At 35.3% G+C, this 121,896-nt stretch overlaps 16 protein-coding genes across 29 annotated transcripts; 7 read left to right on the plus strand and 9 right to left on the minus strand.

Annotated features, from left to right (window-relative positions):
* The first annotated feature begins 3,725 nt into the window (after positions 1 to 3,725).
* LOC110822898 (Sulfite exporter TauE/SafE family protein) lies at positions 3,726 to 7,547 on the plus strand. Its single transcript, XM_022053133.2, has 12 exons — positions 3,726 to 4,152; positions 4,279 to 4,438; positions 4,836 to 5,036; positions 5,191 to 5,252; positions 5,355 to 5,403; positions 5,515 to 5,570; positions 5,664 to 5,750; positions 5,829 to 5,879; positions 6,117 to 6,356; positions 6,581 to 6,674; positions 6,806 to 6,946; positions 7,065 to 7,547. Exons 1-12 carry the CDS (start codon positions 3,970 to 3,972, stop codon positions 7,145 to 7,147), a joined length of 1,407 nt encoding a protein of 468 aa, XP_021908825.1. The 5' UTR covers positions 3,726 to 3,969; the 3' UTR covers positions 7,148 to 7,547.
* A 1,233-nt stretch (positions 7,548 to 8,780) lies between these two features.
* Positions 8,781 to 15,141, minus strand: SRPK4 (ser/arg-rich protein kinase 4). Its single transcript, XM_022052767.2, has 4 exons — positions 14,657 to 15,141; positions 12,823 to 13,785; positions 9,767 to 9,814; positions 8,781 to 9,683 (listed from the first exon to the last, which is right to left on the minus strand). The coding sequence occupies exons 1-4, from the start codon at positions 14,861 to 14,863 to the stop codon at positions 9,234 to 9,236; spliced, it is 1,668 nt and encodes a 555-aa protein (XP_021908459.1). The 5' UTR covers positions 14,864 to 15,141; the 3' UTR covers positions 8,781 to 9,233.
* A 190-nt stretch (positions 15,142 to 15,331) lies between these two features.
* Positions 15,332 to 18,748, plus strand: LOC110822896 (large ribosomal subunit protein eL24). The gene is made up of 6 exons (XM_022053131.2): positions 15,332 to 15,490; positions 16,606 to 16,660; positions 17,519 to 17,594; positions 17,769 to 17,870; positions 18,190 to 18,338; positions 18,458 to 18,748. The coding sequence occupies exons 2-6, from the start codon at positions 16,650 to 16,652 to the stop codon at positions 18,612 to 18,614; spliced, it is 495 nt and encodes a 164-aa protein (XP_021908823.1). The 5' UTR covers positions 15,332 to 15,490; positions 16,606 to 16,649; the 3' UTR covers positions 18,615 to 18,748.
* A 765-nt stretch (positions 18,749 to 19,513) lies between these two features.
* LOC110822676 (homeobox-leucine zipper protein ATHB-22-like) lies at positions 19,514 to 22,070 on the minus strand. Its single transcript, XM_022052849.2, has 3 exons — positions 20,689 to 22,070; positions 20,110 to 20,456; positions 19,514 to 19,994 (listed from the first exon to the last, which is right to left on the minus strand). Exons 1-3 carry the CDS (start codon positions 20,780 to 20,782, stop codon positions 19,719 to 19,721), a joined length of 717 nt encoding a protein of 238 aa, XP_021908541.1. The 5' UTR covers positions 20,783 to 22,070; the 3' UTR covers positions 19,514 to 19,718.
* A 3,472-nt stretch (positions 22,071 to 25,542) lies between these two features.
* Positions 25,543 to 30,917, minus strand: PP2-A15 (phloem protein 2-A15). Its single transcript, XM_088209080.1, has 3 exons — positions 30,227 to 30,917; positions 29,928 to 30,046; positions 25,543 to 26,312 (listed from the first exon to the last, which is right to left on the minus strand). Exons 1-3 carry the CDS (start codon positions 30,536 to 30,538, stop codon positions 25,853 to 25,855), a joined length of 891 nt encoding a protein of 296 aa, XP_088065206.1. The 5' UTR covers positions 30,539 to 30,917; the 3' UTR covers positions 25,543 to 25,852.
* A 19,827-nt stretch (positions 30,918 to 50,744) lies between these two features.
* LOC110822878 (sequence-specific DNA binding transcription factor) lies at positions 50,745 to 52,826 on the plus strand. 2 transcript variants are annotated; one of them, XM_022053112.2, is made up of 2 exons: positions 50,745 to 51,057; positions 51,262 to 52,826. In XM_022053112.2, exon 2 carries the CDS (start codon positions 51,274 to 51,276, stop codon positions 52,702 to 52,704), a length of 1,431 nt encoding a protein of 476 aa, XP_021908804.1. In that variant the 5' UTR covers positions 50,745 to 51,057; positions 51,262 to 51,273; the 3' UTR covers positions 52,705 to 52,826. The 2 variants fall into 2 exon arrangements, with proteins under 2 accessions (XP_021908804.1, XP_088065907.1); XM_088209781.1 differs by having other exon boundaries at positions 50,747 to 51,057; positions 51,323 to 52,826.
* Positions 52,827 to 53,855: 1,029 nt separating this feature from the next.
* LOC110822754 (pyruvate kinase 1, cytosolic) lies at positions 53,856 to 61,203 on the minus strand. 2 transcript variants are annotated; one of them, XR_015813936.1, is made up of 17 exons: positions 60,905 to 61,203; positions 60,653 to 60,749; positions 60,423 to 60,520; positions 59,910 to 60,065; positions 58,790 to 58,867; positions 58,146 to 58,277; positions 57,934 to 58,014; positions 57,745 to 57,816; positions 57,570 to 57,659; positions 57,032 to 57,176; positions 56,749 to 56,837; positions 56,156 to 56,251; positions 55,962 to 56,029; positions 55,725 to 55,824; positions 55,061 to 55,120; positions 54,271 to 54,503; positions 53,856 to 54,043 (listed from the first exon to the last, which is right to left on the minus strand). XR_015813936.1 is itself a non-coding variant. In XM_088209369.1 (16 exons), the coding sequence occupies exons 1-16, from the start codon at positions 60,971 to 60,973 to the stop codon at positions 54,351 to 54,353; spliced, it is 1,584 nt and encodes a 527-aa protein (XP_088065495.1). In that variant the 5' UTR covers positions 60,974 to 61,203; the 3' UTR covers positions 53,856 to 54,350. The 2 variants fall into 2 exon arrangements, 1 of the variants encoding a protein (XP_088065495.1); XM_088209369.1 differs by having other exon boundaries at positions 53,856 to 54,503.
* Positions 61,204 to 66,053: 4,850 nt separating this feature from the next.
* LOC110822630 (aspartate/glutamate/uridylate kinase family protein) lies at positions 66,054 to 71,220 on the plus strand. The gene is made up of 7 exons (XM_022052780.2): positions 66,054 to 67,182; positions 68,369 to 68,513; positions 68,628 to 68,681; positions 68,764 to 68,855; positions 69,574 to 69,809; positions 69,996 to 70,166; positions 70,621 to 71,220. Exons 1-7 carry the CDS (start codon positions 66,371 to 66,373, stop codon positions 70,716 to 70,718), a joined length of 1,608 nt encoding a protein of 535 aa, XP_021908472.2. The 5' UTR covers positions 66,054 to 66,370; the 3' UTR covers positions 70,719 to 71,220.
* Positions 71,221 to 71,643: 423 nt separating this feature from the next.
* LOC110822629 (Leucine-rich repeat protein kinase family protein) lies at positions 71,644 to 74,417 on the minus strand. The gene is made up of 2 exons (XM_022052779.2): positions 72,639 to 74,417; positions 71,644 to 72,550 (listed from the first exon to the last, which is right to left on the minus strand). The coding sequence occupies exons 1-2, from the start codon at positions 73,963 to 73,965 to the stop codon at positions 71,877 to 71,879; spliced, it is 2,001 nt and encodes a 666-aa protein (XP_021908471.1). The 5' UTR covers positions 73,966 to 74,417; the 3' UTR covers positions 71,644 to 71,876.
* Positions 74,418 to 77,522: 3,105 nt separating this feature from the next.
* Positions 77,523 to 86,734, minus strand: KDTA (KDO transferase A). Of its 8 annotated transcripts, XR_015813824.1 has the most exons (15): positions 86,444 to 86,734; positions 86,240 to 86,333; positions 85,939 to 85,981; positions 84,969 to 85,091; positions 84,459 to 84,578; positions 84,262 to 84,340; positions 83,893 to 84,009; positions 83,258 to 83,355; positions 82,336 to 82,426; positions 80,972 to 81,091; positions 80,820 to 80,890; positions 79,420 to 79,633; positions 79,017 to 79,321; positions 78,768 to 78,893; positions 77,523 to 77,702 (listed from the first exon to the last, which is right to left on the minus strand). XR_015813824.1 is itself a non-coding variant. In XM_022052734.2 (13 exons), the coding sequence occupies exons 1-12, from the start codon at positions 86,667 to 86,669 to the stop codon at positions 79,451 to 79,453; spliced, it is 1,338 nt and encodes a 445-aa protein (XP_021908426.2). In that variant the 5' UTR covers positions 86,670 to 86,734; the 3' UTR covers positions 78,427 to 79,321; positions 79,420 to 79,450. The 8 variants fall into 8 exon arrangements, 4 of the variants coding, with proteins under 4 accessions (XP_021908426.2, XP_021908425.2, XP_021908424.2 ...); XR_015813823.1 differs by having other exon boundaries at positions 78,768 to 79,321; XR_002541272.2 differs by lacking the exon at positions 77,523 to 77,702 and having other exon boundaries at positions 78,427 to 78,893.
* Positions 86,735 to 91,807: 5,073 nt separating this feature from the next.
* Positions 91,808 to 93,794, plus strand: LOC110822674 (iridoid oxidase). The gene is made up of 2 exons (XM_022052847.2): positions 91,808 to 92,874; positions 92,990 to 93,794. Exons 1-2 carry the CDS (start codon positions 91,942 to 91,944, stop codon positions 93,605 to 93,607), a joined length of 1,551 nt encoding a protein of 516 aa, XP_021908539.2. The 5' UTR covers positions 91,808 to 91,941; the 3' UTR covers positions 93,608 to 93,794.
* A 234-nt stretch (positions 93,795 to 94,028) lies between these two features.
* LOC110822619 (eukaryotic translation initiation factor 3 subunit C) lies at positions 94,029 to 100,089 on the minus strand. Of its 2 annotated transcripts, none has more exons than XM_022052765.2 (4): positions 99,884 to 100,089; positions 98,577 to 98,646; positions 96,642 to 98,435; positions 94,029 to 95,209 (listed from the first exon to the last, which is right to left on the minus strand). In XM_022052765.2, exons 2-4 carry the CDS (start codon positions 98,598 to 98,600, stop codon positions 94,262 to 94,264), a joined length of 2,766 nt encoding a protein of 921 aa, XP_021908457.1. In that variant the 5' UTR covers positions 98,601 to 98,646; positions 99,884 to 100,089; the 3' UTR covers positions 94,029 to 94,261. The 2 variants fall into 2 exon arrangements, with proteins under 2 accessions (XP_021908457.1, XP_088065429.1); XM_088209303.1 differs by having other exon boundaries at positions 99,840 to 100,089.
* A 1,739-nt stretch (positions 100,090 to 101,828) lies between these two features.
* On the plus strand, positions 101,829 to 103,592 carry LOC110822672 (cytochrome P450 76A1-like). Its single transcript, XM_022052843.2, has 2 exons — positions 101,829 to 102,819; positions 102,895 to 103,592. Exons 1-2 carry the CDS (start codon positions 101,932 to 101,934, stop codon positions 103,504 to 103,506), a joined length of 1,500 nt encoding a protein of 499 aa, XP_021908535.2. The 5' UTR covers positions 101,829 to 101,931; the 3' UTR covers positions 103,507 to 103,592.
* A 603-nt stretch (positions 103,593 to 104,195) lies between these two features.
* Positions 104,196 to 107,696, minus strand: LOC110822867 (protein PSK SIMULATOR 1-like). Of its 2 annotated transcripts, XR_002541308.2 has the most exons (3): positions 107,272 to 107,696; positions 104,902 to 106,680; positions 104,196 to 104,423 (listed from the first exon to the last, which is right to left on the minus strand). XR_002541308.2 is itself a non-coding variant. In XM_022053096.2 (2 exons), exon 2 carries the CDS (start codon positions 106,612 to 106,614, stop codon positions 104,965 to 104,967), a length of 1,650 nt encoding a protein of 549 aa, XP_021908788.1. In that variant the 5' UTR covers positions 106,615 to 106,680; positions 107,272 to 107,696; the 3' UTR covers positions 104,580 to 104,964. The 2 variants fall into 2 exon arrangements, 1 of the variants encoding a protein (XP_021908788.1); XM_022053096.2 differs by lacking the exon at positions 104,196 to 104,423 and having other exon boundaries at positions 104,580 to 106,680.
* An 8,696-nt stretch (positions 107,697 to 116,392) lies between these two features.
* LOC110822857 (AT-hook motif nuclear-localized protein 1-like) lies at positions 116,393 to 118,984 on the plus strand. 2 transcript variants are annotated; one of them, XM_088209617.1, is made up of 6 exons: positions 116,393 to 116,516; positions 116,723 to 117,245; positions 117,720 to 117,787; positions 117,875 to 118,006; positions 118,112 to 118,273; positions 118,354 to 118,984. In XM_088209617.1, the coding sequence occupies exons 2-6, from the start codon at positions 116,789 to 116,791 to the stop codon at positions 118,672 to 118,674; spliced, it is 1,140 nt and encodes a 379-aa protein (XP_088065743.1). In that variant the 5' UTR covers positions 116,393 to 116,516; positions 116,723 to 116,788; the 3' UTR covers positions 118,675 to 118,984. The 2 variants fall into 2 exon arrangements, with proteins under 2 accessions (XP_088065743.1, XP_021908777.2); XM_022053085.2 differs by lacking the exon at positions 116,393 to 116,516 and having other exon boundaries at positions 116,523 to 117,245.
* Positions 118,985 to 119,070: 86 nt separating this feature from the next.
* On the minus strand, positions 119,071 to 120,752 carry LOC110822858 (uncharacterized). 2 transcript variants are annotated; one of them, XM_022053086.2, is made up of 6 exons: positions 120,318 to 120,747; positions 120,156 to 120,237; positions 119,969 to 120,035; positions 119,633 to 119,818; positions 119,465 to 119,525; positions 119,071 to 119,354 (listed from the first exon to the last, which is right to left on the minus strand). In XM_022053086.2, the coding sequence occupies exons 1-6, from the start codon at positions 120,580 to 120,582 to the stop codon at positions 119,176 to 119,178; spliced, it is 840 nt and encodes a 279-aa protein (XP_021908778.1). In that variant the 5' UTR covers positions 120,583 to 120,747; the 3' UTR covers positions 119,071 to 119,175. The 2 variants fall into 2 exon arrangements, with proteins under 2 accessions (XP_021908778.1, XP_088065744.1); XM_088209618.1 differs by lacking the exon at positions 119,633 to 119,818 and having other exon boundaries at positions 120,318 to 120,752.
* Positions 120,753 to 121,896: the final 1,144 nt, after the last annotated feature.

Consider the following 121,896-nt stretch of genomic DNA (forward strand, 5'->3'; position numbering starts at 1 on the left):
ACGTGTGAACCATTTCCTTTAATATTTTCAATTAACGGGCTGTTCTCATACCCCATCCGGTATGAGCGTCAAACTACTAAACCTCAATACTCTATCTGCTATGAATGTGAAATGGGTCGTCCCCATACCCCGTCCGGTATGAGCGCCAAATTACCCAATCTCGATACCCCATCCGGTATGAGACAACGTTCACGGTAAGGTTCTTTATGTACCCAGTTCGTCCACCATCTCCCAGGATATCCAATAAGGCTGTCGTTTCATCCATTCACTTAATCACGCAATTTTCTGTTTTCTTTTAATATTCATTTTTTTCCAATTCAACCGTAAACATGTAAAATAAACAATACATATATTCAAAGTTATAAACTCGACCAATAAGATACTATCATGCATTCAAACTGTAAAAACAATCAACAGAAACAACAGTAGATAATTTTCGGTTCTGATTCCATTAGTACACGTAATTAATTATAGATATTTTTTAAATTGTATAAAATACCGTATTATTGCTAATTTGACTTCAATTCCATAATAGAGAATAGGGTAAGAGATTCTTACTCAATTCAATGCCTGAAAAGCTAAACTTGTTAACTGCGCCTACTAGCAGTCCCCGGGTTCCCTGAGTTTTTTTTTTCAGGGATTAAAATGCACTACAAGTACCTACAAATATCCCAAAAAACTCAAAAACGATGTCAGGACCTCTTTTAGCGAATTTTAAAATTTTGAGACAGCGGCTCCGCCGTGCTTCGGTGATAGTGCTGCCGCCTATGGTGGCGGTCCTCCTCGCGTTGGCTATTTTCAGCCGGTTTTGCATCAACCCTTGCGAGAAAACACGTTAAAATCAAAACTCACTGGCGGCGAGGCTCTTCGTGCGGCGGCTCCACCGGCTCACTTTTGCGGTTGGGTGTTTTGCGACGGTCAACCTGTAGAGAAGGAAACAGTGATTCCAATTGTGAAAAAATTACGCATAATGAGAATCAGGAAGGGCCTCATCGGAGGCAGTTTTTGTAATTTTTTGCGACAGCGCCGTCGAGATTTGCCTGCAGTTTTCAGCCAATCCGCTGGTTCTTTTGCTCCGATTTGGCCATGAGGGTATTTAAATTTGAATTTCGAGTAAAAAGAAATTTTTTTACCTTTTTTGGCGGTCGAAAGTGGTTCCGACGCATGGCGGGTGGCGACAGCTTCCTTCCCGGAGGTTGGGTCTTCTTCTCCCCGGGAGGGGGTGAGGGGTCTGGCAGTTAGAGTTAGAGTTTGGTGTGAATATGGTTATTTATATCCGTTCCTATTCAATTTCGGCCGTCCATCCCGTTTGATCTGAACCGTCTGATCGCGATTAAATAGGGAGTGAATCTGAACTGTTCATCGCGATCTAATTTGGACTATTTGATCGCATTTAAATAAAAAATGAATATGGACCGTTGATCGCGTTTAAATTTGTCCGTCCAATCGTGTTTGAGGAGGGAACGCATCCCGGCTGTCTGTACGCGCGGGAGCGAATCTGGACTGTTCAATCGCAGGCAGGTGGATCGCCCGTGTGGCCTCTTGCGTGGCACCACATTAGCATCCGTTGCCACGCGACGCGTTCCAGTTCGTCGGGATTGCTTACTGGGCATCCTACATGACACAACTTTTTTAAATTATATTTTGACCCATAATTTTTGATTTTTTTTTTCAAAAATACATTCAGACCCAATTTTTCACATCTTTTTTCCAAAATTATTTTCAATTTCATCATTTATTAAATTTTTTTCATTTTTATACTAAATTAAAATTAAAAAAATTATATTTACAAATTAATTTAAATTACATAAAAATTTTAATTTGGGTATTACATATATATACTATTTTCTAATGTCATATAATAACTTCATAACAAATGTTTAGGATAAAATGGAAAATTGCTAGGAACACAAGTATCATTACTTTGTCCATACTCATAAATTCATCCTAGATATATAATTTATTTTTCATATCGGTGACCAAAACTTAGATCTATAAATGATTTATTAGTAAATATTTTTATATTTTATTTGAAAATTACAATTTTAAACTTTATTTAATATAAAATTCATTACTTTATAAATATATTATGGATTAATAATAATAAATTTATAACGCTTAAACAGTATAATCAAAATATTAGTTCAATAGTATGTTACTGAAAATATTGATTGGATTAGGTAATAAAATTGAGTGAGTTTATTATATTTTTTATAATGATTAAATTTAAATAATTACGACGAAAGAAAAATTTAATTTAATCATTAATTTATTAATAAAAAAATTGCTTGCAAAATGCATATTAAATAACAAACAAGAAAAAAAAATTTAAATAAAGATATAACAGTAAACTTGAATTCACAATAACACACGTGAATTTAAATTTCTTTATATTTATAATTGATATTGTAATTTTGACATTGCAATACTTTGATTTATTTGTTGAGATATATTTTTTTTTCTAAATTATAATTTTGTTGAGGTTATGCCGGGTACGTGCATGTCACAAAAAAAAAAAAAAAATATATATATATATATATATATACACACGTAGATAAACATAACATTGCTTATACAATATAAATACATATATATATATATATATATCATCGTGTACAGCAAGCGATTATAAAACTTGTACACAAGTGAGTTGAAGAAGCATTAAAATAACAAATGACAGTGAAATGCTATTTAATTTCCAAATAAAATCATTAGTTTATTTATAATTGAAATAAGTGACCAACTCTTTTTAAAAATATCTATAAACTTTAATAATTATTATACATTTGTGATTGGTTTAATCTCATTTAATTTTTATTCACTCTGTAAACTTTAATTATTTAATGCGTTTAAATTCTTAAATTTGTATCATCACATTTTAAATATCGAACCACCAAAATAAAATTAAAAATATTTAGCATTCCCGTTCAAACTTGTATAAAAAGTCGTATACATAATTCATCCTACAAAATGTGGAAAATATTATAAGTAATTTATTAGTGTCCAGAGGAAAAAATTAAATTGAATTTTGCTTTTATATGACAGAGTTTGGCGCGTTCAATTTTATTTTAACCAGGAGAAAATTAAATTGAATTCGTTTTTTGGTTTGATCACGCAAGATCATGAAGAATCACAATCGGACACAAACGTGTGGACCTGATTAACCCAATCCCCAATCTCCCCGTCTTAATCTTTTCATATGATTTCTTCTTCGCTGGACCCCACCTAACGTCCGTACTGAGAAGTTAAACAAAAAGTGTTATGAGAAATTATCACGTACATGCAAGACATTCCAAATTCATGAATTATTGCATTTTGAAAAAATTAAAAATTATTTTCTCTTTTGATTTTCTTTTTCTTTAATAAAATGTAATAAATTATGATTTGGATGGCAAGTACCAACCCATCAACAGACAATGAATCCCCCCATTAATGGTAAAATAAATTAATTGCATTTATTTTGCTACGCCCATTTTTTTTTTTTTGTTCCCTTTAATTTCTCAAAAAATCATTATCTTTATTTATTTTTTTCCTTGAGAAAATGTAATTAGGAGGCCTAAATTTTATGGTATTAAAATTATTTTGCATTTTGTTAGGCGGACAATATAAAATATAGTGATTGTTGATTTGAAAAAACAGTTTAACCTATCCGATTTTGCCACGTGCACATGAGTCTGATTTTATTGACGACACAGGGTGGCAGTACATGCATGTGAGCCAGCCAGCCAGCCAGCCACCCACCCTCTCCTTCAAAAACGGCCAACACCCATTCTAGGCTCTCGCCGTCCCCCCTCTCATTCTCTGCAAAAACTGTTTATTTCACAAGGCGGTTCTTTTGAGTTCTTCGTTTTCTTGTTGATTAGAAGCAGAACTCGGAATATTTTCGTATCTGGATTTTCTCCATTGAAGAAAACGAGATCTTGGCGCTGTAATCGTTTTCGGTTTAACGAAAAAAAGATAAAAACATCCATGGCGACGAGAGGATTCGTGCTTTATCTTCTTTCAGGATTTTCTCTTGCGATTCTTTCTGTTTTCTTCCTCAATAACTCTACTGAGAGAAGCCCATATCAGCCTCTTGCTTTTTCTGCGAACTCAACTCTATTGCTTGCGTCTTATGGATCATCAAATCCCGGCAAAGAAAAAGTTTGGCCTGTATGTCTGTTTCTGTTTTTTTGTTCCCCGAGATTATTATTATTTTCCTTTTCTTTGCATGTTTATGGGAAAGTTAAGAACAGGGTATGCAGTTTTTTTTATTGAGATGTTTGGTTTCCGGTGCAGAATTTGGAGTTCAGTTGGAGAATTGTGTTGGCGACGATGATTGGATTTCTGGGATCTGCATTTGGAACTGTGGGTGGGGTTGGTGGCGGAGGCATTTTCGTACCAATGCTTACTTTGATTGTCGGATTCGATACAAAGTCTGCTGCTGCTCTTTCCAAATGTAAAAATCTTAGCTTTATACATCATGGGTTTTGTTTGACTAGTTTTCTTTACTTCCATTTTCTTTTTGTCTGCTATGCTTTCATCCAGAAATGATGTGATTTGGTTCAAAGAATATTGAATAGTACCATAGGAAACAAAGTCCATTATTGGGGAATACAAAAAAAAAAAAAAAATCTTTTCTTTCTGTTTGTGGCGACAAAAAGTTGGTTTTTTTTATTGATGATGCAAGAAGAGAGACTCTAGGAGAGGATCAGATTTTTAATTTTCTTCTCTTTTTGGGTTTTTTTCCCTTTTGCTTGGAGGTTTTAAATCTCGACCGTGCTCTTGTTTCTTAAACGGAAAAGAAGAGTTAACTAAAGAAACTAGTTTTTGCTTGTTTTTTTGTTAATTTGCAGGTATGATAATGGGGGCATCAGCATCATCAGTTTGGTATAATCTAAGAGTGCCGCATCCAACAAAGGAAGTACCCATCATAGATTATGACTTGGCACTTCTATTTCAGCCTATGCTCATGCTTGGCATCACTATTGGTGTTGCCTTGAGTGTTGTCTTTCCTTATTGGCTTATCACTGTGCTGATCATTATACTCTTCATAGGTATGTATTTGGAAGATGGTTACCTTCCCTTCAATTTTTTTCCCCTAAACAGCTACATATTTGATTATAACCCCATTTTTGTCCGTAGCTTCTCAAAAATGGGTTAAATTTCTTTTCAAGAAAATTTTTTTATTATTGTTTTTCTGATGAACAGGGACCTCTTCAAGGTCTTTCTTTAAAGGGATTGAAATGTGGAAAGAAGAGACAATTTTGAAGGTAAGTTGAGATAAATTAGAGACAAAGTGAAGTTCTTTTTACTTCAAAGTCAAACTCACTCAATTTTTTAAAAATTTGCATTCTAATATCCGGAAATGCCAGAAAGAGATGGCCAAGCGACAAGAAGCTATAGTAAATTCCCGCGGTGAACGTAAGTCACGTGGTTGCACATATTCTCTTTATTCTTTGTTCTTGGTTGCATCAACTTTTGAAGCCTTGAATTGTAACCAATGTTAATCTCTTGCATTTTGTGTTTCTGCAGTCTTAATTGACGCAGAGTATGAACCTTTGGTACCTAAAGAAGAAAAATCAGAACTAGTAAGCAAATACTGGTGTAAATTTTCTAATGTTATGTGATTTTCATCCTCCTAAATTTCGTGAAAACTGAACACAACTTTCTTTATCTTCCAGCAAATTGTGTGTTTCAACCTTAGGTGGAAAAGGCTGCTAGTGTTGGTGGGTGTGTGGTTCTGTTACTTACTAATTCAAATTGTCAAGGCAAGTAAATCTCATCTCATTTTCTCTTTAATATCTCATACTTTATATCGTAATGCTAATATAGTGTTGTTTATGCAGAATAATACACCTGAGTGCAGTACATGGTACTGGGTCCTGTTCTCTTTGCAGGTACATTAACTGATAAAAGCTCAAAACTTTATGTTTGCATTTAGTTAAATTCCTAGAAATTCTAAATTTTTATTCTCATATTAGCTTTGATATGCATATTCAGAATATAATTTATAGTATTTGAGAAGATGAGAGTTGAATTCCCTCCATCAAAAAATTTATTAAGACTTGAACCCTATGCAGCTTATTGGTTTTTTAGGGACTTATGTTTGGGAATTCTTTTGTGCTGTGTTTCAGCTTCCTGCAGCAATTGGAGTATTTGCATTTGAAGCAGTAAAACTGAACAAAGAACACAAGAAGAGAATCAGCACAGGAAACACCGAATCAATTTGTGAGGCTTCGATTGAGTGGACTCCGATGCACCTTGCATTTTGTGCACTTTGTGGTATCATAGGAGGAACAGTTGGGGGTCTCCTGGGCTCAGGAGGAGGTTTCGTTCTGGGGCCATTATTGCTTGAGATTGGTGTTATCCCTCAGGTATGATCACCTGTTTCAACTCCAATTTCTAAGGTTTGAACTTCTGTTTACTGGGAAAAGAAATATAACATTAGATAGATGTTATTTGTGAATACGAATACACCCTTCAAGTGCATTTTTTTTTTTTTATGTCAGTTCTTTAACATCTACTTTTTGATTCTTTGAAAGAATTTTTTATTCTTGAACATCGAAAGAAATATAACATACTTTGTGGTTTTCCACAGGTTGCTAGTGCCACAGCAACATTTGTGATGATGTTCTCTTCATCTTTATCTGTTGTCGAGTTCTACCTTCTCAAGAGGTTCCCTATTCCCTACGGTATATTTCCTTCCTGTTTCCACTTAGCTTTTGCCTTTATATAAACCCAGATGCATCTGTATTATAAATATCAAAGACACTGATGCTAATGATGTGTTCTTATTTGTTTATTTCCTCGTTTTCTTTTTCAGCTTTATACCTAACGACAGTGTCTATCTTAGCTGGTTTTTGGGGACAATACTTTGTAAGAAAGTTAATTACAATTCTTAAGAGGGCTTCCCTGATTGTATTCATCCTCTCCGCTGTCATCTTTGCCAGTGCTCTCACAATGGGTACGATGAAAAGTTCAAGAATTAAAGTTTATAATTTAGATAGTTCCTGGTCAGAATTTTCTTACCTGCTTAAAACAACAACAGTTGATTCTCTTGGTTCTTTTTCATGATCCAACAGGAGTCATTGGTATCGAAACAAGCATCAAAATGATTCGTAATCATGAGTTCATGGGATTCTTAGGATTCTGCAGCAGTCAATGATCATTGACAATGAATGCAAGAAGAAAACGCGACGGGGATGTTGGCCAATTCCTAGTTGACCAGCACAATAAAAAAAAAAAAAAAAAACAATGGTATCAATATTAGATTCTGGACTCTTGAAATGAAGAGAAGAAAATGCAGAAGGGTAATTCTGGGAAGTGAGAGTTTTTCTGTGGCCAATTCATAGTTGACCAACATTGAAAAGCAGAGTCTGGTCTTAATAATCTGTATGCAGGACTAGCTAGTTGCAGACTAGTGTTAGCCTCTCGCTGACACCATTAGCTATATATATATATATATATATATTCATTGTTGTGCTGCAATTTCAGCATTAGATTGGAGATGAATTGGGTGGAATATTTCATTGAAGTTCCTCAATAAATCCAAAAGTTACTCTCTATATTTGGTGTTCAATTATTTTTCATGGTGAATGAGATGGTAGGCAGAGAGTTGGTGAGAAATGACAGGCCTTTTTAACTGGTTAGAACTGAGATAAGACGGTAGTCCAAAATGGCATGCGCTTCATTAGTGAGTCTGTCTATTCTTTTAATTAAGATTTTTATAACGAAGAGAGTTGAAAATTTAATTGGGAAATTTTGTTTTTTTTTTTAAATTCTCTTTTCTTTTGAGTAATCTTGTGTTTTATCATTTACTAATTGTGTTCTACAGTACTTTTATATGTATTTTTCAAATTATTTTTTAAAATATTTAAAAATAGTTTAAATATTTTAATTCCTTTTTTTTTTCGAAGAATAAAAAGAAAGTTGACTGAGGTCAAATTATAAAAAATATAAAAAGCAAAATTTTGGAGAAAAACGTGCTACATTTCAACGAGTAAAAAAAAAAAAAAAAAGGACAATTGTTCTCGTAATAATGTGTGGGACCATCTTATCCCCTACGGCCCACCCAGTCCTGTTTGTTACATACCACGTGGTCGATCCAATTAAATTTCTTTTTGACCAAATTCAACGAAAATAGTTATTAATTTATGCAACACAAATTTTGAATTTCTAATTGAATCCATGTTGGTGTTTTCTTAGAAGCATATGATTAATGAACGGACCAACCTGTTTGGTTCAAAATTAATTATTTGGGCACGAGGATTGACAGGCAGCTATTTAATTATGAAACACCCGTCCGATTGATGACTACAAATTAATTTATTTTATTTTTTTTTAAAGAAACCGAGTTTTATAATTTCAATTAGTGAATTGAAACCAATTGCCGCAAGCAACAATAATAGTTTTCTGAAATTTATTTATATAATCCAGCAGCAATAAACAAAAAAGAAATTATAATATTAAGGAATAGTCCATTTAATAAATAATTATTAACTTACTAATCAAAAATTATTGTTAGATGGTATTTGGACCATACATAAAAATTTGTTTTATTACTTAATAATTTAACAATAATCTGACTTTCACCGTGACTATAAAATACCATTGCCATATATCATGATAAAACCATCTCTTCCTTCAGCCTTCGAGATATTGCCTATGGATAGGCAAGTTAACCAGATATGAGAGCAAATAATTAAGCAACTAAATGACTTGCTGCTTGCAAGTTACTTCGTCGATGAGTAAAGGTACTAGACTAGTTTCGGATTTAATCCTCAGTTTACGAAACTGGCTTGGCCGGCAAGGAAGAAAAGATGCATTAGCAACATGATTCACAAAGACATGCATTAGTATCAATAGTTTCGGTATCACGAATGGCAGGCAGTACAGTGAATCTCATTAAACAATAACAATGTCCACAAACAAGAGAGATTTTTTTTTTTTTTTTTTGTGAAAAAGGCCGGTTTGGTTTGGCCAGTTTGGTACATTAGAAAGTTGTACACTTCAATGTACCTCTGGTTTAAAGTTGGATTCTCCCTTTCGCCTCACCATCTATCCTGTTGGGCCCATCTCTGTTCCAATCAAGTTGGTTTGTGGCTTAGAAAACAAATGCTATTCCTCCTATCTTCCATCCGAAATAGAGATTCCAAAGTTGAAACATTGGCAGGAATGTTCATGTTTATGTCCCACGAGAACACCAAAATCCACTGGAGAACTTCACTGCCAAAGTGAAGCAGCAGAGAATCCTACCTAGAAGAACTCCCAGTGGCTGCACCTGCAATGAATGATTTAGAATCTGGTTTAGAGCCAGAGTTTGAATCTTTGACTGGTTTAGAATCTGTATTGATAGCGATATTCCCCATTCCAACTTCCATTGCCTCCCTCTCATCCTTCTCCCTCTTCTTTTTCTCAGAACTGGTACTAGCTTGGTCTTGAGAAGACAAAGATGGCCCCAAAAGGCAGGGACCAGCATTTAGCCATGGATGAGCAAGACACTGAGCAGCAGTAGGCCGTTTCTCAGGGACAAAATCAAGTATAGGGACAAGGAAGTCAGTCATGTCATTTGCATCTTGCTCGCTGAACTCATACTTCTCAATGAGAACCTTGTTCAGGGGCCAGAAACGCAATCGTCGAATGTGCCTGAGATCACCATATCGATTAAAAAAATCTCGGGAGTATCGGCCACCTAAAGCAATCTGAGAAATGTTGCACAGATGTTTTGAGTCAGACACAAATGTCTTGCAAATCTAAAGAACGGTGGTGTTTATAATTTTCTCACCTTTCGAGGCATCATCCCAAGAAGCTCCATCATTAAAGCCAAGTGGTCCTGAATATAGTGCAAAACACATTATGATGGTATGCTTAGGCCTTAAAAGACAATGCTTTCCAGCTGATTCGGTTAAATCTAAAACCAGAGTGTCCACAAAAGAACCACATAAATAATGCATGAGGAATGCAGGACATCCATTCAAGACTTCCCCAATGTTTCTCATCTATATATTTAGTTCAAAAATAAAACCCGAGGAGCAATGATATCAATGCAATATGGCATTTATAGTGAAAGCAGATAAGTAATTTCAATGCTCGAAATTCAAAAGCTCCATAAAAGAGGAAAAGAAGGAAATGAAATGACAATTTCGAAAGAATAGTTCCTTAAAAGAGTGAAAGCATGTACATAATTTCTATGCTCGAAATTCAAAAGCTCCATAAAAGAGGAAAAAGAAGAAATGGAATGATGCTTTCTAAGAATAGTTCCTTAAGATGAGCGAGAATGAAATAAATGTGTGAAGAGTGTGTAATTAGGCTAAAGGACATTAGGGTATGATAATACTCTATGTAATTAATGTAATCAATGATTTATTTCCTTTTCTATTCTAAGAAAAATTACATATATAAAGTTGTAATATTTAATAAAATACACATTAGTCATTCTTCACATTGTATTATAACCAAGTTAAGAAATCCTAAACTTTTTTACAAACCCTATTCGACATTCATTGTCGAAATAAAAGAACCATAAAAAGGGTCAGCCTTCATTACTAGCCACCACAACTCTAGCCGCCGCCTTCATAGGAGACCTTAGTCTATTTGGGTTCATATGCCATACTTAGGGTTTGTGGTTTGAAAAACTTCATCATGAGTCTTAACTCTTCATTTAGGCCACTAATGAAGAAAGATATGAAGTAAGATTCACAAAAGGGTTTGTTTTCACGTTACTGACCTTAGCTCTTCAAACATCTCTTGAAAGAACTTTCTTGCTTCAATTTTTGAACTCTTCTACAACATCTGCTACCGAGCGGTCTCCGAATCTCATCCAAAGTTTTCTTCAAATACCTCCCAATTCATGCCTCCATGGTGCTTGTCACCGCTGAAACCAAATATCTTTTTCTCTCCAAAAGACAGGGTGACCACCTCCATTTTTTTATCGTCATCCACTCCATAGACAACTTCCAAATATTTCTTGCATCTTCTCACCAAGACCTGGGGCTAACTCCTTTAAAGATAGGAATGTCAATCCTTGGTGTGTTTACCCCTAAGGCATTAGACAAGTAAGTTAGGAAATGACTACTCCCTCCTTTTTTCTTTTACTCCTGGAGTGGGTAAGAGGCCTTGGGACACCTGGGAGTAGGAAAAGGTTTAAGCTTGAGATGGATGTTGGTTTGGATGAGGGGCTGGCGTGGATTCTGGCAAGTAGAGTGGGGGTTGCCACGACGGACCAAACTGTGTCAGCTATAAATAGCTGTAGCCGGGCATTATTTTCAGCCAACTTGGCGTCGAGCTTGACCTCAAGCTTGGCATCCATGGACTTATAGATTCCAGTCATGAAGTCCTAGATTCTCCTCTCCATGCCACGCAGTGAGTCTTCCATCTGAGCCATCCTGTGGGCATTAGTCATGGTGGATTTTCCCTTGTTTTTGGCCAATCCACTAGTGTATAAGTTATAGACCGTGGTGCATTGGTTTATTGGGAATCAATTGGGTAATGGAGGGTAATGTAAGGGACAACATTTGGGCTTGGAAGGGTATTAGCAATGGGAAGAAAAAAGTGGGTCTCATTCCCCTTGCTAATTTTCGGGTTGTATGGAAAGAAAAAAACATGAGAGCTTTCAAGGGAGTGGAAGCCAACTTCGATCGAGTTAGAGATAGATAGTTTCAGACCTTGGGTTCATTGATAATGGTTCATTCTTTACAATCTATAGAGGCTTTTGGGAATTTTCTTGATATCTTGCTTGAATTGTAAATTATTTTGTACATGAGTTGACATTCCTTTGGTGCTTGTAAACAATGATACACATCGTATATTTTATTTTAAAAAATGTATTCCTCCATGCCAATGATTAGTAGTCAACTCTTTGATAACTATTCCAAGAGAACTAATAGTTATTTAATTTTTTCACCGAACCAATCTCGTTCGATTTATTTTTCTACATATTTCTTCATATTGATCTCTAATTTCTCCTATCATATCTTTATTCTTCCGTTTCTCAATTAACTTTTTCTATTTCTAAACCATTTACATGATTAGTTCACCCACTAGTCATCATGGATCATTGTTATTTGGTGTGCTATTTTTTTCCATAATGCAACTGTATGGAGAGAAAGGGAGTTTTCATAAAATTCTTAGGATTCTCATACAGATCTATTTGAACTAAAACAAGTACTTCTAATATTCGGGAACCCTTATCCTGAAACCTAAACGAGTCTCTTTTCAAATTTCAACTACTTGGAATCTCTTAGCCAAGAAAAACATGTCTGGGTAAAAGATGCCAGAGAGACATCTTCAACTCCATGAAGGAAATCATTTCTAAATGCTAATGAAGTAACACGTTTTTCGAATGAGAGAAACTCCTATTCTCCCAGAAAGTTTTGATTATTGCACAGAACCCATGCCCCAAAGGGATTCACTGACTACGTACCTACTTATATTGATGAGTTTATATTAGTACCTACAATGATATTTCCTGCATTTTGTTTCACTCCTAATTAAATAGAAAACAAAATAAACTAGATTAAACTTTTTCTTTGAGAAGAAAAGGGATAAAAAAATATTGAAGTTTGTCGACATTGTCATCAGAAATTCCTCGAGAGGAATATCATAGCTGAAGGCACATACAAAGGAGAGTATGCACACGCAAAAACCCCTTCCCATTGCTAAGCTAGATTAAAATGTTAAGCAGAAAGGCTGAGTGATATTAATATATAAAATTCAGAGGTCAGAAACGATGAATTCCATGATCTTCCATCAACATGAAGAAAAGGATAAAAGAGAATGCTAAGAAGAATATTCATTACAAGCTTAAAACACTGGTAATAGAAGGTTAAGAAAAATCCATACCTCATCCCTATCAAAGTTGTCGCCACTGTGGGGATCAAAGAGTACATCCCCCGTAGCAAGCTCAAAACATATGCAAGCAAATGACCATAGATCAGCTGATGTAGAATATTTAGATCCAAGAATCACCTCTGGACACCTGTACTGTCTTGTCTGAATATCATTTGTAAATTGTTTGTATGTCCAACATGCATTACCAAAGTCAACCAATTTGCACTTGAGATCAACAGAACCCAACAGCTTCTTCCTATTGGACCGGCTCCCCCTCTTTGTATTTTGATTTTCTTGCCCCACACCCTTTGCTCCATCAGTATCTGATGATCTATTTGCAGTGACAGAAGTAGAAGGATGGGTTTCAACTGATCCTTCATTAGCTTTCTCGTTAGTTGATGATCCTACTGCATTAGATGTTTCATGGCCTGCACCATCTTCAGCAGAAGCTTCCTTCTCCACACACCCTTGAGCTGCTAGTTTAGCCTTTCTTCGGATCTTTTTCTTCTGATTCCTAGTTAAATCCCCATTTGAAACCTTAATGTCTACGGTCTTATCCTTGCTATTTGGAAGAATTAGAGGGGCACCTGACTTTCTAGGGTCCTTAGATGGATCTATCATCGACAATAGCAAAATGTTTTCTGGCTTTAAATCAGTGTGTATGATAGAAAGTTGTCTATGCAAGTAGTCTAGACCCACCAAAACATGGAAGCATATCTCCTTAACCATATGAATGGGGATGCCGCAGTAATCACTGTACTTGATGAGTGTCAAAAGATTATCGCCCAAGTATTCAAAAACCATACAAACGTGCTGCCCATTTGGACCAGAATGTTTAAAATGATCCAAAAGCTTCACAACACATTTCTTATCATCTGGGTCACCCTCTGCAATTTGTTGTAGGATGGTTATCTCATCCATTGCAGCCTCAGTGTAGTGCTGAGCACTCTTTTGTACTTTCAGAGCAACATACCTCTGTATTTTTCAATTGCTCAAAATCAGAAGCAAAAATGAGAAACTTCTCATTCAAATGTCATATGATTGCTATTGAACGATGTAAGAGAAAAGAAATAAAGATGAATGCTTGTAGCAGAACATTCAGCTGTTTTTGTTGCAACAGTAATAAATAATCAAAATGCACAAATACAATTAAATGAAGACTCAAATGCACAAGAGCTTCGATCAATTAATTTTCAATGAAAAATACGAAGAACAAACACTTCAATTAATTGCCCTACATTGTGTGGGAAACCAATTGATGAACCTCCAATAATCATACAGAAGAGATTTCTAAAAGTTGATGGCCTTTATAGACAATCCTATCAACATTCAAATGATCAAATTGGAAAACCGCAGTAAGATACAGTGAAAAACAACACAAGTATGACAGACAAATGAAGCAAATGGACAGAAATGTGATTATGCAACTTAACAAAATGGCATGCAAAAGCAACTTCTCTGGCTTATCAAAACCTAGGTTTTCTAGACATCTAAATCTGACATAAAGCACAAAGGGCATACCTTCATTATTGTTCATCTCTTTGCTAAGTATTTGAAACAAGAAGGCATACATTGCAGCTTAAAATTCAACAAAGCGGGCGGTTGTCCTAATTCTAGATAAACCCAATGAATATATTTACACTAAAATGAAGCACAAACAAGAGTTCAGTCACATCCATGAATCACCAACCTAAAACGCAACGATCATGGTAAAGTCAAAACAAATTCCCCAACTCAGCTGCAAGATCAACGGAAACCCTCCCACACAAATCCAGAGACATAACATAACACAAGTCAATATGATAAATACATATTTATATGGACATTGAGAGAGAAAGAGAAGTACAGAGGATTGTGTATCCCAAGCAAGCCAGACGGTGGAGAAATGTCCCCACCCTAGCTTGGTCTGGACAACATAACGGCCGTTTCTGAAGGTGTCTCCGATGCGGACAGCGTGATATCCGCCGCGCCGGTAATCTTCGATTCCTTCATCCTCCGATGTGAAGTCTCCGCTCTCACTGCTCCACTCCTCCTCCTCCTTCCTATCCTCCATCTCCTCCTCCCGCTACAAATCGCCCAAAAGTTGATTGATCGACAAGGTGTGGTAGTACAGTGGACTGGATGATACTTTCCTTGTCTTGCGGGTTTGTTTCAGTAGGGGAGATGGCAGATGTGGGCAGGAAACTTCTCTTGAGTTGGATTTAAGCAGGTGATTTTGTCCTGAAGTAGAGGATTAGACTCTGGATTAGCCTTCTTCTACAACGCGTGCGAAAGGAGGAGCGTTGATCGAGTTACCAGTTAGAAATGGTTTAGTGTGGTGTCATCATCACTATCATCAAAATAATGAGTTTTTTTTTTTTTTTGAACTTGTAAAAAATAACAGAGAAAAAAGAAAAAGGTGGGTAAGAATCTACTAAACGACAATTCATAGCGATCTTAAACGACGTCCATTCGACTAGTACAAAACGACGCGGTTTCGGTTAATTATAAAACGGCGCCGTATGCTCGGGCTAGAAAAACTCCTTTAGGGTTTTGTTCCAGCAGATAAAGTCGCCGTTCCTCTTCTTCTTTATTTCAGAAGCTGTCGCGCGTGAAGAGGAAGAATCCTTTGGGTCCTCTTTCGTTTCTTAAGGAATTGGCGGCGTAAGGGAACGTTAGCATTCAAGTTAAACATTAGTAGGTAGGTTTTTATCTTACTATGTCGTCTAATTTCGTGAGATTACAGTATGCATGTTTTGTTGAGAGGAATGACGATGTTGAATGGAATAAATTGATGTATGTGGTGGCAGGTAGCTAAATGTGTCTGGATTTGATGATTACGTGTGTTATAAATTGTGAAATTTTTCTGTGTTTTGCGTTGATGGAAACTCCTTAAATTGGGACTGAGTACTTAGCATGAATGGTTATTGATTCCCATTCTTGAGTATGTTGAACTTATAGTTTAGATTCAGACTTTAGGAATCAATTAGCCCAACATTGGTGTTCTGCTTCAAGTGTGATTGTTTTGTGGTGCTTCCGTCATGATAATTTCTGCTTTTTTTAGTGCTTATGTCATATCCTTGTTGATCCATCCTCGAGCATAAGAGGTTAATTTTCTGTTTCTTTTAGTGCTTCTAGATTTTGTTTGTTATCTATCCTCGGGCATAATAATCTTAGCTTCTGTTCCTATAGTTTTTCCAGATTTACTTGTTATTTGTTTTCGGGCATTATTATCTTTATCTCTGTTTTTATTTCTTCTGGTTTTTCCTTGTTTATGGGACAATAGTTCTGCTTGCTAATGTATATGCATGACTTGGGAGTTTGAAATGACCATGGAAGAAGACGGATGACATGGGCCTAGTCATTTCAGTCATTACGCTGAGTACCAGATATAAAAAGGGATTAGAAAAATATAAACAAAATAAGATTAAATTTACCCATGTTATTATTATTATTATTATTATTATTAACTTGATCACCTTTTACTTTTTTGCTATTATTTTATTCTTAACATAAGATATTAGGATTACAGCCATTATTATTTTACAAAGGTATCTTTAAGTAGTTTTCTATGACAAGAAAGGGGAGTTATTTTTTTTTTTACCAATTTTCAATGAGCATAATTATTTTATCAATTAAAATAGTGAGAAAAATTATTAATTATTAATTATTAATTTATGAAGATAATATTCAACAAGGCCTGGCAACCTATAAGGCTATTGGGCCATCGTGGGTTTTTAGGATGAGTCAGACTAGGACTCGATCCGGCCACATGTGAATCTTTATATATAATGTGTCTTCACTTTTGTGTTCTAGGGTTTCCGCAGAAAAGGAGGTACAGCAGCAGCAGAGTAGCAGCCATGGTTCTTAAGTAAGTTTCTCCTCTATTTTCTCTCGATATGCCTCTTTGAGTAGCTATATGCATCAATGTATATAGTTTTAGCTTCAGTTAAGAGGCAGAAATTAATAGATTATTAATTGATCTTCTGTGGTTTTTCGAGGGGACACTGTTTTTTCCATAAGTGATCTCCATGATCCCCTGGACATTAATGTTCTTTAAGTTTACCTTGACTTAGTGTAGTAGATTCCTTCAGAATGGAGACTTGAATCCTTTGGATTCAGGAAACAGACAAATAAAAGTATTGTTGGATTCTAGAAAAAGAGAGATAGCAGGTCAGTCTGCTTGGATTTGCCATCCATAATTCATTAGGTTCAGAATTTCGTTCATGATATGAATGACCTTTAATGATTGAAATTAAATTAAATTATTTTAAGGCAATATTTTGTTGAAAAATTCCTTTTGATTAGTTTTGATGAAAATGCACATGTCATTAGAATGGTTTCCTTGTGGCCCACATCCTTTTCTATTCTACATCATTTGTATGTCTAATGTGTCATTTATTGTTTGCAATTGAAATATAGGTGCTTCACAATTAAGGTTGTGAATAGCAAAACATTGAGATATTTTGTCGTCTTGGCATGTCTGGCAAGGCTTAGATTTATGATCTCAGGTTTGTGCTCCTTGCATCAGCATAGGTGAAAGGCTGAAATTGCATATAAAAGAGTAAAAAAATATGAAATTAGTTTGGGTTGATTATCATCACGGAGAAAAGCAATTGGTTTCCTGCGTAGAATGCTTGTTCTGCTATGATGAATATTCTAAACTTAAATATTGGATAATCATGTTGAGATTCTGAATCTAAAACTTAAAAAATTATTGGTATGATAGGACGGAACTCTGTCGCTTCAGTGGGGCCAAAATTTACCCTGGGAAAGGCATCAGATTTATTCGTTCTGATTCTCAGGTAAATTTGAGCCACTTTTTATTTGTATTTATGAGCTTTACCTGGTTGACACTTCTTCTAAGCGGCAAAAACTTTCTTCTTTTCATTATGGTTATCCTGTCTCTATTGACAAAATAGGTAGGTTTTATGCAGTCATGTTTAATGATAATGACTGATGCACACTTCATTCTTCAGGTTTTCCTGTTTGCCAACTCAAAATGCAAGAGATACTTCCATAACAGGTTGAAGCCATCGAAGCTTACCTGGACTGCTATGTACAGGAAGCAACACAAGAAGGTAAAAAATTACCGGTTATTGGTTTTGATTTTGAATGGTGCAGTCAGTGGGTCATAGGATCTGTCTTTTATCTTGTTTATTTGAGTGGATAATTTGATAAGATGGTATATGATAACCTGCTCCTCAACTTTTCAAAGGGTGCAGGTTATCCACATTTAAACTCGATTAGTCGAATTTGTTTGATGAGTTACTTGAATATGTTTGGGGACTCATTTTCGGCATTTTAAAGATTTTTCCTGCACAATGCTTCTCTGTTAATTAAGTAAAAAATCTGTCCATAATCAGCCAACTCATAGTTATGTCTCCTTACTATGTTAAGGACATTGCCCAAGAGGCTGTGAAGAAGAGGAGACGCACCACCAAAAAACCATACTCCAGGTCTATTGTGGGTGCCACCTTGGAAGTTATCCAGAAGAGAAGAACTGAAAAGCCAGAAGTTCGTGATGCTGCCAGGGAAGCTGCTCTTCGGTGTGTATTGTTTTTTTAGCAGTTTTCCTGTTTGCTCTTCCAGAACATTTTGTTTAAACTATTGCTGGTATATATATATATTTGGTCTTGTTCTCAGTCGATCTATGATCGTATTGCAGCGAGATTAAGGAAAGGATCAAGAAGACGAAGGATGAAAAGAAGGCAAAAAAGGCAGAAGTGATGGCAAAGCAACAGAAGACAGGAGGGAAGGGGAATGCTCCTAAGGGCGCCGGACCAAAAGGTCCAAAGATTGGTGGTGGTGGAGGGAAACGATGAGCTTTGGGAAGGATTTGTTGTGTAGACTTGTTGCGATCTCCAATTTGAATTTTGTACTTGAATGGATTTCTGGTTAATATTATTGAATGCACTTAAGCCTATGTTTAAAATAAATTTAAATTTTTTTTATAGAATTTATTTACAAATATATATATATGTGTGTGTATTAGAAAATATGATATATTTGTAAAAGAATAAAAAGGCTCCCAAAATTTATATAGAATTAAGTGATGTCATCAAAGTATTGATGAAGTTGAAATAAAACAGTTTGCCTGCCGTGCCACTCGCCCGCCACCGCCCCCGCCCGCGGCCCGTCACTATCTTCTTGGACAACTCCAACTTTAATGTTTCTTTTACTCTCTTTTTGCCTGTCAGCTCTCATGTTCAAATTGTTCTGTCCTTTATGCCTCTCTCTCCTTCCGCACATGAAATTTTTGGGATCATCAACTGATAATTAATTTATGATAGATATTACGTAAAATCAGTTACATACAAATTTCAGATCTGTTTCTAGGTAGCTCTAGTTTTCCATAATAAAACTCTAGTATAAGAAAGAGCTTAAAAGCTTAACGAGCTTATGCAAAATAGCAAAAAAGAAAAATTACGTTGACAATTAAATTAAAATTTTAAATAAATTATACCTCTAAAAAGTATAATTTTAGAAAAATTAATCACGTTGGTAAAAATTTAAAAATTCTAACATTAAACTGAATTCAATCTTATAGCTATACGTTGATATCAGTATTTAAAGAGCTGGATCATCACAGTCGGCAATACCATCCAACTCAAATGACATAATAATAAGTTAATGCAACTGATATATTTTAAATTTTAATTTTTTTAACCAAGATTTCTGAATTCTATCAACTTATTGTCCTCTTCAAACATTTTGTAATTAATTCAATACCAAACACAAAACACGTGCTTATAATTTAATATAATATTATAGTTCATGGCAGTTCTTAGACTCAAAAGGGTCAAGTACTCAAGCTAGTACTACTCGGAAACTCACTGGTCTAAAATCTGGCTCAATGTTAAGCACGTGAAGCTAATTCAAGAATACACTGAAAAAACCTAAGTTGATGGGTAAGATAAGTAATGATTCTAAGGGTAAGAAGGTAGAGGAGGAGGAGGCCAGTTATTATTATTATAAGATGAAGATACAGGAAGAGGGTTATATTCATCGATATTGAAAAGGCTATAATTGCAGTGATGATCATCACCCATCTGTATCTGTTGCTTGATTCTTCTTGCCTTCTTCCCTGATCCTGACCCAACTGACGCACTTTCTACCGTCTCCTCCCCCGATGTCTCCGTGTAACCTGCTGATACTTGTTTCTTCCTCGCTTCCTCTCTTAGAATCCCTCTCAGTTTCATCACCTGCATGTATACATATGTATGTATATGAAGTGTGCATGTATTGCATGGAGAGAGAGAGAAGAGAGAGAAGAGAGAGAGAGGGGTGAAGAGGGTTTTGAGGGTTTATGGCAATTACCTCTTCTTGAAGCTTCATTTTTTCTCTACAGATAACATCGAACTCCTGTTTAAGAGAATCGTATAAGCGCTCAAGCTGCTTAGCTTTCCATCTAGCTCGTCTGTTCTGAAACCAAACTGCGATTTGTCTCGGCTGCAACCCAAGCTCCCGCGACAGCTTCATTTTCCTATCTGGGTCAAGCTTGATCTCCTCCTGGAAACTCCTCTCCAGGGACAACAACTGCTCGTTCGTCAGTCTCTTCTTCTTCTCCTGGTTCATCCCGTATCTATTCTTCTCCGTGCCTGCCGGAACCACTCCATGCGCCGTCTCTCCCCCTATTGCCCCACCTGGATGCTTGATCTCCGTACCTGAAAGCACTTCAACTTCATATCATCTGAATATATATTTATATAGATATATATATATATATTTGTAACTGCCTTTTGCATGACTTGCAATATAGAGTATTCTTTTCACCGCGGAGTCATGCATTGCTTGAACATTAAGTAATCACTATTTGGAAGCTAAATTCTTTCTTGAAAGAAATGGAAGCTCTTGAGTAAATACAGACAAGAATGGATAGGGTGTGTGTGTGTATACCTGGATACTGGTCATAATTATAGCTGTAGAGGAAGTTAAAAGAAGGTTCTGGTCGAGAAAGAAAGGATCTCAAGTTTCCATTCCAGTGATCCATTTTGGTCTTCTGGGTAGAACTTCAAGTCTCCACTAAAAATTAAATGAAAAAACAAGAACTGGGTATTAATCTTATACCAGTGTCGGGCTTGTTTTGGGGGGGAAGGGTAAGAAAATGGACCACAGAGGAAGAAGAAGCGTGGTAGGCAAAGCGTTTTCTGCAAGGCTTGTTTGGATGGAATTAATTTATCTTTTGGGGTGCATACGTGAAAGAAGAAACTGTTTGGTTTCTCTCTTTTCAGTTTCTCAGCTTTTAGGGAGCAAAAAAGAACAGAGTTTCCATGGCGATATTTAAAGATCTGAGAGAGAGGTTTGAGTCGTGTCGGCTATGGAGATGGAAGTACTGAACTTGAAAATGAATGTGAGAGAGAGAGAGAAAGAAAGAGAAAATGAGACTGAAATCAAAAGTCTCCATCTCTTCTGGTCCCATAAAACTTGCCCTCCTTTATTTCTCTCTCTCTCTGTCTCTGTGTATATACAACTGACATTATGCCTTCCTTTCTCACGCCTCCTCCAGACGCTTCTCTCTCTGTTTTTGTATCTATGTATGAACGTATAGGTGTAAGTATATGTGGGTGCATGGAGAAGGCGACGTGGAGTTGTAGTAGTACGTAAAATCAGTACTACTAATACTGCTACTTGCACAGCACCACCATCAAAGCCATCTCTAGTACCGAACGGATCAATAAAGACAAAAGAGTTAAAATAAAAGAGGAGGAGAAGAAGATGGGGCTCATCCTATTTTTTCTCCCTCTCCCCCTTTCCCCCCTACCCTTGGATCAACTTTCAGTCTTTGTTGGAGATACATTAGAAATTCAGAAAAAGGAAAAAGAAACTCCATGGATTAGTATTCAAACCTTAATTACTTCATTTGCAAAATTTAGTTAGCATTTATACATTTGGTGTATAATTGACTCCATTTGTTGATTTGTTGACTCGCATTCTCTTAATATGTGGTAGCTTCACTCATTCTTAGCATTAGCTTTGTACTTTTTATGCACAACTTGGGTGGAAGGTGAAAAAGACATTTCCTTTCGAAGATGGTTCGAATGATCAGTGAAATACCATTTTGAAAGAACTAAAAAGTTTAACATTGTGTACGAGTAGCACGTAAGTCTAGGTCAAGTGGGTTTGCTTGCTTTGAATGAAAGGCAGCTGAGGATTGGTTACATATCCCAAACTCCTAAGGGACACTTGTTACTCTTTGTCATTCAATCAGAAATATGAAATTTATGAAAAGAAATCGAATTAGGGTTATTAAATGTGGGAATAAAAAGGATTGGTATCCATACATTACCTTGGTTAATAATATATATATATATATATATATAATGGCTTATATTTTGGAGGGGACATGTCATAGAAATTTTTGGGTTGATTTAAATGTTGCATAGAAGCATAGTGGGCACATTAATTAATTAGAGGATAGGGCTTGGTTTACAACAGTGGGAATTAATTTTAGTTGCAGGGGAACAAGAAACTTTGCTGGAAGCAGTGCGAGCAGTCGGGGGTATAGGGAGACAGATGTTGTTCAGATCAACAATCAACATTGACCATAAAAATTTACCCACAACTATATTTTAACCCACTGTCAAAATCAGATCTTTACCCACCATAGTATATATGTATATATACGTACATCCATTTCAAAAATTAGACCTATTAAAATTATGGTACCCATTGTAAAACTGTGAAGCGCAGACCAACTCATGATTTCTGTCTGCTAAGCTTCAAAAGTCCACAATTCAGATTTACCCATAGCCAAAAAAATCATAATAAGCTGCAAATTTAATAAGTTACCTAAAAGGTGAAAGAATTTAGAATTATCCAAACAAAACAACAAAAGAATTATAAGAAATCTTAGTATTTCATACCCAAAAAAAAAAAAAAATGATAGTTGTAGTAAAAAAATGTTGGAAGTAAAACCCTAATTTCTTCAGTTTTTCCTTTTAAGAAAAGCTTGGCATCTGGGTTTTGCTGGAGAGTACTGGGCCACCTAGTGTACAGCAGTGGGGGAGCAGAATTTGGATTGCAATAGATTAGGACCATCTATTCTCCTCTTCCCACCCTTCAAGCTTTACTAACGTCATCAACACTGCATAATTCAGATACATACTACAAAAACAAACTATACATATATATATATATATATATGTATGTATATATTTTGTACTCAAAGAAATATCAAATAAAAAAAATTCACCCTCATAAATTAGTTTGTCTCCAAGATCACTCCACTGATTTATGCAACAAGTGAATCATTAGGAATTCATCCCTTTAAAACCATCAAAATTAAGTTTGAATTAATCCACTTACAAATGTTTAATTGTTCAAAACTTATGAAATAAATCAATCATTTTGGCTCATTTGATCTTACTACATAAATCAATTGAAGTTCAAATTAGTTTAACTCATTTGATTTAAGCATAACTAACATATTTAAACAGATTGAACCCTTTATAACTGTACTCCTACATCTATCTAAAGGTAAAATAACCTTTTTCACTAAACGAAACATTTAAGAATAAGGGGTTATAGATGTTTATGTTATATATTTACACCACCCCACATTTGGTTACACTTACCCTCTCAACTGGTTCGTTCAGAACATACTTTTAATTACCACAGTCAGAAGCAAGACCTTATGAAAATAGGTCCACTGATAGATGATATGTCCTAATCTTGGACAAATATTAACTGTAGAACAAGCAATGGGTTCAACATGAAATCCACCTTCATTGCCACTGAAGCAATCCGGTGAATGTAACTAAGAACTTCGAACTAATTCTTGAGTGTGTGTGGTTAGAGATGAACTAGAATACCAAACTGATATATCTCCCACTGACAGACACACGAAGATTCTTCGTAGACTTAAATTATGATTAACTACTAAATTTCAAACAGTTTAAAGGAACCAAACAGGGAAGGCACATGAAAGTGGCTATTTTGCAAGATTGAGCTTCAAGGGTTTACAGCAAGATTGTACTGAAAGCAGAGTGATATAACTCTTTAAGTGACAAAAACTTTAAAGCATGGACAGCTAAGTTAGACACATTTCCAGGTTTGAATAAATGAGCTACCAGATGGTACTTCACCTTTTCATGAGGCCTGCACAAGGAGCTGATAATACACAGGCGGCGCCGGCCGGCTTGTGGACCATGAAGAAAGCATAGCATCAAATGCGAAAGACAGGAAATCTGCTATCTACCAGAGGCTGCCTTGCTATAAGATAATATGCACTGTATGATATTACAGCAGAGCTGTAAAATAATGTTGCATAACACTACTGCTACTATCAATATCAAAGGTGCTGAAGGAGACAACAATTCAACCACAGAAAACAGACACAGGTGAGTCAAGCTTGCATGATGTGCTGAAGGACAGGAGAAAGTGCAGACAGGGTTAATTTCACATTGTTTTCATGATCGAACTCAAACAACAGAATAAAGGAGATTAAATGGATCCCCAAAAAGCATGCTTGTTTAACCCATTCTTCACCTGTGTTCACAGAAATCCAAACTGCCATTCTGAAATGATGGGGATACTGAAATATCAATTGGTATTCCAACTATATTCATGAATTATTCCCTCCTTGGTAATTTGGATGAAAAAACTAAGTAAACATAACATGCAGGATAGTCTCTGATAAAATTGTAAAATAACTTGCGCACGAAAATAGTTGTAACTAGCAATCGATCAAGATATGAATATGAGCTTGATGAATCGACGTCAGCTAAAGAGAAAAATACCATTCGTACTGCTCAACATGTGAAGTTTCCTTTTTTACAGAAAACCCAAATCAAATGCGCTGTTCAGTTGATAATTCTCTTCCCAAGCAAAAAAGGTACATCTATTACTAGTAGACACAATTAACAAAACTCCTCAGACCCGGTTTCTTACTTACTTCCACTCGGAAGAGAGTTTACAGTAAAAGGAATGCAGGATACAATCTGAACTAACAAATTAAAAAGTACTGTAACTAGAGATATAAACTTGTCCAGACAAGATAAAATTTCGAAGTAAACCAATCAATAGTAGTTATGAGTTAGTTCAGAACACAATGAATCAAGCCTTTGATGAAGATTCTCAAGTTCTAAGAGTAAATATTACCAGAGGCCCAAGGAGGGGCAGGAAACAAGGGACGCAAATTGGCAATGATTGCAACAAAGAAGCTGAATTCTTAGGAGAGATCTCCAATCAATCTAATGAACCAAGGTTAAAATCTCAATACCATTCCATTTATTTTTACGGGCACAAGTAGCTGAGTAAACTGATTATTACCCCCGTAGAAGATAACTATTGAATGCAATGTAGAGGAAATCTCGAGTCAAGCAGGCCAACCTTGTCAATCAACCCAAAATCAAGTGCACCTTGTGGTTGCTCAAGTATTACTGAGCATAGTCCGGTGCTCAATAGAAGCAAACAAACCACATAGTACGTAGACTAGGAAAGGCCTAAAAATTCAAAATCTTGAATTTTATTTTAATTGAATGACTAAGTAATGAGAAAAGAGCCCATTGAGGGGATTATCTAATCTATTTTGCCCACAATAAGTTCATGAACAAATAAACAAAAACTTCTGCAGCCAAATCCACAAAACCAAATCTTTAGGTTATAATGATTATTTTGGTTCGTTCAGTAAGCAGACATCCAAAGCTTATAGATATAAAGAGTGAGGAAGAGAACGACCAAAATGCTACTCCCACCACCAATCAAGATTTCCAAAACCATAGTACAGTAAACAAATGGCTCCCAGAAGAGTTGAGAAAGAATTTTACTTCATTGCCATCCAACTAAGATAAAATGCTTAACAGCACCTGGAAAAAACAAGTTGATAAACCAAAGCACATTCTCTAACACTTATCTGCAAGGTATTAAGAAGAGACAAAACTGGATCGAATACATAGCAGTAAAAATTACATAACCACAGAGGATACAAACCTACTCCAAAAACTAGATAAGATGGCATCCTCTAAAGGATGAAATACCTTCAAAAGTATAAGCTGTATGATAAATTCCATATGGATTCTTTGTGGATCACTGAAGTAAACAACATCCTTTTGGGTTTCCACTACTTTAAAACTCCTCTTTTGCGATCTTTCAACTCACTTGGGATAATAAATACAGAATCTACACAGAGCCCACCTTTTGAATGTGTGCAATCAATCTGTTTCATTGACCACCTGACTTCGGTCACTGGCTCTTCATCACATACAATAAATTCGCCTACCTTATATTCTATCCAGCAGCCCCGCTTATGATTACCGTTCACATCATCTTGCTCTGAATCATCTAAGCAGCACTCAGTTGATGCTTGCTGACCATCTGAAGTAGACAACTCAAATCGAACTGGCTTTATGTCCCAACCATGGGTATGCTCAAAATTGCATACACGTCGTCCCAACCTTTTAGAAAACTTCCCAAGATGAAGCCTGAATGATAGAGTATATATATCGGGAGGAAAAGGAAACCTCACTACCCCATCTACCTCAAACCACCATATTTGCTGCAAATAGGCCACAACATGGAATCTGAAAACAGGAAAAAAAAAACATAATCTAATTAAAATGTGTTCCGCAATTTACATATAAAAAACAGGATGTTTTTTAAATATGGAAAGAGAAGAAAAAATAAATTGAATATTCGTCACTGTTGTTTCCAAGTTTAACAAGAGTAAAGGATCAGTGTCCGTAACATCTTTTTATCATTAAAAGTAAAAAGATTCTGAATGAAAGGCCAAACTTTTGTATCTTTCACATGGCCAACTTATGTGGCAATCTTAATTAAGTCACTACATGAAATCTCATCATCATAACTTAGTTTCTTAAGGCAAGAATCTAAAATCTAGCCAAAAAGAATTTGCTGATGCAAAGAAAATCATGTAGATGTGGCCTTTTCTACAGCATCTCTCCTATACAAAACTCAACAAACACGTCATTCTGTCCAATACCAAGCAGTGACAAGACACCATTGGGCTTGAAGACCATAACGCTATTGCATCTTACTGGTGTCTACGTAGTGCTTAATATCCTAAATTAAAAAATATGTACAAATCAGGACACGCTAAGACAAGAGTCACTATGACAAAAATCAGCTGTATCTCAAAGATTAAAAGGGAAAAACAATACATTTGTAACAGTGAAGAGCAAAAGTAAATCCAACATACAGAAGTCGGTCTATGAGGGACTATTCAATTAATAAGGGCCCAAATCCACACATGACGAGGAAGAAAAAGAAAGAGGTGAGACCATAAATGAGAATGTGGTTTTACAAGAAAAAGAAAGCATCAAAATGTGAAACGATACAAGGATTTGCAACAATAACAATCTTAAACAATCAAACACATTGCTCCATCTAAAGGACGAAATGTAAAGCATAGAAAAAAGAAAAAACATTTGTTGGGACATTTTCCCTCGAAAAGTAGAAAATAAGCATTCAAATCAAGGGTAATACCACCAAGATTGAAGTCCTGAAGACAGTGGAATGAACAGCTATTCAAGAAATAGATAAAATGAAACAAGGAGTTAATGGGGTTGAGATTTGTTGGTACTACAGAGTGATAAAGGACAAAGAGAACTTGAAAACAGAATTTAGAGAAATCTTATTAAGAATAAGACTTGGAGATGTCAGATCTCAATAATCCAAGCAATATCTCAATATTTAATTAATAATCATAAACAGTTTACTTAGTAACTAAGCCAGGGTACCTTATAGACACCAAAATATATCAAAAATATATGAAATCTAAAAAACCTAGGAAACAGGAAAATAAATTAAATAGGAAAAATTAGGAAATAGGAACTCCAACCAATACAAAAATAAATCTTCCTAATTCCTTTCAGGATAAAACTTTCCAAATTTAGAAAAGGAAATTAAATCCTTCATATTTCTTTTAGTTAACTTCTCAAAACATTTATGTTCCTTTATTAATTCTGAATCCTATTTCCCATCATTCAAATATGTCCATTTTAGGAGCTTCTTATTCTGCACCGCAAAGACTGGAAAACTTTTTCCAGATATCTCAAAAAAAAGGAACTTTTCCAAATATGAACCAGAATTCAGCTAAATATGGGCTATGGCATAGAAGATGGATGGGATAACTTTCACCAAAAGGATCTCAATTGAACAGCTCTTTTATGAAACAATAGAATAGCAAAATATTGCCAAAGGAAAAGGCATCAAAAAAGAGGACATCCTTCCAAGAAAGTCTAATTGCAGCAGTACTAATTGATCTGTTAATTAATTAATTTATTTATTGGTTTGCTTACCCTAAAGGTTCATAAAGGGTAGCAATCAAGATCACATACTTGACAGAGGAGATGTATGGCCACTAAGCCATAATGGCTAAGGCTTGTTCCCTTTAATTTTCAATTGAAAGACTTAGACATTACAAATTTACACATTAATACACATAATGTCCATCATAGAATCAAGTGTACAAAAATTACTACACTGTGAAACTAGGAACAGAAATTTCCTCACCAGGCTCCCCAATAAGATCTCAATAAATTAACGGAGATTAGTTGCAACAATTCTAATACTTGCATATGAGTTGTCATAAACTTCCTATCATTTTTATGGTCTCTTCTTTCTTCTCATTTTAATTAATCTTCAAATTTTTCTTGAAGCCATCTGATTTTGTTAGTCATTTGAATAAAAAAGGAATAAATTGGGCGTATAAGGAGCAAAAAGTCCAAATCGGGATTAAAGATAGATTGATACACACTTTGAAATTTCATTATAAATGGGAATCCTCTGTACATGTGGGAGAGGTCACCAAATTTTTGGAGCTTTATCTTGTTATTTATCGGTTACTCTTTCTTTTGCATACAGGTGGTCCTACATGAAAAACCTACTCTCCGAACTAAGTTGTTGAACACCAGAATTTACTAACATCACTCTCTAAATCAAAAGTAAATACAATATCAAAGTTGAAAACACACAATGATAGCCCCTCAGCCAACTTAAAACATTTAAATAAAGGCATTCAGTTAAGTGGTTTTTTCAGATTCGATGCTTAGGGCCTATGATAAGAACTTAGGACGCGTGGAAATATGATCAAGCTTGCTACAAGGGACCATGCTTGATACAAGTGTGTAGTCTGAAGTTGATACCCACAGAGGGGTAATAAGGAGTTGAACAAAATAATTACTTAATCGAAACACCAAACAACCTTGTATAAGAATTTGGTACTGTTGGTAAGCACTTCGATGAGAACAAAGGACAGGATCAAGAAAAATAGCAATTTTTCGTTTAAGTAATAAAGGCATTTGTCCTCATAAAATAAGTAATAAAGGTTCTCAACTTGCAATTTTTCAAGGTTTCTCCAGATGCCTAGAGAGTTTCCCTTTTCAATAAAAGGTCCACAGAATATTAGCCTGCAATTGCAGCACCACTTCTACCAGCCATAAATCAGAACCTCTATATTCTCATAATTAAGGTTCTCAACTTGCAATTTTTCAAGATTTCCCCAGATGTCTAGAGAGCTTCCCCTGTCAATAAAAGGTCCACAGAATATTAGCCTGCAATTGCAACACCAATTTTACCAGCCATAAAGCAGAACCTCTATATTCTCATCATGCCAAATCTCAGTTAACATTTCTATTGAACATCTTCATTATCAGCCATCATGTTGCTGATATTCACCCAGGTATAAATAGCCATTATTTGGGACTCCTTCTCACCAATCTTTAAAACACAGATTCCATTAAAGGATCTAGAACTGCCTTGACCATAAACCCGAAATAAAAGAATGCATTGAAAAATAACCTCAATTGCCACAAAAATTTATAAAACATAGTGCGTTTTTTCTTTTTCTCCATTTAATACTTGTAACAACTGGCATTGACAATCAAAATAAACTTCTCAAGGTGCGGATGCAAAAATACAGACAGAATATGATGGACGTAACATGCAGTGGAATTTCAGTTTAACCCATAGAGTTGCATCTGTCCAGATCAATGCCAGGATTTGCTTATTTTGAGCCTCAGAACTAAATTCATATTTAGAAAATTGAAGAAATCTTTATGATAGTCCCCGAGAGGAAAGGAAAATAGCAAAAATTCATAATACCATGTTAGTCCATATTAAACCCATATCCCATTCAAATTAACTAAAGCTCGTTTACTTCAAATTAGAGGAGTTACCTAGATTCTTCAGTAGGGACCCAATTCCAATATCTCCTATCTTCGATTCCGGTTATTGCCATCCCCTTCGCCGAAATAGACATACAAACTCTTCCTGTCACCCTATCAAGCCATACTTCCTGGAAATCCATGAATGAAGAACATGAAAAAACCATGCAATTCATAAATTAATATCATAAAAAATTGGCCATAAGCCAACTGAAGGCTCAAAAACCCTAATACCCAAATAGACCAAAATCACACCACAATATAGAATCCTCAACAATGAATAAACTAATAAAACATGCAAAGCCACCAACCTTATTTCCATCGTCGAACGGAACCGGGCGAGATAGAAGAGCAAAAATATCCTTCTTGGAAAGATTCTTGTACCTATCGGGCGGCAAAAAATCGAGCAGATCTTGATAATTGAGTGGTAACTTTTTCTCCCAAACAGAATCCGAAGATGCTGCTCCACGAAAAGCACGGTTAAGCCTGGCTAGATTACAAATCTCCGGCGGAGTCAGATACAGAAACACGCAAGCCACACAGCTCTCGGGTATGTCACCCAAGCCCGGACCCATTGCTGAGCCGTTACTCCCCTCGGTTAGGTTCGACAGTGACGCACCCATATCCCCTTCTTCTCCTACCTTCCTCCTCAAATCACTGAACACTGCGCCGGGTGTGATTATATATCTCTATATATGGCGCATGCATGTAGGCGTGAAGAACTTCAAGTCATAGTGCTGCTGCGACTACTGATGGTGGAGATTGTGAATAAAATGGAGAGAGCGATTGATGAATAGAAAAGTAGTTGAGGGAGGAAGCAGCACTATCATCGTGTTCAGTTCCGTTTCATCATTTTCCGGGAAAACATTCTTTCGGTGGTTGGGTGGGAAGAAAATGTGAAGGGGAATTGCAGAGGAGGAAGCGTGTTGTTTGAGGAGTTAAGAAAGCGGAAAGGCGAAGGGGAAGGCAGGAAGAAGGTGGGGTCAAAGTAAACAAATGGTGTCGCCTCCTATTGGATCACAAGGCATAAACAGTCTGGTCATGGAATTTTCTGTTTTTTATTTTACAGTTAATTAATTAATTATTTATTTTATTTGGTTATTTATTTATTTTCTGTCGTATGCAGACAAATATCAATAAGGAATCTAGAATCGTGCAACACGTATTACACAAGAACCATAAAAAACTAAGTATAATTTATTTAATATAAAAAATAAATATATACTTTTGCATCAAAATAAATAAATAAATATATATATATATTTCTGATAATATCGATTTAAGGTTCATTATACTTTTTACCCTACCCAAATAAATAAATATAAGATAATAAAAATTATTTAAGTCTAATTGGGTAATTATCTTTTTAATCATTTTTTAAAAAAATAATATGATTTGGAACTCTACCCTAATAAATAAATTATGATAAAATTAAAAAAAAAAATATATATATATATATATATATAAGATAATAAAATGGATAGGTATTGGGATACTTGGACACATCCTATCCCATATGTTTATTTGGTTTTACATATATTTAATATTATATATCCAATAATTTCACAGCTGATTTCTATCTTGGATGTATTTATATATTATTTTTTATATTAAAATGATCTAAACTATTTATATATTATTTTTTATATTAAAATGATCTAAACTGTTTCGTACCATAATACAAAATTTTCAACATCTACAATCTTCATTGGACCACCATTTTATATATATATATATATATGACTTTCGTGTCATATCATATATCGGTTTTGAATTTACAACATCAATTGTATATTAAAAAAATTAAATGGTAGAAATTTATAATATTTGAAAATTATTATTTTAATGTTTAAGAGTTTACAATATTAAGTTGATAAAATTAGTATTAAATTATTCTTTAATTTATAATATTTAATTTAATAAAATTAAAAAATTAAATTATTAATGTATTTAGTGATTAAATTAAATTAAATATCGATAAATTTATTATAATTTTTAAATAAAATAAAAATTATTTGATAATTAAATTTTTTTAATTGAAGTAATTGTAAGTGATTAAAAATATGATCCAACTTTTTTTTAACAATAAAAAAATTCATGTCAATTTAGTGATTGTTACACACTTTTTTATTTTATTTTTTTGACAATAAATAAAATTTTATTAATATATTCAAACTAAATATTTTACTTTCTATTTATTTATTGTATGTATATAATTAAAATATGTAATATTAAATGTATTTAAATATATATTCGCACAATTATTAATGTAACCCCTATTTTTTTTTTCTTAATAGCGTAGTCTAAAATAATTTCATGACCAAATACAAAAGTTTCATTCAAAATCAATCACACACATAGAAATTTTACCGCAATCTATTATTCAAAGTCAAGATAAACCTGCAACCCTACATGTAATATCACAGTAAAATACAATCTCATATACTTCCAACAGACACACTATCTACACAAATACTATTCTTTTCCGTCACCAATATCGACGACTCAACCCCTTCCCCGTCAGAGCCTCCCGACCATCACCACTATCGGCGATCAACTTACTCCTTCTAGGTAACGACAACCAACATCGGCGTCCCCTCAATGCTACCAACTCAAAAACAATATCATCACGTTCTCACTCCACCACCTTATCTTGAAGCTCTCCTATACCTTTAACCTGTATATTGAAACTACACGCGTCTCCCCATAAGATACATACTAACATTTAACACACACACACACCAGCAATGTTCCTTTACCAACTACAAAATTTACAGTAGCTATACCAATCTATATACAACTCCCACCCTCACACCACACAGCTACACCAACACACCTCGATCCCGATACCTCACACCCAAGCTCTACATGCCTCCCTTTCCTCCTCCCTAATTTCCAACATACACACACTCCCCCTTCCCTGCCTACTTCTACTCACAACCACACAACACTTCCTCTCTTACACGAATCCCTCTCACTCACCGAACTCCTTATTCTCTCTCCTTCCGCGGCCTACTCTAAGTACCCCACTCACAATCACGAAATCACCTCTCTCTCACATACCTCACTCACACACCACATTGTTTATCCTCTCTCCTCCCGCGGCCCCCTCCCTATACCTCCACTCATGCTCACACAAAATCCTCTCTCTCTCACGGACCTCACCACACACCGCGTTCCTTCATCTCTCTCCTCCCGCTGCCTCCTTGTAATACCCCGTTTTTTTTTCCTTAACGGCATAAGATAAAGCACTCCTACGACTCGACACGCAAATCTCATATCATTCCAATTATGCATAAGAGAAACTTGTCCACAACTCATTATTCCAAACCAAATGTACATACAATTCTACCTCTACATCACATGGCAACACAATATCATACACTTCCAGAAATCAATATCCATACTAAGACAACTTTTACAAACTACTTTACGCCACAAATAAAACTTGTGTCCTATGGCACTACAGACTGGGCTCCGTTACCAGCAGCTCGGATCCTGGCTCCGTTCCTACTCCATTTGTAAATGATGAGAGTGAGTTCACATAACTCAATACGATAAAAATCAAGTTGCAGGTGTAGTATGTAGTGACAAGAAATTCAGAAATATCTATATGCAATTATCCTACCCAACCCAAAACAAATTATAGAAATCCCCTACAACTAGCCATCAAGATCCTAGCCCAAAGGAACAGTTCGGGCAATCAATAGCACACACACAACAACAATCCAACACCTCACATCATCAACATCGGCTACCCACACTCACCACGCTACTTCACAACCTTACTAGGCCACCCACACACACAAGTACCATTAGCTCACGTCACCAACATCGGCACTCATACTCTCTCCTCCAACGCTCAACCTCATGAGGCCACGCACACACACAAGTACCTTCATTTCACGTCACCAACATCGGTGACCCATATTCTCTCCTCCACCTCTCGACCTAAGTAGGCCACGCACACACACAAGTACCATCATCTCACGTCACCAACATCGGCGACTCATACTCATTCCTCCACCTCTCGACCTCATTAGGCCACGCACACACATAAATATCATCATCTCACGTCACCAACATCGGCAACTCATACTCTCTCCTCCACCTCTCGACCTCATTAGGCCACGCACACACACAAGTACCATCATCTCACGTCACCAACATCGGCGACTCATATTCTCTCCTCTACCTCTCGACCTCATTAGGCCACGTACACACACAAGTACCATCATCTTACGTCACCAACATCGGCGACTCATACTCTCTCCTCCATCTCTCGATCTCATTAGGCCACACACTCACACAAGTACCACCATCTCACGTCACCAACATCGGCGACTCACACTACACCTCACCGACACGCTCCTATTCTCCCATCCTAAACCACACGCTACCATCTACTCTTGCGCCATTCTAATCCCAAGCAACTACACTCTCCGCCCCCTCAAACTTACCTCCCCCTACTGTTATGTTACACCTCCTCCCTCATCCGAACCTCATCACTCCCTGATTCCTATATCCTAGTCCCCTCCACCGTACAATCCAGTACTCTTCTCTCACCCGCCGCCCTCACGCCCCACTTCCCCTATCCTTTTGCCTCCTCCCGCTTCCTTTATACTTTTGTCTCCCTAGGGAGGTTAGAAACCTCTCGACTCACTCTGTCTCAATCCTTACACTCACCCCTTCCACTGTATGCTCACTGAATATGTCACCTTCTGCTCGCGACTCCCTCCGCGCCTCCACCCACGCACATAACTCTTCCTATCATCTCAGATCCCCCCCCCCCCGCACTCACTAGATTTTTCACTCACTCTTCCTCCTTCTCCCTCTGTGCTACTCACACAACCTCTATTTTCCCCCATGGTTCCCCGTACGCCCCAAACATCGCCATCCTCCCGCTTCCCACGACCTCCTCTGCGAACGTGCAGAATAATCCCACACTCTACCGCCTACCTCCACCTCTCAGCTCCGTCACACCACCTACGGACTCCGCAATCTGCAAATAGTTCACAACTCACACCACACCAAAGCAACTGAAATTTTCACCGTATCTCCCGTTTCCATCTTCCTTCCTTCTACCGGTATCGTCGTCCGTCCACGGCCTTCTTCCCTCTCCCTTCTCGCTCCCCTCCGCTCCGACTCTCTTCTCTCTCTTTCTGGAACCTTCCTTCCATTCTTCTTTTCCTCCTTCCTGCTCTCTTCCTTCTCTCCTTTTCTCTTTTTTTTCTTTCCTATTCTCCCTTTTCCGATCTCTCTTCATACCCTACCAGCTTACTCAAAACGATGTCGTTTTCCTCCATCCCAAAATGAAGTCGTTTTTTTTCTCATTAAAACGGCGTCGTTTCCTACCTATATTTTTATTTTTATTTTTATTTTTATTTTTATTTTTATTTTTTTTTTTATTTTTTTTTTTGTTTCTAGTCACTACACTCCTCCATATATCTCCATTCATACTCACACAAAATCTCCTCCCTCTCACGAACCTCACTCACACACCGCACTCCTTCTTCTCTCTCCTCCCGCGACCTCTTCCTTATACCTCCACTCATACTTACACAAAATCTCCTCTCTCTCACAAACCTCGCTCACACACCGCATTCCTTCTTCTCTCTCCTCCCGCAGCCTCCTCCATATACCACCACTCATACTCACACAAAATCTCCTCTCCCTCACGGACCTCACTCACACACCGCATTCCTTCTCCTCTCTCCTCCTGCGGCCTTCTCCATACACCTCCACTCATACTCACACAAAATCCTCCACCTACGGTCAAACTTTCAAATCTACATCAACCTACGCATGTAACTTAAAGTTTACCGTACCTCTCATCTCCATCTTCTTTCCTCCCGTGGCTCGCTCCACCACCGTCCTCTTTCTCATTCTCTCTCTCTTCTCGTTCTTCCTCGCTCCGACTCATCTCCCTCTCTCTCTCGAACCTTTTCTTCCCCCCGATCTCTCTTCTCTGTTTTCTTTCTTTCCTTTCCTCTTGTTTTTTCTTTTTTTTTTTCTTTTTTTTCTTTCTTTTTTTTCCTTCCCTTCTCCTATTTATACCCCACCTGCTTCTCATCATGCTCGTCCATCTCACCTCATCCCAACCGTCCACTCCCTTTCTCCAGACGACGTCATTTCCTCCTCATCTTCTCCAAACGATGTCGTTTCCTCCAAACGACGTCGTTTCCTCCTCATCTTCTCCAAACGGCACAGTTTCGCTCTATAACTATCATTATACACACATATATACATACATGCAAAAAAAAATTCTTTTTTTTTCTTTACATCCAGTTACTACATACTCCCCCCCCCCAAAAAAAAAATTTGGTCTCTCAAATTTTATTACCTTACCTCCAAAAAGTTTCGAATAATTTTATCTCATCTCGTCCTCCCGTTCTCACGTTACTTCCTCATTCACGTGATGTCTCCATTGTATCTTCACCATAGGTATCACCCTACTTCTCAACTTCATTTCTTGTCGCTCGAGAACCCGGATCGATTCCTCTTCACAAGACAAGTCCTTCTCCAATGGTAACGATTCATACCTTATAATATAATTCGGATCCAAGTGATATTTTCGTAGTAGGGATACATGGAATACATTGTGAACTCCACTATACCAAGGAGGAAGCGCTACCCTATATACAACCACCCCCACCTTCTCCAAAATTTCAAACGGCCCTATGAAACGGGGACTTAACTTCCTTTTCTTCCCAAACCTCAATAAACCCTTCATGGGAGACACTTTGAGAAACACATGATCCCGTACTACAAAGCTCAAATCTCTCCTACAATTGTCTGCGTATCCCTTTTGCCTACTTTAGGCAGCTTGTAAATTCTGCCGTATCACCAACACTTTAGCCGTAGTTTCCTCCACTATTTTCGGTCCCAACAACTGTCTCTCTCCCACTTCACCCCAACACACCAGCTGTAACACCTAAAATTTTTATCTTATTTTATTTTATTTTTATTTTTATTTCATAAGGTTTTAATTTAATTTAATTTAATTTAAAAGAAATAAAATTAATAATAATAATAAAATGGGGTAAAATTATTTTTGGGATTTAATTAAAATTGATTTTGGGAAAAAGGGGTGAAAATTTGGATTCTGGGGGTGTTTTTGAAAGAAAAATTGAAAATCGAGAGGTCAAAGCGCAATTTAAAAAAATAGCGCTATGTCAGCAGCCGCGTCAGCAACCTGGTCAGCAGCCCCGGCCAATAAGGACATGCCGCGTGGCAGCGACGTTGACGCAGGAAGCCACGCTGGACGAAGACATGTGGGCGATCCGCGTGCGCGCGATCAGACGACCCAGATCCATTCTCGCGCGCACGGACGGCACAAATCAAAAGCGCGCATGGACGGCCCAAATCTCACGCGTGCGGACGGCTAAAACTTGAACACGCACGGACGGCCCAGATCGCATCGCGATGGACGGTTTAGATTTATTTATAATTTAATCGCGATCGGATGACCCATATTAAATCATGATGGACGCCTCAGATTAAAAGGGGAATGTTATAAATAATCGCATCTACACCCAACCCCAAACCCTAGCCGCCAAAACCCTCGTCGGAGAAGACGACCCAGCCACCGAAGGAACCAGCCGCCGCCACCCATCGCCGCACCGGAGGATTTTTCAGCCGCCGAACGAGGTAAAATTTCTCCCCTTGGCTCGTTTTTCAATGATGACCTCCCTACAGCCAAATCGAAGCCAAACCACCAGCCGATTGGTCGGAAAATGCCACCGCTGGTTTCTTTAATTTTTGCCTCCGATGAGGCCCTTCCAGGTTCCCATTTGATGTAATTTTTATACCATTGTGATCACCGTCCTTTTCTCTACAGGTTGACCAGAGCAAAACACGAAATCACAACTCGCACCGGAGGGGCCGCCGTGCCCGAGAGCTTCGCCGCTGGTAAGTTTCAGTTTTTTGGAATTTTTTGGCCGACTGAGGACCCTATGGGTATTTTATCACATGAACCAATGCAAGTTTGGCCGAATACAGCCGGAAACGGCCAACCCGAGGTAGATCGTCGCTGTGGGCGGCTGTGCCGTCGCCGGAGCATGGCGAAGCCGCTGTGGCAGAATTTTGAAATTGGTCGAAAGGGCCCTAGGTCTGATTTAGGGTTTTTATGGGGACATGTGCAGGTACCGGAAGTGTATTTCAGTTTCCAGAGAAAAATTCAGGGAATCTAGGGACTGCCCGTAGGCGCAGTGAGAACCCGATTTCAGACTCCGAAACAAGTAAGGATCCCTCACCCTATTTCCTATCACGGCATTAAAGGTTAATAAATGATAAAACAGTATTTTATGAATTAATAGATATGTATAATTAATTAAGATTACTAATGGGGCCCGAACCTGATTTATTTGTCGGTCTGTTTCTGTTTGATGTATTTTACAGTCTAATTGCAGTATAATATCTGATTGTTTATTCTGTGGTTCCGTATGCATGAATAACTGTTTAATCTATTATAGTTTGAATTATTGTGAACCCGATGTTGTGTTGCCTTGTTTGGTGTGCGTTGCTGATTTACGTATTTATGTTGATTGGGTAATTGAGACTAAGAAAAATAAGGATAGTATGTGAATTTATAAGTGGATAAGTCGACAGCCTCACTAGATATCTTGGGAGATGATTGACGGACCGGGTCCATAGAGAACCCTACCTAGAATGTGGTCTCTCATATCGAACGGGGTATGGAGATTTTATGTGTTTTGGCGCCCATACTGGACGGGGTATGGGGACGACCCGTTTCACCCTCATATCGGACGGGGTATTGAGGTTTATGATTTTGGCGCCCATACCGGACAGGGTATGGGGACAGCCCTGGAATTAAGTTATTAATGTGAATGATTCACGTGTAGCGGGAACCCCCTATGGATCCCCATGGATACTAGTAAGCTGATAAAAGAGGAAAATTGTTGCCTAATGATTGAAATACAAAAGCATGATATGTGTTATGTTACAGAGTGTGCGTGATCTTATGATATTTATGGTGTAATTGTTTTCATAAATTATTTTCATAAATCTCACCGAGGTAGGTGGACAGTGAAGGGTTTTATTATTGATAAATGTGTTTGTTATAAATTATGCTTCATTAGTCGTTTTTATTTTCTACCAACCTTTACTTTTGTGACAATGAGATAGTGTGATGTCTTTACTGGGCTAGTGTAGCTCATTCTTTACTTAACTATTTCAGATCAGGAGGACTTGATTCTCGAGCCCATTATGCAGGAAGACGACGAGTAGAAGCCAAAGAATTTATTAGTTTTCCTTATAGCATTCATTCATAATATTTCCTATAAGATAGTTTATTTTTTCATACGTTTAATTCGTTTTGGTTATTGTGTAAGGGATTTTAATCATAATCTATTTTATTTCGCTTCCGCACTTAGAATAAATATATATATTTCCTTTTAATTTCTGGGACCGTTACAGTTGGTATCAGAGCCGCGTTCCTCGGACCCGTCCCTTACACAATAATACTTAGAGGAATACCAAACTGAGAATTATTACTTAACCCTTCCTTGTGAAATGCAGGTGCAGAGAGATGAGGAGAGGGAGACCCCCACTACACCGAGCAGCCCGGGATGATTCGTTTCGGAAAGATGTTAACAGAATATTTGAGATGTTCGAAAGGATCACTGCTGCTCAACAAGGTCGGATGAGAGAAGGGAATTACCCGACCCTCCTCCACTACCGCAGTTTGAGCCACTATTGCAGCGAGCGGATCCCGAGCCACCCTGGCAAGAGCCTGCACCTCCACAGTACCACCCGGCACCACTACTGCAGTATAATCCGGTGCCTCAGCCCCAGTATTGCCCGGCACCGCCACAGTATAATCCAGTGCCCCCAGTCTATCCTCAGCCCAGCCCAGTCCCTCTTCCATGGGACCCAGCTCCTTCCCTGATTGACCCGGGCTACGTAGAGAGGTACAGGAGACTAAACCCTTCCACTTTTGCAGGCAAGTCCTCTTTCGAAGATGCCCAGTACTGGTTGGCAGAGACAGAGAAGGCTTTCAAGACCTTAGGAGTGGTTCCTAAGCAGAGGGTTACTCTTGCTTCCTACATACTGGTGGAGGAAGCAGATCGTTGGTGGGAGCTCAAGCAGACCACCCTGCCTACGCCTGCCACTTGGGAGTAGTTCCTAGCAGCCTTTCATGCTGAGTACCTCCCCGAGCGCATTCGACATTTAAAGGAGACGGAGTTTGTTCAGCTGGTCCAGGAAAACATGACGGTGTCGGAATATGCTCGTAAGTTCCTAGAGCTGGGCCGATACTCCCCTGAGACATTGATGAATGAGGGCAGAAAGGCCAGGAGGTTTCAGTGGGGCCTCCACCCAGAGATCAAACGGCACTTGTTGGTACTAGAGCTCAAGACATATTCAGCTATTCTGGCAAAGGCGCAGATCGTGGAAAGGAGTTTCAACACCCTTTCCCAGTCATCAGGGAGTCACAGACCCTCAGCTCCACCCCACAGACCAGCACCTACTGCGCCTGTCCAACAAAATAAGAGGCCCAGACCGGCGATCCAGGCTCCCGCTCAGGCTCCAGGGGCAGCACGTGGCAAGATCTGTCAGCACTGTGGCAGGGATCATGGGAACCGAGCATGCTATCGCCTCAACAACACCTGTCACATATATGGTAGTGTCCAGCACTATGCGAGAGAGTGCCTAAGGAACCAGAATCAAGGAATACCTCATTTTCAGGGCAGGATTTACAACCTCACACAGCAGGATGCCAACGCCGACCCAGACATGGTACAGGGCAAGCCCAAAGAGGAAATTTGTATCTAAGAGATTCCAGTAGTTCGAGACTTTTCAGATGTGTTTACGGACGAACTGCCCGGACTACTAGTGGACAGGGAAGTTGAGTTTACTATAGACCTAGAACCAAGCACCCAGCACATTTCGGTTGCTTCTTACCGCATGAGCCGCGTTGAGATGGAAGAACTGAGAAAACAGATCACTGAATTGCAAGACAGTGGTTTTATTAGACACAGTGTGTCTCCTTGGGGTACCGGAGTCACGTTTGCCAGAAAGGGAGATAGAACGTTGAGACTGTATATTGATTACAGAGGATTAAAAAAGGTTACAATCAAGAACAAATATCCCTTTCCTAGAATTGACGACCTCTTCGATCAGCTGCAGGGTGCGCAAGTCTTCTCCAAAATAGACCTGCGATCAGGTTACCATCAGGTGAAAATAAGAACAGAAGACATCCCCAAAACGGCCTTTCGAACCAGGTACGAACACTATGAGTTCCTGGTCATGCCACTTGGGCTAACCAACGCCCCAACCATCTTTATGGATCTGATGAACAGGGACTTCAGAGAATTCTTGGATCAATTTGTTATTGTGTTCATCGATGACATCTTGATATACTCAAAAAGTAGAGAAGAGCGTGTTCATCATCTAGCCCAAGTTTTGCAGGTCATCAGAAAAAAGAAGCTATATGCAAAGTTGAGTAAGTGTGGATTATGGCTTGAGCAGACTGCCTTCCTAGGACACATCATATTGAAGGAAGGAGTATCAGTGAATCCCGAAAAAGTTGAAGCAGTACTTGGCTGGAAAAAGTTAACATCAGTTAAGAAGATCCGTAGCTTCCTGGGAATGGCAGGTTATTACCGTAGGTTCGTCAAATGATTCTCTAGTCTAGCGGCTCCCCTGACCCGACTCATAAAGAAGAATGCCAAGTTTGAGTGGAATGAAGACTCTGAGAGAAGTTTTTCAGAATTAAAGGAGCGGCTGACCACTGCACCCATACTGGCTTTACCAAGTGGATCAGAGAGATATACAGTTTATAGCGATGCCTCCTATCTAGGTCTGGATTGTATCCTGATGCAGGATGGGAAGGTCATAGCTTATGAGTCTAGACAGTTAAAGAATCATGAGAAGAATTACCCTATCCATGACTTGGAACTTACCGCAATCATACACACCTTGAAAATCTGGCACCATTATTTATACAAAGAGACCTTCTAGATCTATACCGATCATAAGAGTCTGAAGCACATATTTACTCAAAAGGATCTCAACATGCGTCAGAGAAGGTGGATGAAACTCCTTAAAGACTATGATTGTGATATCTTGTATCATCCGGATAAGGACAACATGGTGGCAGATGCCCTCAGCAGGAAAAGTGCAGGTATCTTAGCCCATTTAATGGTTTCAGAATGCAGGCAAATTGGGGCTACACAATAGGTTCAACTTCAGGACCTGAAGAGAGTCGCATGTTTGGGTCATCCGACCGTCCAGTCCTAGTTAATACAGAGAATAAGGGAAGCCCAGTCAGTCGACCCCGCCCTAGTAGCCCGCAAGAATGATGCAGAACAGGGAGTGAGCTCAGAATTTCGAATCTCTGCCGATGGGTTACTCCATTTTCAGGATAGGGTATGTGTCCCAGATGACAGTGAGTTAAAGAGAGACATCATGACAGAGTCCCATAGCTCCAAGTTTGTCATGCATCCCGGAAGCACCAAAATGTACCAAAGCATGCGACCCCGGTTTTGGTGGAATGGGATGAAGAGGGACATAGTTGACTTTGTATCTAAATGCTTGGTATGTCAACAGGTCAAGGCAGAACATCAACGTCCAGGCGGGTTACTTCAGCCCTTACCGATCCCGGAGCCATCCTCAGACTGGTGGACAATCAGAAAAGACAATCTGTACACTTGAGGATATGCTCTGAGCTTGTGTTCTTGACTCTGGGGGCCATTGGGACCACCATCTACCCCTAATAGAATTTGCCTACAACAATAGCTACCAAACGAGCATTGGCATGGCTCCGTACGAGGCGTTTTATGGGCGCCCATGCAGATCACCGATTTGTTGGGAAGAAGTGAGCGACAGAAAATTGTTCGGCCCGGAGTTGGTGGAGGAGACCACGTCTAAAATAGTTAAAATCATAAAGAACATTCAGACGGCTCAGAGCAGGTAGAAGAGTTATGCGGACACCCGGAGAAGAGATTTAACGTTTGAAAAAGGCGACCGAGTGTTCCTTAAGGTCACTCTTTTCAAAGAAATTAGTAGGTTCGGCAGGAGAAAAAAACTGAACTCCCGATTTATTGGACCATATGAAGTCTTAGACATGAATGGTACTGCCGCCTACAGACTAGCACTGCCTCCAGAGCTCTCCAAGATCCACAATGTGTTCCATGTATCCATGCTACGTAAGTACAATCCGGACCCCTCTCATGTCTTGGCTCATGAACCACTTCCACTCCAAGAGGACTTATCTTATGAGGAAGTATCAGTCAGTATCACGGACCGAAAGAGCAAGATACTCCGCAACTTGGAAATATCATTTGTAAAGGTAGTGTGGTAGAACCACTCGCCAAGGGAGGCTACCTGGGAGCTAGAATCAGACTTTAGAGCCCAGTATCCCCATTTGTTCAACCGAGAGTAAGAAGAAAATTTAGGGGACCAAATTTTTTTAAGGGGAAGAGAGTTGTAACACCCAAATTTTTTGTCTATTTTTATTTTTATTTTTATTTCATAAGGTTTTAATTTAATTTAATTTAATAGAAATAAAATTAATAATAATAATAAAATTGGATAAAATTATTTTTGGGATTTAATTGAAATTGATTTTGAGAAAAATGGGTGAAAATTTAGATTCTGTGGGTGTTTTTGAAAGAAAAATCGAAAATCAGAGGTCAAAGCACAATTTAAAAAAATAGTGCCACATCAGCAGCCGCGTCAGCAACCCGGTCAGCAGCCCCGGCCAACCAAGACACGCCGCGTGGCAGGGACGCTGATGCGGGAAGCCACGCAGGACGGAGACACGTGGGCGATCCGCGTGCACGTGATCGAATGGCCCAGATCCGTTCCCGCGCGCATAGACGGCCCAAATCAAAAGCGCACATGGACGGCCCAGATCTCACGCGTGCGGATGACCCAGATTTGATCACGCACGAACGGCCCAGATCGCATTGCGATAGACGACGCATATTTATTTCTAATTTAATCACAATCTGACGGTCCATATTAAATCATGATGGACGGCTCAGATTAAAAGGGAAAGGTTATAAATAATCGCATCCACACCCAACCTCAAACCCTAGCCGTGAGAACCCTCGCCGGAGAAGACGACCCAGCCACCGGAGGAACCCACCGCCGCCACTCGCCGCCGCACCGAAGGATTTTTCGGCCGCCAAACGAGGTAAAATTTCTCCACTTGGCTCGTTTTTCGATCCTGAACCTCTCTGTAGCCAAACCACCGGCTGATTGGCCGAAAAACACCGCCGAAGTTCAGCGCGGCTGCTGTAGATTTTCTCAATTTTTGCCTCCGATGAGGCCCTTTCCGGTTCCCGTTCGATGTAATTTTTATACCACTGTGATCACTGTCCTTTTCTCTACAGGTTGACCGGAGCAAAACACGAAATCGCAACTCGCGCCGGAAAGGCCGCTGTACCCGAGTGCTTGGCCACCGGTAAGTCTCGATTTTTTGTAATTTTTTGGCCCACCGAGAGACCTAGGGGTGTTTTATCACAGGAACTAATGCAAGTTTGACCGAATTCGAACAAAAACGGCCAACCCAAGGTGGATCGCCTCTGTGGGCGGCGGTGCCGTCGCCAGAGCATGGCGGAGCCACCGTGCCAGAATTTCAAAATTGGCCGAAAGGGCCCTGAGTCTAATTTGGGATTTTTATGGGGACATGTGCAGGTACCAAAAGTGTGTTTCAATTTCTAGATAAAAATTCAGAGAATCTAGGGACTGCCCGTAGGTGCAGAACCCGATTTCAGACTCCGAAACAAGTAAGGATCCCTCACCCTATTTTTTATCACAGCATTAAAGTTTAATAAATGATAAAACAGTATTTTATGAATTAATAGATATGTACAATTAATTAAGATTGCTAATGGGGCCCGAACCTGATGTATTTGTCGGTCTGTTTCTGTTTGATGTATTTTACAGTCTAAATGCAATATAGTATCTGATTGTTTATTCTGTGGTTCCGTATGCATGAATAACTGTTTAATCTATTATAGTTTGAATTATTGTGAAGCCGATGTTGTGTTACCTTGTTTGGTGTGCGTTGCTGATTTACGTATTTATGTTGATTGGGTAATTGAGACTAAGAAAAATAAGGATGGTATGTGAATTTATAAGTGGATAAGTCGACAGCCTCACTAGATATCCTGGGAGATGGTGGACGAACCAGGTCCATAGGGAACCCTACCGGGAACATGGTCTCTCATATCGGACGGGGTATGGAGATTTTATGTATTTTGGCGCCCATACCGTATGGGGACGGTCTGTTTCACCCTCATACTGGACGGGGTATTGAGGTTTATGGTTTTGGCACCCATGCCTGATGGGGTATGGAGACGGCCCTTGAATTAAGTTATTAATGTGAATGGTTCACGTGTAGTGGGGACCCTATGGATCCCATGGATACTAGTAGGCTGATAAAAGAGGAAAATTGTTGCCTGATGATTGAAATACAAAAGCATGATATGTGTTATGTTACAGAGTGTGCGTGATCTTATGATATTTATGGTGTAATTATTTTCATAAATTGTTTTCATGAATCTCACCGAGATAGGTGGACAGTAAAGGATTTCATTATTGATAAATGATTTTGTTATAAATTATGTTTAATTGGTCGTTTTTGTTTTCTATCAACCTTTACTTTTATGACAGTGAGATAGTGTGATGTCTTTATTGAGTTAGTGTAGCTCATTCCTTACTTAACTATTTCAGATCATGATGACTTGGTTCCCGAGCCCATTCTGCAGGAAAACAGCGAGTAGAAGCCAAAGAATTTATTAGTTTTCCTTATAGCATTCATTCATAGTATTTCTTTTAAGTTAGTTTATTCTTTCATACGTTTAATTCGTTTTGGTTATTGTGTAAGGGATGTTAATCATAATATATTTTATTTCGTTTCTGCACTTATAATAAATATATACATTTCTTTTTAATTTTCGGGGCCGTTACACCAGCGACCTACAGAACCTACCATATAGAGCTTCACAAGGAGCCATCCCGATGCTAATATGATAACTATTATTGTATATAAACTCTAGTAAGGGCAATATATCCTCCCAATCTCCCCCCATGTCGATGACACATGCTTGTAACATATCCTCTAATACATATATCGTCTTCTCCGTCTGTCCATCCGTTTGCAGGTGAAAAGTTGTGCTGAAATTCAATTAAGCACCTAAAGCCTGTTGTAAACTTCTCCAAAACCTAGAGGTGAATCGGGAATCCCGATCAGAAACAATCGATACGGGAATGTCGTGTAACTTTACTACTTCTTTGACATACAGTTTGACCAACTGCTCTACTGAATCAGTCACCTTCATTGCTAAGAAATGGGAAGATTTAGTTAGACCATTAACTACCACCCAAATACTATCATGCTTCTTGTGGTTCCTTGGCAACCTGGTCACAAAATTCATGGAGACATATTCCCACTTCCACTAGGGTATGGGTAAAGGCTGAAACAAACCCTCATCCTGCCCATCCATCTCATCTCATCTCATCCCGGCCGTCCACTCCCTCTTCTCCAAACGACGACGTTTCCTCCTCCTCTTCTCCAAACAACACTGTTTCCTCCTCCTCTCTTCAACCATATAATTATGTTTATATCTTATTATTATTATTACCATATACATATATCTATAAATACAATAAATTTTTTTTTAATCCAATATTCAATTACTACATACTTTTAGTTAATTAACATGTATAAAAATTTGATTTTACTCCCAACATACATGTAAATTGTTATAACACATTTCTTATGATTAATTAATTTCATCATTTCAAAAAAAAAAAATCAAAATATAGGTGAAAATTGTATCAAGAAATTCAATTTCAATCTCGCAATTAAACAGTGCTATAATTTTATACTTCATATTAAAAATTCGTGCAAATAAAATAAATATTCAATCAAAATTGAAGAAGCACATCCTTAATATTTAATATATATATATATATATCTAACAATTAATTCATATGCATTAATTTAGGCTAACCATACATCACCCAATTATTAATTATGGTTATAGACGTTGACGTGACAATTTTTTTCTAACAAATCTTTATGCGAATCTCAAGTAAATTATATGATTTTGGTCATGATTTAGTGCAACAAACTATGTTTCTATCAATTATTTATATAAAGTACCCTATTATAAAATATTTCAATACATCATATTCATGAAACGGATTTAAAATATAAATTGTTAAAATCAAATCAAATCAGATTTAAGTAAATTAGTATTTAATTAAAGATAATAAACACAAAAAGATACCTAAATTCATAAAAAAAATATATATTATTTTTACATCCTACAATAAATTTTTTAAATCTGTACAGTTGTAAAAACTGATTTTTGTTATTAACGGAATAACAAGAAATAAACTAAAATCACTTAAAGATTATATTCGTTTTTTATATTACCAATTTTTATTATTTTTTATTTTATTCATTATAAAATAAAAAATTATAAATATAGTATATATACATATTATAAATCTATACTACATCAAGATTCATAATTATTTAATCGTAATTAATTATTTTAAATAAAATTAATAAACTGATAATATGTTACACACATTAATATTCACGTTAAATTTATTTTAATAAAAAAATCTAACATAAATATTATACTATTAAATAATTTAATTTCAAAATTTTAAAAATTTCTTTGCAAGTGTATGTCAAATCAGCCAAATGAAAAGTAATGACTAAATTAATTCAAACTATTTTAAATTATAATTAATAATTTTGACCTTGACCTTTTTTTTTTTAAATATATATATATTTGAAGGAGTCAATTATATTGAAAATTGAATGCACAAGTAAGAGAAAGAATCCAATGAAAATTGAAATAAATGAAATTAAACTGAATAAAAATAATTCACACTAATCAACTTTTCTATTATTATTATTATTATTATTATTAAACCCAAATAAAATAATTTAAAAAAAAATTTATAATTTGTTTATTTTTATTAACTAATTTATCCAAAAAAAAACTAATTGTTATTATTAATTATAAAATATAATTATAATGGTAATAATTTTTAAAAAATTCCCTTTAAAAATAAAAAGAAATTCCAAAATTTTGCAATTCACATCAATTTTTTTCTCTCACGATTATTACCTTTGACAAATCAGTCAATCAATAATTAAATTAAAAATAGGGAAAATGTTATATAAAACATCTCCATCAATATTCATACACTGACACATACACACACTTCTTCTTGTTTTTATTTTATGAAATTAAATAATTATGTAAATAATGCCAAATTATTCATGTTTGTTTCGTATGATAAAGGTATTTGGAAGTATATATTTTCCCATCTAGCTATATACCCCCTAGGTCGGTCCAATTGTGGCATTTATTGATGATGGCCAACTATATATTAGTTTCCATTATTCGGAAATAAGACAGAGGTTGATTTCTTATCAATAGACCCTTTTAAGGTTTTTTCTTTTTCTTTCTTTCTCACATGAAATTATGGGTCTCAAAAATTTATATGGACTTTGTGCTTACGTGAATAGAAGTATAGCGGTGTGTGTATATATATATGTATGTATGTATGTATGTTTGTAAATCAGACAACGGCTGTTATTGTGTGATTGACCACAGAAGAGATATAAGTTAAGTTACGAGGCTAAGATATGTCAAATTCAAAAGGGTCCATGCATGACTAATGATGAAACCGTGCTAATTATGTTTAATGCCATGACGATTGGCAACACGTATGCCACAAATTTTTTGACCGTTGATATTTTTTTTTAAAATTTTATAAATTATTAAATTCTTTTTAGTGCTTACAAAATTAAATGATACTCTACAAATATCTATTAAATACAAATTTAATCTTTACAACTAGTAAGATGATTTAGTGATAAAAAATATACATTTTATTTATATTTAATATGTAGAGTTTGTTATTTTATAAATATATTATAAATTGACATTAATAAATTTATAACATTTGATAAAATGAAATTTAGTGTTTGATTAATTAATTCATTTTATAAGAAGACCGTAATAAAAAAATAAACTTATTTATAAAACCGTGATATATTAAAATAAATAATGGGTTGAATAAAATCCAACATAGTATTATTCTAACTAAATATTTTAAAAGAATAGATTTATATATAATTATTTTAAAATTTAAATCCAAGTATTGTTGATTATTTTTTTTTAATTTATATTTTTTTCTATAATTTATTTGTGACTCGTCAAACGTCGGACTTCAATTATAATTAAGAAAAAAAAATATGAATTACTAGTTTCGTAGTTGTTGGTAATTACTTAATTTAATTAGGTTTAATTTTGAGAGAGATGAAATAAAATAAAAAAGAAATCACGAAGAGCCGAGCGGTTTTGGTCAAATACCTCGAGCTGGTGGGCTTAAACGTCGACGTTTAGGCCCAACACTGAAATTTTTTATTTCTGACCCAAAGGGCCTCGTGATGTTAACGATGAGCCATATAGCGGAGAATCAAAATGCTCCACTGGACCCTGCACGTACGCACACGGCTATATTTCAAATATTGTATAATTAATATTAGAATAAATTATTTAGTTTATTTTTTAAAATTTAATGGGACAAGAATTTCTATCCTTTTATTGATTTTTTTTTTTACTTTAAAAAATACAGAGAAAATATAAAATTACAAATATATCTCATTAAAAAATTTAGAATCTCGTTAAATTAGAGCTTACCATATCTTCGAAAAATGTGAATTAAAAAATATATTTGGAAATAAAAATATGTAATTACAAAATTTTGTTCACATTTTAAACGCAATAATTTAAATTAAAAATAATTCGTATATTTTTTTAAAAAAGAAAAATATATTTATTGCACCTTCAAACTTCGAAACGTGAGCTAAACCATGTGTGGGGGACTTTTTTATTAGGCCTCGAAGCAGATAAGTCATACATATAAATATATATATATATTTATAAATACGCACGTGCATACACACACACACACACACACATATATATATATATATAGGTTATGGCATTATGGTGTCGATAAAATGTTAGAACGCACTGAGTCAACTTTGTTTCCGACATGAATTTGTATCTACCTTCTATATTTGTCATCTGTAATTGGTTGCTAATCACCCAACATGGTTAATAATTAATAATTAATAATTAATATATGCTTAGATTGTTGACAATGCATTATTATGGATAATAATTAAATTACTTTAAGATTATTCATTTAATGGTAAAATTAGTTTAAACGTTAATAATTTATTATCAATTAATATCATTTACTATTTTCAAATTAATTTAAATTTTCTCCATGGATAAAGTTGGAAAAACCAGATATCTATATATATATATATATATATATTATATTATATATAGGTCATGACAAGCACACCGAAATGAAGCAACAAGCACCCTGGTTTTCATTGTGATTTGGATAAACCCTAGGAAATACCTAACAACAATAATTAGAGATATTGTTAATTAATTAAAATATTTTATCTTTTTGACTGGTTAGCATTTGTTAATGTTTGTATTTACTATTTGATCATTAACAAATTAATTTAATCAGGAGGTAATAATCAAGCTTTTATGTTAAATAAATTAGTTTACCCTTTTAATCATAATTTTTTTATAAAAAAAAAATCGTAGTTGTTAAGGTAATAAAAATCTTAAAATATAGAATTTAATTTGTCAAAGATTTAGTCTTATGCAAATCAACAAATTAAGTCTGTTAATCAGTGTTTAAGCAAAGCTTTAAACAGTAACAATGTTAAAAAGGTATTCCGCTGTTTTTCAGGAAAAACTGTGGGTTTTTATACTTCCATCCAAAGCCGGTTGCAGCAAAACCATGGGCAGTTTTCTTTTTTTCTTTTCTGTCAGCAAGAAATTAAATCTGCTAAACTCAAAACCGGCTGCTACGCTCTCTGTATAATACTCTGCCTCCCTGTCTATTTCCCCTCCTCAATATCCAAAACCTAGAAATTAGAAAACTTTCTTCTATTTTCTATCTCTAATTGTTTCGGCGTATAAATCTTTGAGTACCCCTGTCATTTTTTTTTTCTCTGGATGTTAGGTTTTTTTGAAGAAGGAGATAAAATAAAGCTGTGCAGGGACCCTGTTGATTGTTACAGCACGATTTCAATTTTCGAGTATGTTTATTTTCTCTATCGCCTTTTCAGTTCGTAGTTAGAAGCTTTTCTTTGGGTAGTGGGGTAAGGGAGTTGTCTTCTCAAATGGGTTTTCCTCTGTTTTAATGTCGAAGCAGAAATTAGAGAGTAATAGCCAATGACATTGTTAGTAACTGGGAGTTTGTGTTTAGAATATCTGGTAAATTTTTTTCTGTGTGGAGTCAGATTTTCAGGTTAATGGAACCCAATGGTTTGCCCGGTGGGATTTTTTCTGGAATTGGTGCAGGAATGTTAGGTCTTGAAATGCCACTTCATCCTCAACAAAACCCTCAAAACCCTCATCACTTACAGCAGCATCAACAAATGGTTTCCTACGCCCCCCATGATGCTGATCATCCTCAACAGACCCAGCAATCGATTAAACAAGGATACCCATATGGCCAAAAGCCCAAACAAGCATCGTTATTAAGCGATGAAGATGACCACGGGTTCAATCCCGACGATAGTACAGGTGATGGGAAGAGGAAAATCTCGCCATGGCAGAGAATGAAATGGACTGACAGTATGGTCAGGCTTCTGATAATGGCGGTTTACTATATCGGAGACGAAGCTGGATCTGAAGCAAATGATAAGAAAAAAGATGGTGCGTTGTTGCAGAAGAAAGGGAAATGGAAATCTGTGTCGAGAGCTATGATGGAGAAAGGGTTTTATGTCTCGCCACAACAGTGCGAGGATAAATTTAATGATTTAAACAAGAGGTATAAGAGGGTTAATGACATTCTTGGAAAGGGAACAGCTTGCCGTGTTGTGGAGAATCAAAGCCTGTTAGAAACAATGGATTTGTCGCCGAAAATGAAGGAGGAAGTCCGTAAATTGCTTAATTCTAAGCATTTGTTCTTCAGGGAGATGTGTGCTTATCACAACAGTTGCGGCCATGGCGCTGCAACCACCGTCGTCGGCGGGCCTAGCGGCGCCAATGGCTCATCGTCGGTTCAGAATGACGCATCTCAGGTTCAGCACCAGCAATCCCAACAACAACGACAGCGGTGTTTGCACTCGTCGGAGAACGCTCATTCGAGCAGAAGCGAAGCAGATGGGTCGAAAATGGGAAGAACCGGGAGCGAGGAAGACGACGATGAGGAAGATGACACCGAGGATGACGATGACGAGGAAGACGACGAAGAAGAAGGAAACTCCAGGGGTCAAAACGGGCATCGACACGAAGATCACGACAACGAGGATAACAAGTTTTCGTCTAAAAGGCAACGAATAATAGGACCCTTGTCCTCCCCTCAATCGCCATTGATGCAGCAATTGAGCTCCGAGGTGACGAGTGTGATCCAAGACGGAACGAGAAACGGGTGGGAGAAGAAGCAATGGTTGAAGATGAGGTTGCTGCAGCTCGAGGAACAGCAAGTGAGCTACCAGTGCCAGGCGTTCGAGCTAGAGAAGCAGAGGCTCAAGTGGGTGAAGTTCAGCAGCAAGAAGGAGAGAGAAATGGAGAGAGCGAAACTGGAGAATGAGAGAAGAAGACTCGAGAGTGACAGAATGGTTTTGCTGGTTCGACAGAAGGAACTGGAATTGCTTCATGTTCAACATCATCATCATCATCATCAACAGCAGAATTCTTCAAACAAGAGAAGCGATCCATCGTCAGTCACTGGTTGATTTACGTAAATTAATTGTGTTAATATACCAAGAGAGATGATGTAAGGATCAACATAAGTTTCTTTATTGATAGAGTAGTTACGTCTTTCTCTCTTGGTTAATAATAAATTTATTTTTGCTCACCGAGACCAAGGTTATGATTGGAGTAAAGTTATTTTTTAATATAAATTTATACATTAATTAATTGATTAAGTGATAGTTGATTGGCCGTGACAAATTTATTTTTAAGCTAAAAATATATACAAATTTTACTACAATGACAAAAAAAAAAAAAACCTTAATAAAAAATTCTATAAAATTTTGCCCATGAAGTTAGAGTTTAGGAGTTTTTATGTACGATTCATCAGTGGATTTTGCCCATTAAAATTTTCCGAATGCATATAACTTGACAGATTGGTTGGTACATATTAATTCATTTCAATTTTTTGTTAAGATGAGAGTAAAATTTTAAATCTACCAACCATATTTATGGAATTTACCTCTTCATATGCATTAACCTTAAAAAGTGAGTTAAATATGAAAATATATAATATTATTAAAATTTATAATGTTAGAATATAGAAATGTCCCACTCACTATTGTCATTTTAAGATAAATGAGAAATTATTTATAGGACCCATGATTTCACGTACTGATTTTTACTATTTCATTCAACAGTTAAGAATTAATGGAAATGGACTAAAAACATAAAAAATAAACTAATTGACAATCAATTATATTGTCAAGGGTAGAATACTTTAAATTATTATCACTGAAAATATTTGGTAGAAATGGATAAAATAAACGTTATACGTGTTTATAATAACAAATGTATAAATTATAACCATGGAAGTATTCTTTCATTATCATCTTTGTTCGTATCTGCACAGATCCCTCAAGCTATGACTTAAACACTTTACACAATTCCATCTATTTCCATCGGGCTAAAACCATAAAATCCCGATTGAAAATGAGCTTATCAATTCCAATTTTGCATTGTCCTATGTTTATATCTTTGACCCTTCTCTTTTGTCACGGCGGTGTTAAGAATAAACAAGGGAATTCTGGGTCAAGTTGGGCATGCTCTATAGGCATAAAACTTAAGAAATGGGGCAAGGCCCTTAGCCCTACAAGTCCTGGGCACACCTTTAGTATAGCAAATTGACAGATGCTGCAGCCAAAATGTATCTACTTGGTTAAACTCCCAAGCATTTTTAATATTTCAAATTTATTTCAACTAGATACCACCACCAATCCACCAAGTACAACGAAAATAATCAGCAACATATTTCCCAACCGTATAAAAACACCAGCAAATTGCCTTCCTGTTCATGAGTTTCCAGGAGAGCCATCTATCCATCTGCATTTCTCCATCAATAAGGAAAAAGAAAACGTGCCAGATTAGGGTAGTGGAAATTTAGTTGTTGAGATAAATAAACTGTGTGATTCGCCTTAAGAGGGTTCAACCGAAAATGGGAGCCATGTCCAATTAGCATGACAAGACTTTCAGTTTTTCTTTTTTTTTTTTTGGTTTCATAATACAGTTCCAAAATAGATTACTTTGTCTCCAAAACTCCGGAGACATACCTCAAAAAGGTGCCAGCAACGCACTATCACATTCCAAGGAGGAAAAAGAATCAACTCAAAACGAAGGTAAAAGGATTTGGTTAATCTTCAAGCTCGATGATCTTCACTACAGATGCATCCCCAACTTTCTGGCAAACAACAACTCTATCATGAGATTTTATAACCCCTGCCATTTTCCCATGATCAAGAGCAACTTTCAAAACTGATTCATTTGTTGCACTAGTTGACTCTGCCTGCAAATTACACAAGAAAAACGTGTTAAATAAATAAAGTAACAAATGTGATACATAGAAGTGCACCATCTCATATTCTCTCAATGCCAAAACCTTCCTGTCCCCTCCCTCTCCCCTAAAAGAAACAAGAAAAGCAGAAACAAAAGGCTGAAAATTGAGTATAACAGTTCTATGTATTAACTTATGCGAGAAACAGATATTCTTCTTGCGTCCATTTCTCTCAAGGTGCAAGGGTCATAAACTTGTTTGTAAATCTAGAATGACACAATTTTGTACACTAAGTATAAGGCAGTGGCACTCAGGGGAATGCCAAAAATATTACAGCTTGTTCATACAACCTGGCAACGAATCATTCTCTTTGCTGTCCTGCCCTCATCTCTACATAGTGATGTTCAGGCCAGTCAACCATGATATTCGGCCCAGTTTACCAGAAATTGAGGTCCATGTTCCAGCCTCCCAAGCCCATCCTTTCTACCCCCACCCAGAATTTTACAAAAATAATAATAAAGCAAGATAATTAAAATGTACAAGTAACAGAAAACAACTCAAGCACTTACTGGATGTCGTGGATCCGCAAGCATAGGAAAGAGACCTCTCACAATGAGTGACTGTCTGGCCTGAAAATTGTAAGAAAAGAGATAATGCTATCATCAGCCATAGAATGAGGCGTTCTGCAACATGAATGAGAAATTACATATGATTTTCTAGCATCGGAAATCAGCGCATACAGAAAAACCCCAACTTTGAAAAAAAATTTGAGGTAGCTAGTCATTCTTAACAATATAAAGAAAAGTTCACATTTATCCTGTCAGTACCCATCCATTTGCTAGTATTTTGGGGCCTTGTACTATCACCCAGTAAACTATTTAAAAAGATCAGAGAAACAGCCAACAATTTTCTCTCAAGCCTTCTTTACTGAAATACAAGCCACAAAATTCAAGAAATTATTCACAATTTCCAAGTATGTAGATGAGAAATAAAAGTAACACACACCATTTTGCCTTCAACATAAGACAAGGCATGCCTCAGAGAGAAAATTTTGCCATTACCATATTTAACATTTTGGCATGAATTATACTAGTTATTTTCACTCAAGAAAAATGATATTTTGGGAAGAGTCCAGAAAAGTGTGGTCCTAATGATTCACATTCTACAAAATTAAAATGGTTTCAAGTAATAGGTTAACAATACTATAAAAAAAATCAGAACAGTTGGCAATACCTCAAAGGCTCCACTGAAAATCCACTTTAGTTGATTTGTCTTAAGGCGGGGGATGACAACCGATATAACTGGCATCGATGGCCTATACTTAGCAATCAACCTGCATGTGTAACATATTCAGAAGGATATGCACAAATGTCAAATACACATAGTGCATATTAGAAAATCAACTATAAAACTGTTGCCACCAGATACAAATAACATGCCAACAAAATGGAGAACAATAGATCTATTTACCTTGCAGCTCTTCCTGATGAAGTGAAGCATATTATTACAGATGCCTTCACCTTGATGGCAGCCCTGACCTGAAAATTTATTGAGCATTGACCAATGAAAAATAAATCAATTGGAACTACTCAATCATTTGAACAAAAACTAAAAGCGATTTCTTGAGAAGTCAATGCAGGGAGAGAGAGGCTGAGGGAGATTACTGCAGAGGAAGCAATGGATTCCAAGTGAGTCATTGGCTCGCCAACAAATTTGACAGTCTTCTTGAAATAAAGGTCTTGATTGAAAACCTTCTCTGCCTACATTAACATGGGAGAAATAACAAAATATTATTGCTAAAATGCTTAAATTATGATATGTAGCAGAAAAGATAATCATTGTAACTCCAAAAGAATCTTCGATTTGAATTTGTACACTTAGTATTTTAGTTGCAAATAAGTTTTTTATCTAGTCTGTGTTCTTAATCAGGGTGAAATAGATAATGCCTTAATTGTATCTCAAAGAAAAAAATGCCCTAATTGGTTTATGCCCCCTAGTGGGTACATTTCTTTAAGATATTTAACCTATAGCAACTTAGAAAGACTAGAAATATGGAGAAGATTCATTATTTCAGGAGGAAAACTCAACAAACAGATACTTTTTGTTAGCGAAGAAAACTGTGTTTTATTATTGCACTTCTTTCTAATTAAAAAGGTGAACTAAAACATCCTTTAGCTGTTGCATAATTTCATAAATATTAAGTTGTCAACTTGCAAAAAATTAAACATCTGGATGTGTTTAGGTTGAGAAAAATTACCTCTGCACAAATTTTACCAACAGTAGAAATAGTTTCCACCGGGTATAATCCACGAAGGGTCTCGGCACCAAGAAGAATTGCATCACTTCCTGAAATAATTAGGAAGGAATTAATGCTTTGTAAAACCAAGATTATATATGTATCAGGGATAACATGAAGGATAGTAGAGAATGCCAAAGCCGATCTTACTAAAAGGGTATCTCCTACATCAATAACCCATGTTGCATGCAATCAAATACTTAAAAGATAGTTAGGATATTCAAGGTAAAAAGTAGTGACATACCATCCAATACTGCATTAGCAACATCAGTAGCTTCTGCACGAGTTGGCCTAAGATTATCAGTCATACTGTCCACAACACGAGTAACCACAGCAGGCTTCCCAGCCATGTTACACTTGTAAAGGGCAGCTTTTTGAAACAAAAACACCTGCCAAAACACAGCTATTGATCAGCAGTGCACTTTACCAAATAACAAATACTAGCATTACACCCACATGAAGTACGAGAATTCGAAACATCAATAGGCCTGAACAATTAATTCTGACAGCATAATGCTGGAAAAGTTTCAGTTACTAGTATTATACTGCCAGTTCCTAGGAAAAATACCAAGATACAGTCAACAAAATGTCTTTTGATAACAAAAAATTTACAGTCTCCTAAAACACCACAGCCTTGAAAACTAATATGCACAAAACCCAGGAAATTTGAGCATTTCTAAACATAAATGAATATAGTGAAAGCATGCCCTCCAAATCAAACCAAACTAAAATACAAATATTAAGCTAGGAAACAGACTGACCATTTTGTGTAATGAACTCACCTTTTCAGGTGGGAGATCTATGCCAAGATTCCCACGGGAAAGAATAATACCATCTGCTTCTTGCAAGATCTCATCAAAATGGGTCAATCCCTGGAAAGAGATGCCAACTCCTTCCAAATCAGAATACAGACATTAAGAAGCTGAGTTAATCAAGCAAACAACAAAGAAAATTCACCTCTACGTTCTCAATCTTAGCAAAAATTTGAGTCTGACTGAGATCACCCAATTTGGAAAGGAACTCTCGAGCCTGCATTATTGCCAGTGGATTATGAGAGCTATTCAAATAATAAGAATAATCAAAGAAATCTAAGGTAAATTTTAAAAATGCCCCAGATAAAGGCTGCAAACTTAGGAGCAAACTTACTTGGCGAACATCTTCTGCATGCCTGGTGTATGACAACGAAAGAAAGTCTATTTTGTTTTGGACCCCCCAAGTACTTATGACCTAATATTAGAGAGGAAAAAAAAAATAGTTAAAACAAGTCAGGGAGGCTGGGCGAGCGGAAGAGAGAGAGGGAGAGAGACGAATCGTAGCATGCTTAAGGGATTATTAAAAGGCTTAAAGGAAAAATTTACCTCCTTATCTTTATCAGAGAGGGTTGGCAAATCAATACGAATTTGAGAGGCATGTAAAGTAAACAATGAACCAGCAAGAGTTGCAGTGTTCTTTATCACACAAATGACGTCATCCCCTTTGACTTCGTCAACCTGCACACTCCATGTAGAAATTACCAGTCATGCAAGATCCATAACAAATTTTCTTGAAAGTACATCTCTACAAGTTCTCTTCCAGGCAAGCTAAAAATATTTTTACTACCAAATCAGATTTACTATAACATATTTTTACAGCAATTAATCTAGGCAACAAATGCAATCACATATTTTACATCGCCAAGAGGTTCAGATGAAGTTAAGAATAAAAATCATCACGCAAAGGATCTTTTAAACAAAAGAAGAAAGAAAACAAGGAGAGAGGCTTATAACAATAAATATATTAAGAAGACAACTTGCAGCTAATATTGGCCATAAATCAGGTCATAAATGCAAAGGTTAACGTTGAAGGTTTAATCACACAGGATCACATGAGGAAGAAGAGTGACAGAGAAGCTCACAACAGCAAAGAAGAACAAAAGAGCCAAACAAGTTAAACAGCCAGAAGATAGACACCAAACAGGAATACACACAAAATAATCTAGACCTCATTTTAGTTTGCTTCTTACCTCTAGCCAAACAGAAGTAGTTTCACTGCCTGTGAAGAGGTATTGGCCAATAAAAATAGTGTCTCCTTTTGTCACTGCCTGCATAAACCAATTAAAAATTTTCTTTTTACAAAGTTTGCAAGTAACATTACCATGTCAATCCTAAAATTCATATTTAGAGCACAAAGTAACATGTACATATCATGCATTCTTGAGGGAAGATTTGCCACTACCTAGGCCAGTTATTTTTAGACATGTTTTTCCATGTGTATGACTGCAAATGCAAAATTGCCGTGATGAGACATTTAATCTTATTCAGAAACAGCATTCAAGAATCTCAATTCACACTTGGTTCTGTCTGAACTACTCATTTTCAAATGATATCCACATTGTTCACAAATATTCATTTTTTGACTTCAAAAATTTTTTACTTCAAAAATGACCTATGGGCGTGAGACAACTTTCTCTAAGGAACTCTACAAAATAGTCTCGTAACTTCTGGATAAGTGGTGCCTCCTCCCAGAGGGGATTGCAGCGACCAGGTCTGGGCAACTGTTTATCAAAAACACAAGTCTCCACAAAGTTGTAAGACCATGTACGGGCGCTGACACCTGCCAGTGCCAGAAGGTCAAGGAAGTTGGTGACCTAATGACAGAGGAGCCGGTCAATACGGAGAAAATTATGTGGAAGCATTACAGATTTATTATGAAGCTATAAGACTAGAAATTGATCCCTATAATCGAAGCCATAACATAGGCCATATCTACATAAGTAGTGAAGAACATACGAAAACTTTAGAATATTATTTTCGGCCATTAGAACGAAACCCATTCTTACCCCAAGCTTTTAATAAAATGGCTGTGATCTATCATTACGCGCAACTATCTCCATTATAGAAAGAGGGAAAGAAAGAGCAGCTAGTAAATTAAACACTGGAAAAAAAATAGATTTTCTACATACGCATCATCCAAAAAACAATTTTTATCAGATGCAGCAAAGAAATAAACTTCATAGAAGTTGAACAATGAAGAGTAGCTTCAGAGGATTCTTTTCCTTTCTAAAACCACTTTAAATGTTTAAAATGCATGCTGTTTAATTATACTCAAAACTATTACGAGAAAAATGCAGGGCGATTTTGAACCTTTGATAGACCATCAAAATTGATGGGCAATACTTCTGAAGAAGCTTCTTGTTCTTGATTTGGCGTCAAAACAACAGTGGCATCTGCCTTAAGTGAAATAGATTTCTCGCTTTTGTTAACTACCTGCAACTCAGGTCCCACCGTGTCCAGCATAACCTGAAAAACCAAGCAGGACCGTACTTATTCACTAAAGCACGAGCATAATAGCAGCACATGGCAACGCATCACATTGAAAAACAGATGACAGCCAACGACAATAGTCTATATAACTTTCTGCTTTAGAAAGCATAATAACACGGGAAAAGGACAAAAAGAGCAGTAATCGCAGTTCCAATATGTTACCAAACAATATGACGTATAAAATCAGCACAAGCTATTAACAAACTCCAGATATATACACATGGTAGTATTCCTTTTTTTCTTTCCTGTGGTAATTTTTAGTAACCTAACCAAATGAAAATATACGATTAGAAGAAAAAGAAATCCAAATTAAAATCTTAACAATGAACATACAGCACAAAGTTTTTTGGTGCTCTTCACTGCCGCCTTCAAATTCTCCAGGGTTCCCTGGTGATACTCCGGGTCGCCCCATGAAAAATCGAATCGAGCCACTGAAAGAACAAACAGATATCATTATATCCAAAACAAACCGTACCTATAAATATAAACTTCAAAAACTATTGAGAAATCTTTGAAAAATGAATAAACAATAGGTAGAAAATAAAAGACGAAAAATCACTTACCGGACATTCCAGCCTTCAGGCAGCCACAGATAACCTCGACGGATTGGGATTTGGGACCTAGAGTCCCCACAATCTTCGTCATTGCAGGGAAGAAACTCTGCAAAATCATCAAAGCATCAGCAATCAAACAGCGAATCTAATAAAACACTAGGTCAAACAAAAGTTACAAAACATATTTCGTTACAGATCCAAAAGCAGAAACCCTGGAGTTGAGAAATATTAACGAGTAGATGATTAGAGATTAGAACTTACAGACTTAGATGGCTCCAGGATTGAAGCCATCCTAATTGGCTCCTCGAGAAGCAGGTGACTCGAATGCATCTTCTACTGATTGTATAACAAACTTCGTTAATCAGAACAAGAAAACAAACTGTAGATTCCGAGAGACAAATATGAGTGAAAGAGAAATGAAGTTCTCTAGTCAGGAGAGAGATAGCGTGAATCGACCTCGACCTCGACCTCAACCTCTAGAGAGAAAGAGAGGGTGTGTTTGAGCTCTGATTTATTGTTTAAAAACCTGACCTTAGAATATGCTTCTCAAATGGAACTTCTTTTTTATTATTCTTTCTTTAAATCTCGCGACTCGCGAGTATAATGAACCGCCCACCTTTCGCTCCATATAATCAAACGGGATCAACCGTATGGAATCGAACGGGCAGGAGTGTTGAAGGTGCATGGAAAATGATGGAGCCGCGGAGTACGAAGACGTAGAATTTTACAACGTGGAACAGGAGTTTCTTCGAGAAGAGGGGGCACGCGAGTTAGTGGCACGTGAAGGAAGTGGAAGTTGGAAATGTGTGAAGCCTGCGATCAAACGCTGAGAAATAGCGTGAGATAATGTAAACTATTCAACACGTGTTGTGATTCAATAGGGAGCGCGTGGGCGTTTGGGAAGAAAACCCAGAGTGGAAAGTAGTTCCGAGCCATTAGTGTATTACCCCACGAGGAGGTTGAAAAAAGTTGGATGAAGGAGAATTCTATGGGTTCGTCTGGTTTCTATGGGTGCGGCCATTCGAACTCTCAATAGTCGGAATGTTTGAGGGAGGAAAGTAATTTGCTTTTATTTAAGTTTTTAATAGTTTAATAATTACGAAAGTTTTAGAATAAAGCTTTACTTAAATGATAAAATAATTATTTTATCATTAAAATTTACTTTTTCATACTTTTATGTCACAAAAAGCTTTGTAATTATTATTTCTATGGGATTAATAATTCTCTTTTTTAATTATACTGGTCGATATAATTAATTTAAATTTATTTTTAAGATATTTAATTAAATTTTATAAATTAATTACGTTCCAACAAAATATAAAATAACTGATTTAGTCAATTAATTAACAAATAAAACTTAAATTAAGTAAGTTTATGACGTAATAGTATTATAAAATCGCATTCAAAAATGTCATAACTGACAATTTTCATTTAAATGCTTTTGAAAATTATGTTATTTTATTTTGTTAATTCTTTTACTAAAATTTTCTTGATGTTAATATATATATATATAAGCACGAAATTTCAGAACACAAACAAATGAATTAATTCAACTATTAATTTATATAAAATAGACAAAATTAAGGAAAGTAAAAATATTAATAAAAAATATTTTAATTACTTTGAAATTGTATATTTTGCTTAATAAGTCCAAATATTTTATACTTTTTTATTTTATAAAATCACTAAGAACGTGGATAATATTTGTTAATAAACTTATAATTGTAAAAATATAGTATAGTTTATAAATATATTTTTTAATATTTTATTTAAAAAATTTAACAATACATCTTCATTCTTTTTGAAAAGGCAAAGTGTTTGTTTGTAAAAATAGTATCACGCAACATATTGGTGTGTATACACACACACACACACACATATAACTTTATAAAATAAAAATTATCAATATTTTTAAACACAAATGGGGCTCTAAATTTGTAAATAAAAGTCCTACATATGTGTGAGAAAATATCATATGATAAATAAAAATCACCAATTGTAGATTGATATTTTTTAATCAACATATTTAATCAATTTATTAAACTAAATTATAATCTATTAAATATATAAAAATAAAACTATAATTTTTAAAATAATAAATATAATAATAATTAAAAAGACACCTGTAATTGACCTTATATTATGTATGTGAATATAAAAAAAATTAGGGATTAAAAAAATCCAAACTTGGTAAAGGGAATTGCATCACGACGCATATGTACCGACCCATTCAATAAAAAATATTTGACTTATTGTGGTGTCTAATACATTGTGTTGCATGTGAATTAATGTGACAATTTCAAATAATAAATAAATAACATATTAAAAATAAATTATCAACTATTAGTCATAATAATAAATAAAATTATTTTATTTTTCAATATAAATATCATACTTACAAACTATTATTTATGTTACCAATTATCCTATTAAAAAATGTATCAATTTATTTATCACTTGATAATATATAATATTAATAATTTAAATAACTTAAATATTACTTTAAAAAATATAAGAAATACACAATTGACCATTGACAAAAAGAACCATGCACTATAAAAAATATTTATTTTTTAATTGTTTCATTATGTTATGTACCTAATATCGTAAGTTCATGGTAAATATTAAATATTAAGATAATTTTATTAAATTTGAAGCATTATTTTTTTATATTTCTATTGAAATATTTTTTTCACGAGAATATAAATATTGTTCATAAAATAATATTTTTATTTTTTCATATAAGTATAATTGTAACACCCAAATTATTATTTTTATTTTTGTATTTGAATTTTAGTTTAATTTTTTTATATATTTAATTTATAAGATTTTAATTTAATTTAATGAAAATAAAAATAATAATAATAATAAAATATGATAAAATTATTTTTTGGATTTAATTGAAATTGATTTTAGGAAAAATGGGTGAAATTTTAGATTATGTGGATATTTTTGAAAAGAAAATCAGAAACCGGGGGTCAAAACGCAATTTATAAAAGTTGTGCCACGTCAGCAGCTCTGGCCAACCAGGACACACCGCGTGACAAGGAACGCTGACACGGGACGGACCACGTGGGCGATACACGTGCGCGCGATCGAACGGCCCAGATCCGTTCTCGCGCGCACGGACGACCCAGATCTCACGCGTACAGACGACCAGATTCAATCAGGCACGGACGGCCTAGATTTAATCCCAAATAAATCGGGATCAGACGGTCCATATTAAATCTTGATGGACAGTTGAGATTAAAGGGAGAAGGGTATAAATAACCCCACCCACACCCGACCACAAACCCTAGCCACCAGTGCCTTGCCGGATAAGAAGAACCAGACGTGCCGGCTGCCGCCACCCACTGTCGCACCGGAGAATTTTTTGACCGCCAATCGAGGTAAATTTTCTCTCCCTGGCTCGTTTCTCGATGCTGAATCCGCCTATGGCCAAACCGGAGCCAAACCACCGGCCAATCAGCTGGAAAACCCCGCTGAAGTCCAGCAGCGCCGTCGCAGCTTCCCTCTGTTTTTGCCTATGATGAGGCTCTTTTCGGTCTCCATTCGATGCAATTTTTATACCACTGTGATTTCCGTTCTTTTCTCTACAGGTTGACCGGAGCAAAATATCAAAATGCGACTCACGCCGGAGAAGCCGCCGCACCCGAGAGCGCTGCCACCGGTAAGTCTCGATTTTTCATGATTTTTTGGCCCACCGAGGGCCCTATGGTTGTTTTATCGCAGGGACCAATGCAAGTTTGACTGAATTCGACTGAAAACGGCCAACTCAAGGCGGATCACCGCCGCAGGCGGCGGCGCCGTCGTCGGAGCACGGCGGAGCTGCCGTGTCAGAATTCCAATATTGGCCGAAAGGGGCCCTAGGTCTGATTTGAGATTTTTTATGACACATGCAGGTATCGGTAGTGCGTTTTAATTTCCCAGAAAAAAATTCAGGAAATTTAGGGACAGCCCGTAGGCACACCGTAGAGCCGGTTTCAGACCACAAAATAAGTAAGGATCTCTCACCTTACCTCCTATTACGGTATTAAAACTTAATAAATAATTAAACGATATTTTGTGACTTTATAGATATGTATAATTGATTGAGGTTGCCAATGGAGCCCGAATCTGATACATTGTTGGTCAATTGTTGTTTGATCAATTTTTCAGTATTAAATGCAGTATGATATTTGATGTATTTATTTTATAGTCTCGTATGCATGAATCATTATTTCTTTTATTATAGTTTGTATTATGGTGAACCTGATACTGTGTTGTCTTGTTTGGTGTCAATTACTGGTTTACATGTTATGTATGATTGAATGATTGAGACTAGGAAAAATGACAAAAAGGTTACGTGAATTGATAAATAGATAATGTAGACAGCCTGACTAGATATCCTGGGACATGGTGGACGGACCGGATCCGTAGGGAACCCTACCGGGAACGTGGTCTCTCATACCAGACGGGGTATGGGAACGACCCGTTTCACCCTCATACCGGATGGGGTATTGAAGTTTATGGTTTTGGCGCCCATACCAAACGGAATATGGGGACGGCCCTGGAATCAGGTTATTAATGTTAATGGTTCACGTGTAGCGGAGACCCCCTATGGATCCCAATGAATACTAATATGCTAGTAAAAAATGAAATTTATTGTCTGATTATTGATGTGCAAAAGTATAACATGTGTTATGTTACAAAGTTTATATGATTTTATGATGGTTATAATATTATTGTTTCCATATGATATTTTCACGAATCTCACTGAGGTAAGTGGACAGTAAATATTTTTATCATTAATAAATGAGTTTGTTATAAAATATGCTTCATTAGTCGTTTTTGTTTTATACCAACATTTACTTATGTGGCAGTGAGATAGTGTGATGTATTTACTGGGTTAGTGTAGCCCATTCATTACTTAATCATTTCAGATCAGGAAGACGTGGTTCCTGAGCCCGTTCTGCAGGAAGACGGCGAGTTAGATGTCTAAATACTTTATAGTTCTATTTATAGTTTTTATTTCGAGTAGCTCTTTTAATTAGGTTATTCTTTTATGTTTTGAGTACGTTTTTTATTATTGTATAAAATATGTTAATCAAAATTTTTATTACGATTCCGCATTTGAGATTTTTAATACATACATTTTTATTTAAATTCCGGAGCCGTTACAATAATTTTGTTATAAAATTATATTCATAGCATAAAAAACATATATAGTACAATCTATAAAACATATATATTTTTTAATTTAATTTTAAAAAATATGCTGATTTATATAAATACAATCTATTATTTTTTATTATTTGAAAATATAGTTTTGAACTAAATAAAATTTATTTTAATATTCTTACGTCACAACACTACAAACAAACAAATTAAACTAACGTCGTATTCGCGAGTTGCGAGCCGACGAGTCCGAAACTTGCCAAGTTCATATAACTCTGTCGCTGTCATCTAACTCCGCCAAACCTAACCGCAAAGCACGCACAAATACCGTACTACAATAAACGATGTCCGATTGCGACTCTTACCCGTCCGGGTCACACCCACGTGCCGGTTCAATTCGCCATTTACTTAACGGAACCGTCACAATTCGTTACGGCCCATCCTTTCCAAACTCACGGCATTCTCCTTCCGTCACGACACGCCTCCTCACTTCCTTCAAACGTTCCATCCGCTCCCGCTAACGTCGCCGTTCAAGCTCGAACCCTAACCCTAACGTCTCTCAACCCCTAAATGGCGTCCTGTGACGACGATTTCTCTCTCCTCGGTGAGGACCAAACAAACCCTAACCACCACCATCACCACCACCACGTTCTCCACCAAACCTACGCGACTCACCGCTTCAATTCGAAGCCCACCGCGATCCATGCGCCGCCACCGCCACTCACCTCCAAGGATCTCAGCGATCAACAAGAAGAGGATGACGACGAAGGCGGCGAAGACGACGTCGTCGTTGACACTGCCTCCGCTTTTCACGGAGTCAATCCTTTTTCTGCCGATGCGACCTCCGATCCGTTTGAAAACAACGGCGCAGATCCAAACAGATCCATGATTGTTGATACACGGACGGGAAAGAGGCAAAATCAGGAAGAGCTCAGTGATGGAGGAACAGGAACAGAAGCTGGAGCTGGTCCATACGGTTTTAAGAAACCGAAACCTTCATCCGTTAACGAGTACAGGAAGGACAGGGAAGAGTGGAGCGATGCGGCAATCGCGTGCCTCTTGGATGCGTACACGGAGAAGTTCACACAGCTGAACAGGGGGAACTTGCGGGGGAGGGACTGGGAGGAGGTGGCGGCAGCGGTGAGCGAGAGGTGCGAGAAGCAGACCAAGAGCGTGGAGCAGTGCAAGAACAAGGTTGATAACCTTAAGAAGCGGTACAAGTTGGAGAGGCACAGAATGAGCAATGGCGGCATCTCCGCCAGTCACTGGCCTTGGTTTAAGAAGATGGAGGAGATCGTCGGCAACTCGTTACCCATGAAGGCTGCTACAGATGAAGAGAAGAGCGCTGGTTCATCCGGGACTCCAGCTAGGCAATCTAAGAGGTAGTTACTGTCAGTTACTTGTTACAATTGGACTTGCATTTTCCTGCTGATTACCTTTAGGGTTTCAATTTAGAGAAGATGGAGAATTTCTACTCCTTTTTTCGGTTTGATGATAATGTCCTGGCTTTTTTTTTCTTTTTGAGAATTGGTAGTGTTGTTACACTCGTGAACTTATTGTCTCGTTATGGTGTGCCTTTGTTATTTTTCTTAGACTTTGCAATTGGGGGTCTGGTCATGGTAGCAGTGGGAAAATCCACTCTTTTTGATATCTAAGATGCTTTCAGGTTAACTTTCTTTTAAATTTTATTTTTATAGAATAGTAACGAGAATACAATAGAACTGGGAGAGAAATTCAAAAGAAAATAGCATTCAAAGTTTTTAAATAAATTTAAAAGGAGATGGCATCCAAATTCTAAGTTAATTATATATTCAATTCAAGTTAGATGATTTTGTGATTTATTTCTTAATAAGTGGAACTAAAGATTTGGGTTAAGTTAATTCAATTATGCATCAAATATGTAAATAATAACTAACTTTCGTATGTCCAATGATAAAGAATTAGGAATTAAGTGAAATATAATATGGCTGAGCTGGTTTTATCATCCAGGAGAGTTTGCCGGTTTTGCTAGTTCAGTAGTTGACAGAAGTAGTGGGTATAGCAATTATGAGGAACTTTGAAATGAGTGCTTGAAGTATTCTTACCAAAATCTGGAAGTATATGTACTTTTGGGAGTTGGGCAGATGCTTAAACTTCAACACCAAATCAATGCTTGCTTGTTTTGCATGTCTGTTAGTCCATTATGCTCAAACTTCATCTCCATCCTGCTTCAGTAGTTAGTTCATTCATTTTGTTGGTAGATAGAACTAAATATACATTTATAAATAGCTGTTATGTCAGTAATTTAACACAATGCTGGACAGGATAGACATATCAGGTGAGCTACCTTCGTTGGTTGCCTCTGGTTATGACCTTTTTGTTGGTTATCTGGGAGTTGATAACATGAAAGAAATGAAACTTTGATAAGTTTATCTTGAATTCAATATTTTGACTTTCAAAGTTCTTATGTTCTTTCAGTCTAAATGCTAGTTCTCTAGCTTTTATTATTCATCTTGTTTAGATTGATTTGGAGTTAATTCGAACTGGTTTAAGATATGCTCAAATATTCATTCATGTTTCTCATTCCAGATATGCTATGACAACAGTGAATCCAGGATTCCAGGTAACTAACATCAAAGCCAAATCAACACCAACCCCTAGATGGCGTAGAGTTCTTTTCAAAATTAGTGGTGCTGCTCTTGCTTGCACTGGTCCTAACAACATTGACCCAAAGGTTCGTTTTGTCAACATTGTGTGCAACCTTGTTGGCTTTCTTATGATTGTTTCCCTTGTTAGCAAGTGAAAAATCACTTGTATGGAAACTTGAAATCATCTTCGTGATTGTCAGGTGGCAATGTTGATTGCCAATGAAGTTTCAATTGCTTGTCGTCTTGGAGTAGAGGTATTATTTTATTTTTCATCAGTGTGTTTTATTAGCTCTTATTCTTTTCAATTTGACATGTGTAGTTTGTTTAATTTTTCAGGTAGCCATAGTTGTTGGAAGTCGTAATTTCTTTTGTGGAGATGCATGGGTCACTGCAACTGGTTTGGACAGAAGCACTGCTTACCAAATTAGGTCTTGGATCTACATACTTTCTTTTTAACTTATAAGATTGTTGATGATTTTCTGTTTCTTTAGTGAAACTTGACACTAATTTGATCTCATTGAACTTTGGCTGCTTCATTAATTTTTCAAATTTTCTGTTTCTCGATTAATGCTGTTAGTTATTGTTTTATAGTCTGTTCCAAGCACTACAAGAGATCTGTTAAGCTGCCTACATTTTCTTTTTCTTTTTATGTAGTAAGTTGCACATGTTACTATGAAGTTATTCACATGGCAAAATTATTTGTAGTCAGTGCAGCACCTGTAGCCTTAAGTACCTACAGGAATGATGATCACCAATTTTCTTTTCTACCTTTTGAGCTTTGAGTCTCAACTCTGCTATAACTAATATCAATCGAAGTGTTTCTTATTCCTTCTCTTTAGATTTTTATACTCCAGTTTTGTTGCTTAAGAACTATATATTGGGAATATTACTTGATGAAATGGATGGGGAATAATTTTGGTAAGCTTAGGACTCAGTTAATTTTGTTGTGTTTGAGAAGAACTGTTTAATGTATTTTTCCCCCAAATGAACTCTAGCAGATTTTTAGTGATTCAGAATAGAAAATGTTTTTGTTGGGTCTGGGCTGGGGAGTGAGCTTATTGTGGTCCTATGTTTTATGTGTTCCAATAATTTCAGATTAGGTAGTTTTGATAAAAGGATCTAACACTGACTTTAAATTTCTCTCAGTATGATGGCATCCGTGATGAATTCTATATTGCTTCAATCGTCATTAGAGAAGATGGGTGTCCAGACACGTCTACAAACTTCATTTTCTGTTTGGGAGGTTGCAGAACCATACAATCGGCAGAGGGCCATCCGGCATCTAGAAAAAGGCAGAGTGGTAATATTTGGAGGCATTGGGGCTGCCACTGGAAATCCTCTATTTTCAACTGATACAGCTGCATCTCTTCGAGCCTCAGAGAGTATGTGCTGGACATTTCTAATAATCTTGATATTTACAATTAATGCTGGATGTTTCTACTTCACCATGTTACAAAACTTTTTGAATTACATGGTCATGCATTTTGCATAACTGACTCCCCTACTCTTGCCCATACAAGTCAGACATTATGCAAATTGTAGTTAATGTGACACAATTTTGCTCTCAGTTCACGCAGAGGCAGTCCTCAAGGGTACTAACGTAGATGGTGTATATGACTGCCACTCCCAGGACAGCAATGCAACATTTGAGCATATCTCTTTCAGGGAGTTGGTCTCCAGGGGTGTCACATCTATGGATGCAATGGCTTTAAACTTTTGTGAAGAGAACAGAATTCCAGGTTAGCATCCTTCTGGTGAAATTTTTTTGCACATGTATGCATCATGTCAAGGTATAGGGGATGAGCAAGATTGCTTGCCCAATCTTCCAAGTGTGTTCCAAGGGTTTACATAAGAGGTTTTAGTACTATTTTGTGAAGAAGCTATTTTGCAAATAGTTGCGCCTTGTCATAGCAAATGCTATAGTGGTATGACTTTCTGTTCATTACGAGTATAATGATGAACCAATTAAACTTTAGAAGTGGTTATATCAGGATGGTAAAAAAGGTGGCTAGGTGTAAATAACAGAATATGAATTTCACAAACCATTGAGTGTATTAGTAGATTAGTAGTCGCCAATTCAATCTCATTCCAATATTATTGTAATTTTTTGTATAGTGGTGGTGAGTACATTAGAAGATTATTACATGCTTATTCAATCTTTTCACAATATCATTATTTTTTTTGTGTGTATAGTTGTTGTGTTTAATCTCCTCGAAACGGGAAACATTTCAAAAGCTTTGTGTGGAGAGCAAGTTGGTACACTGATTGATCAAACTGGAAGGATTAGCTAGTTTGTGAAGTCCATCTGGTACATAACCAGGCTTTTGAACTCCCGATGCTATATGATAAATTCCTGCTATTGGACAGAAAGTGAAGATTAGTGGGGAGCCGAATCCAGGCTGCTGCTCTCTTTTCCAAGCATAGTATGAGTTTTCAAAGCTCAGGATTTGCTATTTGTGACCCTACATGAGACGGGTGGACAAGAGGTTCTAACTTGTACTGCTGATTAACAGAATTAGTGTATGATTGACATTTTCCTTCACATAATGGTCCCATGTGTTGTTATTATTTGTAAATTATATTGATTAATCAGAAGCATTAGTTATTTGAGGCTTGGTTCTGCAATCTGCAGAGGGATTGGAAGAATTTAGCGTGGTGGTAATGTTATACTGAAATTCTGGGGGGCAGGTTTTGAGATGGAAGGCCATAACAGAGTGGTGGATATGATGATTTATGTTGGAATTCATATTCAAAAATAACTTTTAACACTTTTGAATGTCAGGTTTGTGATAATTTATTCTTGTTTTTTTTTTTTTTTTTGGTTGAGGGAGTGGACCTAGTATAGTGTTTAGGAAGTATATTCTCTGTGATAAATTGGTACATACATAATTATTTGCAAGTATATACCAATTATATCTTGTAGTTGTAATTTTTATTCGTGATAATTCAAAGTCTACAAGCATTAAATTTTACGTTTTGATAATTCAATTTGAGTTAATTAGACAAATGAACAAGAAGTCGAATAAATAACATGATTATAAAGCTTTGCAAACGAAACGGGCAAAAGGGTTAACTCCTCAAATGGGCTCCTTGTATAGTCTGGGCTGTCCTAATTATTTAATAATATTATCGTTCTGTATGGACTAGTGATGTAAGAGTCGTAGTGTCTGGATAGGCTTATTACATGGAGGCGTATATCTGGGTCTTAAAGATATATTGAGTGGAAGATTGTTTATTAACTGAAGATTTGCTTAATGGCATAAAAGAGAAAAAAACAAATACATGACAGACAAACAAGTCTAAATAAAAGTAATCTGGTTGCTTGATGGGGAAGATCATCTGATCTCTCTCGCCTGCAACAATGCGAGGAAAATAAACATGAATAAGGCTTACCAAACAACACAAGAACAAACCACAGGCTGCCATGAAACCAAGCAAGTCTAGTAACCTTATATCCCATCTTCTGTGGTGGCAACCGAAGGTGAAATTGAATTGCGCGATTCATCATAATCTTCTCCGAGAGGAGACTGTTCCACTCTGATATCTTCAATCATCTTCGCCACCTCCGCCATGGTCGGCCGTTTTTCAGGCTGAGGCACCACGCAAGCCAGACCCACATGGAGCATAGCCACCAGCTCCTCCTCAATGTTCTTGTACCTCAGAAGTTCTTGATCAAAAACCTCCGCCGTCCACTCTTCCTTCACCACGGATCGAACCCATTTCGGCAGATCCATCATCTGCTCCTGACCCTCCTCCATGCGCGGTCTAGTTGGGGAAGGATACTGCGATGGAGCTCTTCCTGTCAGCACTTCTAACAGCAAGACGCCGAAGCTGTACACATCCGCCATTTGAGACAGTCTCTTGACCTCCGCCTGCTCTGGAGCTCTGTACCCTCCTAATCGTGCGATGGCGTGAGCCGGGTTCAGAAGAAGAGAGAGTCCAAAATCGGAGATTAAAGCGACGCCGTTTTTGTCCAGCAAGACGTTGGAAGATTTCACGTTTCCATGGGGGATTTTTGACGCTGCGTACTCTTCATGAACCCTTGCCAGCCCCCGAGCAGCACCCAACACCAAGCTGATCCTCGTTGTCCAATCCAACGGAATCCTCCCTGGTCCCCTGTTCCCTGTTTACGAAAAATCTTAAACTATAAAAATCAAACACTTTACATAAAACGTCGTCGTCTAAAATTTGCAGAAAGAAAAACCAGAGACCATGAAGAAGGGAATGCAAGCTTCCGTTAGGGAGATAATCATAAACAAGAAGCTTCTCTTCTTTAGCGTAGTAATAAGCTCTGAGCCGCACAACGTTTGGGTGCTTGAGGTTTCCAATCACGTCCATGTACTGCTCGAACTCCTTCCTGGGACATGGGTTGGCATCCTTGAGTCTCTTCACGGCGACGGCGCTGCCATCGTCGAGCACGGCTTTGTACACCGTGCCGAGACTACCTTTCCCCAGCATTTCCGCAGAAGCACGCAACAAATCCTCCAGCTCAAACTTCCTCCTCTCGAAAAAGACCAGCTTGCTTCGATCAGTGGCGTTAGTTCCGTCACTGTCGTCACCACCGCCTCCGTTCGTGTAAACTTTCTTCTCGCTTCCATAGCTGCTCCTTCTCTTCCCGCTTTCCACGCTTCCTGCCTTGGAGCTCGAGCTTCGATCCCTCCCGCAATAGTACGCCACGAGGAAGGACGTCACCACGAGTAAAGCCACGCAATTCGCTAGCACGATCGCCGCTATGGCTCCCGCGCCCAGCCCTTTCCGCGAATGATTCTTTTCTGTGCCCAGAATTGGCCTCCGGGGAATTGAGCTCGGGTTCGAGGGGACTATTTGAGGAGAAGACGGGGTGAATGAGCAAATGGGCAGAGGATCCGACCCGCAAATCCCCTCGTTTCCGGAGAAACTCTGCCCGCCGAATTTCCTCAACAAAGCGTCGGGCAACCGACCGTAGAACTCGTTGTTGGACAAGTTAAGTTCTTTCAGTGCTTTAATGTTGGAGAGGTCGGGAATTTGGCCCGTGAGCTCGTTGTTCTCGAGCCGGAGCGTCAGGAGCTTACTCAAGTTTGACATCTCATCGGGAATTGCTCCACGAATGTTGTTGTCGGAGAGGTCTAGTCGCAAGAGACGCTTGAGAGACGAGATCTCCGGCGGTATCTCGCTGGAGAAGTCGTTCCCAGAGAGGTAAAGAAGCTTAAGGTTGGTACAGTTAACAAGAGGCGAAATCGTACCATTCAGACGGTTATCATGGAGATCAAGAATGCGAAGCTGGTCCAGAAGGGACAGTGAGGTAAGCGGACCACGCAGGGAGAGGGAAGGAAGTGAGAGCTCAGTGACGCGGCCATCGGAGGAACAGAGCACGCCGCGCCACGTGGCGGAGCAGGCGTTGGAACCAGTCCAATTGCGGTGGAGGTTGCCGTGGGTGTCGGTCTGGAGACGGAAGAGAGTGAGGGCATTTGTGTCATTTCCAGCATAGGAAAAGGAAAAAGAGAGGAAAACAAGGAAGAAAAAGAGGAAGAAGAAGAGAGTAGGATTGTTGTTGTTCATGTTTTAGTTTAGAGAATATTGGGCGGGAAGAGTGAGGGAGTGAGCGAAAAACAGAGAATTGTTTTCTTAAGAAAAATTAGACGAGAAACAAACAAAGGAAGATTGGGACAAAATGTCTCTCTCTGTGTTTTGTCATCTTAGAAACCCTCCAAAGAAACAAAACATGAAGGAGAAAATCAAAATGCAAACTTTTCAAGTTTCCCAATTCTTGATTTCTGAAGAGAGAAAATGGGAAGTGGGGATTGAGGAAGGGGGAGGGGGGAAGGGATTGTGGGTATTGATTAAAGGGAGAGATAAAGATTTTTAAATTAATATTTGCATACACTTTTTTAAAGATCTATATATGTTTGACATAAAGATATCTGTATACATACATCTATAGAGAGACAGAGAGAGAGAGAGAGAGTTTGTCTGTGAATGCTCAAAGGTGACATTTTTAGAACATGGAAATTGGAGAAGGAGAGGGTTGTGTCAATGATTGCTGTTCTCCACTCTCCACTCTCCACTCATAAAACCGAGTAAAATTTAAAGAGCTACTCATCTTTTAATATAAAAATATTTTCAATTAGTGACCAATTTGGTAATTTTATGAATTCTGTATAGTGTTATAATTTTCTTTTTGGTTTAAATTCAGTTTTACATTTGAATCCAAGTAAAAAAAAAAAAAATTAGTCGCGTAAGCCTAAGTTAAATTAATAGTTTAGGTCTAATAAATACAATAGATATTGAATAATTTCATAATTAAAATTTCTGAATTATGAAATTTGTATTTATGTTCAATTCTGCATTGTATTTCTCTTTCTAAAAAATAAAATTCTGGATTGGATTTTAATTGGTGATTATAAAGCACTATCATCTGTAACTATCATAACCTTTTTTAGGTTTATATATACATATATATATATGTATTCTAATATATATATAGGGTGTCGGTGTTCATCTATGGAGTTGAATCTAGTAGAATATACAGTAAATTCTTGTTAAATCTTCCGTATTTTGTCAAATTTTACTTGGTCTCCCAAGACGACAAATTTCTGTACCACAACTTGCACACTGATTTTCACACCATGGATTCTACTCAAGATTTTATTTGCTTTTCAAAATTCAAATTGTCTCTCATTTTCCTATTATTAGAGGATATATATATATATATATATCCTGTTTTCTTCTGCTTTTATATTTTTTTTCTAAAGAAAATAATTTCAAGATTTTCAAATGTCTCATATTTTAAGTACAACAAAATCATTTTCAAATAAATTAACACAAAATTTTAAGAGTATAATTTCTGGTACATTCAAAATGTTACCCCTTAAAATACTATTTGAAATCCGTAAACTATTGATCTATTATATAAAATATATATTGTATACAGATACAAACTCAAAAAAGAAAAACAAAAAGATACAAATTTGACTGAGAGACAACTTTAAGTGATTAAAGAGGGAGTGGCTCTTAATTGATTTGCCTGGTGCTGGTCCCTTATAATTATTTAGGTAGTAAAGGAAAAGAAAACCAATGCCAACTTTAAGTCATATGAAAGCAAAGTTGCCATGCATAAGGAAAGCATTGACTATACTACTCTCCTAACCATTCATTCTTCTCTCTTTTTCTTTATATATATATATATATATATATATTTGAAAAAAATATGTCTAAACTCCATACCTATTTGTTTTTCTTCACATTTACACAATACCCATTTGACAACTTTTTCCACTGTTCACTTCTTCATGCTGACTTTACATGCTGATTGATAGTATATATGTATAAGAACCCAAAAGGGGTATAATTTTGATGTGATATTATTATTATTATTATTTCTTTTGGGTACTCAAACTTGTGGTTATAAACTATAGGAACTTATACTTCCACTAAACCAAATTGCTCTTGACTTCAATTTATTATGTTTTAGGTATATACTTTCATATCACAACTCTTTTTTGTGTTGTAATCACCTAACATTTTAAAAAAATTTGTACCCTAATCATTTAAGATTGTCACATAACTGCTGAAAGTTTATTGAAACATCTAAAGAAATATAGTATAACCCTTGGTTTAACATTTTATTTATCGAAAATCTATATAGAAATCTCCGTTATATTTATACCATGTTGTTGGGCAAGAATTATACATGTTATATAATTTTTGAGTTAATTTGCCATCCGACCTTCTTTGGTTGAGCTCTTCTCACAAAATTATTTTTGCTCCGAGGTAACCTCGGTTACATCAATGGGGTAGAGAGAAAAGAAGAAGAAGAAGAAAAGGAAGGGTTAACATCACCCTTGTCTTTTTCAGGTTGCCTCTTTAAGCCCTTACCTTTCTTTAGCAAAAGTTGTACACAAAACCCTGTTGGTTTGCCCCAGTTTCTCCAAAAGGAGGAGAAGCCCATCTATTAGCAACTACTTTTATTTTTTTATTTTTAAATAATTATGATATTATACGATCAACTTTCACAAATTGAGAGAGAGATATATATATATATATATTAAATTCAATTAAAAATAGACAGTGTAAAAGAATCAACACTTAAAACTTGATTTATAACTCAATGTTTATTTACTAACAAATTGACGTATTAACTAATTATCCATTATTTATGTATGGCATGGTATTATTTCACCTTTCTTCATTGATTATCAGATAATTCAGTTGACATGCAAACATTAAACAAGAATACTAGTTTTGGAACCCTGGTGGGTCATTCATTACACCAGTACAGTAATGGTGTCCCCAAAAGCAAAGGAAAACACTTACAGCTTTTTTTTTTTTTTTTTTTTTAAAGATAAATCTTTGCACTGCAAACTATTTTACCTTTTTTTTTTATAACGAAACATGCAGAGAACAAACAGGAAAAGAGAAAAAAGAAGAGAGAGAGAGAGAGAGGGGGGGGAGGGATTGATGGCGGGATTGGCGTTCTGAATTTTCATGTCACTTTTGGTGTGGGTCAGCAAAAGAAAAAAAAAAAAAAAAAACAAAAGTGTCAGGGCCTATGAATGAAATCATTTCACTCTTAATCGTTTTATTTGTGTTGGTTATGTCATGTTGTTAATTAAGAATACCAAACAAATCTGAGAAATGATAAATTTGAAATGCTTTGTTCTGTTCTATTATAGTGTTTTTACCAAAAATAAAAAAAAGGGTTCGATTTGGGTAAAATAAAATTTAATACAGAAACACCATTGGTTGGGTAAAGTTGATCTCGAGTTTGGAAGCTCAGAAGTCGCCTTATCCAACCAGTCTCTATCATTGTATGTTTAATATAATTATTGAAAAATATAAACTAAGTTTGAATCGAAAGAGAGGGTAAATTGTCGTAGTTGACTGTTTTGAAATAAAAAATAAGACAAGCCCAGATAGCTACAAAATTAGAAATTGAAATGGTAGAGGGTCAGATAAAATTGGGCCGTTTCAATTCGGATTTTAACTTTCAAGTCAGGGATCAAGTTTGAGTTCACTAAATTTCACCCCAATATCTGTACTTTGTAAGCCATGTTATTAGCTGATTAATTTATTCAAAAGACAGAGACTGAGGGATTTTACTATTTGATTCAACCTCATTAGGGGTCCTCCAAAAGTGAAATTATTTATATTTGTTTTTAAAAATTATTTAAACAAAACCCATGGTTTTCTTTCCAAAAAAAAAAAAAAAAAGTAGCTTTTCAGAAGTTATACCAACAAAACATGCAGAAGCCTGAGCAGAATCTGAAATCCCACTTATTTGGCTTGATTCCCGCACCCTGGATTTTCGGGAGAGAATGAACCAGTTAAAGTTAGCATTTTCTAAATAAATGAATAAATAAGTTCTTCACATGAAGGGGATGAGACAACTCTTAATAAAATAATTTTGACCTAAAATTGGACAGTGCAAATTCTACTATCATAACCTAAAACAAAAGCTTGAACTAATCAATCCCAATAAAATTTGTTTTCAGCGCCTTACGCCATAAGTTAAGATGATGAAACCAATAAATCAGAACAAAGTTTCCACAATGACATCATAGTGATAATATTTATAGCAAGCGTTTATTTCTTCACTTGTTATTTCGTTTATATACGTAATATATGAACATAATCATAAAAAACTAAGCCGCCTTCATAATTTCTTCTATTAGAATTAAAAAAAGTACAATTGTGCCTAACTTATTCTACATACACTGAGTGGAATATAACAGAACCCAGTTGTTCCATGTAGCTCGATTACACACACACACACACACGCATATGTATATAATTTAACAAATTAATTTTCTGAAAAAATATGTGAAATTCTTAAAATAATTCAATTTTTTTAATGTTTAAAAATTCTATAAAAGATAAATTTGTAAATAAGTACTTTAAAGAAAATATATTTACAGTCTAACCAAATGCAATTACATGCAAGCTGTAATCCTGATTTGTGATTCCCAGCCATGAATCATAATTATAACTTTTTCAATAATCACAACTGTAAAGTAACTATAGTTCAACCGCCAAGCTATTATCACATAATTTTATTAAAAAAGTCTCAGTCACATAATAGCAAATATATTTTTGACATATTGTCGTATACAGTTAAACAAACATACCATAAAAGCTCCATGAATTTTTCCTAAACTTTGACTTCCGCGGGACATAAAAAACTATACGAGTAGGTATAAAGACCTAAACTTATTTGCAAACATAAAATTTGGGCAGGAAAAAAGCAACGAAGTCAAAGATCTAACTCCCCTAAAAGGCCATTATACTTGAGAGTGGCACCAGAGAAATTGTCAGGCAATGAATACCAGATTAGAGTCTAAAAGATAGAAAGTGAACTAACATACCGCCAACTTTAATCCCACGTCCTCTCTGCCATGAATGTGATCAATCTGGCAACATAGAAGCTCAAAAGTAGCAAAGCTTGAGGCGGTGAGGAGAAACTGGCTAAAGATGTCAATCCTGGAACTCATCTGTTATTGTAGGAGAAGCAGGCACGAGGTTTATTGGAAGTAGAGATTACCTAACCACCAGTTTTCTATAAATGATTAAAAATGGAGAATACGATCTGAACTAAGGTGTTTCCCTGGTTATACCTTGTAATCACTCTCTTTGAAGATACTGATTCACTGTGAGCTAGTACGTTCAAACATCAGACAAGTCATTTACCACGCAGATGGAAAAACAAAGCTTGCATTGAACTCTTATTGGGACTCTCAAGGCCACTTCTCCGTGGTTTTACAGGAAGATCGACACATCAAAACAACATGCCAGATTGATGTTAGATGACCATCTGAAGTAGTGGATACACTCGTCTCCAAGTGGCATCTCTTCTTCAGAATTTAATAAAGGAGTCCATGTTTCTCACCATTAACACTGTTCTTTTGAGAATCAACCTCAACTGCATCATTTGTTAAACGATGGTCAGCAAAAGACACGCAAGATAACTATTGCCTACTTACAGATTGCTTCAATGTCAGAGAGATCCGCAAGCTTCACCTTAAAATTTACTTATATTGTCTGCTGGTCTTCATTTATTCTCTAAACAAAGCCTTCTCAAGACATGGAGATTCAGCAGATTCCACACCTTCTCAACGATCCCACTTGACAGAGTATGAAATGCTTGCTTTGCCGCTGTTTGTCGTGCTTTAAGAACTTCAGAGTTACTAAAAAGCTCTTTGAGAGCCTCTCCGAGCTCTAATTTGCTGGATACCTGCTTAGATAGTGAATACTGGCCCTTTAATGTTTGACCACTAGAAGAAAGGATACTACTGGAACTTCTGAAACTTGCTACCCAAGATATTTTTCTTAGATTTGTAATAATCTATGTACTCATTTACCGGTTCAAGATAAAATAAGATGATTTAAAAACCATGAAGAAATATGATATTCAACCACAAAATGGAACTTACGATTATGCTAGGTTAGGTTCAAACCCCTAGGGGCTACGCTAGCCAAAGCATAGGAGTTTTGGAATTTTGCAAACGGTCTTAGAATCCTGTTAACACCTTAGCTTAAAAATTGTCCTCTGATTCTTGCTTTGTGATAATCAAGTACCTTATGTTCAAATTTCCCACTCAAAGCACCAATAATCCCACTAGATATTAAAATAATGGAAGACTTTCATAAATAGAGCCCATAAGAGAAATGAGATAAAAGGTCTTGATATTGCAATATTTGATAAGAAGTTATTGCTTTTTAGCCATAAATAAATCTGAGAGAATGAAAATTGAATATAGACTATCTGCTATTTCTTTTCTGCGAATATTTGTTTTTTGTTTTCACTCACTGCAGTAAAAAACTCTAGGATCCCTTTTTGTACAGACGCCAAATTCTACTCTCTCTCTCTCTCTCTCTCCTGTCCTATATATATATATAACACTGATGCAGAAAAAAGAATAAATTTCGTACTAAAGTAACTCTTTTGTAATAACTATTATTTTTTAGTATCTTCAATTTATTTAGCTTATTTATGTAGATTTTATATTATCAGAAACTTAGGTTGTCTAAGTAGATTTTAAGTCATGGAAGCTTTTGATTTCTTCTTTAATCAGTTTGATATTTTTCTCATTAGTTATAATTAATCCTATACGAAGGTAAGTAACTAATTATCAATAAAGAGATAGACAATAATGAATTAAGAACATCTTTTTTAGGATTTTATTCTCTATTATCTTTTTTTATGTTTGTTTCCTAAACACTTGAGAGTTTTAGTTAACTGCCAGTCTAATATGTTTAAAATATATCAAGGCCACAACTCTCAGTTTACCATCATCAAATTATGCTGTTCAAAGATAGATGTCAATTTAAAAGATTCCATTCCAAATACGGTCTTTTTAACTGATTACTGATATGTTCCTGAAAAGAGAGGAATATAAAATGGAAAAAATTTGTCAAACCTGCAGAACTGACAGAGGATTTAATTTTTGCATTTCCAGCACCATGTGCGAGAAATGCCCAATATGTTGGCCTGAAATTAGCCAATAAAAAAAAAGAAGTAAATTAATGTTACCAAGAAACAAAGATAAAAGGTGACAACAAAATCACACACCAGTCAGAATAGCACAGCCAGCAGCAGCAGCTTCTGATATGTTATGACCAGCTAAACCAGGGACAAACGAACCACCAATTACAGCTATTGGAGTTATCTTGTAGAAGTCTCTCAATTCACCTACAAATAAGTTGAAAAAGGATACACGGTTATCAAACAAATTTGTAAAAATATGAGCAAAAGTATCTTAACGTTTGAAGTAGAATATTTATTTCTAGGGCTTCATCAACGCTTTCATGCTTCCAATCATAAGAAAGTTAAAACGGCTCAAGAAGTACTTCAAATTAATGCCCTTCAAAGACTGACAGAATCCTAAATACTGGAAGTCATAGTTATACTTATCACAGGTGGCCAAGTTACCAGATGTTCCAGGTTGTAATAGTAATTATTTTCTACTTGTAATTGGAAGAATCTCATTCTGAATATACTCTCTAACCCTAAAACAAAGCATTTTACCTTTTCTTTGAAGTGTAAGGAACATGCATCACAAAGGCTCATGCTTCCAAGTGTGAGTTTATGGAGATTGACCATATTTTCTTGGAGTCTCATGGAAAAGAAAAGGTGACAACTGACAAGTAGTAATCATATTCGATGAGATCAAACTATCTATTTTCCTTTTTGAGTATCTCACTATACCGCTTGGTCCTGATCTAGTTAATTGCCTGGCTCCAAGTGAACATGATGATTGATGCACGACCAGAAAACTAACTCAAAGATATGTTCACTACTGTAACTTTTTCTGCTCCCCCACAATGAAACACTCAATAATTTGCTATGGCATCAGAAGAATCACTTAAAACATTCTAATCTGATTCAATACTCAGCTTCTTACAGATGTTCATTACCAACAAGTTCCCTATTGTCCGTTTGGTAGGCAGAGGCCAAAAGGATGTGGGATTCTTTCCAAACTTCTTAACCCTAGTTGGTGGTTGGCGAGTTGGTGGACGCTGATCCATGGGCTTGGGAGGGCCTTCGGGCGAGCAAGTTGAGAAAGAAGCTCCTTCAGAAATTTTTGTGTCATTCAGAAGGAAATATTTCAGGGATGTTTGTTCTCCCTTTGGCAGAATTAAGGATCATCAGTTCTAGACCATATGTATGGACATCATCTTTTTGATGAATAAATCTTGGAAACTTTACAGATATTCTGGCTGATACTGACATGTAAATTTCCCTTGTACTGGGGTGCCATCTCCTTGGTGCCTCATTAATATTATTTTCATTCTTTTTCTCTCTATAAAAAGGTTCCCAACTAATGCAAGATAGTCAGATCATTTTTGGTAAACTGAAGCAGAAATAAAACTAGAGTAGAGGTGCATTTCTTGAGTGAACAAAAGAAAATAAAGAAAAGGAAAAAAACTGCAGACCTAATGTGTCCACCACATATATACTGGTTTCCAGATTAAGCTTTTTATGTTGAGATCTCAAAGATACACTTTGCCCCCGATTCCACAATTCCTGTGCAAGCCACATTGAGACACCCAAAGCCACATGAAATAAAGCCAATCATTCAATCAATGAATTTTGATTGAGCTAAGTGCCAGTATATATTCTTGAACACCTACCTTAAGAAGAGATCCATTGGGATAAAGTACAGAAGGAGATCAGGAAGGAAGTAAATTGGTTATATTATTAAATCATAAATTCACAGATTATCTATAATAATATTCTAACGACTATGTACCATTTGAAGCTTGATCCTGATATTGCAGTTCATCGCAACGTAATTCCCGAAGTATTATCATGGACCGGATAGAGATTAATTCAAGATTTTTATCACACAGGCAAAGTTATACAAGATGAGAACTCTAAGGAGGCCTTGAGTCTCAAGTGCATGCTGCAATGTTTGCCAGTAAAGGTTCTATAGAAGTTGCAAGAGTTATTCCCCAAGTTAAAGAAGCATTTATCTTTAAAATACTCTTTGAACGTACATTTCCAGAAGCATTTATCTTTAAAATATTCTTTGGACATATATTTCCACTGCAAAATCCAAATATTTCGACAAAGAAGCCTACTTCAACAAAGTCATGAAGTTTTACTTTCTTATTAGTATTCTCTTTTCATAGAACAAAGTCACAGAGTTTAGCCATGAACTGAACCGTAATTCCAAGCACCAGTGTGTTAAGACTAGAGCAAATAACATTATTGGAAGCGTGCAGATGTAAATAGTTGGCACAGTTGCAGACAGAAACGTATCATATGGAGTAAAACAACTGGAAGACAATAACAGGCACAACATAAATAATGACACTCATAATGTGACTTGGAAGATATTGAGGAGGATCATACTTGAGCAATCTCTCTTCCATGTTGTGGATGTCGAGGAGCAATAATAGTTATCATATCAGGATGCATTCGTATGAGCTCATAATGAACACCTAATATTGCTGCAGCAGTTTTGATCATTTCAAAAAAGATAAGCAAACTCATGCAAGTGTAGACTAGAATATCTAATAGTTGTAATTGCAAATAAGTCTTTTCAGTCAATTAACATTCTTGCTCTGAAACTACAGTCCTTTTTTAGAATTAGTCGTACTCTTTCTTTAATTACACAATTAGGATGTCAAACTATCATAGATTTTTCACTCAAGTTTTAGACTAAATTTTATTACGAATTAAAACATGCGTGTCAATTTTGGGACCAAAGGTAACTGAAAAAAAAATATTTGGGACAAATTTGTAACAAAAGCTATGGTTTTGGAAATTGAATAATAATTACCTGAGAAGAAAAGTTGGATAGAAGTTAGAAATTAACAAGACAAAGGCGAGAATATCCAAACAACTTTAAACTACATGTCTAAAATTAAGTCTCTTGAGTTCAAAGCTGCCACCTTAATATGTTGTCAATCCTTTGCATAGACGTCTTGAGCAATGGAAAAAGAGAAGCTAAAGAACAGCAACAAAAAGAAAGTTGGAAGACAAACCTTCTTCTTCACCTTTATGTATAGATGAAGCAATCCAGACCTTTCTGTGGCCAAAGTGTGCTTCCAGGTCTGCTGCACTCTCTATCCATCCCTCAGAAGCATCATTTTCATTTACCACTAAAACAAACAAATTGAGGATTGGAATGGGCCTTATTTGTCTTATTAGGCAATTACTGCAATTAAAGTACAATACAGAATAAGATATAAGAAAATAGCAGGTGGAAGGAGAGTTTCAACAGGCCCTGAAAGAATCACCTTCTTATTATAGCCAAGCAAAGGAAAAGTAAGCCTGATAAAAGATTTATAATGACAGACTAAAATTTCAGGTGACAACCTGTATTTCTACATATAGAAGGATCTATATCAAACCATATTTCAAGTCACCAGAAAAGTTGATGACAGAAGGTGGAGCTTGCAGTGACTGGAAGTGGATTGCCTGCATGGTGCTCTGTATGCAGTAAGATCAGTGAGAACTACATGTAAAATTTGGTGTTGGGAGCACATTACTTCAAATTGCTGGAATAGAATACAAAAATTGCTTTAAAATACAATATTGGATTACATACCAATGGAACAATCAAGGAAAATTTTGACAGTAATAATGAGATCAGTGGAAGAAAAACTGGTGTCGACCATAGTTTAAAAGATTTAACTGACATCCGAGCATTTAACAGCGCCAATGGAATCTGTAGGGAAGCAACGGATGTAAATAACGGAAATGTTAACTGTGTGACACTAAAGAAACAGAAATGAAATTTGCAGAGTAAGACAACCTAGGAGAAGGAGGATACAACAAGGTAGTATTTGGAACATAACAAGCTAAAACCAACAAAATAATACAGTCAATAAATTATCAAAACAATGAAGAGTAAGGGGATAGAAAGTGATTTTCATTGAACAGTTGTGGTTGCTTACGAGCATGGCCTAAGAAATTCTTCAGAACTCAGACCAAAAAAAGAGAAATAATTGATCTTATGTGATTGAATCCATTTATGTAGGAGCATATTACTACAATACTCTCAGAAATAAGGCAAAAAGAGAGGTTGAACATGTACTGAAAAGAAAAAATAACTTACACCAAAGTTTGAAGCACCCATAATAAGATTGGGCCATATTTCGTTCTCCATGATGACGATTGCATTTGGCTTCCAATGTCTAAGGAATGTGTCAATAGCTTTGGGGGTGTCAACCGGGGCAAACTGATTCAATATAAAAAATTCTTAGCACATTGCCAGAAAATAACATCAATAATTGAACAAAGAGAGATTCAGTGTACAGTAAACTGTCTTTCACCCTGGACAGAAATTATAACAGAAACAATGAACAACATTTATTCCTATGATTCCTTAAAACATATGTATCTGTATGTATACATAATTGAATATTTGAGAATTTTCTTTAGTAATTCAATATCCATGGGATTTTTACTAAACAATTACCTTCATTAACATGGAAAAAATCCATCAGCTACTAAGAAATTCAACGACTAAAAAGATTCAAACTCAATATTAAAACATTCCGAGCAACCACAGCAACATTTCCAAGTTTATATTGCATTTGCAGTACTTATCATGTCAGTGGCAATATTTTAAGCCAATGCTGTTGAAGAGAGAGTGCAACCTTATAAACATTTCAAGCAGCAGAATAGATCTTTGCAGCCACAAGGCTCTGAATGCTACAGGTAAAACATTACATGTGTAATATCAGTAATTCCTTTACTCTGATGAGATCTTTCACTAAAGTTCAACTCTAAGCTAGAGCCAAGGGTGAAGGGAGTGCAGAAAAAAAAAATCAAATTTAATATTGTTTAACGCTTGATTCCACAGAAAAATATCACCAACAGTCATCCGAGTCCATAGACAAAGTACCTAATAGACGGCACCATCAGTAATTCCTTTACTCTCATGAGGTCATTCACGAAAGTTCAACTCTAAGCTAGAGCCAAGGGTGAAGGGAGTGCAGGCAAAAATCAAATTTAATATTGTTGAAAGTTTGATCCCACAGAAAAACGTCACCAACAGTCAGCAGAGTCCATACAGAAAGTACCTGATGGATGACACCAGCAGGAAGCCGATTCCTTATCACTTCGCTGCAACACATAATTGATTAAATAAATAAGTCTCAAATAGTTCTGTGATGCTCTTACTTTCCCGGCTGACCATAACGACTATGATTTACGAAACTAGAGAGTTTCTCGTTCTTTTTCTTTCTCACCTTTTTCACTTCCCTTTAATCACTATGTCTTTGGATAATTTTATTGAATCATGCATATTTTTTATGCGTACAGGTCCTAGGAAAGCTTCAACTAAGAAGATTTTATAATGAAGAAGAAGGCAGTAGGTCGTACGATGCAGACAGAGTCGTCGTTGTCATCAAAACAGTCAAATCAGGCCTCAACTGGTTGCAGTGTTTAATTACAGGAATCGCAGCCATTCCTTCACCTAGATAACAAATTATATTTAAAAATCAACACTAACAAATATCTCATTTGATTACTAAAAAATTACTAAAGATTAGACTCAATTTAGTTGATATAAGCACGAATTAGGACCTAACGAGACGGCGTGAAACCAAAGGAGCGGGGTGGGAGGGCGAGGGAGGGAAGAGCAGCCCAAGCGCTCCGGCCAACGGTGAGGATGCTCGAGGCCACGGAGCTTGCGCCATCGCAGATGCAGGTGCAGCAATGGCGATAGACCGTATGTTAGTGCTCTGTATATCCGATACAGCAGAATTCCTTTCATTGGACTACTCATACAGGCGAGGGAGGCGCTGGTCATTTCTCCTCTTTCGTCAGTCTTTCACTTGAAATGGCGTAGAGTCGCTCGACTGAAGAATAAAGAAGAGAAACCGACATGGGCTGTGTTTTACGTTGTTGTTTTTGTGGGCCGTGAGAGAAGCTTCGTATGTGGGGCCTACATGATGGATTTACGTGGCGGATCTTGCCTGGGCTCTTGGTTTTTTATAAAATTATTTTTAAAAGAAAATTATCTTTTATCTTTATTAATTAACTTATTATTATACTAATAAATAATATTATTGACTATTTGTTTCTAAGAAATCAGTTTATTTCGTTTATAAAATATTATTATGCTAAATATGCATGAATTAATTTTTTATTTGATTAAACAGTGAATAATATTTACATTTTATGTGTGTTATTCTTTATATATAAGGTATAAGATATATTTTGAATTTGAATATTAGTCATAAATTTGCTAAATAGGATAAGTATGATGATAAATATTAGGACAATTACCACGATGTTTTTACCTTTTTTCACAACTTTTAGCTATTCAAACAATAAAAAAAAAAAAAATTATTTTCCCTTATTAAATAACTACTGTTTTCTTTTCATTTTATTACATTTCTTTTCATCCTAATTTATTTACTTAAATATCTCCTTCAATCACAATGTAAACTTTGAGGGTCAAATAATTTGTAATTATTTATATTAAATTTTAAATATATATTTTTTAAAGTGTTAAAACTGTTTTAAATTTTAAATATCATAATCAGACAAAACTAATAAATTAGTATGATATAAAACTAATATTTTGACATGATAGTCCAGTAAATTTTTGTCAAAATTTAACATAATATATTGTCAAATGATATCGTTTTTGTTCTTAATTTACAATAAACATAAATGGTAACAAATTTACTATAATAATTTAACACTCAAATTAATAAATAAAATTAAAATACAAATTTTAAGAAGTATGAGACTAAAGCTTGAGTATGTATTTCATCTATGTATAATATTATCTTTAACATTAAGAGTTAAGAATACTAAAATCTATTAGAAGTAAGTCTAGATAAGTATAAAAGTAAAATTAAAAAGTATGCATCTTATTTTTTTTATCACGAATATACACATATATATAAATATATATATAATGATGTTATAATGTAGATAGTTAATAATATTATTTAATTATAATGCTTACAGTTTTTTTTTTTTTTTTTTTTTGTGGTTGCAAGAGAAAAAAATCAATAAGAAATACAATAATTGTTCAATCAATAGCATAAACCATATCAAATCAAATGAGGTAGGTCAGTTAGTGTAAATGTTGTCTTCATGGTGGAAGTGCGAGGACTAAAATTCATCTTGATGATATACTTATTGATATTCAACATCGAAGCGATCTTGAGCCAATTTGATACACTAAGGAGCTCAACATGCAAAACATCACTGATACCAATATTATATATAAAGACAATAATTAATTATCATAATTGTCATGCTAAGACTACCAACAATGATATTGTCATCGAGAATATAAACAGAATTGCTAGTGATGAACTTGTGCCAGCTTGGAGGAGAAGGGGAAAAGAAAGGAGGACCTACTAAATCAATAAATGAATTATGAGTATGGTTTCAATCTTGTATTGAGATTCTGCATATTATATACATAATAGAAGTTTACCATAATATCAATGATGATACTACTATTTGAGAACCTCATTAAGGTTACTATTGTAGTAGTCTAATTTATTCCCGACTAATTTTTTTTTATTTTTTTAAATATTTATTTATCATATTATTATTAATTAATTAATATTATTGAACTGATTTTGCTATCAAAAGTTCCTCTTTGTTTTAAGTCATATCTTGAAGTCAAAGCTAAAGCCCAAAACCTCCTTTGATTTTTTTAGTTGAGGCCGAAAATTAATCCTCTTTTGCTAATTTGAACCCCTAGCTTTAACCAACCAAAAGTCCTCTCAAACATAAACCCAAACCCAAACCATTTTCCAAGCCCAAAGCCTTAGCTTGAAGCCTTTTTTACTCGGGCCAGGCCTGAAATAGGTTCTTTTCAACTGGGCCTATCCCAAGCCCATTTGGGCTCACTAAATAGTCTCCCCAGAAACGATGCCGTTGTGGGAAGCTTTAGCTCTACGTATTAGTAACTGTGAATTATACGACCAATCATTTGAGACTGTGTCTTATGATTGATTGTCAATATCACTAGCTTTATGTCTGACCCTCTAATCATCTGCAACACGTCTTACTACCGACTATATTATGAGTTATTAGCTTTTGATGTGGTAACATTAAAAAAATATACTGCTATTATTAAGTTCTTAAAAAATAGTCTTAAGAATGTGAAAAAATAAAAGACAATATTTTTTAGATTTATAGGTTCTTATCTTCTCTACCAAGCAATATATATATATATATATTTCCATTTATCTGTTATATATATATTTTAAAATTAACAATAATATAATAAAGTAAAATATGTGTAATAGATATGTACTTCATTTGTTTATTTTTTAAATAAAAATTATATACTTTAAATAATGCAAAACTACATTATTATTAAGCGTATTTTTTTTTTTTTTTTGTATTATCCCGGTACTTGTCCCGCTGGAGTCATTATTAATGGATTTTGTGTATATATACCTAAGATAATCTTCTTTATTTGATATATATATATGAAGACATCCTTCTTTGGGCGTCCTAAACGGCCTTTACGATTAGAATGGGTCATGGCTCATGGTTTGTTGTAGATAGATAAGATATAAATATGGTGACTAATTTTCATGTTCTTTACCTATTGTATATATTAAAGTTAATATATAATAATTTGTGGTTATCTTTATACTATAATTTACTTATTTAAAATGAAAATTTTATAAAATTTGACATACATTACAACAATTTTTACTATTAAGTTTCTATTGTCGAAATTGTTTATATTGTTCCATAATTAAACTAAATATTTTCTTAAATTTTTGATTTATTTTAAACATATTAGGAATAAAAATTAGGACCACATAGGATTTGTACAAATAATGCGTCGAATTATATGATCTAATCAAATTACTACGAATCAAATAATGAAAATCTCAATCGAGTACATATTATTAATTGATCAAAAGGGACAATTAGTTGTGTAATGCTGAAGCCCAATCAGATGATTCCCACAAGATATATGCCAAACACACCATAATCAAACAGATTAAAGAAATAGTATGTGTGTGTATACATGAGTCAAGAGGACAAGTATTTGGAGGGGACCGAGTTGACTCACCTAACCTGGCTAACCATGCAAACGATTATATCTTTTGGCGACTAGTTTAGGCCCTAATCAATAGGAGGGGACCGTTTGTTTCAATTATATACGCAAGACAACATGAAAATTAAAAGAGGATCCTGAAACGCATGACAAAAATCTAACGTTACAAAAAATTCAAATTATATATGTAAGTTTCTATTGTTGGTCCTCGATGGAAAAATTTTTTTAAGCTCATCGAATTTTAATATTATTAAAAATATATTATAGATAAATAGTGATAAATTTATAATGTTTGATTCAAACGACAGTAGTTACTTAATTTATTAATATATTTATAAGATTCTGAGAACTAAATTAACTAAATCTCAATGAATTTATTATATTTTTAAACGAATAAAATTTTTTGTAACAACTAAAGTTGCTTTAATTGAATTGGTCACACATAATTAAAAAGTTCAGGTTATAATACAGTATTTTTTAATGAATAACAATATTATAATATTATATTTTAAATTTATTAACATTATGTTAATTAAAATGAAATATTATATTATCAAAACTTTATTTTATAAATGAGGTTAAAATCGGGAAGGATATGATTAAGTAAATTAATGTTTTTATATTCTTTTTTAATCCCAATAAAAAGTAAACTATGCTTTCAAGTCTAGTTAGTGCATGATGTGAGATTTTTTTTATCATCGATGTACATGTAAATTGGTTATGATATGTTAAAAATATTATATTGAATTTTAAATTTTTGTAATAAACTAAAAATTTAACCGCTTAAAATGTATATTTTTTCAATATAGTAGATTCATCGAGAGAAAACTAAATTTAATTATCTTGATGTTATTAATATACCGAGTGACTTAAATTATTAATTTTGTTAAATTAAATAAAACACAAAAATCAACATTTCTTTGACCATGTTATTAACATACGTGTATATCAGTTAATACATATTAACGACCTACCAAGTATATATATATATATATATATATAGTATATTTACAAACACAATAAAAAAATATATATAAGCAAGCTCCTTTTGCACTTGGATTTCAGTCGTTAATTAGGCCTTATATATAATGGCGAATATTTGTCTACGTCTACGTAAGACTCACATTTTCTTATTTTCTGCTGTTCATGATGTGATCCGATTTTCATGACACCATCGTGAGTTTGATAATTCTTATGATACTGACATATATATACATATATATATATATATAATCATTATTTTGTCACGTAGGTATATCACAAATTCTCATGACGTTGACATTTTGTTTAAATTATAGAATTATAAACCCCACATTTTATTCTTACTTCATCGCAGATGCCATCTTTGCTTCCATTCTACCTATTTCATTTTTATATTATATGAATCAATTTTTAAATAAATTATTGGCTTAACAAAATATATAATTTTTTACATAAATAAATACGTAATGCATGGGTTCCATGATGAGTCAATTGGTCACGTTTTCATAAACCTTCTTTCATCGTTGAACTGAGTGTTCATTCTGGTGTATATTTTATTTCCCTCTCATAAGAATAAAATCTTACAAAAATGTTTTTAACTCACAGGAAGTCTTTTAGCTTTATTAACTCTAAAACTTCACACGTACACAGCTTCTATTATAATAAATAAACAAAATTTAAGAAGAAAAGCCTGCTAGAAGAGTTAACAAAAGATCTGCGCCTTATCTTTTGCATGTGTGTGTGTGTGTGTGTGTATATATATATATGTACGTATAATTTGTCTGTTTATTTCAACTTGAAAGCAATTGGTTTACCTTCAAAAAAAAAAAATCATTTTTATATAATTTATGCATAAAAATCAGTGCTTTAGAGATTCCCAGATGCAAATGAAGACGAGTTACTAAATATACTGATAATGTTTGAATAGATTTGTCACCTAACAATCAGGTTACTTGTATAAATGGAGCCTAAAAGATGAATGCAGCCACTCAGAGAAACCAACAAAAAAGCAGACAACAAGTTAACTTCGGGTTCCAGAAAATAATAAATGGAACTTTATGAGATTTTAGGGTTAACCATAGTCATTTTGATATGGATCATATGGGTAATGGAGCGCCATAATCGCCGAGTAAAGGAGCTGGGTAGCCTACCACCGGGACCAAGACGGTGGCCGGTGGTTGGCAACATTTTCCAACTGGGTTTGGAACCACCTCACCATTCTCTGGCTAGGTTAGCTCGCAAACATGGACCTATCATGACTCTCTGGTTAGGATCCATGGGCACGGTTGTCATCTCCTCGAGCGAAGTGGCTCAAGAAATGTTCAAGAACCACGACGTGGTTCTTGCAGGGAGAAAAATCTACGAAGCCATGAAAGGAAATTATGGCCATGAAGGATCCCTGATTACTTCTCAGTACGGTCCTCACTGGCGCATGTTGAGACGACTCTGCACCACGGAGTTTTTCGTGACAAGCCGCCTTGACACCATGAGAGGCGTCCGTGGGAGGTGCATAGACCGAATGGTGCAGTTCATTGAAGATGCCGGCCGTGACAGCGGCAAGAATGGGATTGACGTGGGAAGATTCTTTTTCTTGATGGCGTTTAATCTGATTGGGAACCTGATTTTCTCGAAGGATTTGTTGGACCCGAGTTCAGAGAGAGGTGCTAGGTTTTTTTACCATGCTGGTAAGGTCATGGAGTTGGCTGGTAAGCCAAATATTGCAGATTTCTTTCCAGTTTTGAGGGTTCTTGATCCACAAGGTATAAGGAGAAAGACCCAGTTCCATGTCGAACGAGCGTTTGAAATTGCAGGAGGATTCATCAAGGAAAGAATGGAGAAAGAGATGAGCGCTATGGAAGAAGATGGAGATATTAAAAAGCAGAAGAAAAAGGATTTCTTAGATGTGCTTCTGGAGTTTCGAGGAGATGGTGTAGAGGAGGTCTCTAGATTTTCTTCCAGAACCATCAACGTTATCGTCTTTGTAAACCCATCTCCTACTTTTTTTTTTCAGTAATTAACATCACTCACCCACCCGCACACACACACACACATGTATGTATACTGACACTGGGAATATATATGTATGTATGTACCAGGAGATGTTTACAGCAGGGACCGATACAACGACAAGCACGTTAGAGTGGGCAATGGCAGAGCTTCTTCGCAACCCAGAAAAGTTAAAGAAAGTGCAAGAAGAGCTGAGAAGGAGCAAGAAGAAGCCAGAAGAAAAAGACGTTAACGATTTACCTTACCTAAGAGCCGTGATTAAAGAAACCTTAAGACTCCACCCACCTCTTCCATTTCTAGTGCCCCACATGGCTATGAACTCCTGCAAGATGATGGGGTATCACATCCCCAAGGAAAGTCAAATTCTAGTCAACGTGTCGGCGATTGGGCGAGACCCCAAGAACTGGGATGACCCATTAGCGTTCAAACCAGAGAGATTCATGGAGCCAAACAAGATGGATTATAAGGGTCAGCATTTTGAGTTTTTACCATTTGGGTCTGGGCGTAGGATGTGTCCTGCGCACCCTCTGGCCTCCAGGGTGCTGCCACTGGCGCTTGGCTCAGTCTTGCAGGCGTTTGATTGGGTTCTGGCGGATGGTGTCAAGGCGGAGGAGATGGATATGGCGGAGAGGATGGGAATTACGCTCAGAAAGTCTGTGCCCTTGAAGGCCATACCGATACCTTACAAGCCTCCACATGGATGCTAGCAGCTCATGATTTTATTTTCATATATTTTTCTATTTTCTTTTTATAAAAATTTAAAATATAGTATGTGTATGTACGTACTCCAACACCTTATAAGTACTTTTTGTTTTAAAAGATTATCAGTTCCACTTCAGTGCAATTGTACTTGTATATATATGGCAGAATGAATAATATTTTCAAATTTGCTTTAAAAAATTATTATTACTTACATGCAAGCATGATAGCGGATAATATTTTTTGAGGGAAAAATATAATTTATGTAAAAGCTGAGTCAAATTTATCTTTACTGCTACAATTTTTTAAAAAAGTGTTTAATTATTATTAGCATTATAATTAACATATTTTACACCTTAGTTTTCATTTATACAAGGCCTAACTCTTCAGATGGTTAAGGGATGATAATTAAAAAATTAGTATAGCAAATAAAGTTTTAAATAAATTCACTAAATGCAAAATAAATATAAAGAAATCAAGTGAGAATATGGATGTGTCCTAGATCCTGAAGTACAGTCACCCTAAACAGGATGCTCAGGTACATAATTAACAATAATTATTAAGTAATCTTCAAACTTAGAAAAATAGAACTGTTTTTACTAAAATACCAAACTTTTACCAGTAGTTCTCTCCCGCAGCGGCTGGATGTACTATCTTTTTTACTAAGCGTGAATTCCCCTGTTTAGGCTAACCATTCGAGTGGAAGAATCTGCCTGAGAACCCCTAATTGCAGCAGCTCTGCTGGAATATCCACCTGCTCCTCGCTGACCTGTCCGATCCCGTGAATACCCAGCTCCATGTTGGCCTAGCCCAGATTGTCTACCACCACCAACATTATATCCTGATCGCCCACCAGCTCCCTGCCGTCCTTGATTGAAAGACAAGTCTTGCCACTTGTTAGCTCCAGCAGTCATCCCTCCACTGTAATCTTGGCCATCTCGTCGCCTCAGATTCAGATCCAAGCCACCACCGCCGATCCTAGACTCAATTGCTCTTTCATTGCTTTCTGCAAGGATAGATAACTTGTCAGTCAGCTGGAATGCCAAAGCTTGCAGCCTGCTATGCTGGACGTCGTGGAAGATGATGCAGCGAGTTGGCTGGTCCCAACTTCCGCGCAGTTCTTCATTGATCATCATCTTGCTGACAATGCTGTGTGTCTGTTCATCCGTGAGGTCAAACATCTTGGTGAGTTGGTCCAAGCTCAGTGAGTTGTATGAAGATGAGTAAAAGAACAGATATGTCCTCAAAGCCTCTTCCTTAATCTTGGCCTTAACCATATCGAGGACACTCTCTCGGTTTCTGAGAAGCTTCCAAACATCTAGAGAGTTGATAACATCAAAGGCCTTTTGGAAGTCTCCCTTGCCAAGGGCCCTGGTGGCAGCCACTACGTGATCCTTGACATTTTCAGGGGGACCAGTAAATGTTTGTCTGTCATTTACTTCCAGCAACCGCCGAAAAGTCTTACTTATGACCTTTCGCTTTGCATCAAGGTTATTGCTTGCCATGTTGGGAACCTCAAGCAGCATGGCACAGATTAGATGAACAGCTTCCAGTAGTTCAAGATTTATGTGCATATGGTAAGGCATTTGGCGTCTTCTTTCCAACCTTTCCTGGTAGAAATTAATGATTACAATTTTAATTGATGATCAATAGAAGAGAAAAGAAAAAGTCATAAGACCTTTCCAGCAGTTATTTGAAAATCACATAAAAAAGACAACAAATTGAGAAAAAGGCTTTGTTAATCCCTGAATTAAGCAATAACAGAACGGGTAGAAGAGAGAAAATAAACAGTTGACTTTCCTGCCAAAAACAAATTGGATTCTCGTGCTTATGCATAAATTGAATACCAGAAAATTTATACATCATGACCGAGGAAACAAAGTTAATAATCTTTGACACAAGAATAAGGGACAGAATAAATTACATTAGGAAACCATAAAATGCTCAATTTACTAGAATATAGAGGGACTCAGTGAGGAGAATATGTTAATGCCACTAAAATTAAATAAAGGTGACGAATAAGAATCTTGCAGATGTAAACATTCAACAATTTCGATATGGTTATCTTCAAGATGCAATGCATGGAACGTTTTTGAACTTTTCACACCTTAAAGCAATATATAAGATTGAAGCCACACGTTTTAAGTTGATAATATGTCTACTACAAATAATTGCCCAAAACAACTGTCTAATGAGCGAAATAATTGAACAATTTTTTTACCCATGGTCAACCATGATGCTGTGATGGAAGTAAACATGAAAAACAATGAAGGTTTTACTTCTGCATCATTGGTGGACCTCGCTAAAGACAGGATCAATATACCATATTCTCAGTAATCTTACTTGTATATCAGATGTGCAAGTATGACTAAATGTAGTATTTACATATTCAAACAAAATGTTTTCCAACAACTATAAAACTAAGGTGTTTCAAATCAAAAAAGATCCTAATTCGAAGTAGCATCAGATTAATAGATTTTGGATTCTATTTTAACTTTCTACAACCTTACTAAAGGCCCAGTGAAGCAAGATACTCAAAGAAAAAAAACAGCCAGTTTAAGTTAATTGTCACTAGTTTCAAGAAGAATTGAAATGTCAATTCTTATTTTAGGAAAAAATAATAATAATAATTATTATTATTATTGTTTATATAGCTTATAAACAGAGCCACCAAGAGGGTGCGACCTATATACCACATGTCAATTCTTGATACAAAATTCATTGAACACAATCCAATAAGATGGTTTCAAGGAAATACAAATAAAGCATGTCAACAACACTACAGTTAGGAAAGGGGTCAAAAAGGTAACAGGAAACCAAACTTCACAATGGCACTAACATGAAAAGTTTGAGTTTGAAATTATAACTTCTCAAAAAGTAAGAGAGCATCTAAATCCCAAAAGATAATACCCGTCAATAACAAAAACCAAAGCACAAAACTTTAGGGAGACATCAGATATATCAGTCCAGAACTTCACAACCACAAAGTAATATAACCAAGGGAATAGCAAGGGAAAATAAACTGTATGGAACAATGAGTACCTGTTCTGGAGTCTTCTCATGATATCGACTTTGTGACACTCCTTGAGCAAGTAATTCCCTAACCCTTCCAGTGGAATATAGTTCAGAAAGACAACTCTGTGCTTCAACAATTAAACCAACGCGAAACGCACAAAGACCGACCTGGGCCATAGCCCTGTTAAAAAGAATTTGTGTTGAGATGTCCATATGTTGTATGTTGTCCTGCAAATGACTCATCAGCAGCAAGTCCCGCGCAGTTGAAAACTCATCTAGAAGAGCATGGTGGTAAATATCACAAAGCATTGCACGGGCTCTGGTCCTCTCATCACCGCATTTGTATATAAGAGACACTAAATCATCCATCAATGCTCTGCTACTTTCAGGAAAAGTCGGCTTACGAGGTACAACCTCAGGAATAACAATAAATGGAGAAGGACCCCTACTTTCCTCAACCACCTTCGGCTCCTCACCTCCATTATCTACTTCTTCTGTCTGCTCAGCCAGTTTACTCATGGCACCATAAACCTCCTGTGGCTTGTAATAAATGAGCTCAACACTCCTTAAAGCAACCTTTGCAGCTGATTTATAATCGCCAATTCGCTCTAAATAATTCTGGACATCTTGAGCAAGAACCAAAAACATAGGTTCATCCCTCAGTCTCTCGACATACTCACGAGTGTATGGATCTATACACTGCAAGCTCTTGAAAAACTCCACATCGATCCTTTCTAGGAACGCAACCAAGTTTCCCCAAACTCGAATCTTCCCATTATAATCTGCCCCCTTTTGTGTTTCATTCTCCTCAGGTTCAACCATATCATCCACCACAATGTTTGGAAACTGAACAAGAATGTCCAGTATGACAAACATATTTTGGACACACTTCTTCCACACGCTTATAGGCATATGTCCACTGAGCCCTGGATTCACATCAAACTGTGCAGAGATAACACTAAACAAAATTTCAAGTTTCTGTGCAGGAGTCTTGGCAACCTTTGTCAAGAAAGTAAGCTGTTCAACCTGCTCAAACCTTCCAGTTCCTTTCCTTCCTCGAGCAGCAACAACCTCTTTAAACTTCTTGTTAACAATTTCCCAGGTGATTTCACTGGGATCCTTCATAAACTGCTTATCCATGAGCTTATCTTTCTTGCTCAGCTTCTTCTCCCAAGCACGATCATCCTTGTCATCCACTTCTTCATCTTCCTCTTCATCTCCAGATTCCGATCTTGTAACTATGTTCGTGTAGTCCTCCTCAAATTCTGACTCAGATTCTTCTTCCTCCTCCGATTCCTCACCACGATCCCTGTCCTCCTCACTCTCAGGGTTCTCCCTATATTTATTAATTAAATCCTCATACTGCTTGTTATTCTTCTTCAGTTTCTGTTTCATTGAATTCAAGGCCTTGGCATTACTGCTACTCATTTTCTTCTTTGCATCCTTATTTGCCAAAGCTTGACTCAAGAAATCTTCTAACATCACAAGAGCTTTAATGTAAAGAGTGGGGACCCTTTCAGACTCTGTAACGCGCATTACCTTCTCAAGCTGTTTATTTAGCTTGTCAAAGCAATCCTGCAGGCTAACCCAGTCATTGATCTTCATAGAATTTTTCATCTGGTCTATGGTGGCTGACATCTCTTCAAAACGCTTGTCTTTAGCTGACCTAACAACCCGCTTTTGGCCATCTGAATCATCACTGTCACTTGCATTTACTTGCAGATACCTATTTGTTGTGGTCTGGGCTGAGGACTCACCACCTGGCACATCATCAATTTCCTCCTCATGATCACTCAACTCTTCCTCACTGTCACTGCTACCCTGTACACAAAAAGAACGATGTTATTGATAAAATACAAAGACGAACAAAAGCACAGCTGAAATCAATGGGTTCAAACAATTGATTAGACTACAAACTGTAAAATTAAAGATAAATGTTATTGAAGAGAAACATCACAAAACCTGAGTCCAAAAACGTGACGCCATGATTTTTTGAGAACGTTATAAGCTAAGTCTTCGAGTTACCAAGAATCTGCAATTTGAAAACCAATGAAATAGCATAAGCAATTAAAAATAAGGAAACTATGACCATGTCAAAACTAAGCAACAAATTCACATCAACATATTAAGTAAATACAATAAATTATCCTTAGAGGATTAAAATGCAGATCGGGATTAAAATGCAGATCGGGATTAAAAAGGGTTTAGTGATTCAGTTCATTAAATTTGTTAAAAATCCCTGAATATGAATGTCCACCAGCTAAAACTCTCCAAATTCAATAAATTGCACTGTTTCTATCATAACCCAAAAAAAAAAGTTAAATCACTATTGAATTTTTCTTTAACTTCCTCAATTTTCTTACATCTAAATAGAAATTGACTATCAGCTCAAACAAACAGTACGTGGTGACAACAATGGCCCAAATTAATCACAATAACACAAAAAAAAGTGAGTCAATTTCATGACAGGAAATGACAACAGATCAACTGAAATGAACCTGCTATGAGGAGAGTAAAATACAGAAAAAACCAGGGTGACAATGGACCTCCTTGAAAGTATTCAATTCTAACTCAGAAGGAACCATGCTTATCTATTGGAAAATCATATGCTAAAACATTAAATTAGGTGCTGAACTGGTCCCCTACGTGAAAGTGCAAGCCAATTTACCCAGTGACACAGACTCAGTAATTTTGGCTAAAAATTCTCGATTTGAACTTAAACGAAATCAGAAACATAACCAACGATTACCCAAAAAAATACAAAAGTAAGCCCAATAAATCACTCAAAGTAGTGTACCAACATCTTCAAGGAAGAATTATCAGTAAATGTACTGCATATGTGCATCATGATTAATCCTTTTGATTTAACAGCCAGCCACCTTCCCCTTAAGCCTTCCTAAACATCAAGTTGAACACCAAACTAGGCATTTTTTCTAACTAAAAATCCTCGACCAGGTTTTGATGAAAAAGACGGCCATAGTTTCATTCATTTTAGCAATAAAAAAATGATCAGAGAGTCAATCAGCTATCGACCACTGCCGACCCTTATTCGGGAAATGGAAATACAATGGAAATCAAAATCACACTTTTAGATTCAACGGTTATATAAAAATGTATTCCGTACAAAATAGACACAGAAAGCTGATTGATACAAAGAACAGACTAACAAGATAACAGGCTAATTGAAGTGCAGTAGAATCAACTCAAGGATTAAAGCAAACTAACTTAAGAAGAACGAGGAGATGTATCCTTCGATTCAAGTATGCAACCTTGTAATTCTTTGTGGCTTCACTTTTTCTGCCTCCTTGTTTCTCTTTTTGGTTCACGTTGCCTCCCTGCTCTGCTCTATCCTCTTATGGCTTCGTTTTGGCGGCACCGATGAGAGAAGGCTTTGCTTTCTCTCCGTTTAGATGCGGTCTTAGAAAACCCTAGGAACTTTTGTGTTGCTTGGTCGTTCGACCAGGTAAAGGGTAGAGAAACGGTACCGTTCAACACTGATGCCATGGGCTTATTAAGGTTTCCATGGGCTGGGTTTGGATTTGTATAATATGAAAAAGAAAATGTTATGTTTATAAAAACTAGGTTAAATTATTATTTTAATTTTTGAATTACCTCAAAAAATTAATGCTTAAACTATAAGTTACATTAAAATTTAGGTCTGATTTTTTTTTTGTTTAGAATTTGATGTTTGCATTTTAAAATCATTTCAAAACATTAGTTTTTTAATATTTTGTAAATATTAATAATTAATTTTTAAGTTTTCTAAATTTTTTACTTTTCAGGTCTAAATATAAGTATTGTGTTTCTAAATTAACTTAAATCCAAGTCTTCGTCAACATAAAAAAATGGAACATTTCTATCACAGAGAGTATGCAACAAAGACAACTATAATAAACAAAATGATTCGTGCAAGATAAACTATAATATTTTAATTATAAAAGATATAATATATATATATATATCTATATAAAAATTACAAGTTTAAAAATGAGAAAACAAACGTTGCTCAAGAAAAATAATCTCTTTCTTTAAAATCGAAAAGAAGTGCTTAAAGAGATTTAATTAAAAATTAATTAGAATGGTGGAGAGAAGTGCTTTAACAAACAATAAATTTAATGTTTCCAACAACGCCAACCTGACCTGACTCTACTGCCGTTATCGTGCATCAACCTCCCAGAGTTGATTAGAAGATTTGACGGCTCCATGTCTTTGCGAACAACACCGCATTGGTCGCCAGCTCGTTGAGGATCTGGCGACCGAGACATGAGAGATGGGTCTTGTGGTAAATTCATACTCATGTACATGCACACACATATGTTCATGTATATGTATAATATGCCATCATTCTTTTTCTTTCCAGACACACGTAGACGAACCATTTGCTGCAATAGAAATTTTGGTAAAATCACACACTCATCAGCTGCTGATTTTTGGACAGAAATGTTGTGGTAATTTGTAATTATTTATATTTAATCAATGTAAAATATACTCTTGATACCCTAACAGGCTTCAAGAACAGTTTGGTAAAAAATTATTATTATATCACATATATAATCCCTCCTGCCATCTGATCTTCTGGTTCTTTTCTTTTTTATACTGTCAGATATAACGAATGTACTCTCCGGCATCCCATACACATATATATGTATATATATACGTGCGTACTTACATAAATAAATATATAACAGGTTCTTATCGATTAAACTTTAAACTTCACGTTTTCATCCCATGCATGTATAAATACATATATAAACCGTTTTTATCGCTGAAACTTTACATGGGTATTTCTTTTTGTCATTTTTCTAAAACAATGTCAGCCTTCTAGAAAGAAAAATTAAGAGAATGATACGTTTATATTACTACGTGTTAGTATTTTAGTTTAGCCTGCAGATTCTTACGCCAATGAATATTTTTTAGAAGACAAATATTTATGGTTAATAGATAGTTATTTTTAAACTGTCCCAGTTTTATTTATTTTAATATTTTAAACGAATTTAAGTGCTCTTCTTGAAATTAATATTACATACGTCTAATACCCTAAATTCTGCATGCCATATTCTTATTTTTTGAAATGCTTTTAGAAAATAAAGATATGGTTCAAATAAATATATAATTAAATTATTATAGTTTTAAATTATTCTAACAAAATATTAAAACAAATAAAATTTACGAATAAAAGAAGTTTGTGTGATATTTATAAAACTCAACGTCTAGATGATGATTGGTAACAAATCGATGTAAACCTAGAATGCATATAAATATTAAACACCAATATGTGATTAATCCAATTAGCAAGAACTAATCATTGTTTTAAACAATGGGTTGGCTCATTTTCTTCCCACCGCTACTCTTCCTGCTCCTCCTCTACAAGCGGAGCTTCCTCAACCGCCGGCTTCCGCCGGGGCCACCAGGGTGGCCAATTGTCGGAAACATGTTCGATCTCGGCACCATGCCACATCGAACTTCAGCAGGACTGAGAAAAAAATACGGCGATATTTTATGGCTCAAAATTGGCGCCGTAAACAGCGTGGTAATCCTCTCCACTAAAGCAGCAACCGAGTTCTTCAAGATCCACGACCACGCTTTCCTCGACCGCGCCGTCACGGAGGTCATGCGCGCGCAGGACTTCCATCTCAGCTCCTTGTCTCTGGCACCCTACGGCCCGTACTGGCGAGTGTTGAGGCGCCTGGTCACGGTCGAGATGCTGGTGAACAAACGAATCAAGGAGACAGTCTCTGTTCGTCAGAAATCCGTTGACCAAATGCTAGTCTGGATCGAAGAAGAAGCTGAGAAGAAACACGGGGTTGGAATCCACGTGGCGAGGTTCGTGTTCTTGATGACATTCAATCTGCTTGGAAATCTTATGATCTCGCGGGACTTGATCGACCCGGCTTCGAGAGATGGGTCAGAGTTTTCTAAGGCAATGATGGGATTTATAGAATGGACAAGTAAGCCCAACTTAGCTGATTTCTTTCCATGGTTACAGTGGTTGGATCCTCAAGGGTTGAAGAAGAACATGGAGAAGGACGTAGGCAATGCTATAGATATAGCTTCGAAGTTTGTGAAAGAGAGGATTAAAGAGAAGAAAGTTGGAGATCGTGAAGGACAGCGGAAGGATTTCTTAGACTTGTTGCTTGAATTTGAAGGAACCGGAAAGGACGAACCAGCAAGATTTTCTGAGCGGGACATTAACATTTTTATAATGGTAAACTTTGATCATCATATGACATATATGTACATATATATGTTATCAAAGCATGACCCACATGTAAATTTGCAGGAAATATTTGTGGCGGGATCAGAAACAACAAGCAGCACAATTGAATGGGCATTGACAGAGCTCCTACTCAACCCTGAATCCATGACAAAGGCGAAAGAGGAGATCACTCAGGTACTCGGATCAAAGACGAAGGTAGAAGAAAACGACATAGCCAATCTTCCATACCTGCAATTTATTATAAAAGAAACTCTCCGGCTGCACCCTCCAATTCCATTTTTAGTTCCAAGAAAAGCAAGACAAGATACTGAATTCACGGGGTATCGCATACCCAAGAATACTCAAGCTCTGGTGAATGTCTGGGCAATCGGAAGAGACCCAGAAGTATGGGATGATCCTTTGAGTTTCAAACCAGAGAGGTTTAGTGAGTCAACGATAGATTTCAAGGGTCAACACTACGAACTAATTCCATTTGGAGCTGGAAAAAGAATGTGTGCAGGTCTGGCACTGGCTCAACGAATTCTGCACCTGGTGTTGGCCTCGTTGCTTCGTCGGTTTGATTGGGAACTTGATCAGAGTCTCGACAGGGAGAGGTTAGACATGAAGGAGAAGATAGGGGTGACCATGAGAAAGAGCGAACCATTACTGGCAGTACCAGTTAAGCGTGTCACGTGATTTATTAGTTTTTGCCGTTTTTGGTATACGCTGCTCTAAAGCATACATACGGTTTCATGCGTATCTTAAATTAAATTTCTGTAATGACCCATTATTATATTCCACTTCTCTCTTAATAATTTAATAATTATTATAATTTAGTCGATTATATTTATTTAAAATAATTTAATTTCTTATGCTTTTTATTCATATCAATTTACTTTTACTTTTTAATTAAATAAATTAAAAGAATTAACTTTTATTAAGATAATAAAAATTTATCTCGTGTAAATTACTCTAACTTCCAAGTATAAGTCTTACGTAGATTATTCAAAGTTGATTAAATTAAGAAACATTATTCTAATAATTTATAAATGTTTACATTATTACGTTTCCTGTAATTAAAGCAAGTAACTCGTTTTTGGGTTGGTGTATTTGTTGGCATGTCACCTTTAAGACACTTTTAAATGAATTAGCATAGAGCAAGTCATGCCGTATTTTGACTAACGATCATTTCAGTTTTCATTAAAGACTAATAATCTACTTTAACTTATTAGATTAAGATTTTTAAACTAATATAAAATTTAATTTTGATAATTATTTTTAAATAAAATATTAGACTATTTATATTAATGAATTATTTACATAAAAACTATTATTTTATTTTTTGATAATTAATTTTTAATAGAAAGAAGAAGTGGGTTTTGGCGTTTTGTGCTGGAACGAACAATTTATATATAATTGACCGTGATGGTAACCTGCATTTTATCTCTATTAGACCTATGTTATTCCACAGTTTCTGCAATGGTCTTTCATCATTTTCCGGCGGATTTATCAGCAACCTGAACCTTCTTCTTCTTCTTCTTCTTCTTCTTCTTCTCCTGTAGCCATTGGTAGTCTTCTCAGCAAGATCCCCTCTTCATCATTTGATTTCTCTCCTGACAAGTAGCGAATTCCCACATTAAAAGTCATATTTAGTTCTAAGGAGTAGTTAATTGAGGAGAAGTTACTTTTGAGTTGAATAATAAAATTCTGAATACTCTGATTTCAAGTACTTATTTTGAATACTCTCAGTCCGAGCATACACTTGTCACTAACAGTAAAAGACATTTTACATTTGTACCTTAAAAATTACAATCATAGAGACTATATTACAATACAAACTATAATTTAGGAGAGAAAGTGGGTCAGGCACTTTATATGTTAACAAATAAAAGAATCTAGGGTCCCAGCAACACAAGGACATTTCTCAAAGCCTTAATAATCCAAGATTTTGACTGGATGTCCTAAACACATGTATAATGTATCCATACACTACATCCAAACAGTGGCTAATATGTTTTAGTAAGGATACAATACTAGGACCCATGCTCATGACAATAATACCTCAAATGAGTAGAAGACATGAATGCTTACTCTTTTCTCAACATCAAATATAATGGCCTCTGGCACCCAATCTTTGGAGCACAGCCAAATCCTTCATAATTTACAGACAGCAATGTCATCTTTGCTGACAACATGTCTCCCATAAGTTCGGCTGCTGGAAGACTCTACAGAAGTTTTTTCTTCTTTTTGTTCTTTACCAACCCTGCAAAGATAGTTTAAACCAACAAGAAGCTCCATGATTGCAGCTTCAGTTTTGGCCCGGTTTGCAAAGTGGAGGGTCTGTACCAGAAATACATTTGGCCCAGGAACCACATGCTGTTGCTCAAAGTTACGAGCAGAGTGCCATTTTGTTGTGTTGTGAGCCAGTGGAGCTAGCCACTCCAATATTCGCAACAGTGCTAGACTCCATTCCGATGCAAGAGAAGAGTCATGGACAGATGAACCCAAGCTTTTTGCATATGGCTTAAGTCTAGTCCTCAGAGCAGTTGTTATGGTGGTAGGCAACATATTATACAGGTCATCTCTCGCATCAAGGCCAATCAATTGAGGAGACGAAACTAGTTTTTCAATCAATATAATCACATTCGCATAGTGGAGGGCTAAAGCAGCATCGCCAAGTGTATATGGAGGAGCAGCCAACAGCAGCTTGGAATTCGACAAAGATAACTTCAAATATATTCTATTACATCCCGTATCTGAGTTTTCCATTTTTTTTAAGCTTCTCGAATAAACACCATCAAACCTCATAGAACCGCCACTAATTGGCTTGCAGCTCGCCAGAACGGGGGATTCACTTCCGTGCACTATGCATCCTTTGAAGGACCCAATGGTACCAAAACGTCTGGTTACATGCTTGTTATTCCTTTTATTCTTGCCACCAGTTAGACTTAGAGCTGACCTTGAGACAGACCTAGCAAGAGGATCTGAAGAGGAGGAACCACTTGGATTATCCTCAGAAGGATATAATGAAGATGGCAAAATCACAGAAAAAGAGTTACTACGAGAGAGGATATCACTTGTCAGAGATTGAAAATCATATTCCATTTGACGAAGACCAAACACGTCTTTGATCCTCTCGAGTATTGTGAAAAGTGATCTCACCAAAAGCCGAACAACATAGTCATAGCTTCTAATCCAGGGAGATGTTTCACGTAGATTTCTTACTTGGTGTCTTTGCCACATTACCTTGTGCTGAAAATCGGGCAATTTCACTTTGTCTGACTCATTTCTCTTCATTCTCCGAAGAGTCTGCTCAAGCTCTGCCAAAACTTCAAGTTCCGGAGTCAACTGCATTGTGACAGCAACGAACCTCTCCATTTTCTTCACTTTCCTCTCCATCTTCTTCCACCTATATTCCCATCCAAACCATTCAAAACCATTCAGAAAAGGATCATTGATGAAATTTTCAAATCGATGATAAACAGGGTCCAAGCACCTCTTCCCAAGTCTAGCCACAGACCTCGCTAAATATCCAAAATTCTCAATTATTTCGTTTAATACAAGGTCCACAAGGACATGATCATCATTGTCAGTGACAAGTTTTTGAATTCCAACCGAATCCAGAATCTCTTCCCTTAATCTGACAAACTCCTTGTCGCTCAAACAATTCCATAAACTGACCGCCTTAGACATCAACCCTGCAACTTCAAATGCCAAAATTCCTGTCTCTGCTTTCCCACTAACCGAAGCACCCTTTGACCACAAACTGCCAAACCATGAATCCATCACCATTTCACGTCCCATTTTAATGCATAATATGCTATTAACTAAGACGGATCTAACAAAGCATCTCAAATCATTCTTCAAACCCTGAATCAAATCACATAAACATTAGATACTAACATCATCAAATGATGAAACAATAACTAGCTAAGCAGTTTGCAAAAGATTTACATTACTACCAAAATCGCACAATTAACAATCAATAATCCAGATGAATTATCTACAGGACAACCAAAACACCAATTACGAATACTAATATTAAGCTGATATCAGAAACCCAAAAGAGAATGAAAATTCTAAACCTTAATCTAAATCTTAAACCTACGCTAGTTAGAAACCTTTAATCTTAAACTTGTACGGGTTTAACAATTAAAAAAGCACCAAATGTCATGAAATGATTGCTCCACTGTGAAAAACTAAACGAAAAGAAAAATGACAAAAAAAGCCATATCATTGCATGAGAGAGAGAGAGAGTACTCTGAAGCTAATTTTGAAAAATAAAAAAAGTTAAAAAAATCAAATACAACAAACAACAGTTCAAACTTCAAATACTACATAATTGCAGAGAAAACACGTGAAATCGTTGAAATTAGAAGGAAAAAACTGAATTAAAACATAAAACTGAAACTATAAAGCACCATTAAACGTAGCAAGCTACAAATTTAAAACCAAGCTCACCTATGTAAATGCCATAATCATCTCAGATACCACAAGAAGAAGAAGAAGAAGAGTCAGAAAAGCAAAATTTAGCGCTGCAAATCAGATCTCGCCAAAATAAAACTTGAGACAGTAGCTCAACGGGTTTAGAGTCGCCAAGGCAGTGAGTCTCTTTCTGCGTGTAGGTACAGAAATTTCGGAAGATTCCAACACAGAGCGGAGAACAGCTACTCTGCCTAACGAAAGTACAGTTAAAATGGAGGATGTTGAAAGCGGGTGTAAGAGAAGAACGTGCGCATCACCGGCGTCATATAGCGTAGGCTGGAAGCGGGGAAGAGGATGCAAACAGAGGAAAGGATAAGAAGAGACAAAAACGAGAGGGCCAAAAAACGGTCAAACCGATGCCAGTATGGGATCGAACCACCGGATTATTTCCGGTTTATGCTTCTGGAAATCAATAAAAAAATCATATGAGTTTATTCTACCGAGAATAAAACGACAGCGTTTCATTTTTATTTTTTTTTTAAATAAATCAACAGATTTTTTTTAAGGATGAAAGAGTGGTGTATATATTTTTCACGTTAATCACGAGTTAAGAAGAAATGATGTGAGGTTTTTGTGAATTAGTGATACGGGGAGTTTAAGGAATTTTGAGTAGGATATGCTTTGGTTAGTTGTCACTCGAGGCAAGATGAATGTCTTGTATTGATTATTAATTAATTACTTTTATTGGAATAATTACTATTAAACTTATGTTTAAACTCAATTTTGTTGTTTAATACTTTATTGGTTTGATAGAACTCTGTTCAAATGTATCCAAATCCTGAAAATGGAGCTTAAATGGGAGATAGAATACAGACAAAGTATAAAATTTTAAAAAGATATTTGAATAGCGAATCCGACCTTATTTTATAAAATCAATCACGCATTTTATAGTGACAAGTTAGTTAAAATTATTAACATTTATACGTTGTCTAGTAACAATTATAATTGAGTTGAGTTTTAAAATTTTTTTATTATAAGTATATATTTTAAGATATTGAATATTAGAGGATAATCTAAATGATATATAATTAACGAATTTATTTGAACTCACTCAAATAATGGATAGTTTCTAATTAAATATACTAACAAATTTTTAAATCATACGAACCAGACCTTCACAAATATGGCTTCGAATACCATTTGGAAGCTTTTGATTCCCAAAAATAATTATCAATTTATGTAATTGCTAATTTTTCAATAGTTTTTTTCGAATGATGAATGAAAAAAAAAAAAGACATACAACAGTAGATGATTATTGTTCGAAATGTAGTAAAATGAGTGAAATTATCATTCGCACCATATAGAATTGTCATCTCTTGAGATATGTGTGAGTTAATCTTATTGGTGCAAAAGTTACTAATATTTGCTTTACTTTTTCTATTGACACGGTAATTAATTTGATCATTAAAGTTAATTTGAGCATTGATGAACTTGCTAGTTGAAAAGTCATTTTTTCAATCATTACCTTGCTCGTGATGAAGAAAAAAATAATTTCATTTACAATAATGTCAATAGTAACACTTCCTCGAATGTAGTAAAGATCATTAAAACTACCTTAAAGTATCAAGTGATTTGAGAATGTACTATTAAATAAGTTAAAAGTTTCCAAACATGAATAGTTCATGCTTGATAGTGATGAATATGAGTGTAATAATGATGACAGTGCGTCTGTTGTTGGCATTGTACAATATCATATATGCATTTAGATTATTAATTTCATGACCAATCTTAGTCTTCGTTACCTAAATAATATAAAAATTATGAGAGTTTTTTAAAGTATAAAAGATATCTCTATCAAAGAATTTTACTATTTAATTATTGAAGTTACTCCGTCTGTATTAACAATTCGTTTAAAATACTTTAAAATAGAGAGATAACAACAAAATCAACTTTGTATCCAAGTGCAAAACCTGTTTACGAAGAAGTAGAGGTGTGTAAACTTTGCATATCCATCGAAAAAGTAATACATGCACTGATATTTTTGCTTCAAAAATAACATCAGTCCTTACTAGATCATTATCCTATACATATCTCTAAATAATTAAAGATTCACCTCTACCTTAACATTTGTAATATTATATGATTAAGAGTGACAAATTAAAATATTTTTTATTTCTTAAATTTTTTATTGTATCTAAAAAAAAAAAATCAAACATGTTGTTTGATACTTGTATTATAAATGCATATTGTATATCTAAGTTGGTTATGTATATTGTAAATGAAAATACAGTAAGATATGAATTTATCGAATATATTTTATTTTTATTTAATAATTTAATATATAAAAAATAATTATAATTTATAACTTTAACACACGAATAAATTGATGTCATTTATAACTTTTAATTTTGTAATCATAAATTTTATTTTATTTATTCTAACTTTATTTTTAACAATGAAAAGTTTAACTTGACCTTTTTATTTTTATGTTTTACAAGTACAAATTATAAATAACATTCTTTTGAGAAAGCTAACAGGAAAAGTGTCCCATGCGCACAACTGCTTTTGCAAATTTTATCCCTTCTTTATTCAAAATAAAGTTTAGTTTATGTTTTCAAATTTTGGTTTTGGATAAGATTTAATTTATTAAAAAAATTAAAGTACTATTTTATTTAGAAACTCTCACTCAGAAGATAATATTTCAATTCCCCAAAAAAACTTATACCTAAAAATTTTATTATTAAACCATTAAAATTGAACTATTCAATTAGCAAATTATGATATTGGTTAATTATATTTGGCAGAATGTTAATTTTTTTAAAAGATTTTATTATTTCATAATTCAATCAAACTTGAATTTTAACTGAAATTTAAAAACGTGCAAAAAATTAGTCTTTTTTTTTAATTTATAATATAATTATGTCACAGAACAAAAAAAAAAAAAAACATGAAAATAAACAAAAATAATAATGAAAACAAAGTTTTTATTTTGAGAAAATCAAACCTCCAATAATTGATAAATTATTTGGGTATAAATATTCTCATAATAATAAAATAAAACAACAATAGAATATAAATATAGTATGTATAACAAATCTCTACGAGAATATGAAATTTAAAGAATCATATACCAGATTCATGTACATTTCACAAATTTTGTAGTTTTTGATATATACTTTTCATCGAAATCTTACAGAATCCTCGTTAGTTCAATTATTTTTTAGGATTAAGCAAAAAATCGTTGACAAAATCACCTGTTATTAATTAAAAAAATCATGCTTGATTAGCAGTAATCATGGGTTTTAATTATTTAAGAAAATAAATTGTTAATCTTCTATTTTAATCTATAAAAAATAAATATATATGGGTGTCTAAACTTTGTGGCCTTCTAAATGGGCCCCGATGGAAATGGGTCCTCTCACCGGCCCATCGGGGAATTTGATTCCGTTTATAAGCTCAATACTTGTAGTCATTCGGGTTCGGGTTGAATTTAATTTTAATTTATTTATTTAAGGCCACAGTAATTTTATTATTTACCAAATTGTAATTTATTTTTTTAAAAAAATATTAGTTAATTTTCTCGCATCAATTCAACACAGACTTATAAAATAATATAAAAATAATTTGGTAAAAAATAAATCTGGCGCGAGATTTAACAGAATCAAGTCACGTGGAAAAGGCGGGATATGTATGAATTTAATTTATTATATATTTTATTTATAGAAATTTGCAGCTTTATTTTTATATTTATTAATTTATTTTTTATGGTAATTTTGCAGAATCAAGAAGTGGTCCCCACGTCCCTCCCTCTACCCTCAAAGTTATTTGTCTTTGAAGTAAATTTGACCGTCTTTTTCTTCTACCTGCAATTTTTTTTTTTTTAAATAATAATAATAAATTTCCCCACATTTTATTTTTTTATTTTGTGGGTCCCATCAAGCCCACCCAATATACGTATATGTTATACATATATACAAATCTTTTAACCCCACATGCTGCCTCTCACGGCGGAATCTCCCTTTTACCATCCGCTCTTTTCCTCTTTATATTTAATTTTTTTTTTATATTAAATTATTATACAACCCAATAAAATACGAATTTTAAGAATTAAAATTTAGCTTTCTGAAGATGAATTCATATTTTTACGCAGCAATTCCTTTCTCTATTAATTAATTTGTTGTTGCTCTTCAAAAATTGATGGTTTTTGACATGTGGGGTTTTTAATATGATGATGATGTTGGTCCATAAATAAATTTATTTTTTCGTAAAAAAATAACACATAAAATATATTTGAATGACCGATTGATAATGTCAGATATAATAATGAAGTCCTGTTTGCTAACCACCGATTAATCTTACTTCAAAATTTGACAACCATGTATTCATAATCGTATTTTGTTCTTAAATTTTTAATTTGTAATGTTGGAATTTACAGGTGACACACTTAATCCACCATAGTTGTTGCTGCATTAGGTAGGCTTAGTTCATACTAAATCTAGAAAGACCGTAAATTCAAATCAGTTGAACAACCCAAATTTATTAAATTTTTATATTTTTATTTGTTCAACTATCTTTCAACCTAGGTAAATATTTATGTAAATATAATATGATTTAAAATTTAATTAAAATAATAAATTAAATTACGGGTACATTTATATTAATTTGATTATAACTAAATTGTCATGTAAAAATTACAAACCATAACCTTATTTTGAATTATAATAGGAATTTGAATTACATACAAAATATACGATAATTGTGCTCCTATTGGTATATGGAAAGGTCCAAATTAATTAATAAATAAAGGGTAATTCGTAGCTACCTCCCACCCACGCTTAATTTCAATAAGTGTGTTTCCCAAGTGCCCTACCCTATACTTATATAAAATCGTTTTATATACTTTCTAAAAGGCTATTATAATACTCCAATCAACAACCCTAAAATAAAGGTTTTCTACATTGATATTAATTTTTTGTTATTTCCCAATAAATTATTTTATGGTTGAATTAACGTTTTATAATTATTAAATTTATTTAGTCATAATAATTACAATTAGTTAAAAATTGATGCAATTTTTTAAATTTGTTTGCTGGTAAAGTAGTCATGGGAACATTAATATTTTTTTAATGGATTTAGTCGTAAAAAAAATACAACACTATCATGACATTTGCTTTCCAACAAACTTAATTTATCAAACTTCTTTATTTATTTATTCGTATTTATTTGTTATTATAAATTATTAATTTTCATTAAAATTTATTTATGTACTTTTTATTTACGTTATATAAATAAAAATACGTTCATATTACGACTTTTAATGTTAGTTTTAATAATTAACGGTCAACAAAATAGGGATTAACTTAAAATTCATAAGTTCACAAATTTTTTTTTTTTTAAACTATAATTTAGTCAAAAAATTTTTAATAACACGTAAAAAAAAATTAAAAGACTACTAATTCTTAATTGTACAAAAGTATTCTAAAATTTTTATGAGATGAGTCGATTTTTTTTTATCTTTTCACTAATGTAACGAGTGCAACGACTAAATTACAATTCTTATTCTTTATGACTAACTTCAACACGAATAATAGGTTTGATGCAGTTGAATTTTATATTGAAAAAATAATTTAACATTAAGAGATCATCATTTATATCTATAATTATCTCTCACTATTATTATTTTGAGATGTCAATAACAATATATGACTCAGTGAATAATAAATTGCAAATTTCTCATATAAATTTAATAACTCATTTGTCATTGTTATAATTTGTAATACATTTAATATAAACATTAACTCGAGCCATATAAATAAAATTATCGATTTTTAAATGTCTTACTATTGTACAGAGCTCTGACATCATAAATTTAATAGTTGAAGTGGACAATTTACGTATCATCCAAATAGTTAATGGTGACAGTGGTGTAAACAACAATTATTATCTTTTGATCAATAATATTAAAGAGCTTTTGTCTCTTAATTGATAAGTGCACCTGAATCGTGTTCATTGAAAAATAAATTATGTAGCAAATAATCTTATAGTTTACTGTCAACATATTCAATTTGAAATTCATATTATGAATTATTTGTCTTCTAATATAGTTCGTTGAATTCAACATTACACGGTGGGAGTAGCATATCCTATAATAATTTACATAATAGATTAAGTTTTTAAACTCTCTTGTTGTTTTTTAAAAAAATATCAATTTTTAATTTGATTGAAATTCTTTCGAATATGTTAATGTAAAAAAAAAAAAATAACATACTAATTAAAAATTTAATATAGATAATATTTTTTAAGACAGTAATATACTACATATGTGGTAAGCTTGATCTTCATGTTAACTTTCAAACATACTTCTTATAAGTTTCGAATTTCATAATATTATTATTTATGTTATTTACTTTAAAAATTATTTGGAGGAAGATTTTGAATAACTCTTGTCTACACCAAACTTATAATAATAATAATAAAATAATGTTTAAAAAAAACTTTGAAAGATCGGAAGGTGGGCCCAGCTCATTGGCCGCAAAGAAGAGAGTCTTGATAAATGGACTTTCTTTAACGCTTCTTTCACTTTCGTGCAGAGAGCGGAGTGATGCGGTCAACAAAGTCAGCAACTTAACACAAATTTATTGTCTTCTTCGCTTCCGGCGTGAAAATCTATACTCGGCCTTTTCTGCTACTGTAAAAACGGTGTCGTACTTATAAGTATCTTATTTGACGTGGCGCGACGACTCCGATTCAGATTTGCACCCCCGTGATCTCGGAGTTATATTTTGTTGCATATTGACCGTTGGATGATATCTATCTTTTCTGAAATCGGACGGTTGAAAATGACCGAGTGAAAATGTTAAATGAGGACGGTTACGTGTAATCGCCGTACTTACAAGCATAAAATAAGTGTTAGAAAAAAGGTTGCGTGTTTTGGTCCGAAACCGTCAACGGTCTTACCGACAACTTTAAATATTACTGTTTGCTTTTGCAGAGTTAGAATTGGATTTTTCTGCTTTCTGTTTCTTCCCTTCCTTTTATTTATTTATTTAATCTTCTTTTGATATTTAATAATTTGTCGAATTTTAAAAATAAATCTGAACAATTAGATTTATTTCATGAATTTATTGTTAGATTATAATTATACTAAAATTTAATAAAAAAATATAATTTAAATAACATCAAATCAATTTTAGACAAGTTAAATAGAATTTGTTTGTTTAAATTTATGTAAATTATTGTTTTAGTATATGGATTTCATAGTTTTCTGTCTATTAAATATTTTTAGTAATATACTAATAAAAAATAATTAATTTATTTTATTTAGATAACACATATGATTATTATTAACCACAGTAAATTTCACCCATCAATTTAATGTATTATTCTTTGTAATTTAAAAAAATAAATACTATGATTAATATTTAAGCTAATCATAAATATAATATAAAAGAGAGTCCTGCCGTGGGTCATGCTATCAGTACTTTTTATTTTTATTTTAAAAAAGATTTTAAATATAAATAAATATTTATTTTAAATTTGTCGTACATTTAATTTAATTTAATTTTTTTAAAAATATCATCTCAGTATTATTGCAAATTATCTTGGAAGATAAAGTAAGTCTCCCAAAAAGTTTAACGTAAAATATATTTTATATGAAAAGAGCACAATATCTTTTAACGCACTATATAATATTCCTCAAATTTGATTTTTTTTAAAATAAAGTTTTTATTTTATTTTATCATTTAATTTGTAATACTTATTAAAGTCAGTCAATTTTGTTTTTGTTTTTGTTTTTTTTTTGTTTTTAAGTTCACAAATTTTATAGATTTTTAATTAAGTATATTTTTATTTAATTTATAAATTATATATAATAATGATTATTTAATAAAAATATAAAGAAAGTTATTAAAACATAAATAAAATATAATGTTTAATTCATATATCTTAATAAAATAAAATGAAATTTCTCCTTGTCCAACGAAGTAGGTGCTCCGTTAATCAAAACGAAGAGGGTGCCCGAAACAAAAAGATTTATTTTTCGTAATTAACAAAATAATAAAATAATAAATTAAATTAAATTAAATTTCAATTATTAATAAGAAACGTAAGTTAGGGGATTGGAACTTTTTATTTTATTAAAAAATAAAAAAAAGCAATATTTTATGGCGGGGTTGCTGCTTTAACAGCACAGCACCAGTTTGACTGGATTTTAAATGCAATTATTATAAAAATATTTTTTTGAACTCCCAAAAAACAACCTTCTATCAATTTCTAGGGCACATAACTGTTTGTAATTTTACGAAATTGCCCTCCAATTGGTTTTTTTTTATTTTTTTAAAAAATTATCCCAATATTATCATTATCTCACAGGAATCCTTATTTTAATGAAAATATTAATTTAAAAGATTTACCGAAATAATGCTAATTAAAAGAGTGGAAGAAATAAGCCCTTGTTACTATATGAATATTTTAAAATTATTAATATATTATCAAAGTAAATCTCGATTAATATATAATAAAATAATATTTATTAATTGTAGCGATTATTATATATTATTATTTACAATTTAACCTCAAAAAAATATACTGCTTCTTGTTTTGGGTGCGAATATTTAATTAGTAATTATTAAATTAATTACAGTATTTTTTAGGAGTTACAGTATTTGGGTTTTTTTTTTCTTTTTCTTTTTCTTTTTTAATGAGAAAGAAATTTAATGTAATGATTTTTTAATTACCTGATTTTTAGCAGAATATTACTTAATACGAACGCTTAAATATTTTATATATTTTTTTTACACTTTTTAATTATTATTATTTTTTTAATTTTATTATTTCCAGAATTCGAAATTGACATTTATTTTTTCACAAGAAAATGAAGTGAAAAGACATTTAGTATGGAAGCAGCAAGCAGGAATATATGCATGATGAGGGGCTGTTACATTGGTGTAAGTCACTATCATGTCGTTTTAAATTAGCTTTTCTTTTTATATTATTTCTTATTTATCATATAAATATTTTAACTTTATATTTATGTAAGCAAACTAGCATTTACTTTGGTGCCAAGCGAAGCAAATAAAAAATTATAAAAATGGAATTACAAAAAAAATAATAATTAATTAGAGAATTTACTCTAATTGAGAGGGGTAATTTTGGTATTTAAATGCAGAAGGGTGCGTTCTGGTAATTCTCATCATCAGACTTGAGAATCCAGACAAGATAAAACACAGTGTTTTTCTCCATAGAGTTTTCTCTTATATTTTCTCCTCCATTAATGGAGCCAGGTATATAATCTCCTTCCTTCTTTCTTTCTCTCTCACGTCAAAGTTCAAAAAGCAACTTTGCCTTCTACACTGTTTCTACTTCTGGCGCCATTTTTATTTCTCCTTCATTGTTCAATCCTCTCTCTCTCTCTCTCTCTCTCTCTCTCTCTCCTCCACTTGTCCAAGCTAGTTAATTCTCTCTTTTTGTGTCTTCAATGAACGAAAAGGAGAGCACGGTGTCTGGGTCACCGGGTAACTCGGAGACTGAGTCACCGCCACCCGTGACGAGCAACATGGCGGCGGTACAACCTCAGGTGGTGAACATGAACATGAACACGAACATGAACATGAACACGAACACCAACACGAACACGAACACGAACACGAACACGAACACGAACACGAACACGAACACGAACACGAACACGAACATGGCGGTGGGGGTGGACAGAACAACGTTAGCAACAACAATGGGAACAACGGCGACGGCGACGGTGACGGGGACGATGATGGTGACGACAGCAGGATCAGGAGGATTAGGGAGCAGCGGGAGTGGGAAGAAGAAGAGAGGGAGGCCGCGGAAGTACGATGCCGATGGAAACCTTAGGGTTCCATACCATGTCGGATTGTCATCATCATCTCCTGGTTTTTCTCTCTCTCCTTCTTCTCCTTCCAACGACTACTCTAATTCGAAGAAATGCAAAGGGAGACCTCCTGGTTCTGGTAACTGGCAGCTCCTTGCTTCTCTAGGTGAGTCACAACATCAGCACCCGAAGAAGAAAAATAGTTGGTTTTCACGTTGATTCTTGTTGTTATCTATCTGTAGAATTTTGTTTGGTCGCCGAGAAAATGCAGGTTGAGGAGGGAACATAAAAGTTTAGTTAGGGCTTATCTTTTTTTTTTTGTTTGGGTATTTGGTAATGAACATAGAAAGCCAGGCAAGAAAATGTTATATTCTCACGAAAACGGGACAGAAAATATGTATTTTCATCTATTTTTCTTACCAATCACATGGAAGGTTAGGTGATCCACAGTAGATTCATTTTTGTTGGCTTTTGAATTTGATTTCTTCAGTTTATCATTTCCGTCATAAACAAGTCCAGTATCATGAAATTAAGTTAAATTATTTCTAAAAATCGATAATCATATTGTTTAAGTGCAAGGTTAAGGATTTGCCTCAAGTTTATTTTGAAGCTTGATTTTGTGGAGTTTGAATCTGTGAAGGTGAGTTGTTTGCAAGCACGGCTGGAGGAGACTTTACACCTCATGTGGTTACAGTACATACTGGAGAGGTATAATTAAGTTAAATCTTGTTTGTTTCTTGGGGTATAGATCAGAATTTACATGTTACAGAATTAATTTAGTTTTGTCTTTTACAGGATGTTGCAGGGAAAATTCTCTCATTTTCTCAAAAGGGTCCGAGAGGGATTTGCATTCTATCTGCCAATGGAGCTGTTTCTAATGTTACTATTCGTCAGCCGGGTTCTTCGGGTGGTATCTTGACATACGAGGCATGAACCTACCTCGGACATTGTTAATTATTTATATTCTCACACAATCTTTTACGCCTAAGTGTATTAGGGTACGCTATAAAATTTTTTACTTCTATTTTGCAGGGTCGATTCGAAATATTGTCATTATCTGGGTCATTCACTGTTTCTGATTCTGGTGGTGTAAGAAGCAGAACTGGTGGATTGAGCGTTTCACTCGCTGGACCTGATGGTCGTGTAATTGGAGGTGGAATTGCTGGTTTATTGACAGCAGCTAGCCCCATCCAAGTAAATATTTTCCTTCCCCTCATTTCTCTGTTTGGTTGCCGACAAAATCAAAACAAGTGTTTTGATTCTTTATCTTGTAGATTGTTGTTGGGAGCTTCATGCCAAATGGTTACAAAATGTACAAAAAGAAACTCCAGCGCGAGCAGACTTCTTCCACGAGCTTCCCACTAGGTACAGATTCGTTAACAGCCGCAAGACCAATCTCGCAAGCCAAGCCTGAGGGTGAGACCTGTTTGGCTCCTGGATCTCCGGTGAAGGGACAAAGCCATGGCGAAGCAGATAGCTCCAGAAACGATGTGAAGACTGCAAACTCTTTGCATGCCGCTGGTTGGATATTAGGCCACGATTCTAATCATCAGCGGACATCTCCCGACATCAATGTGTCGGTGCCAAGCGAATAGGATGTGTAAAAGGTATGTTGTTGTTTGTCTTGGCTCAAATTTGGAAGAAGCAGAGAGATTGTTTTTTCTGATCTCTTTGCTGGGTAGGTTGAAATACTGAGAGGCTGACAGGTTAATCTAAGTGAATAGAGAAGATTGATTTGTTCTGTTGTGACAATTGGATTTGTTAACCAAACAAATTGGTTGTTAGGAATTTGCTGACAAATTTAGTCTCTAATTCTTTTCAGCAATGTTGGTAAGAACATGGTTGTTTCTTGATAATCCTGATATTTTGATCCTTTCTGCAATCTATATCATTTTTCTTAAGCAATCTCCAACTTTCGGTTTCTAAATTATAATTTTATTTCTCAAATATCTCAAGAAAAAAACCCAACTAAGTTTTAGAATTGAACTAAATTAGACCAAGAAAATTGACCCATATAAAATTTCATGTGAATCATATCTTAATCAAACATAGCGTAACATGACTTCTGATTTCCAATTCTGGAGTTTCATTGTAATTCATATCTCAATCGAACTCATCCTCTGAGAAAGACGACGAATGATCTTCGAGTAGTAGAACCATTGGGGATGTGAAGGAGTAACTGGTTTCTGTCCGAATGAATGTGTCTTTACATATGACTGGACATCATCTGCCTTCGCCAAGCCATCCAAGAACAAGCATAACTCTCCATTAGGATCTAAAACAAATGGTTAATTTCAATAAAACAATTAGTGAGGATTCAATAACTTAGCAAAAAAGTTCAAATTGAGGCATCATAATACTGATTCTTGTGTTTTGTATGCTCACCAAGGGCATCATCATGAGCAAACCCTGGCTTGTATGATTTTGGGTAGATACCGGTGTTAAGCTGCAAGAAGGCATGAGAATTTGTTATAAACACAATATATTATAAAGTAGGATAAGAAAAAGTTTTTCAATTTCATATTTGGTTTAATGATTGTCCATTAAACATACAGGATTGAGTAAACCCTTGTAAGGTTTATCATCTATCAGCAATGTATTTGTTGCAGAGAAATTTCCCTCTTTCTTTAGAAATTGCTTGTTGATTTTTCCCCATAGATTCTGCAGCTCCTTGAGATAAAGAGGCTTCCCTACCTTCTCCAAGGACTTGAATCCAGAATCAGTACATTGTTCCTGATCCTGAATTTGAAAATTATCCATTTATATATGTATATATAGGCATAGCAAAACCCATTACAATTTTTCTCCATTAACATATATTTCTTCAGTGCTTTGATTTTGTAAGTCATAGAAAGCTATAAAACCAGGCTGGGTTTAACTTTTACTTACCCACTCAAACAGAAGTTTACTCTTTAAATCTCCCATTACACAACCCAAGACGCCCTCAACATTTCGTCTGTTTACAAATAACCGGATAGAGTTCATTCAAGTCACAAGTCGGTCATATAGATTATATAAAAACATATATATGTACCTATATGAAAGAAAAGGGGTTAAGGGGTTAATCGATACTAACTCTAGTGCGGAGGACCAAATTCCTACTTCAAATCTTTCAAAGCAGAACCTCATAAATTCATCGCAGAAAGGCCTCTTAAAAACTGCAGAAAACGATTGAACAGTTAAACCCAAAAAGAGTAAAAAAAAAAGATGTGAATTACAGTTTGATATTAGAAAATACCCAGATGCTTCCCGTATCTTGCCGGAACAATACGAGTCTTGGGCATTCTAAGCTTATCGTCAAAGAAAACTCTGTATACAAGCAATCCATTTAAACTGAGAACAATAAGCTTTTTCCTCGGCCCAAGATTCAATTTTTCCAACGAAACCAAACACCCAATTGCTGCGTCTTCTTCTTGATCCTCTCGATTGTGAACATCACAACCATCACTTTGACTTGCAGCAGATTTAGCTAAGGCACTTGAGATACTTGCATCCTCTGCCATCGTTTATCCGCGCAGTGCCGAGATGAAATCTGTAGTAGGGTTGGCTTATATAGCTTGAGGATTGATTTGGAAATGGCTGATTCCACAGCTTGAATTTATAGAATTGAAGGAATCTACTAGGAAGTTTGGTCAAGACTTCGTAGTGAAGTTATCGAGTCGCCTTCATGGTTAAGTTGTGAAAGAAAATGACATTGGAAAGGATATTCCAATTAAGCTTTAAAAAGAGAAGAAAAAGAATTAATTATTATATTAACCACTAATCACAGTCATATGGCTGCAATTATAATAATTAAAAATATTTTTGTACTTAATTGTGTTTCTCATATTTAATCCACAAATATTTTTATATATACTTTTTAGTAGTTTATTCTCAAATACGTAAAAAAAAAATAATAAAAATTTGGTACTAAAAAAATCTGTCTGTAATTTTATTTTTTTGGTTTCTTGTATGATGAAAATAAAAAAATATATTTAATAATAAAAATTGATACTTGTTAAAAGGGTGTATAAATTTACATTTTTCTTTGTAAGAATATTCTACCATCTAAAAATAATTTTAAGTGATTCCACCTAGAATTGGAAATAACATTATAATTATACAACACATTTACAACTGTATCACAAAGCCTATCCATTTTCATAAGCTCTTTCATCTAAATTTTGTTGCGTCCCACTTATTTTTCAAAGCTTTGCTACATTTCAGAAGTTCAACTAACTTATAGGTATTATTATTCTTCAAATAACTCATCTCTTTTTCCATAACTTTCAACCACTGAGCATTTTCTTGATAGTTACAAACTTTTTGAAAGCTTTCTGGCTTTTCCTCTTTAGTAATTATAATATATTCAGAACTGAAATATCTAGCAGAAGAATAATGTATTCTAGTTGATCTTCAAAGTCGAGGTTCTTCCGTAACCTGTAATGCAAGGGGCTGCTCTCCCTGCTCAACATCATCTGATACTAACATATTATCAAACCCTTGATCATCATGTAGCTCTCCCTCATCTATGACATCTTTGATCGAAGGGGAAACTAGTGCAGGAAGAGGAATTTCATTATTTATAATCTTTTCTGATGTCTCAAAGTCTGATAAGGTCTTGTGCTCACTAAAAATTACATCTTTGGATCTAATGACTTTTTTCTTTACTGGATCTCATAACTTGTACCCAAACTCTGCATCTGTAATACCCTTAATTAATTTTAATATATTTAAAATTAATATATAAATATAATTTTTAAATTTTTGAATTTTTATTTAATGTAAAAATAAAGAAAAATAGATGGAGGATGAAATTGAAAATAATTTTGGGAAAA

This window comes from Carica papaya, chromosome 8 (genome assembly GCF_054855325.1).
Source record: "Carica papaya isolate Zhongbai chromosome 8, ASM5485532v1, whole genome shotgun sequence".
In the NCBI taxonomy this organism is placed as follows: domain Eukaryota; kingdom Viridiplantae; phylum Streptophyta; class Magnoliopsida; order Brassicales; family Caricaceae; genus Carica; species Carica papaya.

What these genes read in the sequence shown, in the direction of transcription:
- LOC110822898 (XM_022053133.2), top strand. Translation starts at nt 3,970, where the DNA reads ATGGCGACGAGAGGATTCGTGCTTTATCTTCTTTCAGGATTTTCTCTT. An exon ending in AGATTGGTGTTATCCCTCAG is followed by an intron (nt 6,357 to 6,580) that starts GTATGATCACCT and finishes GGTTTTCCACAG; the next exon opens with GTTGCTAGTGCCACAGCAAC. An exon ending in TGCCAGTGCTCTCACAATGG is followed by an intron (nt 6,947 to 7,064) that starts GTACGATGAAAA and finishes ATGATCCAACAG; the next exon opens with GAGTCATTGGTATCGAAACA.
- SRPK4 (XM_022052767.2), bottom strand. Translation starts at nt 14,863, where the DNA reads ATGGAGGATAGGAAGGAGGAGGAGGAGTGGAGCAGTGAGAGCGGAGAC. An exon ending in ACAACTTTGATAGGGATGAG is followed by an intron (nt 9,815 to 12,822) that starts GTATGGATTTTT and finishes CACTATATTCAG; the next exon opens with GACCACTTGGCTTTAATGAT. An exon ending in TTGGGATGATGCCTCGAAAG is followed by an intron (nt 9,684 to 9,766) that starts GTGAGAAAATTA and finishes AACATTTCTCAG; the next exon opens with ATTGCTTTAGGTGGCCGATA.
- LOC110822896 (XM_022053131.2), top strand. An exon ending in TTATTCGTTCTGATTCTCAG is followed by an intron (nt 17,595 to 17,768) that starts GTAAATTTGAGC and finishes TTCATTCTTCAG; the next exon opens with GTTTTCCTGTTTGCCAACTC. An exon ending in GCCAGGGAAGCTGCTCTTCG is followed by an intron (nt 18,339 to 18,457) that starts GTGTGTATTGTT and finishes ATCGTATTGCAG; the next exon opens with CGAGATTAAGGAAAGGATCA.
- LOC110822676 (XM_022052849.2), bottom strand. Translation starts at nt 20,782, where the DNA reads ATGGATCACTGGAATGGAAACTTGAGATCCTTTCTTTCTCGACCAGAA. An exon ending in TAATTATGACCAGTATCCAG is followed by an intron (nt 20,457 to 20,688) that starts GTATACACACAC and finishes AAGTGCTTTCAG; the next exon opens with GTACGGAGATCAAGCATCCA. An exon ending in AAATGAAGCTTCAAGAAGAG is followed by an intron (nt 19,995 to 20,109) that starts GTAATTGCCATA and finishes GTATACATGCAG; the next exon opens with GTGATGAAACTGAGAGGGAT.
- PP2-A15 (XM_088209080.1), bottom strand. Translation starts at nt 30,538, where the DNA reads ATGGGTGCGTCACTGTCGAACCTAACCGAGGGGAGTAACGGCTCAGCA. An exon ending in CGTTCGACGATGGAAATAAG is followed by an intron (nt 30,047 to 30,226) that starts GTTGGTGGCTTT and finishes ATGGATTTCCAG; the next exon opens with GAAGTATGGCTTGATAGGGT. An exon ending in GTCCCTACTGAAGAATCTAG is followed by an intron (nt 26,313 to 29,927) that starts GTAACTCCTCTA and finishes TCCTGTTTTCAG; the next exon opens with ATTCCATGTTGTGGCCTATT.
- LOC110822878 (XM_022053112.2), top strand. Translation starts at nt 51,274, where the DNA reads ATGGAACCCAATGGTTTGCCCGGTGGGATTTTTTCTGGAATTGGTGCA.
- LOC110822754 (XM_088209369.1), bottom strand. Translation starts at nt 60,973, where the DNA reads ATGCATTCGAGTCACCTGCTTCTCGAGGAGCCAATTAGGATGGCTTCA. An exon ending in ATTTTGATGGTCTATCAAAG is followed by an intron (nt 58,868 to 59,909) that starts GTTCAAAATCGC and finishes TGGTTTATGCAG; the next exon opens with GCAGTGACAAAAGGAGACAC. An exon ending in TGCTAATGCAGTATTGGATG is followed by an intron (nt 56,838 to 57,031) that starts GTATGTCACTAC and finishes TAATTATTTCAG; the next exon opens with GAAGTGATGCAATTCTTCTT.
- LOC110822630 (XM_022052780.2), top strand. Translation starts at nt 66,371, where the DNA reads ATGGCGTCCTGTGACGACGATTTCTCTCTCCTCGGTGAGGACCAAACA. An exon ending in CCAGCTAGGCAATCTAAGAG is followed by an intron (nt 67,183 to 68,368) that starts GTAGTTACTGTC and finishes TTCTCATTCCAG; the next exon opens with ATATGCTATGACAACAGTGA. An exon ending in AGCACTGCTTACCAAATTAG is followed by an intron (nt 68,856 to 69,573) that starts GTCTTGGATCTA and finishes AATTTCTCTCAG; the next exon opens with TATGATGGCATCCGTGATGA.
- LOC110822629 (XM_022052779.2), bottom strand. Translation starts at nt 73,965, where the DNA reads ATGAACAACAACAATCCTACTCTCTTCTTCTTCCTCTTTTTCTTCCTT. An exon ending in CTTGCATTCCCTTCTTCATG is followed by an intron (nt 72,551 to 72,638) that starts GTCTCTGGTTTT and finishes TTTCGTAAACAG; the next exon opens with GGAACAGGGGACCAGGGAGG.
- KDTA (XM_022052731.2), bottom strand. Translation starts at nt 86,669, where the DNA reads ATGACCAGCGCCTCCCTCGCCTGTATGAGTAGTCCAATGAAAGGAATT. An exon ending in GTTTCACGCCGTCTCGTTAG is followed by an intron (nt 86,334 to 86,443) that starts GTCCTAATTCGT and finishes TTTGTTATCTAG; the next exon opens with GTGAAGGAATGGCTGCGATT. An exon ending in ACGACGACTCTGTCTGCATC is followed by an intron (nt 85,982 to 86,239) that starts GTACGACCTACT and finishes TATGTGTTGCAG; the next exon opens with CGAAGTGATAAGGAATCGGC.
- LOC110822674 (XM_022052847.2), top strand. Translation starts at nt 91,942, where the DNA reads ATGGAACTTTATGAGATTTTAGGGTTAACCATAGTCATTTTGATATGG. An exon ending in CCATCAACGTTATCGTCTTT is followed by an intron (nt 92,875 to 92,989) that starts GTAAACCCATCT and finishes TGTATGTACCAG; the next exon opens with GAGATGTTTACAGCAGGGAC.
- LOC110822619 (XM_022052765.2), bottom strand. Translation starts at nt 98,600, where the DNA reads ATGGCGTCACGTTTTTGGACTCAG. An exon ending in CGTCACGTTTTTGGACTCAG is followed by an intron (nt 98,436 to 98,576) that starts GTTTTGTGATGT and finishes TTTTGTGTACAG; the next exon opens with GGTAGCAGTGACAGTGAGGA. An exon ending in ATGAGAAGACTCCAGAACAG is followed by an intron (nt 95,210 to 96,641) that starts GTACTCATTGTT and finishes AATTTCTACCAG; the next exon opens with GAAAGGTTGGAAAGAAGACG.
- LOC110822672 (XM_022052843.2), top strand. Translation starts at nt 101,932, where the DNA reads ATGGGTTGGCTCATTTTCTTCCCACCGCTACTCTTCCTGCTCCTCCTC. An exon ending in ACATTAACATTTTTATAATG is followed by an intron (nt 102,820 to 102,894) that starts GTAAACTTTGAT and finishes GTAAATTTGCAG; the next exon opens with GAAATATTTGTGGCGGGATC.
- LOC110822867 (XM_022053096.2), bottom strand. Translation starts at nt 106,614, where the DNA reads ATGGGACGTGAAATGGTGATGGATTCATGGTTTGGCAGTTTGTGGTCA.
- LOC110822857 (XM_022053085.2), top strand. Translation starts at nt 116,711, where the DNA reads ATGAACGAAAAGGAGAGCACGGTGTCTGGGTCACCGGGTAACTCGGAG. An exon ending in TTACAGTACATACTGGAGAG is followed by an intron (nt 117,788 to 117,874) that starts GTATAATTAAGT and finishes TGTCTTTTACAG; the next exon opens with GATGTTGCAGGGAAAATTCT. An exon ending in GTGGTATCTTGACATACGAG is followed by an intron (nt 118,007 to 118,111) that starts GCATGAACCTAC and finishes TCTATTTTGCAG; the next exon opens with GGTCGATTCGAAATATTGTC.
- LOC110822858 (XM_022053086.2), bottom strand. Translation starts at nt 120,582, where the DNA reads ATGGCAGAGGATGCAAGTATCTCAAGTGCCTTAGCTAAATCTGCTGCA. An exon ending in ATTTGGTCCTCCGCACTAGA is followed by an intron (nt 120,036 to 120,155) that starts GTTAGTATCGAT and finishes ATTTGTAAACAG; the next exon opens with ACGAAATGTTGAGGGCGTCT. An exon ending in ACAAGGGTTTACTCAATCCT is followed by an intron (nt 119,526 to 119,632) that starts GTATGTTTAATG and finishes GCCTTCTTGCAG; the next exon opens with CTTAACACCGGTATCTACCC.